This window comes from Hyaena hyaena, unplaced genomic scaffold, assembly GCF_003009895.1.
Source record: "Hyaena hyaena isolate Hyena2069 unplaced genomic scaffold, ASM300989v1 scaffold_61, whole genome shotgun sequence".
NCBI lineage: Eukaryota > Metazoa > Chordata > Mammalia > Carnivora > Hyaenidae > Hyaena > Hyaena hyaena.
The window spans coordinates 1,972,369-2,116,547 of record NW_024080693.1 but is presented as its reverse complement, the minus strand read 5'-3'; positions in this window follow the sequence as shown (position 1 = coordinate 2,116,547).

The following is a 144,179-nucleotide window of genomic DNA, read 5'->3' as shown; positions in this document are numbered from 1 at the left end:
GAGACTTCAGGTTGTGACTCAGCTGAGCATAAAACTGTTCTGTGACTTGGGCCATCAGCACCTATTTGGGTTTTAGTTGCCTCAGTGGACTCCCTTACCTGCCCTGCTTACCTCGAGGCAGCATGAGGATTATCGGCAGGTGCACCGCTGGGTGAGAGAGGCTGCCTGGGGGTGGGGAGCACAACAGGAAACGGAGTCATCCCAGAAGAATGTGGGCTCAGTCAAGGGAGCAAATCTGTGTGCCAAGGGACAGTGGGGCACCCAGAAGGACCAGGGAGGAAACAGTTTTCCTAGAGCCAGTGCACACAGGAACCTCAGAGGAAGGACCCACTGATAAGAGGTCAGGTGGGGTGCCCCGAGGAAGGGGGTACTAAGCATGCCCACCTCATTCTTTCTCCCGCCTCTGATTTCCTTCTGGGGCTCCCAATGGCCGAGTCCTGTTAGAACCAGCCTTGCTGGCAGCCCACGCAGACAGCTTCCGGAGGCAGAGGGAAGGGCCGAGAAGGCTGGAAATGGAGAGGGCTGGGGGCATAAGCAGCACAGAGGGTCTCATGCAGGGTCAAAGTCTCCATTCAGCCCAAAGTATGAAAAATGCGGTACTTCTCGGAAAAGAGTTTCCCAAATGCCTCCGAATTCAGCTCCCCTCAACTAACAAAACCCCTGACCCTGAGTATAAAGGAACATGCAGTTCTAGTCAGAGCGTTGATTAATAAACCGCACCTTAAGAAAGTTCAATATCCAAGAAAGCAAAGTCAATGTTAGATTCAAGAAAACTCATCTGCTTCCAAAGGGTTCTGCAAGTACTTGGCACAAGGATCCATCCCTGGGCTCTTTCAGCCGCAGGACTCACCCCTCCGCCCTGAGGTCAGAGGCCAGCAGATCTGCAGGGAGGGAGAGTGCTTGCCCTCAGTTCAGTCCCCACCACAGCTGGCTCCCTGGCCCTCAGTGCCACCCGTTCGGTCTTTGACCCCACAATGTCAATGAAGAAACGTGACATCTGGGGCAGTGTTTGCAAGGCCACACCAACCAGGTGCACCCAAATGCTTGCTTAGTCCTGGGAGGACCCAGGAAATGCCTGTCATGTCCTAGAATATCATTTTTAGAACATCCTGACCTGGAAACTGGGTGCTTTTCAGAGGCTTAATCCAGTCCACACCTCAGTTTGACAGATAAGGAAACTGAGAATCAAAGAGCCTTACTCAGCCTGACTTACTCAAGACCCCAGAGCCAGTCAGAGATGGAAGAACTGAAGCTTCCCGGCTCCTAGTCCAGTGCTCCTTACCTCCCTGAGCAAGGTCCATGTGAAAAAACACAGGGGCCGAGGTCTCTGCCACGCTGTGAAGGGGCCGAGAGTACAGGCTGAGAGTACAGGTTTGAATGCCGGGACTCAAACCCTTGCTCCACCGGCTGGGCCAGACGGTTCATCTTTCCAAGCCTCCATGTCTTCATCTGTAAAATGGGTATGAAAAAAACTTCCCTGCTTCAGAGGGCCATTAGGAGGATGAAATAGAGCATGGAAAGTGCTTGACACAGTAAGCAAGAAGATACCTTCCATTTTTGCCAGGTCATCAGAATATCCAGATTAATGATAATGGCATTTTCTCAGCGACGCCGCACATCCATCGCTCACTGGGGCTTGGGATCCAACTTGATTAGAGAACTAGTGAGTCAGCTGAGAGCAGAGCTCCTTCCATCATCTTGTGAAGAGTGGAAATGCATCCTGGCACTGCCCGGGGACACGGCGACCCACACCTGCGGGGTCAGGGAGCAGGCAGGAATGGGCTGCTTTAGCAACCTGACTGGCCTTGGGAGAGGCTGGGAAGCAGTACGTCCACAGCCTGGGTGGCCTGGAGGCTGAAATGGGGCCACGCTGACTTTAAATACCAAAACTACAATGACCTGTAGCTCCCACTGCCTTGATTCTGGATCCTAGCTTTCCCCTCACCCCCAACACCCTGCCCTCGGCAGAGCACCCCCCAGCTATTCCTAGAAGTCTTCAATGGGAGCTTTGTTCAAACACACATCACTCCATCAACCTGCTGCACACATCACACAGTACTCCCCCCCCCAACTATGTTCTGTCTTTGGCTCCCCTAGTGGGTGTGTTTCCATGGTAACTGCCTGGTGCCCCCTCCCCAGACCTTCAGGGGGTGACAAAGCAGAGCCTGTCACAGTATTGGGGGGGGGGTGTCTCAGCCACTCCCTCTCACCCAGACCCTTGGGACTCTCCTTGCCACTCCCCATCCTTCAACAACCTCCCCTATCATCCCCCACCTGTCCCACCCTGCCCCGAATGGGCCCCCTTCGGGGTCTTCCACTATCCACCTGCACTTTGGGATCCAGCCCTATACTCAAGAGTAGAACAGACCCAGGCTCCTGGAGTTGATGAATCATTATGGAATACGGCGCCCTGACATCCACGGAGGCTGTGGCTAGGGAGCCCCACTGGCCAGAGGAGGTGGAATTAACAAATTAAACAAAAAGAATAAAATTGCTATTGCTTCTGGATGAAATATCCTGATAATCACAAGAAAGGAGAGCCTGCAACCATAATCGTAATCAGCTGTGGTCTTTGCCTGTGTAGACCTGGCCCAAGGCTTAAATGTAAACCCATGGTGACTCTAAAAGCTACATGAATAGTTCATTTCCCAACGAAACTGCCATACAGGGAGACAAATAATTTAAGTAGGGACAATGTTTCACCAGTATGCACATATTAAAAGTTTGAAATCACAACCCAGGGAAAGCCAGAGAGAGAAACAAGGAAAAACAAACTTTTGTTTCATTTCTTCTAGCTGGCGAGATCATTTCATTCTGAAGCTGTCTGCAGTCCCTGCACCACCACCCCCGCTGGAGCCCACTGCTCCCTCCCATCAAGGGAGTCGGGGGGGAGGTGCTACTGTCACAGATGAAGTTTCCAGGTGGCCATCCCTCTCAGAGGGGCAGAGGGGGAAATTTAGAGGGAGAAAGACCCAGGAATGAATTCGCAACCCCAAAAGGTTCCCTACGGCGGGGGGTGTGCTTAGCCCCCAGAAAAGCAATGAAATGCTCATTGGCATCAGATTGATGAGAGTGGAGTCTCATTTCTAAGCCCGGGGAGCCCTTCCACACCATCATGAGACATTATATTTTCTGAGCATTTCACCACACCATCCCCCCCAGGATCAATGTATGGGTTATAGATTATTGATCACCAAGGACCCAGACCACAGCCTCTCTCTCAGTGTCAGAATGAGAGCTATTGTTCCCCTCCCAGGCTCTTAACCATGAGTCATCATACATCTTCAGCCACAGAGCAATTACTCATAGTTAAGTTATCCTACCCGAGCTTATCAAGAATTTAAACTGAGAAATATGCATATCGCAGCATCCTAGATGCATGAGGAAAGTCAGAAAAACGCTATTGGGCCAAGAGCAAACTCGGAACCATTGGCTTCTGATCCTCTCTCACTAATATGTGGCAGTCTCGGTGAGCCTAATATCTCCACTCCGTGAACCTGCCAGCAGGTAGGAGTTACCACGTTATTGTGGTCTGTTTCCGAGGACAAATACAGCCTGCTGCTACCCCAGTGTTCTGCAGAGCATGCCACACTATAGACAGAAGTGTTTCAAGTCAACACAATATGAAAAAATTCAAAATAAAATGAAAAGTGTCTGAAAACAAACCAACATAAATATACAGCAGTCCTGTTAATTATGATTATTTATGATCATAAGAACTGGCATCATTACTGTGCTTTCCTTTCCAAAATCTCACAAACTTGTTACTATACGGCAGTTTCAGAGTTCTATAGGCTTAAAAAGGTGGCGTGCTGGAGGCAAAAGTCATTTTGGGCAGAGATCGCATGTGTCCCGGGTGCGAGGGGCTGCTTGCACGCGTGCGTGTGCATGTGATGCTGATGCACAATAAAGCCCACTCGGACCTTCCACCGTCTCCCAGCATTAAACCGCTGGAAATGCATTGCAGACGTCTCTGATAAGCACCGCCAGTCTATTAAACAGAGTGTTCCAGTCGCCTGCAAGGGGCCTGAAGAATGATCTAGAAATCTACCCCCTTGGGGGAAACGGCGTTATGGAACGCCACCGATACCACTGAATATTTCATCAGGGATGACAGGACTTTTCTCTTCCCGGTGCCCCCCACCCCTCCTGCATCGCCCTGCCTGCCACGTCCCCCGCCCCCGCTTCCCGATTCTTTCTCCACTCACTTGACAACTAGTCACGGCCACATCACTGCCGTCCCGCTGTCCTTGCAAGCTGACCTCTGTAGTGCGCGGTGCCCAGTGGTCATGCTGTCCTCGTCTCTCGCCAACCACATCTGACAGGAGACGAGGCCATCACGGCAGCGGCTCCTGGCACCTGAGGCGTCCTGGGACTACACAGGTAAACCAGGGGAGGCCGTGTTGTCTCCACACTAACAACAGAAGGGAAGACATGACATCTCCAGCCAGGAGCCCACGTCCGAATATTCAAAAGCTTCATCATGCGGGTGATGAAGGCTGCCCCTCAGCCCTCCAGGAGGCAGGACAAGCACCTGGCCCTGTCCTCCATCGGGAAGAAGAAAAGCACAGGTGGAGCGCGGTGTGACGGTGACCCGGGTCAGGGCGAGGGGGTGCCGTCCCCACCGCCTTCTGGGCCCCCCCCCAGGCAGGCTCCTGACCCCAAAGACACGTTGCGGTCACACGTACGGAAGAGAGGCCACACCTGCCCACCGGCAATACCCCAGGGGACCAGAAAAGCTTTATTTGTCCAGAAGGGAGATAGTTCCTTTAAAAATGACATCATGGTTTCCAGTTGCTATCTTCTCTTTTTGGTGAAGTGTCGGAGTAGAACAAAACATGAAGGATTTTGACGGAAATAAATGCTTTCATAGAAAACAGAGAGCCTTAGAGAGTATTCAGAGACTTGAGAAACGTCATACTATTTTAAGCAGGTGACAGTAATGTCATTGTCTGAGGGGTTAGGGTACTTTCTGTAGACTTACCAGAGGAAAGAGTAAGTTTTCTTCGAATAGAGAAAGTAAAACAACACACTTCTCAGCTGCACGGATCACGCAAAGATCGCAATGACACATCTCCCTGCGTCTGGCCTTTGATGAAACGACCCAGCGCTATTAGGGAGGGAGCATTTGCTAGCTCCAAGCAGAAAACCAGATAAAGTACAAACACGCTGTTCAACTCACTCGGGTTTTTCCAACTTTCATTATAGCGCCCACATCAACACGACTGCGATTTGTTTGTTCAAAAGCCTATCCTCACGTCCCCTGTAGTTATCGTGGATGGAGCAGGTCTGAGGCAAACCCAGACAGCGCATTTTCTCTAACCTTCAGCTTAAAGCTTACCCCAGGCCACCCCCTCCTTTTCTGCTTCGGTCTTACTGAATAGTCAATAAAAATAGAAAGTATCTGGATGCAGCCTCCCAGAACTACAGGCGCTGACGGAAATCTTTCCTCTTTATACGTGCATGGCACTAAGATACACAGAAAAGAGTCTTGCAGAAATCTTGCTGGAAGACCTCACCTGGACGCACCTGTGCACCAAGATGCCAGCTTCCTCCCGTCGTTCTGGCGCTGTTGGAGAATGGCCCGTGGTTGTGGGTGCTGTCCCCCGGCAACCCCATTTCTCTCCAGTCCTCACCAGCCACCCTCCTGCCCCAGGAGCTGGAGCCAATGGAGAGGCCAGCTTCCCAGGCCGTGGGGAGATGTCCCTGTTCACCTGTGTCCACCTCCCGCCTTCCCTGCACAGGGGCAGCTGGCCTCACGAGGAGGAAGCACCCATCCTCTCCCAGAGCCCTGCTTCAGGGCCTGGAGCCGGGGCAGCAGCGGGAAGAGACAAGAGACGTGGCTTACGGGGCTCCTCATCCCTCTGAGCTCAGGAGAAGCCCCCGGAGATGACAGGGACAGGTGGCCAGCAGCCCAAGGGCACTCCTCTGCCTGTGAAATTGCTGCCTTCTCATTAGATGCTGACGTTCCCAGGGCAGAACCAAGTGTGAATGCCCTGAGGACAAAGCACCCACCACCATCCCCCAAGGTGAGCCCCAGTGGCTACCCTTCTTGGCCTCAGTCAGCTCCCCAGAACCCATGCCCACACTGGCTGGCTCAGCCTCCCTTTGGCTGGTAGACCTGAAGTCCCTTATGGGGCCATAGCTGAACTGGAGGCCCCTGGGAATTCCCTGGAATGCAGAAGAGCACCCGACCCTTGCTCAGTGCCTGTTGCCCAGGGTGTCCCTCCAGCTTTGGGGTGAACCTCTATTTCTTCCCTCGACAACCAGGTGATGGGGCTGACTTGCCTACAGGAAACCTATAAACCGTGAATGTTTATAACCACAAGGATCTCACTCCGAGAGCCAAGGGGCTGGTTCTGAGGGGCAGGTGGACTGAGGCCCTCCGGAAAGCTCACTGTGGGGCAACACTCACCAAGTGGGTGGAAAATGGGTGAAACCAGTGGAATCATCCCCTATTTGATTGTTTCTCTTTCTTTTCTTTTTTGTTTTGCTATTTGTTTGGATGGTTGGAGTGTAAAGAGTCAGTAGGGCAAGAGTTACAGCCATTTGCACTTCACAAAGCCCCGTCCTCACTCCCGCAAGCCCTGCGAAGTGCATCCACAGGTGAGAGAAATGCATCTGGGAAAGGCTGACCTCAGCGCTATTGACATTTGGCCCAGATCATTCTTCAGTGTGGGGAGCGGTTCTGTGTCTGTGCATCGTGCTGTTTCTCTGGCCTCTGATTCCCAGCAGACCCAGTTCCCAACTGTGAGGACCAAAAATATCTCCAGACAATGTGAACCATGGGCGGGGGTTGCCTAAATGACCCCATTTGAGAACACGGCCTCAAAAGATTTGCTAAAGTTCACATGCGTAGGCAGAATTTGAACCCCAGACTGCTGGCCCTGAGCCTCCCCCCCAGGAGGACAGGGCGGGGCTTAGCCCGCTGGCACACACTCACCCCTACACCACCCTCCACGCCGCCTCCTCCACCGGGTTCCACCTCACTGACGCTTGAAGTTCTGCATGACTCTGCAACCACCAAGTGCAGAGACAGTATTTTCCTCCGAAGGAAGCGCACCTCCCAACAACAGTGAAGGAACGACACAAAGATTTCGATGACCCATCTGGTGTCTTTAAAGCTAGGCCCCCAAATTTCAGTGTACCACAGAAGTTGTGGCCTCGGTGATAACAGGGCTTCCCAGAACAATATCATCTCCCGGTGGAGCTGAGTTGTGGCTTTGCACCCGCACGGTGCTGAAGGCAGAGTCTGCCTCACAGCCAGGCGATAGTGCTGGGAAGGGGACATTCCTCAGGGCTGAAGTCCAGGGAACACAGTCACGATGCACAGCCTGGGTCCCGGGGCCACGGGAAGACAGACCTGAGCCCCACAGCATAAAATCTAGAGCGGGATGGGGGAGGAGGGGTGGGATTGAGCTGTAAAGGAAAATCCAAACACAAGCCAGGACTTCAGCCCTGAATCTCTTGCCAGGGCTTTAAGAGCAGCCCCGACCCCACCCCCGGCCAGCCAGCCAGATGCCCAGATCGAGCACCGAGCTGCAGAGAGGGCAGCCCATTGCCCTGGGTTCCCCAGAGAACACTCTGCCTTCCGTGGGATATCCCCCCTTGCATGGCTGTGAGCTAGATTTTCACCCTGGTTATTCGGAGCATCCTCCTGGTGCATGGTCCAGTGTCAGCAGGGGGTTCCAATCAGAAGTTTGAGACAGATGTTAGAAGCAGAGTACCTCTGAGGCTTGTGCTAGGAGAGAATTCCCCCACCCCCCACCGCCTCCTGGCCCGCCCAGGCCTCCCTGAGCAGGAGACATTTGGACAGAGATACCAATGATAAGGAGCAGCCTACTTCCTCCAGGCGGGGACACAGCAAGTGCAAGGCCCTGAGGCAGGACCGAGAGTTGTGTGCTCAAAGCACAGAAGGAAGATCCTGTGGCTGGAGCACAGTAAGTGCAAGGGCAGGATCACAGAAAGGGGCAAACTGGACCACCTGCAGCCTTGTAGGCCACGTCAGCAGATGATGTTTTATTTTTTTTATTTTTATTTATTTCTAGGAGAGAGAGAGAGAGAGAGACAGCGTGAGCAGGGGAGGGTCAGAGAAAGAGGGAGACACAGACTCTGAAATAGGCTCCAGGCTCTGAGCTGGCAGTCAGCACAGAGCCCGACGCGGGGCTCGAACCCACGAACCACGAGATCATGCCCTAAGCGAAAGTCAGACACTTAACCGACTAAGCCACCCAGGCGCCCCAGATGATGTTTTAAACACATCAAAAGCCTTCCCAAGGTGTTGAGCAGATGAGCAATATGACTGTTGCCAGGAAGGCCCCTCGTGCTGCAGGTGGGCAAAGGGACCGTGAGTGGGAAAGAATGGGTACAGGCAACCAGTCGCAGGCAATGACAGCAGCTTGGGGACCAGGGGACATGAAGAGAAGCGGGTATCGTAGGGATGATGTGGCAGGAGGCGGGCCTCACAGAGGAAGGAAGCATCAAGGACGGTGCTTGAGTCTGCCACCATAATGTTGTGGCAAAACCCGGAATGCAGGGGCTTCGGACAGTAAGTGTTGATCCCATTCACTGCTCTGATCATGACAGGGCTCACTCGCACATCCATTGGCTGGGATAGAGACAAAGGGGCTGGCTGGCTCTCATCCTCTGCAGGCCAGCAGGCACGGTTCCGAGGTGAAGGCCAAGGCAGAAAAGTAGACGAGACCAGTCAGAAAGTGTTTATGCGCATCCCGTCCGTTAACACCGTCAGGTGACAGCAAGTCACAGGATGGACCCAGGAGTTGGAGCAGAAGCAATGCCAAGACAGATGGCCGAGGGGGAGGGCGCAGGCCCCTTGCGCAGTCGGCCTGCCACGCACAGTCCTAGACATTTGGCTTGCACAACTGGGTGGAGGGGGCTGCCCTTTACTGATGTGGGGCAGGTGGGGGAGGAGCGCATTGAAGAGTTCAAGAATCAGGGATTTGTTTTGCTTGGGGACGTACAGGGCAGTTAGAGGCTCCCTAAAGTGCTCATGGGGGCTCATGGGAGCAGCCCGATGCCTGATGCGTGGACTTTCTTTTCACATTTTAATGTTTTTTGTTTTTTGTTTTTTTTAATTTATTTCTAGGAGAGAGAGAGAGAGAGAGAGACAGCGTGAGCAGGGGAAGGTCAGAGAAAGAGGGAGACACAGACTCTGAAATAGGCTCCAGGCTCTGAGCTGGCAGTCAGCACAGAGCCCGACGCGGGGCACAAACCGCGAGATCATGCCCTAAGCGAAAGTCGGACGCTTAACCGACTAAGCCACCCAGGTGCCCCTCTTTTCACATTTTAAACAAAATTCATCAAGCAGGAGTTCCAAAGTCCCAAAAGCTCTTGGTGATACCAATGAGCCTGCTTTTGGGGGACAAGGTGGCATAGATCAGCTCCTGCCCAGTGACACTGTCAGCTGAGCAGTCACAGGCATCTGTCACTTAACAGACAGGCCGCCTGCATCCACCATGCCCACGATTCTGTCTTCACTGAGAGCAAACGGGAGCCTCTATCTATGCAGAAAGACTCTCTGATTTTATGCTGATCGTTAACTAAGAATATCTCTCTCCAGAGATTTATTACATTAATGAGCTCTGAAATCACTCATAGCAATTAACTATATTGTTTTTAAACTCTCCAGAAATCATCAAAACATGTTGGTTGTTTTTTAGGGAAACATAAATAAGGGGTACAGCTGACACCCAGACAAACCCAGCCAATGGCTCTCTCTCCGGGCTTTTGGCTCTGGGAGATTCTGGCCCCCGGTTTCCAAAGTAGATGTGTGCCTCCCCGGCAGAGAGAGGCTTCCCACCCCATAGATATGCCGCTTTCTTTGCAGAGAGAGGACCAGACTCTCAGGTCAGGACTGAGTGTCCCCACTTTTCCTGAATCCCTCATCCTCTCATGGCTCCCCCCCAAAGCAAACCTGCATGACTTACTGCTCCCCAGACGCCCCTCCCCCCACAGCATAAACCCGTTAATGCAGCCACCGTGGATATTCAGATGGGGGCCCTGAATCACACACACGGCTCACCCTGCCTTGACGAGTCGCTATCATTTCCCTCACCTTCACAAGCCACTTCCAAGTTCACATGGAAAAGGGCAGGTGCCCTCAGGTACCAAGTTGCCTGTATTGGAACACAGGCCATGGCCCTCACTAGTCACACAGGTGCACTCGAACAATTCCATGTACAGCAGAGAATTTGGGTCCGCGAAATACATCTGAACTCCTTGTAAATCTATTTCAGTGATATGTCCACATTCTCTCACTTGGTTTTACAACTGGGGGACTGGAACTATTATTCCCCGTTTTACAAATAAGGAGCCTGAGACACACAGGGGCCGGGGGGGAGCAGTTTGCCCAAGTCAGCTGCAGGAAAGGGTTCTGTGTCTCTCAGGATCCTTGGTCCACACAGCGAGGCTGCCCCTGCATGGGCCATGACATGGGCTTCCAGTCAGGTTCAGGTTCAGCCAGGCAGTCCTGTAAAAGGTCAGAGGGAAGAGGAGAGAGGGGTGGGGACGGTCGCTGCTGGCTGGTGACCCCCTCCACACAGCCTGTCTTCCAGCTCCAAGCTGCTCTGTCCCCCACCCAACACTCAGCTCTCGGCTTCCCCTCCCCCACCCTACACCCATGGACTCCTAAAGCCCCCCCTGCCTCTTTGTAAATGCTCCTGTCATTAAACTCCCCTCCATTTGACCCTTTGGGAGTATCATTTGCTTCCCGCTGGGCCCCAAACTCCTGAGTCTGTACTGTATGCACTATTCAACACTGCTCGTGTCCTGAGCCCCAGAAAACAAGATTTTTGATGGGGGAAGATGGGAGACAAAACCGTTTGTGCATTTTTCATCTATGAGGCATATAAGGAAGACTGGAAGGGCCTTAACATTCTAAGCCCTTTGGCTAGGCTTCATTCAGCTTGCTGATAGATGGTTGGGAGCAGCAGAGGAACCTGTCATGACCCCCAACACAGACTTTGGTGGCCCATGGACACCAGTGGAGCCTTGGCTATTTAAATGCAGTCAGAGACAGTGCGTTCAGCTCTGCTGTGGGCTGTGTGGCCCAGGGAGAGTGTTGACTGTGTTCAGAGGGTAAAGGAGACCCAAACCCCAGAGCTGAGGAGTAGTCCCCCAGCAAGCCCTTCCGGGGCCCCAGATGCAAGAACACTAGCTGACTCTTCAGCAGGGCCTCCAAGTCCCCAACTGAGTGTGGCCCTGGTCACTCCAGGCCCAGGATGGCTGGTGAGAACTGGGCCTGGAGGGAGAGAAGCCTCTTCCTCCTGCCCCCTTGCAGACCCCTGTGTGCTCTGGGGAGAAGGCCCTGCCCTAGAGCTCCTGAGGAGGGCGGCGTCCTGAGTGAGGTCCCCAGGGTCACAGGACGGGGGAAATGGGTTGGGAGCAACACCATGCAATTTCCTTATATCTTTGTTTCTCTCACAATCACCCCCTGGCGCCAAACCCACCCACCTTCGAGTGGACGTAAAATCTGGGCACCCTTAAGGGTCCAGATCAAACCCCTTTCCTCTATAGAGCCGAGCCATGGGATCTTGGCTGGGTCCACTCCAACATGCTATGATGCCCCGTGCCACACCATCCACCCAGCAGAAGCTCCAGGAAGGACGAGCCTAAGGCTTCACACTCTCGCGTATCCCCGTCCCCACTCCCAATGCTTGCAGGCCTGGACACAGCCCAAGCTCTAGAAACACTCACTGGCAGTTCCAAATAGCAGTCAAAACAAAGAAAATTGCTGGCTATTGGGGCCAGAGGGACAGCAAAGACCATCTGGGCCATTTTACAGATGGGAAAACGGACGCACAGGACGAACCTAGATGCAAAGCCAGCGAGTCCAACCCCCCAGTTCAGGGCTCCCGCCTTGTTGAAGAACCCGTGCAGCCGGCTTGCAGGCACTTTCATTCCTCAGCCGCCCAGAGCTCTGTTTGGACCAGGCAGGCATAGCCACCTGAGGAGGGTCCGGATCACCTGCACTGTTATTGTTCAGGAAAGGCACTCTTTAGTCCCACATGCACAGTGGCACTAGGACTTTTTAAAAATTAATGGTGGATGTTGCCAGTATTGCTGCCTCAAGGATGAGAACCCAGGGCCAGTTGCAGGTCAGAGCGCGTGCCATTTGACCACATTGGCAAGACATTGAGTATAAATGATGGTTCACTTTTAAAAGTGTCTGTTAAAAATTAAAATTTTCTAGGAATTTAATGCCAAACATGTAGATTTCACCCCCTTTCACTCTGCCAAGCCGCAGGCCAATAAAGTGTAGTGGTTTTAATACCCCTGCAGATTAACCATGGAATAAAGCAATCACATAAAAGTAACACTGAATTGCCCCAAAGAAACTAACAAAATGGGGCAATGCACATTGGCGAAGTGAGTCCTGAGGGCAGGGGCTCTGGTTGCTACAGGGTGCCCCTGGGTCTCAGACTTGGGGAGAGACATCTGGGGGGCTGTTGAGAGAGGGTCATTTTTTCCAGTTTTCGAAATGAGACTTTCACTTTCGGAATCTTGCAAAAGTCAGCTCCATCAAGGAGGCAGCAGAAGCCCAGTGCAAATCAGAGCATCCCACACTGAGCCACTCTGAAGAGCCACTAAACTTCATGAACAGTATCCAATGCAGCAAGGCCAGGAGGAGGCATCGTTGAGGAAAAGGGGCCTCATCCATCCTCAGGCTTAGCTCAGCCCTCTGCTCAGTTCCCTCATGGCAACAAAACTCAAAATTCTGAACGACATCCACCTGCTCTCCCCCACCCCAGCTAGCCCTGCCCCCACTCTCAGAGCAGGTGTATCTTCATTGAGAAGATCCTCTTATGGACCCAAAGAACTCACACTGAGCAGACCAACTGTCAAACCGGGGCGGGGGGGTGGGGGTGGAGGGGAGCGCTTAGATCCACATGACCAAGAATTGACTAGCATGATGTGTCCAATGGAGACTTTTGCTAAGAGGAGACCACAATGGTGCCACAGACAGACCCTTAGCTACGGCCAGGCTCACGGGCACCATGATACGACAGAAATAAAACTAAATTATATCACTTGTCATCATTAAGAAAAATTTTCATCTCCGTTCTTCATTTGAAAAGCACTATATTTAATGAATGAGTACTGAGTCATGACACGTAAATGACTAAAATATAGGAATTATACTGAGGTCAACTCACGTAATTTTAAACCATGAAATTAAGGGACCTATTCATGCCTGTCGACAGCGCCACTCCCAGTCATTATGATGCTCTGCAAGGCTGCCCGTGAGCACTGGGGAAAGGTGGACACTTCCACAAGAGGCAGACCACGTTTCTGGTCAAACTGTCACATGATCAAGATGAAGAAATCTTGCTGACCGATTTGCCCAGGTTCTGTGGCTCCATGAAATCTTTGCATGTATCCAGTGAAGGGCATTGGTGGTCTCATGCCAGGCAGTCTCCATTCCAAGGAGCATCTTACAGATTTATCACTGATGGAAGGTGGGCCATCAGCTACTTTGGTGCTTCCAAAATGGTGGCCCACACAAGGTGTGCATCAGGAGAATGGCTCTTTCCCAATCATGCTCATCTCTTTTAATTTCTCCAAGAAAACTAAGATGCCTTGCAGTCTGCACTCTGCAAATGTTTGGACGAAAGATGGCAGAGAAAAAATTGGAGATGTCGATACCCACCAGGATAACTGAGATGAGAAACATTCTGATGGGGAACAGTCTTCCAAAGACTTGACACTTTCGGGTTGTGGTGGCCACGTTTTGGTTTCCCTACCCTGAGGCCATCTTCATTCCTCTGGTAAAACAATACTCCAAATTTCCTTTGGTGAAGGACTTACCTCCATTTGTACTCATGAAGTTTGGATGGAGTTGACCCCCACATCCAGCACCAAAGTTGGACACTAACTTCATAAATCAATCATTATATGCCTTTACAAGGACCACAGGAATTAATGACCCAGTCTGGCCCAATAGTTGATGGTTGTGTATAGATACAAAGCTTGTAATGCCAGAAACGTTGCATTCATGGGAGGAAGGCTTACAGCTATTGGGAGGGGGAGGTAATATTATGTGAAAGCTGACGACGAAAATACCAAGAACACCCTTGTGACATCCTACAATCTGCTGGAACAAACCCCACCTGAGGAAGAGATGCCTTAAAACATTTGACTTACAAAGGCCAACGCATTTATCTCTTATTTAACCCAGTGAGAGTTGGACAGTTTTCATGACATGCAGTATTTGCAGAATGTAGAAGGTCCTTTCCAGAATCCTGTGTCCTACCACGCACAGGAGATTTCCGACCCCTCCCACGACACGTAAAGATGACGTGAACTCCAAGCGAGTGTTCCACAAGAGCTGGTAACAACAGTGAAGAAAGCCAGCTGTGCTGGTACCAAGGATAGGGATCCCATGGCTTCCACAGAGCCAGGGGTCAGGGCGGATGGCTGTCCAGGACTCACCACTCTCCCACTGTTTGCAGCTGACCTCTGTTCTTCATCAAACCCCAGGCTGTCCCAGTCTTTGATATTTGGAAATGACCCCTTCTTTGAACTGTCCAAGCCCATTGTTGATTAACTGCCCCCTGTCAATCAGGCTTGCTAGCTTGTCTGGGATTCTGCCGGAGGCATGTCAAGAAAAAGCATGTTTAAAATGCCTCCATGAACCATGGCGAGGAGAAGGGGAAAAATAGATGGGGAGAGGGAGGGATGCAAACCATGAGAGACTCTTGAATACTGAGAACAAACTGAGGGCTGATAGGGGCGGGGGAGAGGGGAAGAGGGTTGATGGGCATGGAGGAGGGCACTTGTTGGGATGAGCACTGGGTGTTATGTGGAAACCAATTTGACAATAAACTATTTTTTTTTAAAAATGCTTCCATGAAAGCTCTCCATAAAGGGATTGCATAGCTCTCTCTGAACTCAGTCATGCACTATGAGGCCACTGCAGTCTTGTGAAGCCAAAAGCTTGCAAAAAGGCGAAAGAGAATGATATGATAGAGGAGCCCATATCTTGCAGCCTGGTGGTAGGAATGAGTGGTCGAGGCAGCTGCTCTATTATTTCTTTGGATCATTCAAGTTAGGGTACAACCATGAAATTCCAAGTTATCTAAGAAATTCTTGGAATTCCAAGAATTTCAGAATTCCACTGTGCGTGGATAGAAAGGACCCTAAATGCTATCTGCTCTGACCTCGAATTTAATGTTTATTTCCTCCTCGACTTCTTGTGCAAATGGCCACCTAACCTGTGTGGATTATGTCTGGTGACGGAAAACTCACTCGCCACTTCCCTTGGAGATGATACCATTTATAATCAGTGCCACGTCTCGGGTTTTTCCGTGTGCTGGGCAGGTATTCACATCTCCAAAGTTCCCAACCCTCAGAGCTGCTCAGAACTACTGGTCCCTCTTCCCCTGGAAGCTCTTCAAGTGGAGATCCAAATAGAAATTACGGTCCCCTTGTTTGTTCATATGTCTGGGTTGAATCTTTTTCATTCATTTCTCATATACCCTTAGTCATATGTATCTAAGCCTATCCCAATCTTCATTAAGCATAATACTTTCCAGTGAGGTTTCGCCAGCAGAGTAGGATAGAGCTCCTTCTTGTCACCTCCATTGTTCTTCACACTATGCTCCCATTAATGCAACCACAATTGCATTATAGTTGGAGAGTCCTATGGAGAGGTCAGACCAATAGATTTTCCCTCCTTGTTTTCCAACAAAGGTAACACACCCTACCAATAGGTTTCAAAATGCCATCAACGGCAATAACGTCTTGTCCCTTGCTTCATTCTACTTTTATAGTGTCTCCCACCCCCAGCCCCTTGGGCTGGTGAGGGTGCACATCTCCTCCTCGTGGTGAGGTGCCAGCACACCAGGATCCACAGGGTGGGGGCGCAGGGCCTGCTGCTGAGCTCCGGAGATGAATGTGTAAGTAAAAGTGAAGGTTACCAAATTGAAACTGATCTATATAGGCCACCCATTGCTAATTGTCACCCAGCTATTTTGCTTCCGCTAGTCACGTGGTGGGTGACAGCCATGGACGTTGATGGATTCTGACCCTGATGAGAATTCTGGTTTCTAAAAACGAGAGCGAGGACAGGGAGAATGAGGCAATGAAGTTAGCGGCCCAGCATGAGGAGAAGGGAAGGGGGACAAGGGGTGTCTCTGACAGCTCAAGCTGAGGAAGAAAATTAGAAAAGAAAGCCTCCACCACTGCCATATGCAGCGAAGCTGGCCGGGACAGCTGGAAGAAATATCGCCCGACCCGAATCCCTGGCCAGGATTGTGATACATGCCTGCATACGGCTATCAATAACCCTGCATGATTAATGCTAATGATTTATGTTAATTTTGCCATAAGCTTTATTTGTGCCCGGTGTTGAACTTAAGGATGTCAAATCATTCCTTAGGAGGTTGTTAGAGATTTTTAAAAGCAAAGTCTAAAATATAACGCCTGACATCCCATATATCATAGCCCCAGCCTCCCCAACATTCTCTGTGAGACGAGGGTCACCATTCCCCCATGTAATTGCCTCTCATTCAGCAATAAGTTCTTGGAAAAGAATTCCACGTTTCAAGAAGGACTGCCCCACAGGGGCCTCTGGGTTCCCCTTTCTTGGGGGCAGGGGCGGATTTCAGGGCAGCCAAGAAGGCAAAGTCCATCGCCGGCACCCCAGCTGCTGTCCATGAGCCACTGTTCACCCCGGAGGAAAGGCGGGAAGTGAGAGGTGGCTGCAGAGCAGGGTCTCGATTTCCCTCCTGCTAAATGGGGCGGGTGCAATGCTCAGCCCACTTCACGTGGGGTTTGGACATAGGAACACCGCCATGTAAGTGCTCTGTTCTCCTCAGTACCCCAAATACACATCCCCTGCTTTCTCTGAGGCAGCTCTGAGTTCCAGTAGCTTCCCCAAGATCCAGGTGTGGTCCTGCCTAGTAGCTGGTAGTTGATCTAAGTGACTCCTTCACTACCTCCTTTGCTCACCCCCACACACTGGTAATACCGTCTGTGTGGCCAGCCCTGGACGAGGTTAATGAGAAAGGGGGAGTGGGGGCAGACGGCAACTTAAACCTTGGTGCCAGGTGGACTCTTGGGCCTCCAAGACTGACCAAATCACAGAGCCTGACAGCTGTGGTGTTGAAGTGCGTGTCCATGGTGTGGAGAGTAGAAGGAGGCTGATCAGTTGGATAGAGCAGAAATGGAAAGAGGGTGTCAACTCCCAAGCCAGTGCAGACCCACTGGATGTGAACTGTCTATCATCAGAGCTCTCCTGGACGCTGGCAGCTCCTGCCTTGTGCCACCGCTCTGTCTGTCCCTTGTTCCTCTTTGAAATCCCACCCAGAACTGGCCCCATGCTCTTTGGCCTCTGGCCCCAGCCATCAGGATTCCCTCAAGGGCCCATTAATGGCTCATGGGACCAGTAACTTCTTCCACCTGTAAACCAGTCACCCCATCAGGTAGGCTCCCTTGCCTTCCAAATAAAACCCTTCACACTCTTCTCTATCAAAGCCAGGACCCAGTGAACCCCAAGGATGGGGGAAGTAATTCACAGGGAAGAAAACTCAGGCTCCTCCCTCCCTCCCTCCCTCTCTTGCTAGAAATTCATTACTTATAGCTTAAAAGCAACAATTTCTATATGATTTTGTACCCAGAAGGAAATACCCTCTCTGCCCTCCTGGCTTCCTGGGATGGAGCTCCAGCAAACTGGCTCAGTCTGGGCTGTACAGCAAACACCTGTCAAAACGTATGGACCACGCCATTTATCAAATAATCTGCTCCAAGAACAGATAGGCACTATCAGCAATCTGGTATTGATCTGTACAGGCCCCTGCTATTGTTCATCCCTGCATCCCGAATGGCAGCAGGAATTAATGAAAGAAACAAAACAATGCATACCAATCACTCAGCCCCGCAACTTTGTTTGCTGCTCTCATTAAGTTGGGCAAAGTTTCCCCGGCTAACCCAAAAGCTTGCTGGGGAAGGGTGGGCCCAGGAGGTCAGCTCTCTGATCCACCAATGGACCCCTCCAACTGCCCTCTCCCTCTTCCCAACCTCCACGGGCCCCTTGCATGTTGGTTCGCTTGCACCTTGGAAGCCTTGAAGTGGCCACACAAGTGGCATCAGGAATCCCCCCTGAGTGCAGAAGAAATTCTCACAAGGTCTGAAGAGATGGCCTTTCTCTGGCAGCCCTTTTGAGGTTGTGTTTAAGCTGCGCTTGTCCGGGACTTTCTCCACACAGAGTCTGCTTTGCACAAGCACAGACTTGCACGGGAGGGATATGTGCGCAGATACCCACAGGCCACCAAAGGGGAGCTGAGAACCATAGAGAGTGAGGGGGTCAAAACCCAGTGTCTCTCCCAAGGGAGGGTCTTGGAGAGACACTCACCAGCCTGCATCTCTAGGATTCCCCGAGAACAGCAAGCCGCCCCACACAGACACCCCTCCCTCACTGTCACCGTGTCCACACCCATGTAGGCTTCAGGGATCTGCTGAAATGGCACCTTCTAAAGCCTTCCCCAACCTTCCAACCAGAATTGACATCTCCTTCCTCTGCACATTCACCATGCTCTACCTGAACTATAACAAATAAACTCTGTGTCTCTCCAGCCTATATGAGTCAGAAAGAGTAAGAAGCCAAGTAAAACAGGCATGTAATTATGAGTCCTGCCCTCTGAGGGCAGGGACACGGATGCGGTAATCTTTGCAGCCCCACATGGTGCCTGAAACCATTAACAGAGGTCGATGAACAGCGGGTAGATGGGTTGGGGGGATGGATGAACAGATGGAGCTGGGTGGGGGGGGATGGATGGATGGATGGACGGATGGAAGTGGATAGATGGGTGGATTCATGGATGAATCCATTCATGGATGGGTGGACTGACGGGTAGAGGGGTAAATGGATGGAAGTAGATAGATGGGTGGGTGGATAGGGAGTGGATGAATCTACACCAAGTGGAACCAGAACTCAAGAGTATACCAGTCCCATGGCTATGAGCCCACAGCAACAGCCTCCTGCTGATGGACAGCACCATGAGTTTTACTTTCCTTCCCTTCTCTTCATATTTTTACCCACAGTGCCAGTGAATTTTCTCACCCTGATGGCACAAGGGGAGGCACGGAGGCCCAGCGAGAATAAAGGATTTGTCTGGGATCACAGAACCAGCCTTCACACAGCAGACTTCCTAAAAGGAAACACACCTGCTTTCCGTCTGGTCTAAACCAGCCTCCACCCTGCAACTCCCCAGACTCCAGAGGGTCTCCTCCCCAGACCGGCCGAGCCAGTGAGTACGCCTATGCTTTTGCCATGCCTGAGCATCCGCAGTACCAGTGCCCTTGGAAGGGCCCCTGCAGGGCTGCCCTGATTGTCTATGTGGGGTGGGGGGCGCTGTGTGTCCCCCATGCTGCAGACAGCGAGGTCCTCCCATTTCCTCAGCTTGGAGGAGGCCTCTGCAAAACAAAAAACAAAAAACAAAAACCACCGAGAACAGAGCTCCCCACTTGGCTCGAGACTTTTCAAGAAAGGCAGCTCACCCCATGTCCAGGAGATGAAGCAGAAACGCTAAGTGGCACTGACCGAGGCCTCGCTCAGCTGAACAGGGCCTCTGGGGGCAAGAGACAGTTCCAGTCTGGAAAAGCACAGACCAAGGGGTCAAGCTGGGCCAGCCAGGCATGCGACATGCAATTCTCCGAGGACAGACGGCAAATCTACACCTGTGCAGGGCTCTTGGAGGCCAAGCCAGGTGTGGGGGCCGTTCTCCCTTCACCCCTGCCCTGGGGCTCCCTACAGCATCACCTGGACATAGGCCCCTCCTCCAGGGCCACATCACATGTCTGCCTGCAGGGAAGAAAGAGCAGCCGTGGCTTCTGTTTCCAGCTGAGGAAGACAAGTGTGGCTGACGAGGGTGGCCGGCAGCCGAGAGGGAAGAGCTAGGAGGGAGGAGGAAGTCAGAGGGTAACAGAACAAGGAAAGCTCTGGTCCCTGCCCTTGACGACCACAGAGCCCAGTCAGGGAGGAGAGCCATGAGGTCACACGGTCAGGCAAGGACAGGAAGGCAAATCACCACCCACCACTAGGCCCCTCACTCGGAAGCACCTCTTCTTCAGGAATTCCAGGGGAGTGCCGAATGTTGCGGGAGAACGCCCCAATCCTTCCTTCCTGAACTTCCAAACAACCCTTGCCCAGGGCTCATCCAGCAGACACAGATTTGTCCTCTTGAGTCCCTATAAGCAAAGGCCACTATAACCAAAGGTCGGGCCGGCCCGCAGTCCAGCTGACCTCAGGAAAGGACTGTTCTGTGAAGACTGGCTCACCCCCACTGCCCCGCCACCATTCAGGAAGAAATGCATTCTGGGCAGCCAGGCCCCACTGGGACCTAAAGACACAGGCATGGAGGACAGACCCTTCCTCCTGGAGCTCAGCTCCAAGGGGGTGCTGGAAAGATGGGGAATAGGAAGGCAGAAGGGGCCTTGAGAGAGAGAGAGGATGCCACATGCCAGACAGAAGAAGGAAGGCACCTGGGGAGGAAGACAGTGCCCATTTCCAGGGAATCCCACCACATTCCAAGGAAGCATGCAGGGCAGAGCCCTGGCCTGAGCTCCAGGCCCCACAGCCATACCATGCCATGCCCTAGTTAGCGCTCTCCCTGTGAGGCCCCCTCTGTGAGTCCACCATGATTGCACTGAAAGCCGGTAATGGGAAAGTCAACGCACAGCAATGCTGCTCAGTGTTCTGGAGAAAGACATTAGGCCAGGTCCCCATGCTGTCATTGGCCATTGAGGGTTGACACCCGCACAGAACCAGATAGCCTATCAGCACACACGAGCTACATAGAGACTTACCTCAACTTTGGGGGCAGAAGATGTGGAAATGGGGCACACCACTGAGCCCTGGGACTCCGTCGCTGGGAGAGAGCACACTGTGGGTTCTGCATCAGGTCTCTCACCCTGACCCTGATGAATTCCCGTCCCGTCCCACACTGCCTACACTGCCCGGCCTAGCCCCTCCAGCGCCCACACGTGCCTCTAGGACAGCAGCTATTGTCCCTTGGAGACTGACACCCTGACACTCTCAGCCTTGACTCCAAGAAAGCTGACATGGCAGCAGAATCGGACTTCGAGGCACCCGGGAGGTGGCGCTGGGCAGCCCAGGAGCCACTGTGCCAGCAGATTACAGTGGCCTCTCTGTAGAAAGATATTGCTTTTAAAATAGGTTATGTGTGCTGCCTGCAGCCCCAAAGATCTAGGGAGATGCTGCTCATTGGGTTCTTCTCAGGACCTTGGACAGCAAGGTTTCTGCCTGCCCTCCTCTCCATGGGCATCCATCACCTCTCACCCTGGAGCTGAGCTGCTGGCTTGCTCAGCTTCCTCGCTCAGGATGGGCTAACTTTCCTCTCTCTCGCTCTTTCTAATGACAGCAGCCCATCAGGGCACACCACCTCCTTAGGAAATCAGGGCCTTAAATCAGTGCAGAGGCTAGTATGAGACACTGAGCAAGGAGAAAACATTAAGAAAACCCTGGTTCTGCCCTTAAGCATCTCAGAGTACAGTGGGGAGAGAGCCATGAGGTCATATAGTCAAGCAAGGGCCCCACCCCCAAAGTCACCTTGTCAGGATTTCCAGGGGTGCACAGACTGTCAGGCCATATTCCCCCAAAACCCCCTTTCTGAACCCCCAGGTATCTCTTGCTTAGTGCTCATCCAGGCTCTGACAAGCTCTGGAAGCCCCCAACAAAGCCTGGGTCTGGGAAGCCACTGTTTAGTGGGGGTGTTTGCCCAGAACTGAACTCTCCAGCTGCAGGTGCAGGAAAGGTGCCCAGGTGGCATTGCTGCCACAGGCACGCCCTCCTCCCAGAGGACCTGGGACAGTTCACCCTGTTCAACCCCAGACTGCTCCAAGGCTATGAGAACCCATGCAATGCAGGTGGGCTGAGACCTCATTCAGGCAATTTCACCCCCACCCTTTCCCTTAAGCCAAGACTGAGGTCACGTGGCGCATCCAGGATATGGCAGAGGTCAGGGAGTGAAAAGCGGCGGCCAGTCCACAGTCCAGCTTGGTTCAGCACACACAAAGTATCTTTCACTTTGATTACCCAACTTTTAAAATTTAGAAGGTTAGGGGCACCTGCGTGGCTCAGTTGATTAAGCGTCTGACTTCGACTCGGGTCATGATCTTGCAGTTCATGAGTTCAAGTTCCCCATCGGGCTCACTGCTCTCAGCACAGACCCTGCTTCAGATCCTCTGTCCCCGTCTTTCTCTGCCCCTCCCCTGCTTGTGCTCCCTCTCAAAAATAAATAAGACGTTAAAAAGTAATAATTTTTTAAAAAAATTTAGAAGGTTGTACCTTTTTTCTTTTAAGTCTGTGCTACCACTTCTAAGTAGACAGAAGAAGGCCTGACAAGATTGGGTCACATTCCTGCCTGGCAACATGGGCTAAGGCAGGCTGCCCCTCTTCTGTGCAGGTCACTAGGGTCAGCCATCTGCCTGGGCCCTGCAGGTGCCTGATTAGGGACTCTGGGATGGATGTGGACCACAGATATCAGCAAGATGAGGAAGCCACAGGGCCACCTGGCAACGCTTCGCCATAACCATCGCTGCCATCACATAGCCCTAAGAGTATGACCAGGAGAGCCAATTTTCCTTCTAAGAAGGTTCTCTGGGGCCTCACCAGGTCATCCTGGAGCCAGTAAAATTTTACAGACTCAGGGAGTAAAATTTTTGGTGAGGCCAGACCAGGACTCTAGAAGTCTCTTTGAAATGAAACCGGCATCCTGGCTCACCCCATCTCAACTGCAAGCGGGTCCTCAGCTGGCGGCAGTTTCCGGGAGGCAGGCGGGCTTGCTTTAAATTCAAGGAGGGACTGTGATTGACTGCCCAGATCCAGTAAACAAAGAGGGTTAAAAAAATAAAGCCAGGCTTCCTGTCTGCCCTTTGCACACTAACAGCCGCTGTTTGCTGGGGCTTCCACATGAGTAACACGGGCACGCTGATTTCTATTACACAGAACATTAATAAGAGGAGGCACTGACCCTCTATTGCCAAGAACCAGGTAAATGACGGGGAGGGAAAGGGGCCGAGAAATGGTAGGCATTTTATACCGCACGACTTGAAGGGGAATGCGTTGCCTATAAAGATGACGGGTGTTGTAGCACCGAGGAAAAAAACATAATTTTTCATTGATGTACGGCAGCGGGGCTGGAAGGAACACAAATACTACAGTAGATCCATTAACTGGATGACAAGAAACAGTGTTCACATCCACTGACTAAACTGTTTTTGATTCTTTAGTACCAACATGCAGAATGATCCTTACATTATGTTGCCAGGGAAAAACCTAAAAATGCATTTATTTGGTAATGTAACTTTCTTGTATTATCATAATAGAGCCATAACGGTTGTTGCAAACACTATGGGGTCTAAAAAAAACACCTAAGTAGAGTTATTAAGTCGGAAATTTTTTAAAAGGGAGAAATTTGGAGTGTCTACAAGATTATCACCGCCTGTGGGAACAGGGGAGGTGGCCGGTGACGTCACCCCCTGGGCCACTGCCTCTGGCCATCCAAGCAACAGCCCCTCAGCGCCACCCACCACAATCAAGCAGGAACCAGGAACACTCGGAGAAGCAAGGGGAAGAGACACAAAGTCATTCCTTTGCATTTACTCTGTGAAAAGTGAGATCTGCAGGGACGTATGCCAGTCACTCACTCCATCTTCAGCCTTCTCTTCCCAGCCTTCGCCCTCCCACCACTTCTTCTGTCCCTGTCCCTTGAGCCGTGGACCGTTGGCCCAATCTGTGAAATGGGGACAGAGAAGGCTATCTCATGGAACGTGCCAAGCACAGTGCTGGGACGTGTGCTGGGTGTTAAATGGATGGTCATTAGCAGCACAACTGCTGCGTGTGGTCCCCATGAGGGCTGCCACGCTGCCTACCCACCCCCTGGAGTCTGCAGTAGTCAGGTCTGACCAAGCCAGTCCCAGGATGTCATCTGGACTCTGCTCTACCCTCTGCCCTCAAAATGGAAGTTATCATTATTCTCACTATTACAACCAATACGCTCTGTTGCGGGCACCGTGCTCAGGTGTGAGAAGTGCCCAGCCCCACCTGGAGGGCCCTCACCTACAGCCGGTGTTGGGATGGGGGGACAGCTACAGCTATCAAGGAGCTACAGCAGAAGCAGACACTAAGTGTCAGGAGGTAAAGGAGGAACATAAGGGGGTCTTCAGGAAGGAACCTTACTGCCTGGGATTTAACAGACACAGAAGGTGGTGAAAGCATTCTGGTGAAATGAGCAGGTGGACAGAGAGATCCAGGTGCATGTAGGGAGTAGGGTTGTGGGCTCAGCCAGTGCCCAGCACATGTATAGAAAACAGCAGGTCCAAAGCCAGAGAGAGGAAGGTTGGGGTAATGGTGAAAAGAGCCTAATTCTAAAGCCATGCTTCTGGTCACTCCCGGCCACCTCCATGACAGACTAGAAATGGCAGGAGCGACCAGAATGAAGACCAAGAGGACTTATTTTCTTGATTTACTGTGTTCCTTGGATGGTTAGCATCAGCAAGGGGAAGAGGAGCCAATTTGGAGGAGGCCATGGAATTGAAGATAAAGGCAGTGTAGACCACCTAAAGCTGGTCTTTCAACTGAATGAAAATAGAAGCGATCTGTAGTAACAGCAGCAAACCAGCATTCCCTGGGCACTCTTGCAGGGCACGTATGAGGATGCCCACTGAACATCTGGGATCTCATTTGGGCCTCACCCCAGCCAGGGTGTTACCTGTTTCCTGATGAGGAGGCCAAAGCTCAGAGAGGGTAGACAATTCATCCCACTGCACAAATTAGTGGCAGAACTTGAATTCAAACTCAGATCTCACCGGCTCCAAAGCTTATTCTCCTTACTGAGACTATTTCTTTTAATCTAAGCATCTCTGTGGGCATCGAGGAAAGAGATGACTACCAGGCCAGGTGCCATGGACTTCCCAGGGCCACAGAACCGACATCATGATGGATGGACCATTTGCAACAAATAAAATGCCTTCTTACTTGTACTTGACACCATTAAAAAAAAAAAAAAAAAAAAAGCCCAGTCATATTCAAGATTTACATGTGGCAAAATAAAAATCAAGCCATACAATCTCAAGTGAAAACTAGATGAACACTTTTATAATGTTGGGATGGGAATGGATTTGCAAAATATCCCCCAATATAGCTAGACCTGTTATCAAATTATCACCATTGCCTGCCTCTCCCTTTGGCTGAGAGAGCTTGGTCTTCAAGCCTCTTTATTAAGATGCAGATTCTCCCTGAGAGGGAAGGATCACCTTCTGCAGACATACTTATTGGCTTTCTTTCCAACAGATCAGCACACAGAAGGGACAGGCTTTGGGCAAATACATCTTGATTTGGGTCGGGGGAAGGGAGCTGAGGCAGAGAAGAAGTTCTCCTTGGAAACATGAGGTGAGGAGAGTATCCTCATGACTTCCCAGGTTCAGGGGGCATTCTCCTGCAGCTCTCTGCTCAGATTCTACAAATCCTCAAATCTTTGCTGAGATCCTACGGGGTGCCAAGCCTTGTGTCATAAGTAACGCAAAGATTATTAACAATATCGATGTGCTACTTGCCTAGGGGTCAATGCCAAGGGGCAAAGGCAAGACACCAAGGTCAGCTCCTACAATGCACTTAGCCACAAGGTCAGCCATGCCCTAATCAAGAGAGAACAGTGGAATTCCAGGGACAGAGGCCTCTGAAGCCTGTCTGCCTACCAACTTCACTCTTCGACCCGTCTTCATAGAAGCTGCCTGTCGATATGACTTCTCCACATTTTAATTCAGTCAGATCGCCTAGCTTGGTAGAAAAGGAAATCACAACAGGACCTGGACAGCATAGGTAAAAAATATCTATAATCTGCTTAAGTGCTGTGGTTCATCTCTGGTGCTTCAATAAAGGCCAGGATTTTGCAGCCCCAAATCTCTACTGGCCATATATAAGGAAACACAGAGGCTTCATCACCAGTACCATTTCTTGGTGCAGAAAATGGCCATGTCCTGTTCTGGTTTTTCTTTCGTTTTTAAATTTTCCAATGAACATGGTTTGCACTAATGTGATGTTAGTGCTGAATATATATATATATATATATATATATATATATATATATATATATGACATTACGCTATTCCTTGGTGCCATTTCCATGAATAATTCAATGTGAGAGGTATGTCTTAGAAAATCATCACACACAATCCACGGTGATGAAGGAGCCAGAGCAAAGTTGGAGGGTCAGCTGTCTGACTTCTTGTTATCTGTCCAGATGCAGCCATAAATTCACTGCAAAAAGCAAGATCCCAGTTCCCGGGAGCAGAAGGGTCGCTGGAAGCAAGTCAGGGGGACGTGGCTTTATTTAATTGAGAACTAAATATCTTTGGGATTGTTTTCTCTCTTCAAAGGAAGGTCACTTTGCTGTGCAGGCATGTCAATGCCTCCTTGGTGGTCTGTCCCCTGATTAAGCCCAGATTCCCCCTCTGCATTATAGGCTCCTATTCTGTATTACAGGGACACAGCCTGCCAAGCCAGTATTTGGATTTCCACCATCGTTCCCCACACCCTCAAGCCCAGAGCGCTTCCTTCTTCCCCTCAGTCAGGTACTCAGAGGCCCCCACTCATTAGCCACAGAGTCACAGAGACTCGCAAGGTATTAAGATGGCAATATCATCTTATTGGCTATTAACACAAATGTGCCAATAAACATAGTGCATAAAAATTATACATATTCCCTCGGAGTCCATAATCCCGAACTGATATGGCATAATGCAAAACACACTTCCCCAAAAGTAGTGCTTAAAGTCACGATGTACAAATTGAATTTTAAATAAATTTCCTGAAACATCACCAGTGTGGTTCTAGCCACATTACTGACACACATTTGCTAAAAATAAAGCACAGAGTGGCCGTGCCCACCCCAACCCCAAAGGGACGAGACTGGTGGGCATCTGTCTGCTTTGCCGGTTGCCCCGGAGGTGGACTCACTGTGTGCACCTTTGGGTACAATCGTTAAAGCAACCCAATACATTCCCCTCAAGGGTTTTCCCTAATTATCAGTGATCATCAGGTTCCAAAAAGTCAGCTTGTCTTCACCTCACTCTCTATCAAAGAGGGAGATGTTAATTGCATTATCGCCTTGCCAACACCCTCTGAAATGCTGTTGTGATCATTAGCAGCCTACGATGGAGCCAGGGCTGGCCCAAATTTGGAACCTGCCAGTACTTCCCAATCCCACATGTGTGCACACATGAAAAATACAGGGCAGTGGCCACAGAAAAGGGGGCTCTGGGGGGGTGCTGAAAACCAAACTGCCCCCCACCAAAAAACTGCAGGGAGCGGCAATCTATAAAAGATCCAAATGGCTGGGCTCTGGGATCCAACCCTCCTCCAAGCTCTCGCACAAGCACACGCACAAGTGAAACCGTGAAAAGCAAGTTCCCCCAAGTCTTGTCATTTTTTTCCCCCAACCTTCTGCCTCCCTGATCAAGCTGACAGTCCAGCAGGGGAGAATCAGAGTGAAGCTGAGTCATCCTGTTTGACAGAGAACCTCTCCATGAAGGTTGTCAGTATGCCTCTTCTCTTGGATCAAAAAAAAAAAAAAAAAAGTGCTCATGGTCATTTACGTTATTTTCAGCAAAGACCAAGGCCAAAAATATTTTGCCCTTGCTCATTCAGCTTAGTTTCCTCAGTGCGCAAAGTGGTATTGTGGTTTTCGTCAGAGCGCTCTTCCCATGCCTCACCCACCAGATACCTTTTGGACTGATATCAGATCTCACTACCCAAACCACCCCCAACTCTTCGAGCCTGCCTCAAACCCCAGCCATCCACGTCTGCTTCCTCAGCCCCATCAGAAGAGAGAAGATTAACTGCTGAGCAGTTGATATCTTTATGCTGTAAAGAGCTCTTTCAAAGACTCGCTCCTCAAGGGAAAAAAAAAATGGGTACATGATCAAACAATTCACAGGAGGAGAAATATACATATGCAATAGACATATGAAAGTGTATCAACCTCAATCATAAAAGAAACCCCAATTTTAAATATTTTCATCTATCAAACAGGCAGCTTTGTAAAAGACCATCACCTGCCTGAAAAGCAAGGCTGCCTTTCTCCCTCCCTCCCGGCTCCCTGGACCAACCCTCCCTGGGGACAAGTTTTTCAAACTAAGGGGGCCTCTTTACACAAGACTTCCTCTTCTGGGAATTCCATATCAGCTAAACCCAGAGGTGCACCTAGTGATTAACATGAAAATGTATTTGTCACAATGTCACTGCTAATGTCAAAAGGAATGAGAAACAACTCCGTGTTTCCCAAGAAAGAAGGAGTTAAATGATATGGTACATCCAACAAACGCAATTTTGTGAATTCTTAAAATTAAAAAAAAAAAGTTTGTGGAAACCATTAAGGACATGGGAAATGTTTACAATATGTTAAGGGGAAAAAAGCAGGACATAAAAACTGTATGTATGGTAGATTCCCAATTCTGAAAAAAAATAATAATACATCTAAATGCCCATGGGTCTGTAAAGAAATGCATAAAAAATTTAACAATGTTTATCTCTGAGTAGTGGGATTACAGGCAGTTTTTATTTTCTTCTTGAAACTTGCCTGTATTTTCAAATGTTCCAAAATAAATTTGTATTCCTCCTCTATTTAGAAGGCAGTGTTTTGCTTTTGTTCTTTTCGTGCACTGAACCCCCACAGCACTTGCTGTCGGAATGACTTACAGCAAAGTGCATGTTACCCCACCTCCATGTGAGCTCATTCCAGCTTCTCCTCCAGGCTGAGCCCCCCCCCCCCCCCCCCGCCGCAGGCCGGAGAGCAGGCCTCCTCCTCCCCTGCTCTCCACCCAAGGTCTATGGCTCAGTGCCTTGCCCTCAGTTCCCCGAGATCCGATCGCCTAGCCTGACCCTACAATGCCCAGACCAGGGTAGGCACCCAACACTCACATGTAGCGTCGAGAAACAGCTTCATCTATGTGGTGTCCCACGGAGCACAGCAGCCTGTCTAGCACACCCTTAACCACACTGAACCCTGGGCTTCAGATTTAGAACTACATAAGAAGCACCTTCTCAGCGATCTGCTCATAGCAGGAATGGGAATTGGAGGGAAGTGGCGGGGAAAGAGGTCAGAAGGAAGTACGAGGTGTAAGAAATCCTCCTTGGTCCTACAAAGGATTCCATGTGTGCGTCTGTTTGATTGGCAGGAGTTTCTTGATATGCTCACGTCATAAGACAGAATGTGTGTCGGAGCAGCATGGGGGGTGGGGGAGACGCTGCTGGCCACTGTCCCATCTGTGAGCCTCTACTTGGAGGGGCCCAGAAGGGAGACTGGAATCTTCTGGTCCTTCTGTCAGAGTCTCAACACTCCTGAGGCCCTCATGTCACCAGAAGACCAAGTGGGATTCCAGGGATGGGCAGACATTCAGCCCTCTGTGCCAACACTGGAGTAGAACGGGCTACATGGGACTCTGGGAGTTGAAGCTCTTCTCTCATTTTACCTTGCCCAGCATGCTGACTCTGGCCCTACTTCCTGCGTGCTGTGAGGACGTGCCAATAGTGTTCTGTCCCGAAGAATACACTGCCTCCATCTTGCCAGGTCCCTGGGAAGACCCTGGGAGCCCTGGCTATGGCGCCTCTCCGCTAAGCTTTCCCTTCCTCTGCCTAGATGGCAGCAGAGTCCACCCTGTCTGCACCAAGCAGCAGGGGGTCCTGCCACCACAGCTCTTGCTTGCCTGGCACGGGTGGCACCATCGGAGAAGGAAAAGAAGCAGGGGACCTTACCATTAGCCGATGCGTGGCCATACGTACTTGTTATAATAAACCCTCTCAGCACCCTGGCTCTTCCCCATAGGGCTATTAAAATGGCAATTTCGGCTTCCAGGAGCTCCCGCATGGCCGCAGGCTCTTCCCAGGCTTTATCTCTGGCTGGTTTGGTCAGGAGAGCCAAACACCGTCTTTGGCTCCTTCGTCCCCATGGGGCCAAGCCTTCCCACAGAAGAGCCAGGAGTTAACAGATCCCCTCCAGTAGCTTATGGTAACTTGTGGCCACTCCTCTCTCGCCCAGGGCCATTACCAGCTCTCAGAGCCTTGTCCCTTGTCCCAGCGAGCTTTTCCTGGCGGAGTAGGCTCACCGGGGACATGGCTATCAGAACCCAAGGGGACACGAGAACAGACTTTTACTTCATCCCCACAGATTCCAACACAATGCTATGGTCTTTCAGCTTTCTCCAACAGGATCATGCTGTCTACTGGCCTCCACTCCCGTTAGCCTGAGCCTCAGAACAAATTAAATGAGGCAGGGAGGCCATGCAGTGATCATTCCATTATGTTCTCTCTGCTCCCTTTCCACGTGTGAGGTGAGGCATCTTACAGAATCAACACTTAATCTCTTCAAGGTGGCATGGAGGAGGGGCAAGGGACAGGGGGCGCGTTATCCCTGATCCTTCTGCTTGCTGGGGCCCTCGCTGATGGCGCCCCAAGTGGGGGACAGATGAATTGTGGGGAACCTTGACCCTGTTCCAGGTAAGCTTCTGATTTACTGTTCATTGTGCTTTCTAACGAATAATTTTTATATAATAATTCCACCAGTAAGCACCAAACCTTCTTCTTGGGAATGCAATTAAGGGAAAAATTAGCAATAAATTGTTTTCAGTACTTAACCCAGCTCCAAATTTATGGTTGCTGGAATTTATTGTTTCAGAGGCCTGAAAAATGGCAATTAATTTTATCCCATTTCCTGTCATTCACCTCAAAACTGAAATGTAAATAAAGAACAGTTCACCGGCCTGGGTTTTCCTGCTCCTCGCAAAGCTCAAAACTAAGCCCCTCTAGCCAGTTCCGCTGCCGGCTCCTGAACCTTAGAAGCAGAGAGGGAAAGGCTCCTTCTCTCCAGGCACCGCCTTTCCTTTGCACCTGCTACTGAAGTGCACGCAGCTCTGAGCCGTCCCCGGTGCGGGGATGCACTTCACGGGGGAGTGTAAACGAGAAACCGCTAAGTTAGATTCTGACGCCAATGCTGGATGTATCCGTCTGCCCTATAAATAAGCACTGATCACCTCCATTTTATTGAACTCATTTTCCAGGCAAGCAAAGACCACAAGATTCTTCTGCACATTTTCTCTTTACACCCTCTAGTACGGCCGCTCGTGTCGGCCCCGACAGATTTATAGCCCATTCATTCATGGGAACAAAAACCCTGCCTGCCACGGCTGGTCATGGGACCCGCAATAGCAGTTAGTTCAAAAGATAGCAGCTCCAATAGCTCACCTCTCCATTCAGCGCTACACAGCCGCCACCACTTTGGAGGTAATAAATGCGTCTTGTTGTGTGTTTTGAGTCATAATCCAGAAATAACTGTGGTCGGTCTCACCCCAGGCCCCGCCTCCACGGGAACCGCTACCCCCTCCCCCCACACCTCCCACCCCACTCCCGCTCCAGGCCTTCACTCCAGCCCCTCTCTGCCTGCCTCGAGGGCAGCGGGGGGTACTGAAGGCCTTGTGGAATCAAAGTGAGGACTCAACCTCTTCCTTCCAGCCGGTTTGCTGAGCTCTTGAGACTCCAGCCATCATGCAAAGTTGAAAAGCCTGACCTCCTTCCGGGCACATGCATTCGTTCTAGCCAGACAGGTGACCCTCGGCCGGCCCCAGCTCGGTCACACATGCCCTCCTAGCATCCTCTTCTCAAGCAGTAAGTGAGCCCTGAATCACGACCACACTTGCTTCGCAGCCAAACTTGCTCCTGAAGGAGCCCATGAGCCTGATGGAGAATCCAAAGAGGACGGCCCTTACCTTGCAAACTGGCCAGAAACCATCACGACTAGGGTGTGAGCCCTGATCCCAAGAAGTAGGAAGCTGCTTTGCCCAGCTCATCACTGTCCCCAGAGCCTGTCACACGCCCGGCACAAAGTGAGCACGCGGCCGGCAGATGTTGAAAAAACCAACGGGTCTTTTAAATGTGCACAACCTAGAAAGGTAGAGAGGACCCGCTCCAAACCCCTCCCGTGACAGACAAGGCATCTGAGGCTCAGAGCAGGGACAGGTTTGGACAGAGAAGCCACATGAGAGGGAAGTGCTCTGCCTCATTTTGAAGTCAGCCCCCCCCACTCCCGAGGAGTCCACGCATCTGTAATGGGGGTACTGACTATACCTAACAGAGAGTACTGTTGCTAGAACTGAATGAGATCCATAAAAATATTAAATGCTATCGGTAAAAAATACAAACATATATATTTTATCTAAATACGAGATTCATAAATACATGTGTAGACACAAATATATTTGCATAATAAATACATAGTCAATAAATATATAGAAAAGTAAATAAATAGATATAGCAAAGGCATAATAAGTACAAATAAATAAATACATAACACATAGTAAATAAATGTATATCAGACCTCAGCACAGTGCTAAGTATAGCATGTGTTGTAAAATCAATTCGGTCAGTTGGAGAAACAAAAGATCCACGCACGAAAAATTTTGGAAGCTCAGTGGAAGACAGAAGGCTACGGAGGACAAGACAATGTTTCGAGGCAAATGCCTGCAGTGTTCTGAGCCCTCCAGTAGTACCCCTGCCTCCCCCCCCCACCCCCCACCCCCACCCCCACCCCCACCCCCGTCAGTGCTCTGTGGCCTGTGTTCCTTGGGAGGTGAGTTATTGTTGTTGTCCTTCGAATGTTCTGACAACTAAACACCAGAGGAAAAAAGGCTGATACCACAGGAATCTAATGCCTTCCCTCTGGGACCTTGGGGTCTCTGGACTTTGGGGTCCAGGCAGGAGATGAGGCTTGAAGATAAGAGCAGGTGTGGGGGCAGGCAGTTGAGAGGGAAGTTCAGAGCCTCCAGGCTGTGGAAGGTTCCAGAGAGAGAGAGAAAGCAAGGTTAATCTCCGAATGAAAACAAAATCCAGGGGGCAGGAGAGGTTGTGGAATGCATAGAAAATGACACTGGGCATCAGTTGCTGTAAGTACATTCTTTGCTAATCAATCAGCTTTTATTGTGACGCCTCTAGCTCAGCTCATAACGCAGGAAAGCAGCTTCGGCAGCAGTTTGAAATGTTTCCAGTTTAATAATCTCTGCTAATTGAAAGCAGCTCGGAAACGGGGTGAGGTGGGGGGCGGGGGGCGCACCAGCACCGTTCACGGCCAACAGAGCCTTTCCTACGGGGAACAAAAAAAAAAAAACCCTCTATGCTGGAGGGGAAGCCTGCGTTCCCAGCCCCAACCAACTAATTCCTACGACTGTCTGCTTTGACGGTGAACCTTTCCTTCCTACGTTTTAATTGTGGCACGTTAGAGCTGCAGAATTGCTGTGAAACCTGTTTTTATCCGTGGAAAATTAACCACCCCCTGCTGCAAACACTGGATCTTTTTTTCCTTCGACAGAGAATTACATTCATTTTTATAATTGTTCTTTCCTTTCAAATCACCTAATATGACAAATGCTGGGGACGTTATAGTTCATCTGCTAAAGAGTGTCTTTATGAGTTGAGGCTTCAATGCTTTAATGGAGAAATTGCCTGATTTAAGTAAATCATGTCACCTTCACCCTTGCAATCATATTTGTTGCAGACGTCTGCTGACCTAACCTGCAGAGCAAAAACAAAAACACATTTACATTTCCAGCCTGAGATATTTGGTGCAAATGATGTACAAATAGGTCATAATGAAAAGTAATTTTAGCACACGGCAAAGGTACGACTTAAGTATACTTTTGACAGTTTTTACACATACATAATTATTCAGCATTGTAATTTAAACAGGTAAAAGACAGATTTTAGCACAAAAGCCCCTGATTCCTCAGCCCTGGTCTTTCAGGCTTCCCAAGCAGAGCTACAAATGGGGACGTAGATAGAGCAGAGGGACATCCTCAGACGGTGTGCCAATAATCAGCTGGGCTGGTCCTTCCTCCCTGCACACAAATTCATCCCAGCGGGTGGGCTCAAGTGCCCAGATCCTGGTGCTTTCTCCTGCTCTCTCATATGGTAGGGAATCAATACACATGTGCTGAATGGCTAAATAAAGGCCAAAATTTGGGGTCAAAATATCTTTTAAAAAAAGATCAACAGGGGCGCCTGAGTAGCTATGTCGGTTAAGCGTCCAACTTTGACACAGGTTATGATCTCAAGGTTGGTGGGTTCAGGCCCCGCGGTGGGCTCCGTGCTGACAGCTCAGAGCCTGGAGCCCGATTCAGATTCCGTGTCTCTCTCTGTCCTTCCTCTGCTCACGCTCTCTGTTGCTCTCTCTCAAAATAAAGTAACATTTCTTTTAAAAATCAACAAATGTGGAAGTGTAAAGATGGTTTTCTCCAAATGAAGGCAATGAGCAATTAACTATCACAGGAAGCAGATACTCCTGTCCCTGAGGTCTTGGACCTTGATCCTCAAACCTGGCTCTATTCGGCATTTATTCCATCCTTTTGTGGGTGAGGAGAGGGTCTCCCTTGTTTTTGCTCTGCTCCTTCTCAACTGTATGAAGGGCTCTGGGTATTAAAAACATAAACGGAGCACCTGGGTGGGTCAGTCGGTTAAGCCTGACTTTGGCTCAGGTCATGATCTCGCGGTTTGGTTCGTGGGTTCGAGCCCCATATCAGGTTCTATGCTGACAGCTCAGAGCCTGGAGCCTATTCAGGATTCTGTGTCTCCCTCTCTCTCTGACCCTCCCTTGTTCGCACTCTGTCTCTCTCTGTCTCAAAAATAAATAAACATTTAAAAAAAATTTTAAACAAACAAAGAAACAAAACCATCATCACACCCTTTGCTTTCCTCTGACATCAACTGAGCTTCTCAAGTGGGCTTCTCATAACAGCTGGAAATGTAGAAGCTAGAGTTCCTGCCAGACAGCAAAGTTTAGCTCCTTTATAAAACTTAACTGGTTGCGCACCTGGGTGGCTCAGTTGGTTGGGCCTCTGGCTTCGGCTCAGGTCATGATCTTGCGGTTCATGGGTTCAATCTCCACATTGGGCTCTGTGCTGACAGCTAGCTCAGAGCCTGGAGCCTGTTTTGGATTCTGTGTCTCCCTCTCTCTCTGACCCTCCCCTGCTCATGCTGTCTCTCTCTCTCTCTCTCAGAAATAAATAAAACATTTTTTAAAATTTTTTAAAAAATAAAACTTAATTGGTAAAAATATAATTGAATAAACTATACCTTTATATTTAGCTGAATTTTGCCATAAACTAAAGCAATCTGTCTATAAGACACCATAAAATTATCAGGCATTTACAAGTGTGATATTATTCTAAACAATGAGACTTTCAATTTATAGTCAGTGTCTTTACAAATTTTGGGAATGATACATACTTCATTCCCAAAATTCCATCTACCACCACCACTAGCCAAGATCATTGGTGGGGGGAGCGCATATATTTTTCTTTTAACTTAAAAATATTTGGCATGCAACGTTTTATTCCCAAAGTCTCTGCTTAGAGAACTAGATTTCTTTTTTGGTGAAACGGGTTTCTTTCTCTGGAAAATGGTGCTGGCACCATATCATCCGTTGGCAGTTAGAACTCTACTCACAATCATGGTAAGAGGTGGGCCGGCTGGGCCAAGAGTCAGGGAAGCCCTAGAATTGGATGTACTTAGGCACTTAAGGCAGAGTCAGTGAAACAGACAGGCAATGCCCCTTCCCAGCTCCTAGTCCCTAGCAGACCCTTCAAATGTCTCCATCCCATTCGGGCTGCTCTGGAAAGTAGCTTGCTGATCCTGCTAGAAGGGTTAGGAAGAACAGCACACATCTCCCTTATGATAAACCAAGGGTGTTTACTATGGGATTCTGGTAGCCACGAGCCCCTTCGCAGATCGGCACAGACAAAGAACAAACTGCGGTGATGTGGGCACATCACGAGACACACACCCGTTCATGTTCCAGAATTTTAAAGAACCCCCTGCATTCACCCTGAAACCGCAACATGAAAGAAGGCTTGGTCAGGGAACTTTTGTGATGCCAGAAAGTTACAAAGGGCGCAGGTAAAGGGGGTACATTGAAAGTCCCCAGAGTCAGCTTTGAAGGAGCTCCCGATGGCCAAATCTGGGACAATTTAAGCAAGAAAATAAATAATAGTAAGATACCGTAACCCTTAAAATGAAACATATATCCATGAGTCCAGGTTGATGTCCATAAATAAATAAATAAATAAATAAATACATAAATACATAAATAAGAAGGAACGGTGGAAATAAAAGTTGCCATTAGCAAACGCCATGGTAATAACGGTTCTTCTTCCCTTTTTCACTTAAAAACACACTTAAGGAGCACCTGGGTGGCTCAATCAGTTAGGCATCCGACTTTGGCTCAGGCCATTATCTCTTGGTCTGTGAGTTCGAGCCCTGCATCGGGCTCTGTGCTGACATACAACACCCAGTGCTCATCCCAACAAGTGCCCTCCTCCATGCCCGTCACTCACTTTCCTCTTTCCCCATCACCCATCAGCGCTCAGTTTGCTCTCTGTATTTAAGAGTCTCTTATGGTTAACCTCCCTCCCTCCCTGTAACTTTTTTTCCCCTTCCCTTCCCCCATGGTCTTCTGTTAAGTTTCTCAAGATCCACTTATAAGTGAAAACATAACAGCATCTGTCTTTCTCTGCCTGACTTATTTCACTCAGCATAATACCCTCCAGTTCCATCCACATTGCTATAAACGGCAGGATTTTATTCTTTCTCATTGCCATGTAGTATTCCATTGTATATATAAACCACATCGTCTTTATCCATTCATCAGTTGATAGGCATTTAGGCTCCTTCCACAATTTGGTTATTGTTGAAAGCACTGTTATGAACATTGGGGTACATGTGCCCCTATGCATCAGCACTCCTGTATCCCTTGGGTAAATTCCTAGCAGTATTTTTTTTAAAAAACATACTTTAATTCATACCAACCAGGCACCACAGTGATGAACTTTATTGCAAGTGTTTGTATACTCTTCTCCAAAAGCTTGACCAAACTCGCTTCCATTCTGTGAAATAACTCTCAATGTAACCTGCAAGTACTATTTTTGTAAAAGTCTTTAATACGGGCATTTTTTTTTTTTGTGATTTACTCTTGTATTGAATAACTTTGACATGCAAAAAACTGTATAAATTTAAGCTCTACAGTATATTACTTTGATGCATTTATATATTGCCATAGGATTGCCACTGTAGCAATATTTATCACATTACATAATTGTAGTGTAATAGTATTGCCTGCTCGTTAGGTCTCTATCATTTATTTACTACTCATTACAAGCTTGTACCCTTAAACACTATTAGTCTTATCCCCCAACCCCCTAAGCCCCAGTAACCACTATTTTATTCTCTTTTTTACAGGTTTTTTTTAAGATTCCACATATAAGTGGGGTCATACAGTGCTTATCTTCCTCGTACTTATCTCCTTTAGTATAATGTGCTCAAGGTCCACACAGATTGTCACAAATAGCAGAATATCTTCCTTTCCATGGCTGAATAATATTCCATTGTGTACATATACCACATTCTTTTTATCCATTCATCCGTTGATGGGCATTTGGGTTGTTTCCATATTTTGGCTATTGTAAATAATGCTGCAGCTAACATGGGAATGCACATTTCTCATTGCAATCCTGTTTTCATTTCCTTTGTGTGTATACCCAAAAGTGGAATTGCTGGATCTGATGGTAGATCTATGTTTAATTTCTGAGGAACCTCCATATTGTTCTCCATAGTGGTTGGACCAATTTATATTCCCACCAACAGTGTATATGGGTTTCCTTTTCACCACGTCCTCACCAACATTGTTGTTTCTTGTCTTCTTGATGATGGCCATTCGGACAGGTGTAAGGTGGTCTCTCATTGCGGTTTTGGTTTGCATTCCCCTGATGATTAATGATGTTGAGCATCTTCCTGTGTGCGTGTTGGCCACCTTGATGTCTCCTTTAAAAAAAAAAAAAAAGTCTGTTGGGGCACCTGGGTGGCTCAGTCAGTTAAGTGTCCAGCTCTTGACTTCGGCTCAGGTCATGATCTCATGGTTCATGGGTACGAGCCCCACATTGGGCTCTGCGCTGTCAGAATCATCCTTGGGATTCTTTCTCTCTCTCCCCCCCGTCCCTCCCCCTTTCGTGCACATGCACTCTCTCTCTCAAAATAAGCTTTAGAAAACATTTTTTAATTGTGTGCTTAGTTCTTCTGCATGCTTTGTAATCTAACCCTTTATCTGACACATAGTTTCCAAACATCTTCCCTCATTCTGTAAGTTGTCTTCATGTTGTTAATTGTTCGTTTATGGCACAGAAACGTTTTGAGTTTTATGTCATCCCATTTGTTCATTTTTGCTTCTGTTGCTTGTGCTTTTGGCATCGGGTCCAAAACAATCATTGCCAGGATCCAATCGATGAACTTCCCTACAACTTTTTCCTAAGAGTTTTATGGTACCACGGCTTTCTCTGGTTTCAGCCTTTGATCCATTCCAAGTTAAGGGGTCTACGGTGGGATCCAATTTCACTGATCTGCATGTGTTTCTGCAGTTTTCCTAGCACCACGTGTTGAAGAGACTGTCCTTTCTCTCTTGGGTGTTCTTGGCTCCCTCATCGAACATTAGACAACTGAATCTGCCAGGGTTTAATTCTGGGCTATTTTAAATTATGGAAAAAGCCTAAATGTCCATCAACTGACGAATGGATCAAGAAGATGTGGTTTATCTATACAATGGAATACTACATGGCAATGAGAAAGAATGAAATCTGGCCATTTGTAGCAACATGGATGGAACTCAAGGGTGTTATGCTAAGTGAAATAAGTCAGGCAGAAAAGGACAGATACTATATGTTTTCACTTGTATGTGGAACAGGAGAAACTTAAGAGAGGACCATGGGGGAGAGGAAGGGGAAAAATCGTTAAGGAGAGGGAGGGAGGCAAACCATAAGAGACTCTTAAATACTGAGAACAAATTGAGGGCTGATGGTGGTGGGGGAGAGGGGAAGGGGGGTGATGGGCATGGAGGAGGGCACTTGTTGGAATGAGCACTGGGTGTTATATGGAAACCAACTTGACAATAGACTATAAAATAAATAAATAAATAAATAAATCTGGGCTATTTTGTCCCCCTGGTCCGTGTGCCTATTGTTGTGCCAGAAGCCTGTTTTTATTACTATGGCTTTGTAGTATAGTTTGAAATAAGGAAGGCTGATGCCTCCAGTTTTGCTCTTTTTTGTCAAGATTGCTTTGGCTTTTCGGGGTCTTTTACGGTTCCGCACAAATTTTAGGATTGTTTCCTCTATTTCTGTGAAGAAGGTCATTGGTAATTTGATCCATGGTAATAATTTATTGCAGGCAAGAATCGGCTCAACGAGCAGAAATGTGATAAGAAACAGGATATTTGCAGAGCCTCAAAGGGTCTCCCCACTAGAATTAGAAACCTGGTAGGCAGCTCTTTAACCAAGTTTTCAAACTTAATATTTCTTATAGTATGATATAGAAGCATCATTTACAACCTGATATGATACACTGAGGTACTAAAATACATTTTTTCCTTTAAAAATTTCTGTTACTGGGGTGTCTAGGTGTATCAGTCAGTTGAGCATCCAACTTTGGCTCAGGTCATGATTTCATGTCTTCTAGGTTCAAGCACCGCATCCAGCTCTGTGCTGACAGCTCAAAGCCTGGCGCCTGCTTCTGATTCTGTGTCTCCCTCTCTCTCTGTCCCTCCTCGACTTGCACTTTGTCTCTCCCTCGCCCTCAAAAATAAGCCTTTAAAATTTTTAAAAATAATAAAATAAATAAAAACTTCTATTACTTGTAAGACTTAATGGGGCAAATGATTAATTACATGAGTAACAGCACAGCTTGCAAGTTGTTAAAAAAATCTGGTGTCATAATTTTATATAATACAATAAATAATACTTTTTTAATGTGATATTTTGATTGATCATAAGACTTTCTGGCTCTCTTTTCAGCAAATGTCTGCAACATCATTTATTAGGTCCTCAAAAATTATACTTTTAGCTACTTCGTCTTCAATTGATACAATTGAAAGTGACGTCAATCAACCTTGCCAGCTGTAAGACCGCAAATAATATTTGATCATTTTTAATTTGAGGATGATCTTTCTGCTGCTACAAATGTTAGTGGAGCTCTGAAGAGGATTTTACAGGCTGTGACAGCCCTGGAATTCATTTCTGATAAATTATTTTGAAATACAAATTTTAGGACATCTAGAGCTGATGATTCCCATGGAGCAATTTTTCTAAAAAGATTTAACTCTTCATAAGAATCAGTTTTGTGTAAGTCTGAATTTAATTTTCAATGTAAATTTATACAATGGTATTTTAATGTTTCCTCTGACATTTCCCGTAACTTGTGGAGATCATACAAGAAACGGAAAGTAGCTTCATCATTTGTATGTTGTCAAAATGCCTGTTGATGCATTCTATTACTCTATCTATCTATTACTGTACCTAAGAAAAAATGATTCTAAAACTGACCCCTTTCCGTAAGAATTGGTTCTTCTGAAGCTTATATCAAAGCTTGTTCTTTTCCATCAAATGGGGCAATCTTTCAATCCAAGCCTGTGGATATTTGCTTTGTAACGTGGAAGTTTATTAAAAAACAGAGATTTTAAAGTCTTTGAAGATCCTATAACTCCCTGATAAAGCTTTATTATAATGCCCACAATCTCCACGTGTAAACTTTTATTTTGTAGTAATTTGCTTGGCAGGGTTTACTGCCTGGGCATTTACAGTTCCCATCGCAGCACTCAGATCATAGAGTTAATATCTGTGCAGACCCCACAGGAGCCAGCTCCATGGATGGACAGGTAAGCTGCCCTCAAACTGCCGCACCCAGCGCTGTTCCCACGTGGAGCCCCTCCAGTGGCCGGGGCCATCACCACCGCCATGCTGCATCCGGGTCCTGGTCCACGTTGCTACCGATACGTCCCCTCGCTCATGCGCGTGCTCCCTCAGACTTGACTTACCAAACACTATTCAAAGATTGAGTCATTAGTATTTGCAAAATTCTCCAAAAATTTCAAAATGCTTAAGGATCCCTTAACAGAGATTTGCATGCCCAGCGTTCAGTCACATGCCTGTGAGGCCAGCCCCATGTGGAGATCCATATTGTCTCAGAGGGTTGTTTTTGTTTGTTTTTGTATTTCTTACAAAGAGCGTTCTCCTATCGTGTCTGCGTTGGTACACAGAGAGCTGCCTGAGTGATTCCAGTGGCAGAACAAGGTCCTGTAGGACACTCCAGTGTTTGCTAACCCATCGCCCTGCTGATGAACATTTAGGTTGTTGTTTCAGTGTTGTGCGTTGTGCTAGGAACAATTCTGCAGTCGATCTCCTTGTGTTATTCGTTCTTCTGACACCAACAAGTGGAAGTGCTAGGGTTGTTGTTTTGTTGTTAATTTAACATGTCTGCCTTTTATGGGTTGTTACTATGTGTCAGGCAGTGTGCTGGGTGTTTTTATATACAATCTCATTTAATGCTCTTACTGGAACTATGCACTAAGGAGTATTTCATCCACATTTTACAAATGAGAAACCTAAGACTCAAAGAGGCCAAGTAAGCTCAGGACCTGCAGCCAGTTAGGGGAAAACCAGAATTTTTCATACCAGCCAGCTCCAACTCCTACGCTTATGAGCCAAACTACTGTTCTTTTCTGCTTCTAGGTATATATATGGACCAGTTTGCATTTATGAATTGAAGACCCAATATTCGCCCCTCACTATATGGCAAGAAGCTTGATGATGTTGAGCCAATGAAATTAAGACGTTTATCCCACATATGGGAGAGGGGCTGAACCTCAGAACTTTGACCAGATCCCACAAACAAATAGCAAGGTTGAGATCTGCCCGCAGAGCCCCTCTGTTTTCCTAAGAATGCATAGGTGCATCTGCGCATGGTCACCAAGGCAGGTTTTAGGCTCCAAAGGCAAATCTGCTCAGCCAGGTGTTGGGACAAGAGAAGTGGGAGTATCCCAGCTGAGTCTGGCCAGCAGGTATGTACCTCCATCATGCACATCCAGCTTCCCCTCCTCCCGCCCCCAGTACCCATTCCCAAAGCAAAATACCTCCAAGGGCACCCACGTGGTTCAGTCCAACTCTTAAGCTTCCAACTCTTGATTTCAGTTCAGGTCATGATCTCATGGTTCATGAGCTAGAGCCCCTCACTGGGCTTTGCAGTGACAGCATGGGTTCTGCTTGGGACTCTCTCTCTTTCCCTCTCTCTGCCCCTCCCCGATTCATGCTAAATAAATAAATAAATAAATAAATAAATAAAACTTGAAAAAAAAAACCCCTCCAGTTCAAGGAAGCCCTTACTTTGGGGGAGGGCAGAGGGGTGCAATATCATCTTTACCACTTCACACCACTCAAGTCAAGATTAGACTGGACATGGCCCTAGAGAAGGCCATGGTGCTTTGAGAATTCAGTTTGGGTGGGTCGGCTTTCTATGTTCCAAATCAAACCAACTTCATGCTTTCACTCCTCAATCCCAAAGTTTGTCGAATTGGAACTTTAGACACAAAGAGAAGCAAACGTAACAAAAAGAGCTTCTTAGGGTTGAGTCAGTTTGACCCTGATCCCCTCAAGCACAAGGGTGCAGGACGAACTGGTGGTTGGGGTGTGGGGTGGCACCTCATTCTCTGTAGAGCTACCTTCAGTTCCAAGGAACTCTCTGCTAGTCTTTAAACTTAATTTCTCTAGGGATACTTGGGTAGTTCAGTCAGTTAAATGTCTGACTCTTGATCTCGGCCCAGGTCATGATCTCACAGTTGGTGAGTTCAAGCCCCGTGTTGGGTTCTGCATTGATGGCACAGATCCTGCTTGGGATTCACTCTCTCCCTCTCTCTTATCTGCCCTTCCCCCACTTGTACATGTGCATATGTGGCCCCTCTCTCTCTCTCTTTCTTTCTCTCTCTGAAAATAAACTTTAAGAAAAAATTTTAAATCTTAAAAAAAAATTTTTTTAAATAAACAATTTCCTATATTGTCAAAACATTGCAAGCACACACGTGTTCTGGATGGTTAAGGCCATTAAACACCTGTCAGCCTCTGCCACCACGGTAAATAGAGAGGAAGAACACTATTCCCGTATCTGGGGTCTGCCACAACCAACAGGCAGGAAGGGAAACGACCTGCTTGGGAACTCTGGCTGTGGCATCGAAGCTGATTTGGCAAAGGAAAACCACGGTGAATCTAAGCCTTTCCCTCCTGCCTTCCACTGAACCTGACAGATTTAAACAGGAGCCCTGACATTCTCACCAGAACTCCCTACCAGATTACCCTCTGACCTCCCCTGGATGGGAGAAAAAACAGAGAGAAACCACGAGACGAATGGAAATATTTAGCCATTCAAGATACAGACATACATCTGAGCAATTAGAGCAAATGTCACATTATATGGCAGAGTTAGTGCAAGAAACAGGAGAAAAATGTAGTCTTTAGGTGTTCTTCCAAGAGAACATTTCAACTATGAAACTATGGGAGGCAGTCTTAAAAGGAAAAATCTGAAAAAAAAATTCCTTTTGGGGTGGAAAATATGATTGATAAATTTTTAAGTGGAGAATTAGAAGAATAGTTCAAGCGATACTACCAGGGCTCAAAACGGGCCAAGAGACAAAAAATGAGAAAGAAATAAGAAAAAGAGGACACTTACATAGAATATAGAAGGAGTTCAAAAAGAAAAGAAAAAAGGAGTCAGGAAGCAATAATTAAACAGGAAACATCTTCCTTAGGCCACCTGAATATGGAAACCTTCAAGGTAAGATGATCATCAGGACGCTTACCCAGAAGGAGCTACATGCATATGCTTTCATTTCACATGAAAATGTAATGAGTTTAATTTTGCTCTTAAAACACTTAGTTTGGGTCAGAAACAAAACCCTGCTCTGTGCCATTGTAAAGGAGCTCACTTACAATAAAATGTCCCAGAAAGTTTAAAAAATGCATTCATGCATTTATTCATTCAACAGATAAATATTGAGTTCTTTCTACACACCAAATAAGGTGGCAGGTAAAGACTTACCATGCAGACACAAAAATAAATCGGAGATGATAATATTAATATTTAACAAAGGAAGGACTGGAGCAAAATGGTCATTGCAAACAATTTTCTCTCCATCTTTGCCAAATATAGACACAAAAACTAGAGATGACTTGGTTAATATTATTAATTAACTCACATATGTGTGTAAATCTACAGAACACATAGCATCCTAACCTCAAAGATCCAATATGATATTTGAACAAAATGGATTTGAACAATTTTATTAATAAACTTGAACACACATACACATCTTTCAAATCTTATATCCAAAAGCCTAATATGGTATCCACTAACCACAGTTATTTAAATTCAAATTTTAATTAATTAAAATGAAAATGAAGAATCAGTTCTATAGTCATACCAACCACGTCTCACGTGCCTAGTGGATACTGTAGTGCACATGCGTCCCATTTCTACTGCAAAAAGTTCTACTGGGCAGCGCTGGACAGCGCTGCTACACAGGATGCAGTTTGTAAAGTGCTGCATAACATTTACAAAAGGTCCCTATAATATAACATGCACAAAAGAAGGATAAACTTTTAAAAATTTAATTGAGATTAATAATTAAAAGTCAAGATCTTAGCACTAGACATGTTTGTTGTTACTGGTGTGTCATTGTTTCTAAGTCCTCTCATCAGACTGAACTGGGAAGGATGTGTGTATGCATACACATACACATGCACACACACACGCATACACAATCACGCCCACATGCACACACACATACATATGTGCTAACACACATACGCACATATGTGCATACACATACATACACACATACATGCATGCACAAGCGCGTGCACACATACATGCACATGCATGTGTGCATACATGTGTGCGCCATATGCATACACACATGTACACATGTGCACACTTGCCTATAGACATGCATGCATGCACACATGCATACATACATGTATGCACACACACATGCATGTACACACATATTACCTAGGCACCAGTATTTATTTCTGTATCTATAGATGACAAATACGTAGGTAGATAGATGACAGAGAGCTGACATTAAAAACCATAGATTCATCTCCTACCTTCCATTTGAATCCAGAACAACACAGCACACCTATAATCTCTTCCTTTCCATATTCCCTCAACAGTGAGAAACTCAACTGCCATTATCCTCAATATAGGTATTCAGTTGCTCAAACCAAGACCACACAGAAGTCAGCTTCAAAATGCTAATTCACTGCAAAAAGGACACCAACCTGAAGTACCAATAGTATTTGTTTTTGTTTGTTTGCTTGTTTGTTTTAGGTAAGGCTCCTCGGAGAAATAACTGAGTCTAGAGCCAGGGTGAAGGAGGACAAGATGAACCTGACATCTCTCAATGCCAGAAAGTAATAAAGTGTTTGAAGAGTCACAAGGAGAAGAACCAGATGGAAGGGATTCCCAATTGCCAAATCTGGGATCATTTGAATATCAAATATACCACTGAATAGATTGAGTCCGTGAATCCATACTGATATAAATGAATGAATGAATGAATGAATGAATGAATGAATAAATGCATGAATAAATATTTTTCATTAAGAAGGTGGAAAGAAGGGGCACCTGGGTGGCTCAGTGAGTTAAGCAGCCAACTTTGGCTCAGGTCATGATGTCACGGTTTGTGAGTTCGAGCCCCGTGTCAGGCTCTGTGCTGACAGCTTGGAGCCTGGAGCCTGCTTCAGATTCTTTCTCTCCCTCTCTCTCTCCGTACCTCCCCAGCTTTTGCTCATTCTCTCTCTCTTTCTCTCTCTCTCTCTCTCAAAAATAAATAAATAAACACTTAAAAAAAGAGGATGGAAAGAAAACACTCTCCCTTACAGTAGTGTGTCAACTGCTAATGCAGAATGAACCCCGAGTCAGAAAGCTGCAAGTGCATACTAAATGTCGTCATGGAAGCTGAAAAGACTCCCTGGTATGAATTCAGTATTCTCCTGATAAAAACTCAATAAACTCAGAATAAAAGAGTCTGACCTTAAAACAATACAAAATATGTACTGCAAACCACAGCCAATATCACAGGTGACAGTCATTTCCATTCAAGTGAGGGATGGCATGAGGGCGCTTTTGATCACCATTGGCAATGTTGTTAGGGTTGTTCTAGTCAGTTCGGTAAGACAAAGACAAAACGTGAGATTTACAACTACTGGAAAGGTACAGGCAAATTTTTTAGTATTTCTCAACATGTTTGTTGACCTTGAAAACCCAAGAGAGTCAACTGAAAATAAACATTAGAACAACTAAGATAGGTCAATGTGGAGGCCAGTTATATTAATTTTTTTAATGTTTATTTATTTTTGAGAGACAGAGAGGGACATAGTGTGAGCAGGGGAGGGGCAGAGAGAGAGGGAGACACAGAACCCAAAGCAGACTCCAGGCTCCAAGCTGTGAGCACAGAGCCTGACATGAAGCTCAAACCCATGCACCATGAGATCATGACCTGGGCTGAAGTCAGAGACTTAACCGACTGAGCTACCCAGGTGCCCCAGAAAAGTTTTTTTTTAAATATTCTTTCCTAGGTATCCACATGACCACTAAAAACTAACCATAGTTAATAATACAAAATAATACCATCCACAATCACAATAGAAAATCTGAACACATTAGAGTAAACTGAACAATAAATGTGAAGCATGCATATTAGCCAAACAAAAAGGTGTACATAAATGGAGGGATATACCAGGTTCCAATAGTATTTATTATAAAGATAGTGCTTTTCCATTGACTTGTACATGTAATGCAAATTCAATCAAAATCCTCATAAAAGTTAAATGCTCATAAATGTTCTGAAAAAAATGGGAATTATAAGTGATTTATCCTATCAGATATTAAAATAAATTATAGAACCGTGTTATTAAAACTGTATGGAACTGGACCAGAAAAAGACATGAAAGGAATTTATCTAAAAATAAAACAAATAAAATGCTCAAGGACTACATAAAAAAGATATTTAGCCAATAGTTGCCAAAGAAATGTAAATCAATACAAAGTAACACTTATTGGCTTTAAAATGGACAAAGATTGAAAAGACTGTAAACACAATAGCAAAGAAGGAGGAAGTGCATACGCCCCATATACTTTGAATATGAGAGCCACTTTCTCTAACCTTTAAGAAGAGTAATCTGGATGGGGCGCCTGGGTGGCTTAGTCGGTTAAGCGTCCGACTTTCGCTTAGGTCATGATCTCGCGGTTCGTGGGTTCGGGCCCCGCGTCTGGCTCTGTGCTGACTGCCAGCTCAGAGCCTGGAGCCTGTTTCAGTCTGTGACTCCCTCTCTCTCTGACCCTCCCCTGCTCACACTGTCTCTCTCTCTCCTAGAAATAAATAAAACATTAAAAAAAAAATTTAAAAAGAAGAGTAATCTGGAAACATTGAAGAAAAAAAACCTTTCATTTTAGTGCAAACTTTAAACTTGACGCAATCATCCCCTTGACCTCGTGGAACACTCTGCAACCATCTAAGATTGCATCCTTGAAGAATTTACTATGAAGTGGAGAGACGTGCACAGTCTAGTAAGTGAAGAAAGCAGGTGAGGACTGACTTTGCAGAGTCGGATCCTGTGTGTACAAAGGAGCAGGTATCTGGAGAACATGGCCGGTGTCCAGACAGAGAGATGTAGGAAGAGGTGCCTGTCTGCTTACTGGCAGCCCTATCCTGTCTCTATTTTCATCCATTCCTGTTGTTGTTAATCTCCCCCTCCTCAGTTTTCTCTCCCATTACTTTGGTTGGCTTCCTGAGGACAGCATGGTAACTCATTAATCCCTTCATGTACTGTGTGAGTAAGGTGTGGAAATAAAGGAAAACCACCCAAACGAGTGCAAAGCCTACGTATTCAGAGCTTGATATAACAAGGGAGTCTGCTGCTGCCTCTTGTGTTTGTCAGAGACTTAAAGGCAACTGGGAGTGGAAAGCTTTCCAGTAGGAATAGGGAAATCTTCGGCTAAATCCTGCTGGCCTGAGGATGCTACCTCAAGTGGGGCAGCCTGTGTGATTGGTAAGAGGCACATGTTTGGCTTTCCCCACTTGGTCCTAAATTAGAAGCAAGGGAAAATTATTAATTAGTTATTAATCAAATCCTAACCATCTGAAGCCAAATGTCATAGGGATTATTGTTTGGCTTCCTGGACTGGTTGCTGTAGATCATAGATTAGTTCCCTGGGCTGGACACTGCAGACTGTGGGTCAGAGTTCAATTTTTACACATGGCCTGGCTATTGTCCGAACATTCCGTCTCCTATAAGCAGTTAAAAAATATACCAGGTTTACAAAGATAAATGAAATATATTTCATTCCTTTAGGGAGATTGTGGTCTGTCAGGAAAGACATTTCGTTATTTCCTGATTATGAAATCCATGCTCTTCATATGGCCCTGTAAGAGTTCGCTGCACTTGAGATAAAAGCCACGCCTCATCACTGTGGCCTGCAAGACCCCTCAGTATGTGGCTGTGGCCAGTGCCTTCCGCCTCATTTCTCACTACTCTGCCATCACTCACCTACTCTCCAAACACACCACCCATACTGCCAATGGAAAAGCAACCATCCCAGAAGCAAGCAGAAAGGGATTGCATTGTCTGTGAGATTTTCTTGCCATGTGCCAGCAATCCCAAATGACGTTAGTGATAAAATACTCCTTCCCCCACCAAAAAAAATTTTGTTGGTCTATGTTCTAAGCATCTATTTCCATGACTTTGAGCTTTAATAGTATATATGCAAGCTCCAAATTAACACATACTTATCATTTTAACATTTTAATACACAGTGAGTTCTATATGGATGTTAATTCAAATAACTCTTGGTTATATAGAGGTCCCTGAGACACATGAACTCAACTATATGCATTTGTTTTAAGAGTAAGTTTGTAGCAGTCCAGTGTTGGGCAAGTTCACTTTGAGCACGGACCCTATCTTCAAGCCCTGTAGATGCATGCCCCTGCATTTCAAGAGTAGATTGGAAATAAGCAGTGACAGCCTCGTGATTGCAATGATGAAGAAACGGAATGTACGTGACTTCAGTTCTGTCTTCCCAAGCAATCACTTGGAAGTTCTTTTGTATTTAAAATTTAAAACAGTGTGGACCGCCCAGTGTGACCCTTTTGTTTTATGAGTGCAAATTTCAGTTCATGCATGATTTATGGAATGTGAATCGAGTCTTTACGATTGAAATTCATTATTTTCCATTGTTGATTATTTGTTTGAAAAGTAAAAAGAGTTAAGAAAATAGCGTCTTACAGCAATGGTACAATATGGTAGTTTGATCCTCATGTGAATTTATAAATGAGGCTCATCAGTCACAAAAATATTTGCCAACAGCCAAACCTGCCTTGGACAATCAAGAAACATCAAGCATTGATGCTGTTCCTTGCGATCTATGCCCAGAGATTGTGGAGAAGGCCATTAACTCCACAGAAAACAAATGCAAGGAAATGGACAATTAAATAGAAAAAGAATCAAATTTTAAAGACGAATGCCAGGAGAAATGACAAAAGACACTGCTCTAAAACTGCCAGAAGAGATTGAAAAAGCAGAGCTTGAGAGCCTTGATGCTTCTACACCCAGAACTGGACGCTCCGTCTAAGGCAATGGAACCAATCATGTCATGTTCATTATCATTCAACCCTCTTCCTGATTACTGTAAAAGAAGAAAAATCTTTGTCCATTTTTACTGAATAAAAGAGAAATTGGAGGGGCGCCTGGGTGGCTCAGTCAGCTCAGCGTCCCACTTTGGCTCTGGTCATGATCTGACAGTTCATGGGTTCAAGCCCCGAGTCAGGCTCTGTGCTGACAACTCAGAGCCTGGAGCCAGCTTCGGATTCTGTGTCTCTGTCTCTCCCTGCCTCTCGGCCTTTTGTGCTCTGTCTCTCAAAAATAAATAAAACATTAAAAACATTTTAAAAAAGAGAAATTGGTAATGAATTTTCTGGTCATGATATTTAAGTGACTTTTCAACCAGAGGAGACATTTGAAATGGAATTTTTATAAATCCCTGCCAAAATTATCCTCATGGTGAAGACTTTACATAACTATTTGTATATTGGTTGCTTCATGTGAAGGAAACCCTTTGAAATTAAAAGTAATAAGGAGGCGTTCTTCAGCCATCTATGGGCAAAGATAGACTGATCTGGCCGTGGACAATACTGAACGTGAATATATGAAAATGTACGCAAAACCATGAGCATGTTTGCTGGGGCCAAGGCTCTGAATGAGAAACTGTAATGTTGTTATTTACTACGTCAGCAGAGCAATATGTAGGAATAAGTTTTTCTACATTAATGTAATTTAATAGTATTTATTACATATTTTTCTTGTTTGTACTGTAATTTTTTTCTGGCATGATGATTTATACGAAGTTCAACAAAAGAAGATGATTCGCCGTCTACATTTCTTTTCTGGTCATCACTATTATTTCTTTTGTTTCTGAATTATTGCTGAAACTCATGTTGGTGAAGAGAGGATGGAGAAAACCATCCCCTGTGGGTGTCCAATGGGCCAGCTTCGCCCCTGCTCTTGGGCTCCTACGAACACATCATGCCTTTGCTCAGTTCAGAGCCTTAGAACCTCCTATTTTCCCTGATTGGAGCATCACCTTCTAGATCATTGAGGGACTGGGCTCCTCCTGGCTCAAATGTCTCCTTACCTGGCCACCATACAGTGTGCCTACCTCTGCCCTGCAAGTCTCACAGCCTTGCATCGAAGCTTATTATTGCTGATTATTGCTTGTTCACTGTCTGTGTCCTGCCACCAGCATGGATGTCCCGGGGTGGGGGCGGGCGGGGGAGGGACTGCGCTGCCCTATTTCCCTGCAGGAAGTATCTGTTAGGCTGAGCCCTGAACCGACCTGGAGGGGCAGGTGAGTGGGGTGCGATCCACCAAGTGCAGGCCCCTGAGACTGAAACCAGGAGGAACAAGTGAGCAAAATCTGGAAGGAAGTGGGGCATCAGGTAGATTGTGTGGAGTACCTGAAAACAGCCCTAAGACCGTCATCCTAACCCAGGGCTGACTGACAATGGACTTGAAGGTGGTTGGGTTTCATGCTCAATAAAAAAGCTGTTTTAAGCAAGGGAGTGACAGGATCCCATGTGCCTTCTGGAAATATCACTGTGACAGCAGCGAGGGAAAAGGTGTGGAAGGGCAGGCACAAATGGGGGCTGGAGAACGATTGGAGCTGCCTTCTTTGGATCTTCTGGAAAAGCACAGAGACTGTGCTCCATCGTGTCCCTCAACACCTGGGGTTTCCTCTGGAGAGAGAGGGCGGGGCCTGGTGTCCAGGAAAGAAGAGATCACACCTAAGCACCAGGCTGTAGGCAGGGCCATGCCGGAAGGTTTGTGCAGGGGCCCAGGGAGGATGAAGTCGGACTATAGGAAGCATCCTAAGCGAGATGCTAGTGAAGAGTGGAGACTGGGGCAGCAAGCGATCCCACAGAGGCACAACCCCACTTGCCTGCCAGTCACCACCCTCACCTCTGGGGAGCCCAGGTTGGGGAGGCCACAGGGAGTTCTCTAGGGCTGACACTAATGTAGGATTTCCAAGAAGGTACCACTGAGAGATAAGGGGCCTCCAGCTCTTATTTATTAAAATCCAGCTTGGCAAGGAAGCCTCAGCAAACCCAGCCTGCTCTGACCCCGCAGGACCCATGTCCAGTCCCCACACCCGGGGATACACAGTCAGAGCTGAGGAGCCAGGCAGATGCTCCAGGGAGCCCTCCCCCCAGCACCGGTGGCCACACTTGCCGTGTCCCCGACTCCACCGCTGATGTAGGGACCCTCCTGGGACGGGGATCAAGGGGCACGCTTTGAATCTTTACACGCCACAAGGAAGAAAATCAATTTCAATGCCCAAAGGAGGGAATTACTGCAGCAGAAGGTCACCCAACCACTACAAGTCGCTGTATTGTTTTGGAGACTTGGACAGGGAAAAATGCCTCCAAGTGAGGTAAGAATGCTCGAGGTCTGAAGCAAACTCCTCTCCCCAAGCATCACGTGAGAGAGTTCCGGAGATTGGGGGGGGAGGGCGGGGGACGGACAAGACCACACAAAGGAATAGGTTTCTTTGTGTAGGCACTGACGGCAGCGATGGTCCAAATTCTGCCTCCTGCCACTTCTCACAAGTCATTGACTACACTGTGGAATTCTGGTTCATGTTCAGTCTTGGAGGGACCCGCTGACATTTGCACATGATTGCTACAGTCTTGGCAAAACCGGTGGCAATGGCCACTTTGCTTAGACATGAGAGACGTACTTCCCAGCCCAGCCTCCAGACTCCAGAGAGATCGGAGGGATCGGAGAGATCCCTGGGTACTGAGACACAGATGCCTTCTAGATCCACTCCAGCAAAGCTGGACACAAAGAACTCACTGATGCCCAAGTGCCCTATTTTTGATTGGGGCCAGCACAGCATAGCACAGTCAGAGCAAAGGCTAAACAAGAGATCCATTGAGCTGCGCACTTGAAAGTCCCATTTCTGGGGAGTCAGTCAGTTGAACATCCAACTCTTGATTTTTTACTCTGGTCATGATCCCAGGGTCGTGGGATCAAACCCTGTATCAGGCTCTGTACTGAGCATGGAGCCTGCTTAGGATTCTCTCTCTCTCCTTCTCTCTCTCTCTCTAATATTTTTTTTAAGTCTCATTTCTGGGAGTAAAGACTTCCAGGCAGTGAGGCCAACTTCCCTGTCCAGGCAATGTGGAAATGGGTGTGTGATCAGTATCCTGCAATTAAGGGGAAAAGAGATTTTTGCAGGTTTTTCAAGCCTACCACCCAGATAATTCGCATCAAGTCCCAAACCCTTGTAGAAGATAAGGGGCTCAACCTTGTTTCCTGACATTCAAAGTTAGAGAAATCCATGGGGTGGACTGTAGTGGCCCCGGCAAAGACCAGGGGCCAGGAAAGGCAATGAAATTTCTGGAATGAAGACACATCGAGAAAGGAGTAAGCTAGTCAGGCAACTCAGCCCTCTCAAGGACATAGTGTTCATGGAAGATATCCTCAGTGGACTTCCTCTCTGACGACACCTTTCACCAGGACTTCTCAGAGACGACAACTGCAGAACTACATTCCTCTGGACAGAAGTGCCAGCTGGTGGCCACGATGGCTGTGGGAGGACAAGGGGAGAGAGTAGAGAGCAGGGCAGCCCTGCACCACAGCTGCACGGAAGCCACACCCCAATGCTGTCCATAGTCTGAGGAGAATTAAAATAAATTAAAAACTGATGAGATGACACCAGAAGCACAGTCCATGAAAGAAAATAATGATAAATTGGACTTCCTCAAAATTAAAAACTTCTGCTCCACAGAAGACACTGTTAAGAGTGTAAAAAGACAAACCACAGACTGGGAGAAAATATCTGCATGTCACATATCCAACAAAAGACTCAAATCCAAATTACATTAAAAAAAAACTCCCAGTAATAGTGAAACAAACAACCTAATAAAAAATGGGCCCAACTCTAAGCAGGCACTTCCCCAAGGAAGATGGACAAATAACAAATAAAAAGGGCACTGGAAAAGATATTCAGCACCACTAGCCATCAGGAAAATGCAAATTAAAACCACAGTGAGATACCACTACACACCTATTATATTAGCTAAAATGCCAAAACTAAATAAATAAATAAATAAATAAATAAATAAATAAAAGGCGGGGAGAATACAAAGACTACCAAGGGCTGGTAAGAATATAAAACAACTGGACTTCTCGCACACTGTTGGTTCAAAATGCCACGGCCACCTTGGGAAACAGTTAGGCGTCTCTTATAAAATATGATCCTAAAGAAATGGAAATTTATGTTCCCATAAAAACCTGAAGCCAAATGTTTATAGCGAATGTACTTCACAATCTCCAAAAAGTTGGCAACCACCCAAATGTCTTTCAACCGGTGAATAGATAAACAGAGTGGAAAACGTCCACACCGTGGAGTACTCCTCAGTATTACAAAGGGGAGAAGTACTAAGATACATGAGTGGGTGAATCTGAAGTCCTATACAAAAGTGTATGACTCCACTTATCTGACATTCTGGGAAAGGCAAAAACTGTGGATCCAAAACTTGAGTAATTAGGGGCGCCTGGGTGGCTCAGTCAGTTGAGCATCTGACTTCAGCTCAGGTCATGATCTCACGGTTTGTGGGTTCGAGCCCCGCATCAGGCTCTGTGCTGACAGCTAAGAGCCTGGAGCCTGCTTCAGATTCTCCCTCTCTCTCTGACCCCTCTCTATTCATGCTCTGTCTCTCTCTGTCTCTCAAGAATAAATAAACATTGAAAAAAAATCAAAACATGAGTAATTACAGGGGCTGGGGGCACAGAGAGGGGATGATCACAAAAGGCAGTAGAAGAAAATTTGGGGGTGATGATCCATTCATTACCTTCGTGGTGGTGGTGATTATAATTCTGTTCACTTTTGCCTAAATTCATAGAACTATACACTAAAAAGAGTGACTTTTATCACACATGAATAAAAAAGTGAATACATTTGTTAGAAGTGTATTAAAAATACACTGGTAGAAAAAAGTCTTTTCTCAAAATGAAGTTGCCCTTAATTTAGTGAACATTAAAGAAGACCCTACCCATTGGGTTTAACTGGCATTGGCCAAGCAGCTGGGAGAAGCCCCTGAATGGCCCCGGGGATCCTGGGGGGACATGCCCAGTTCTGCCTTCTAGGGACAACCCCAGAGCAATGTGGAAGCAGAGAGAAAACACAGCTAGAACCAGGGGGCTTGCATGGAGAAGCCCTGAGGTGTAGGGTCTGGGAGCGTGGACGCAGAGAGGCAGGGGTGGGTGTGCACACACAAAGAAGGCCAATTCCAAAATGGAGAGAGGTGGAGGGGCTGTGGGGCTGTCAAATGGGAGGCCAGTCACCGCACATGCTGATGGGAACTTGGCAAGGGTCTGCACGGCACAGCCCCCAGAATCCTGTGATGACTCGTTTAGGCGCCAGATGGAACATAAATAAATACCCAACACCTAGCCTACTTGGATCAATCGGTAGAAGAATGTGGGGAGAGGCTTTCTCACAACATACTGTAAATAGCCCATCATAAGAAAAATACCAAGGACAGGTCATAATGACCACATGAGCTGACATTCACAGGGTGCCCACCATATGCCAGGCACTGTTTCAAGTGTTGGGGTTGCATTTGACTCATTCAATCTGCCCACAGCTCTGAGATCCTTTTATTGCCCTCATTTTGCAAGGGAGAAAATCGAGGCACAGAGAGCTGACGTAATGTGCACAGGGTCGCACACGGGGTAAGCAGCCAAGCTGGGGTTCAGACCCAGGCAGTCGGCTCTAAGCATGCCCCCTTCACTCTATGCTCAGCTGCTGTTTGATCCACATGGTTATAACTGCATAGATGGCTGAGCTATAATTTCCCGGCCATCCTGCCCACCCAGACCCCCAGCTCTTTTGAGTTCCAGTGTATACCTGCATGGCATTGCCCAGCACGTGGTCTCATGCAGACACACACACACACACACACACACACACACACACACACACACACGCTCCAAAGTGGACACAGCTCCTCATAAGCCAAGGGAATCAATAGAGCAAAACACCATGGAAGAATCATGAGACCCTTGTTCTTAAAAATAATAAGTCTTTTCCAAAAGAGACCAGCACCATGAGCACCAGTGAGAGCCAAATGACGTCTGAGCAATCCAGCCAATAAATTAATTTCATGTGGGGGAAAAAAAAAACCTGGGTTGGCCCTGCATTAATAAAGGGCCTGCCGACATAAAGATCTCATTACAAAACAGACTTCCCTGGCAAGGTCCTCAGCTGAAGCTGTTTTGGATTCGAGCTTCTCCTGGGTCCCCTGTGCCTAACAAAGATTCCACATCAAATGCAGAAAAGATGGCCCTGTCTAGACACCCTGCTGCATATAACACACACAGCCTTCTCCTCAGGCACACAGAAGCGAGCCCTGCCCAGCTGTTGCCAGCCACAGTGCCAGCAGCCCACAAAGCTGGAGCAGATTCCACCTTCGGACCAAGGAAGGCTTTTGCTGCTCTGACTCTGAAATAGCACTCGGGCTTTTTTGTGAGAATTGGTCATGAGCTTCTAGAAGACTCTGAGGACTCTCAGCGAAAGCTAAAAGGGGCTATTTTCGCTGTAAAGCGCGCAGTCCCTGGGGAAGTAGGGGCGCATCCGGGACTTGCAGATGATCTGCAGACCACCCCAAACCAAACTTGGCAGTCATTCAGCCAGGGCTGAGCTGAAAGCGTCCCTCTGGCGTGGCCCAATGACAAAGCCTCTGTAAGAACTAAAAACGCGGACACTGTAAACAAGGAAGGGGAATGGAGATCTAGTGAATCTCGTGAACAACAATAATACTGAGTCAGCAGCTGCTCCGGGGCCAGCAGAGCGCAGGTGCCAAAAGCTGGGTGCACAGCGGTGGATGGAGCAGGTGAGTGTCCCATGCGGTGTGTAGTGCAGAAGCCAGACACAGCCCACAAGAGAACGCAGGGCTGACGCCTGACTGCTACTGCCCCTGTGCCCCTCTCCACCCTCACCCTCTACCACCCTCTCCAGTCAGCTGCCATTGGAACACAGCCCTGCCCCTCCCTGTCTCTGGAAGTCCCTTCTCCCAGCCCTTGTTCAGCTGGCTGTTCACAAGTCAGTTCTCCACTCACATATCACTTGCTCGGGGGCCCACTCCCATGCCTGCAGAGACCCCATCTTCCTCCCTCCCCCAGGTCACACTAGTTACCTTGTTTATGTCCTCCACATGACATATTAAGGTCTTGCACACCTTTTTTCACTATCTGTCTCTCAGGCTAGACTGCCAGCCACATGGGGACAGGAAGCTTCCCTGTCTTGCAAACCTCTAAAAACCTGGTGAGCACGGAGCACCTGGAAGATTTTTTAAAACCACAAAAGCAACACTAAGCCTCTGAGATAACATAGGCAGTGAAGATGCCTGATCTAACAGGGAGGGTGGGGAAGACTGCTCTGAAGAGCTAACATGTAAGTCAAGACCAGAGGGATGGTGGGGGTCGCCCAGGATACGTGAACAAAGGCTCTAGGGCAGGGGGAAAAGCCTTGTGTTGTTGAGGTGGGAAGAAGGGCGTCACGGCTGAAGTACAGACGGTAGGCTGGAGAGGAAGCAGGGATGCATTAAGGAGTCCTTCACCCACTCTACATGCAGCAGGAAGGCTCTGGAGGTTTAAAGTAGATGTGACCCTTAATCTACTTTCAATTTTTTGTAAGTTTATTTATTTAGAGAGAGAGACTGAGTGGGAGAGCACGAGGGAGGGGTAGAGAGAGAGGGAGACAGAGAATCCTGAGCGGGATCCGTGCTTTCAGCGCAGAATTCGGGGCTCATTCCCATGAACCAGATCATGACCTGAGCCGAAATCAAAAGCCACCCAGGCGCCCCTAATTTAGATTTTTAAAGAATTGTTATGATGCTGGAATGGTGATGCCTCTTTAGATACAGCACCAAAGGCAAGATTCATAAAAGAAATCACTGATAAGCTGGGCTTCATGATGATTAAAAATATCTGCTCTGGGAAAGACCTTGCCAAGAGAATAAGAAGGCAAGCCATAGGCAGCAAGTAAATATCTGCAAAAGACACACCTGATAAAGCACTGTTATCCCAATATACAAAAAACTCTTAAAACTCAACAATAAGAAAGCAAACAACCTGATTTTAATACGGGCCAGAGTCCCTAAGAAGATAGACAGAGGCGAGGCAGGGTGCCTGGGTGGCTCAGCTGGTTAAGCAGCTGACTCTTAATATAGGCTCAGGTCATGATCTCATGATCTCATGATCCATGGGATCAAGCCCCTCGTTGGGCTCTGGACAGTATGGAACCTGCTTGGGATTCTCTCTAACCCTCTCTCTCTCTGCCCCTCACCTGCTTGCTCTCTCTTTCCCTCTGTCTTAAAATAAATAAATAGCCACTTTTTAAAAAAGAAGATATACAAAGGTCAAATAAACATGTGAAACACTGCTCCATGTCGTATGTCATCAGACAAATGCAAATTAACACAAGATACATGAAGATGCACCTATCAGAGTGGCCCAAATCCAAAACATTTGACAACACCATATGCTGGTGAGGACGCGGAGCATCAGGAACTCTCACTTACTGCTGGTTGGCAAAATAGGACCGCCATTTTGCAAGACAGTTTCTTGCAAGACTAAAAATATTCTTCCCATATGATCCAGGGATCATCCTCCTTGATATCTACCCAAAGGAGTTGAAGACTTATGTCGACACAAAAACCTACACACTGCTGTTTATAGCGGCTTTATTCAGGATTACCAAAGCTTAGAAGCAAACAAGATGGATACATAAACTATTGATAAATAAACTGCTTGAATGTTACATTCAGACAATGGATGCCATTCGCTGCTAAAAACCAATGATCCATCAAGCCATGATATGGAGGGAGCATATTACTCAGGGAAGAGAAGCTGACCTGAAAAGGCTACATACTGTGTGATTTCAACTCTATGACATTTAGGCAAAGATAAAACAAGGAAGACAGTAAGGAGATCAGAGATTGCTAGGGATTGGGGGGAGCAGAAAGGAATGAAGACGCAGAGCACGGAGGGTCTTCAGGGCAGTGGCAATACTCTGTATGATACTATAATGATGGACACATGTCATTATGCATTTGTCCAAACCCAGAAACTACACAACGCTGAGAGTGGATTCTCTCAGTCTAAGTTAAACTATAGACTTTGGGTGATTATGATGTGTCACAGTAGGTTCAATTTTGTTAGAAAGTAGATCATTCTGGTGAGTGATGTTGATATTGGAGGTTATGCAGTGTAGGGGTAGAAAGTATATGGAAAATCTCTGTATCTTCCTCTCAGTATCATTATAAATCTAACACTGCTGTCTGGGGAAGGGGGGAGATCATTTATGACTATTTGGGTAGAGAAAAGAGTATAAGTGGACAAGAATACAGGCAAGGAGACAAATTAGACACAGTAGCATCATCTAGGTAAGAAACAAAGGGGCTGTGGGGGCCATGAGATGCATGATGAAAATGTAGAGATGTGGATTAGGATATGTCTTTTTTTTAATGTTTATTTATTTTTGAGAGAGAGAGAAACAGAGTCTGAGTGGGGGAAAGGCAGAGGGAAAGAGAGACAGAGAATCCAAAGCAGGCTCCAAGCTCTGAGCTGTCAGCCCATAGCCTGATGCGGGTCTCGAACTCATGGACCATGATATCATGGCCTGAGCTGAAGTCAGACGTTTAGCGGACTGAGCCACCCAGACACCCCAGGATATGTCTTAAGGTAGACCCTGTGGGCTGGGAAAGTATGAGTCTAAAGAGCCGTGGGGGTTAAGAACAACAACCAGTGATTGTCTCAGGAATATGATTTGTAAATCGTATATCTGATAAGGACTAGCATCCAGACTATATGAAGAACTCTTACAACTCAACACCAATGACATCCCAATTTTAAAATAGGCTAAGGCCTTGACTAGCCATTTCTCCAAAGGAGATATACAGATGGCCAACAGACACATGAAAAGATGCTCAACATTATTAGTCATGAGGGAAATGCAAATCAAAACCATAATGAAGTACCACTTTATACCCACTAGCATGGCTATAATAAAAAAATGTTTAATTAAAAAAATAAATGACAAGTGTTGGTGAGGATACATATCCTTGTGTGTTGCTGGTGGGGGTGTAGAATGGCACAGCCACTGTAAAAAGTTAAATTCACTTCCAGTTATCTACACAAAGGAATTAAAAATAGGTGCTCAGACTGCTTGTGGGAATGCAAACTGGTGCAGCCACTCTGGAAAACAGTATGGAGGTTCCTCAAAAAATTAAATATAAAACTATCCTACAACTCAACAATTGCACTACTAGGTATTTATCCAAGGGATACAGATGTGCTGTGTCAAAGAGACACATGCAGCCCAATGTTTATAGCAGCGCTATCAATAATAGCCAAGGTATGGAAAGAGCCCACATGTCCATCAATGGATGGATGGATAAAGATGCAGCGTGTGTATATATACACAATGGAGCATTACTCAGTAATCAAAAAGAATGAAATCTTGCCATTTGCAACTATGTGGATGGAACTAGAAGGTATTATGCTAAGCAAACTTAGTCAGAGAAAGACACATACCATATGACTTCACTCATAGGAGGACTTGAAAATACAAAACAGATGAACATAAGGGAAGGGAAACAAAAATAATATAAAAACAAGGAGGGGGACAAAACATAAGAGACTCTTAAATATGGAGAATAAACAGAGGGTTGCTGGAGGGGCCGTGGGAGGGGGGATGGGCTAAATGGGTGAGGGGCAGTAAGGAATCTACTCCTGAAATCATTGTTGCACTATATGCTACTAACTTGGATATAAATTTCAAAACTAAATTAAATTTTTTAAAAAAAAGGTGCTCAAATAAATACATATACACGCATGGTCATAGCAGCACTATTCACAATAGTCAAAAGTGAGAACAACCCAAATGTCCGTCAATAACAGATGAATGGATAGACACATTGTGGCATATACATCCAATGGAATATTATTCAGCTATAAAAAAAAAAAAGAATGAAGTACCAATGCCTGCCACAGTGTGGCTGAACCCTGAAACACTACGTGCAGATAAAGAAGCCAGACGCCAAAGTTCACATGTTGTGATTCCATTTATATGCAGTGTCCAGAATAGGTAAATCCACAGAGACACAGTCAGATTGGGAGTTGCTAGGGGCTGGGAGCAGGAAGGAACAGGTATGCAGTTTTATTTTGGGATACGGAAATGTTTTGGGGCTAGACAGAGGTGGGGTTTGCACAGCACTGTAAACGCAGAGTGCCACTGAGTCGTTCACTTCAAACTGGTTAATTTTGTGCTATATGAAAAACACCTCAAAAATTAATTACAGGGGTGCCTGGGTGGCTCAGTTGGTTGGGCGTCCGACTTCGGCTCAAGTCATGATCTCACAGTTCGTGGGTTCGATCCCCGCGTCGAGCTCTGTGCTGACAGCTAGCCTGCTTCAGATTCTGTGTCTCCCTCTCTCTCTGACCCTCTCCTGCTTTCTCTCTCTCTCTCTCTCTGTCTCTCTCTCTGTCAGAAATAAATAAAACATTTAAATTTTTTTTTAAAAATTAATTACAAAACAACAAAGGGTAACAACCAGGTTTGGGAAGTGAGCAACGAGGTGGATACATGTGTCACTTGCTGAGCCGGGGGAGGCTGGGAAGAAAGATTTAGAGTTCAGTATGGGACATGTTACATGGAGATGCCCAGTTTCTAAAGAGAGTTTCCAGGGAAGCAGTTGGAGATGGGAATCCAGAGCTCAGATGAGAAGGAGGGAGGGGGGGAGGAGGGAGGGGGAGGGAGGGGAGGAGGGAAAAACTAGAGGACACCAGCTGACAGTTTCCAAGTGTGGCAACATAGTGGCCACCAGGAGGGGCAGGAACAGAGCCAGTTCCCAGGAGTTTAAAAAAAAAGTGAGTGGGAAGTAAAGATATGAAGATAGCATGTGTACACAATTCTTTGTAAGCTTTCACAAGCTTCTACCTTTTTTAAGGGGATAAAAAAAATAAAGCAGTGAGTAGAGAAGATAGGAGGTCAGGAATGAGCCTTTTAAAAAGGTGGGAGATAATGCAGCTGGTTTAGAAAGTCACCTGGGACAGCCAGGCAGCGCTGGGCAGTGCTTGAGAATGGGGTGAAGTCAACGTGAACAATCAGGGTTTCAAGAGAAAGGGGAGAAAGACAGAAGTGGGTGCGGGGAGGAGAGGCGCAGGGGCGTGGGTGCCTGAGCAAGTACTTTGTAGAGGGTTGGAGGTGGAAAACATGAAGTCATCTGTGACCTACGGCTTCTGACTTGGGTGAAGGACAAAGGACAAAATGTAGCCAAGGCGGTGAGAGGGGGCTGGACAAGACCAAGACACTAAGCAGGGGCATAGCAAACGCCGCTGCGAGAGAAACAGCTGACTCATGATGATGAATTCCGTTTTATCAAGCCCCCATCATACTGATCTCCAAAACAACCTCAAAAACCAGATAGAACAGGTATTAAAAGCCCACTGCGCACAAATGGAAGAAATCAGAAGAAGGGTGAAAATATGAGCATAAATACCAGAGCTCCAGATTACATCCCAAGCTCTTCCCTGTCCAGGAGGCAAAGCTGTGCAGAGCCTCAGTCTCCTCTGGACAACTGGTGTGGCCACTGGGGCCAGTCATGCTAAAGCCAGTCCCCTCAGGGCCACACCACCCAGCATCCGTCACCTCCGGGACAAAAGTATGGAGGAGCACACAAATTCCTCAAAAATGCTCCACAGACTCGGGTCACCCTCTCCTCTTTTGCCAACAAGCCACCACCATGCCGGTAGATGTCAACGCAGGACCCGCCACCTATCAGTAATACTCATCATTCCGCTCTCTGTCTGAATCCAAGGAAGAAAAACCCAGAATACGGGGTTGTCGGAGGTTTTTTCTGTTGTTGTTTTTTTTTTAAACTAGAAAAAGATTCCATGCTCATTAAAGTCTGTTTTTGGCTACCAGCACATGCTGATGGTCTCCTAGAAGTGACGTGCTGATGAAAGTCTGCTTTGACCCACAAAAGTTCAAGAGATTTCAGGGGGAGATAGAGATTAGGATCTGGGAGCTGAAATCAGACTCGAGAAAGGAGCCACCTCTGGGGGGAAGGGACAGACACAAGCCCTTGATCGCCCCCATCTTTGCTCAAAGGTCATCTTTCCGACAAGGCTCATGTTGATTTCCCATTTTAAATTGCACACAGCCACACCACATGCCAGCTCCCAGCCCCCCTCACTCTACTTCTCTGAATCGGCACTTACACCTTCCAATATTGTGTCTAATTTATCTCTTCCGCTAGTGCATGCCAAGTGCTTGGGACATGGTAGGTGCTCAATAAATATCTGCTGAATGAATGAATGAATGAATGAATGAATGAAAACAGCTTCCCCATGTTCCATGAGTGCGTCCCCTGTAATTGTAGGTACCTTCATCTGGATGGGTGGTCCTGACCCAGTCGTGAAGGAAGTCCTCAGGCTTCTTCTGGTCACACAAACCTATTGGTAAAAGATCTGGCCAAGCCCTCCAATACATGAATAATGCATTCATATATTTGGTTAATTACATATGTATCACTACATGCATAATACACCATGCATATTTGAACTACCCACAACTTTGTTAAAATTAAATATATAATAAAATAAATACTAATAGGTTATATTTTATTCTAGTATCAAAAATAGAGCAGCTTCTTCTAGACATACAACACTATCCTAAATAATAACTGAGCATGTGTTACAAACACATGCACATGTTGTTACAGTTACTGCGATCACCCCACCACCACCACCACCACCACCACAGCCTTGCTAGATCCATAACTATCCCTGTTTAATGGCTGAGAAGACAGAAGCTCAGATAAGTAACTTGATCGATGTCACAATAAGTTGCACAGCTAGGAAAAAAATACCTAGGAGTGCCCGAGCCCCCAGCCCATGCACTACAGGGAGCAGAGAGAGATCCCACACTTAAGGCAGTTAAAGGGAAGCAAATCAAAAGCAATGTGGCACATGTTCCCAACTCACCGCCCCACCCCCATGGACACAGCCAAGGACAGGATCCCCAGACAACCGAGCCGCACCACTTGGGCCAGCCATTGGCCAGTCCAGCCAGAGCCTGTATACGTACCCTGCGGACCCAGGCTGCTTGCACAGGCACTCCACACTCACACTGATGCCAGAATCCCAAAATTCCTAAGACGTGGGCAGGGGAAGTGATCAAAGTAAGCATTTAGCTGTGCCCAAACTGTCTATCCCCAAGGTGATCTTATGTCCCAGTTGGATGGAGTCAGTCTCGATTTAATTAGCAATACACCCCCTTGCACTTTCAAAGTTTTTATTACATCCTCTTTCCCTCTCTGGGGTGTGCTGGCCTGGACAAGAAATTACATGGTCACCCTGTCTATACCAGGGCTCAGCACACATGCCAGGCTGAGCCCTGGTGCAGCTCTGACTGGGACTCACGATGCTGTGATTTCTCATATCTAGGGAGTACCCTCTCCACGCCCCCTAAAGTCAAAGCAGCAGTCCTCCCATGAGCAGAAGCATATCCCCCAAGAATGCAAGGTGCACCTGGATGGAATTCACATCTGGAGCCCCAGACAGTCTACGCCTGTGGACCTCATATTCTGTAGATCATCCCACATCAGCAGCCCAGCCCAGCCTCCAGCCTCACTCAGACCTCACCTCAGTAGGAAAACAGCATCACAGGCATCAGCGGGAAGTTTCCCCAGAGGCACCGATACAGGTGAGCAGGGCCTTGCTTCTCGGTCAGGTCCACCTGACAAACAGAACCAGGCGGTCAGACACCTGCTGTGGCGCCCTAGAGTGGACCCCACGCGTAGGAAAGGATAAGGAGAGGGAGGTGTCGGGTCAGCATACTCACGACAGAACCTCCAGGCACGTGGAACTGCCCAGGCATTGTCAGGTGGCTGAGGGGTCCCTCTGGCGTCCCTTCCCAGCGACGTAGTCCCGGAAGGCCGGCCGTCTGCACCCCCTCCTCTGCCACAAAGCCCAGGCTTCAGGGGGATGCCCCAAGGAAGAACGCTGAAGCCCCGTCTCCTAGGCGAAGGAAGGGAATCCCAAGTACGTGAGGCAGGACCAAAGAGTCCCCAGCACAGCACGCCCACCCAGAGGCCAGAGGCCCACCAGCCAAAACTGACATCACTCACTGTCAGAAATAGCCCCTGAACCCCTTATAAACTCCCTGGGCCCTGAGACATGCCAAGGTCAACACTTTAGCTTTTTTTTTACTGTCTTTGCCTCCTGGCTGTGGTCTCCTTCCTGAGGCCGGTGAGGCAGAGGCAATCTGGGGGAGCAGTGGGACAAATAAAGGCATTTCTGTCCCCTTCTGCGTTCGATTGTGGTGGGAAAAGACCCAGAGGAGACCCAGCTGCCTTTCAACAAGGGCTGACTCCTTGCCTCAAAGCACAAGCCCTTCCCCAGCATGAGCTGAGATCCAACGTTATATGGCATAATGATTCTCCAAACCATGGGAAATGTTTATATTATCATTTTTTTTTAATCTGGTCTTTGTTCTTGGTGTTGTGAGTTTCCACCCCCAGCAGACTAGAAGGCTGCACCTCCTTGGTTGTGAGGTGTGCGTGGGCAGGGCTGCACCCTCTGTTGGCCTCGGTTTCTCCATGTGAACACTCAGAATACTGGCCTGGATGACTCTGTCATGTGATGGGCCCAGCCATAACTGACATGGGGAGGGTCCCCAGACAGAAATCTTCCCTAGACTGGAAACTTGCAAATCTCAGCCCCACGGGCATTAGCCAACACTTCCGGCAAGCACTTGTCATTTCTTCCCTCAAAAAGCCGGTGAGCACAGAAGAAATAAATTATAAGCAGTTATTAACATCAAACAATAGTAGGATCAATACCAAATAATAATAGTCCCTACTAATCTACCCTATGAGATTGGATTATTTCCATTCTATTGATAAGAACATTTTATAACTAACACTCACTAATTGTGAATTATAAGTCAGACATGTCCTAAGTACTTGTCATGATCACTGGAGGTAGATGTTATAGATTGTGAGAGGTTCCACTAATGCGTTTTGTAAAGGAGGAGACTAGAGCCCAGAGAGGTTAAGACATTTGCTCAAGATCACACAGCTCATAGGTGATAGAGCTCAGCCCCTCCCTGCCTTCCACTGCCTCACATAAAGGTCAGAGAGTGGAAATGGTTCCTGGGTCATGTTGCCACTACATGTGTGGGCCTAGACGGAGCCTCAGAGCCTTGAATGCTTAGTGGACACAGAAGGTCCAGAGCAGTGTGTGGTGACAAGCATATAGCCTTAGTGGCCAGCATGCAGGACTGCCAGGGTCAGGTCCTATGGTCGGGCACTGCACCAATGGGCCCTTGAGAGACCCGGAAGCCAGAGGCCAGAGCAGCTGTGGCTAACACCGCACCCCTGGCGGCCAGCACGTCAGGAAATCCACGCAGCCCACCCCTCTGCCTTCCCCGCTCGAACCCTGCAGGAGAATCTCGACTCTCACCCGACTCTTCACCCCAGAGCACTAGCTGCCGACTCCACGCGCCCCTCACACCTTCACGGGGGCCACAGGACATGAATCACTTCTCTCTGTCAAGGTTATATTTTCTTGTTTTAAAAAGAGCACCTATTCTTCTTATTATTCTGAGGATGAAAAAAAAGAAGTTGCCTCTTTTTTTGGCTTAGAAGGTGGCTGAATTTTTCAATATATTCATGCAAACGAGATATTTCATCTCATGGATTTTATCCCAGTTCTGTCTATGCACATTTTAAATAAATTAAGATGAAATAAATCCATTTTATTATATTACCCGGTGCCATCTCCATGAAATAATGCCCATATTTGTATTTCCTAAGGAATGTTGACGTGGCTAAAAATGTCGCAGCAAGTGTAATCTTTGAGGATTGTGCTGCCAGAAAAAAAATAAATCTAGGCCTTTGTTTAGAGCCTAGAGTGGCACCACTTTTGATTGAAATGGCCTGAAATATCCATCCCCAAAACATGGACAAGGCAGTAAAGTATACAGAATTGATCACCATTGGCTCAGAAACAAAAGTGGTGTGCCTTCCTTTGTTTTCTTAACATCTGTTCTTTTCCTCCCAGCATAAACCACCCCACAGAAATAAATTACGCAGGCTCCCTTTTTTTTTTTTTTAAGGGAAGGAGAAATAAGGGTCTGCAGCAGCCATCCCCAAGGTGCCCCGGCGGCCACCACATACCCAGGGCGCTCCCCACCTCCTGAGCTGCGGCGCTGGACACTCCGGGCCGCCATCCCCTTGCTCCACGCTCACCCTGATGACAAGAACTCTGGCATCCTCACCTTCCCCGTCCTTCACAGAGGGCAGGAATGGGGTGCGTCCCAAGAGAACAAGTTTCATGTCCCGTAGCATCTTGTTCCCTTTAAGAGGCAAGGGGGCCCACGTTGGTTACACCTAAGAAGTCAGCATTGCTACAAAGCCACCCTGAAGTTGGCCAGCAATCAGGGACAAGAAGAGCTCACTTCCAATCAGGGGATAAACTGGAATCACAAAAAAATGGGTGAGACTGAATGACAGCCCAGCTCGTCAACAGCCGAAGCCACGCCAGACACCCCCGCCTGGGGCCCTGGTTTTCCTAGAACTCAGAGCATGTGGGAGAAGCAGAAAAACAATGGGAGAGAGGACAACCTCTGTCTCCAGTGGAATGCCCTGGACCACCTCTCCCTGCTCCTTCCTCCTCCACATTGCTTCCTCCACCCCTCCTGGCATCTCACTCTCTGCCTGGCATCCACTGCACATAATGGAGGGGTGGACAGACAGACAGACTAGACAACTGTAGCCAGCCCAGCTCTTTCTAAACCACTACTCTGGGTATAGTAAACAATGCTAATAATTGCTGGCTGTGTACACGGCAGGCAGGGGCCCCACACAGAAGCACACCTGTGATACATCAGCCCTCAAGGCCAAAACAATGTCCCAACACGCCTGAGCACCACAGCTAAGGAACTTGGCTCTTTCTGTGACTGTGCTTGTGGGTATAATTCACATGCTTTCTGGCAAAAATAAGATACCTCGTCAGAGCAGCCTGCCAGGTTCCTCAGCAAGAACCCAACACAAACATACAACAGCCTCGCTATTAGGAGCCTATTTCCCATCTCCGGGGGCTCCAGAACAGGCGAGTGCTTTCACTTGCCAGAGAGTCCCCACCAGTTGGAAAGGCACATCCAGTCTTGTAGAAAAGCGACCTTTTCAGGGGCAGGAATTGTGTCCGATGTTGGTAGGAGAAAATGCATCTCTACCAACCCTTCTGAAAACATCTTCGGGCCCAGCTGGGGACAAATATCCTGAAGAGGTGGGCAGCCCTCCCTCCAATAAATGCAAGGACACTTGTCCTTCCTTTCCCAGGGCCTTTGCAGGGCCAGCCCTGGGAAGAAACATGAGGCCCGCTCGCAAATCCCCAAACCTCTAGCACTCACGGAGCCAAGTGATGCTCTGGGCTGGCCCCTCCTCCCCCACTGCCATCAGTGTCAATTAAGTTCAGCCTGACAGGCCACCTTTGACAAAATGCTAGAGCAACAAAGACATAAACAACGCCAAAGCCTTTGGAGTTGATGTATGGTTGCATTTAATAAACATTTGTTTGCATATTTTTTATCATGCTAATGAATATAATTACTTTAATTTATGTCATCAAGCTATGATTCTGTTCTGATCTATACGTCACTTAAATGTGTAGTGTTAGCATTTTGCACACACTGGCAATTTGAAGAAGGGGAAGGATTCGCCCCTCCTGTGAGAACTTGGAGCAACATTGCACAGTCGAATATGTCCTTGTGGGAGCTAAACCCGGAGCTACAGGTGGGGGTCCTGGCTTAGCACCCCCAGAAGGGTGAATAGGCTTTCCACTGCCCGGAAGACCGTCTCCAGAAAGCACATATTTTCACTCCCCTGTAATCTCCCCAGGACAAAGCCTCTGAGCCCTTACCCCCAGAACAGTGTTCAACACATAGTCATGAAAAACATATGTGTTAATCAGATTAATGATTTTGCTGATTATAAAAGGAATTTTTAGAAAATTCCTTACGTGCATTTTAGAAAATTTTGAGAAAACACAGGAGATCACAAAGTGATTTATGAAGATGATGAACCAAACTTTTCCTCTCAGAATATTTAGAAAAAATATACAACATATATATGTAACATTTTATACATACAATACATGTAATATTTTCTATATATCTTTTTTTCTAAATTGCACTGGATATAGGAAGGGATATTCTTAGCAAATCAGAAGGCATGAGAATTCCCTGAAATATAAAAGGAAGATAGGATCTGATAGAAGAAAACACACACTCAGAAAAGAACCATAGCAAATGACGCAAGGGAACCAGAGACATGCTGGGCTTGGGGCCAAGGGGCAGGGTGGTGTCCCTGGGCCACCTGGAGAGCACTATTTGAGAACTACATTAGAAGCCAAGTGAGTCACCCCCAATCATTTCCTACTCATGGCCAATATGTCAAGTAGTATTCTGAACAGACAGTGGCCTATAGAAGAGGTCATGTTCACGAGTACCCCCTCCAGAGAGGCAGGACAGTGCCTGGGTGACCGGAGCCCTCACCCGGAAGCATGGGCCAGCTCTTCCCCCTCCCACACACAATGCATAGGGAAAGCTACAGAAAAAAGATTCAAAATTAACTAAGGCACCAGACTTCTGTCCCCCACCCAGAAATACCATGCAACCAAGGGCACTTGCAAGAGATATCACACCATCACGCGCAGCCACAGACCAGCCAGTGCTCCCTTCCACCTCAGGGCCTGAGAGCCCCCTCCCTCACTCAAAGATACCATGAGTTCAGAGCACCACTGGCAAAGGAAACCCTGTCACAACAATCATATGGCCCTAGAAACACTTTCCATATCCCACAGGAAGGGGCACATGGCACACAAGCACACATCCTTTCCTTGCAGGATCTACCAGATGTCCCAGCCTGGGGAAGCTTCTTCCCATTCAAACAGAAGCAGCAGGGATAGTGGGAGCCCCTGTGGGAGGAGATAAACCAAGCAGATCAAAATAACACCGCATAGGCTCTGAAAATCAGACTGTCATTGGAACCACGGCCCACAAAAGTAGGCCAGAGCCTGCATGCCAAGCCTAAACAGGGTAACTGCCTGCTGAAATGAAAGCTTTAAATGGGGCCCATCGTCTTCTAACAGAATAGCCAAAATGCTCAGAATACAGTCAAAAGTCACCCACCAGATCAAGAACCAGGAAAATTACAGGTTGAATGAAAGAAAGACAAGCCACGCATGCCAACACCGAAATAAATCAGATATTGGCGTTAACTAGCAAGGATTTTAAAACCACTATCCTAAAAGTGGTTCAAAAAAGCAGGTATACATTCTCTTGAAATAAATGAAAAAATAGAAAAATCTGAGTAAACAAACAACTTATTAAAAAGCATACAAATTATAGAACTTTTCAGTTGACTTTTTCAAGTCAATAATAGAAATTTTTTTTTAAAAAATCTGTTGGATAAGCTCAATATTGAATGGAGATGACCAAGAATAAAACCATTGAACAACAGGCACAAAACCAACTGAAAAAATGAACTGAGCTTCTGGGACCTTACAAAGATGCAAGCTTTGGCCACTGGAGTCCCAGAAGAGGAGAAAGAATGAGGCTGAAAAGTGTTCAAAGAAAGGTGCCTGAAAACTCCCCAGATCTCACAAAAGATACAAGTTCACAGACTGAAAAAGGTGAGAAAATAGAATAAAATCTCCCCCCCAAAAAAGTCCATGCCAAGACACATAACGATTAAACTTCTGAAACTAAAGATGAAGGAAAATATGAAAGCAGCAAGAGAAAACACATTACCTACGAGAACATCAAATAGAATGACATTAGATTTCTCATCTAAAACCATGGAGGCTAGAAGGAAGTGGCTGAAAGAAAAGAATGGTCAACTGAGAATTCTGTACCCAACAAAAGTATCTTTTTGGAAAGAAGGGGAAATAAAGAAATTCTCAAAGCAAAACTAAAAGAACTTATCACTGCAGACCTACCCATAAATAATAACTAAATGAAGTTCTTCTAACAGAAATGAACAACAAAAGAAGAAATCTCAGAACATCTAGAAGGAGAAAATAACAATGGAAAAGGTAGAAAATGTGGATAAAGACAATAGACCATCCTCCTCATGGGTGTTCTAAATCTTGTGTGATGATTGAAACAAATACTATAACACTATCTGCTGCCCAAGGCAATATTTAAAGTGGGGATTTTTTTTTTAAAGGGAAGACCTAAACTAAGTAAAGTTTCTACTCAAGTTTACCCAAAATGGTAAAATGTTGGTATTAGAAGGCCATTATGTCTATATCAATATTGTGATAGCCACAATAACAACTAAAAAAAAACTATACAAAATGATATACTCAAAATATCATATGACTTCACTCATATGAGGACTTTAAGATACAAAACAGATGAACTTAAGGAAAGGGAAGCAAAAATAATATAAAAACAGAGAGGGGACAAAACATAAGATACTCTTAAATATGGAGAACAGAGGGTTACTGGAGGGATTGTGGGTGGGAGAATGGGCTAAATGAGTAAGGGGCATTAAGGAATCTACTCCTGAAATCATTGTTGCACCATATGCTAACTAACTTGGATGTAAATTAAGAAAACAAATTTAAAAAAACCCACTGTAAATAAATCAAGATTAAAATTTTTTAAAATCTTTAAATAACCCATAAAGAAGCAAGAATGGAGACACAGAAATAGAAAACAAAATAAAGTGGCAAGCATAGCTCCTAATATACCAATAACTAACTTAAATGTAAATCGTTTAAATAAACCAATTAAAAGTCAAAGGCTGAGAAGAGTGAATAAATGATGACCCACCTATATGTAGTTTACAAGTAACTCATTTCAAATTCAGTGACTTCAGTAGGTTGAAAATAAAATGAAAGAAAAAGATATACCATGAAAACATTAATTTCTAAAAACAGTAGAGGCTATATTTTTTAAACCTTTTAAAGCATTTTTTTGAGAGAATGAGAGCACAAGCAGCAAGTGGGGAAGGGGCAGAGACAGCTGCATGCTGTCAGCACCGAGCCCAACACAGGGCTCAAACCCACAAACTATGAGATCATGATCTGAGCAGAAATCAAGAGTCAGATGCTTAACTGACTGAGCCATCCAGGTACCCCCTAAAAACCAGGAGAGTCTGTATTAATATCCAAGAAAGTGAACTTCAGGGCAAAGAAAATTATTAGAGATAAAGAAAGATCCATCCAGAAAAACATAATAATCCTAAACGTGTGCATACCAAAGAACAAAGTTTCAAATATATAAAACAAACATTGAAAGAACTAAAAAGAGAAATAGATAAATATACAATTACAGTTAGAAACTTCATTATATACTCAGAAGCTGATAGAACTATTGGACAGGAAAAGGTGGAAAAGATCTGAAGAACAAAGTCAACCATCACGTTCTCACTGGCATATATATGTGAGAGCTCCATAGAACAACAGGAGAAAATGCATATTTTTTAAGTTCTCATGGAAAATTCACCAAGATAAACCACATAATGGGGCCATGAAACAAACCTCAACAAATATAAAACAATTTATATTATACAAAGTGTCTGATTCTGATCATAACAGAATCAAACTAGAAATCAAAACAAAATGAAAAACAGAGAAAGATAGGAGGAAAGAAAGCAAGAAGTGAAAATCTCTAAACAGTTGGAAATTAAATAACATACTGATAAATATTCCATAGGCCAATGAGGAAGCCTCAAAGGAAACTACATTTTAAAAAACATAGAACTGAATAAAAACAAAATACAACATGTCAAAATATATGAGATGTAGCCAAAGCAGTGCTGAGTGGAAAATTTATAGCACTAAATGCATACTTTAGAAGAAAGGAAATGACTTAAATCAATAAATCTAAATTTCTTCCTTAGGAAATTGAAAAAGAAGAGTAAAATAAACCCAAAGCAAGCAAAAAAATAATAATAATAAATATCAAAGCAGGACTCCATGAAAATGAAACAGGAAAACAACAGAGAAAACCAATGCAGGCAAAAGTTGGTTCTTTGAAAAATTAATACCATTAATAAACCTGTAGCAAGAATGACAAATAAAAAGAGTGAAGATAAAAATCATTAATATCAGGAATGAAAGAAACAATATGCCTTCAAGTCCTGGAGTTATTTAAAGGACAACATGAGACCACTATGAATGACTTTTCCCCTAAATTCAACAACTGGAAACAATGCACCAATTCCTTAAAAACCACAAACTAGCAAAATTAAATTAAATCAAATATATAATATGAATAAACCTATAAATATCATAGAAATCGAATTCATACTTTAAAAATCTTCCTACTTTCAAAAACTAAAAATAAAAAAAGGAAGAAATAAAAACATCTCTATGCCCAGTTGGTTTCACTGGAGAGTTCCACCAAAGATGTAAAAAACATTTATATCAGTAACATAAGTTTTACATAATCTACTCCAGAAAAAAGAAGAGAGAACACTTCCAAATTCATTTTATAAGGCCTGTATTATCTTGACACCAAAACCAGAGAGAAACAGTTGTGAGAGAGAGAGAGAAGAAAATTATAGATAAATATCTCTCATGAAATTAGACACAAAAATGCTCAATAGTATATTAACAAATTGAATCTAAGAATATATTAAAATAATTATATGTCATGACAAAATGACATTTAATGAAGGAATTCAAAGTTGGTCCGCTATTCAAAAATCAGTCAGTGTAATCAACCATTTCAACAAGCTAAAGAAGGAAAATTATATAATCATATCAATTGACAATGAAAAAACATTTGACAAAATATAAAACCTGTTCAGGATAAAAACTCAACAAGTTAGGAATAGAAAGGAACTATCTCATCTTGACAAAGAGCATATACAAAAACCCTATAGTTAACATACTATAACTTGGTCTGAAGGGCTTCAGCCTTATCTCTACCATGTTCATTTTTATAAGAATGTATTCATGTATTGATGTGATATTTAACAAACCAAAGTAAATGAATATAAAGTGCAGAGAGAATGATAAATGTCATCTCTGCCCAGAGATCATATATTTTAACATCGTAGTACATTTCTGTCTAGTTGAATTTACTCACATACAGAGATACAGAGATACAGAGATAAAGATGGAGCTAGAGATACAGGCTAGTTTTATACATATTCACATGCAAAGGGGTTTCTTGTTTGTTTTCCTCAAAACCTATATAGTCATAATATATTTCCATGCCAACAGTCTTCAACAGTAATGTTTTTAGTGATGGAGTAATATTCCATATTCGGTATGCACCATGATTTATTTAACAGTTTATTATTGGATATTTAAGTAGTTTTCAGTTTTTTACTAATTTAAACCACACCACAATGAACATTATTGTACATTTATATGTGTGCGCGTGTTTATTCCACCTGACTAATTCCTAGGAAATGCATCCCTGGATCGAAGAATATACTCATTTTTAAGACATTTAGTCTTTATTGCAAAACTGTCTTACTGAGTGAAACTTCACCAAACTTCCTTCAGCACTGATAATATTTAAAAAAATTTTTGTCAAATAAATGATTGGGACCTCATCAAGATTAAAAGCTTCTGCACAGCCAAGGAAACAACGCAGAAAATTAATAGGCAACCAACGGAATGGGAAAAGATAGTTGCAAATGACATATCAGATAAAGGGTTAATATCCAGAATCTATAAGGAACTCACCAAACTACACGCCCAAAAAACAAACAACCCAGTGAAGAAATGGGCAGAAGATATGAACAGACACTTCTCTGAAGAGGACATCCAGATGGCCAACAGACACATGAAACAATGCTCAGCATCCCTCCTCATCAGGGAAATACAAATCAAAACCACACTGAGATACCACCTCACGGCAGTCAGAGTGGCTAAAATGAGCAAATCAGAGAACTCTAGATGCTGGCGAGGATGTGGAGAAACGGGCACCCTCCGACACTGTTGGTGGGAATGTAAACTGGTGCAGCCCCTCTGGAAAACAGTGTGGAGTTTCCTCAGGAAACTAACAATAGAACTCCCCTAGGACCCAGCAATAGCACTGCTAGGAATTTACCCAAGGGATACAGAAATGCTGAGGCATAGGAGCACGTGTACCCCAATGTTCACAGCAGCACTCTCCACAATAGCTAAAACATGGAAAGAGCCTAAGTGTCCATCAACAGATGAATGGATCAAGAAGATGTGGTTTATCTATACCATGGAATACTACACGGCAATGAGAAAGAATGAAATCTGGCCGTGTGTAGCAACATGGATGGACCTTGAGGGTGTTATGCTGAGTGAAATAAGTCAGGCAGAGAAGGATAAATATCATATGTTTGCACGTATAGGAGGATTAGGAGGAACTTGACGGAGGAACAAGGGGGAGAAGAAGGGGGGAAATGATGGGGGAAAGGGAGAGAGGCAAACCATGAGAGACTCTTGAATGCTGACAAAAACTGAGGACTGATGGATGTGGGGGGGAGGGGGGATGGGCATGGAGGAGGGCACGTGTGGGGATGAGCACTGAGTGTTATGTGGAAACTAATTTGACAATAAACTATTTGTAAAAAAAAAAAAAGAAATTGTTTTTTTGTCAACCAATAAGAAAAGACTGTTCAGATCTGCATATTTTTATTACCACTAAGGTTAAGCAATCTTTACATGCATTTATTGTCCATTTACATTTCTAATTTTGGTAATTGCATGTCTATTCTCCTTGATCATTTTTCTATTTCTTATTAATCTGTAAAAGCTACTAATAAAAGATGGCATTATCCATTTGGCATGTGTATTTTAAATTATTTTCACAACTTATTTAAACTTTAATTTCACTTGTAATGTTATTTGAAAAACAATTTATATTTTAATACATCAGTTTTTTTCCCTTGTGTTCTCTGCCTTTGATGTCATGTTTAAAAGGCTGTCCTCACTATTAAATCAACTCTTGCCTTTGTTCCTATCCTTTTGTGGTCTCATTTTTGCAATAGAATCTTTAAAACATCTGAGATGATCTAGCTTTATGGTAAGGCTTTATCTTTTTTTTTTTTTTTTTCCAAATGATTGAATGATTCTCTCGGGACCTTTTCTACTTTCCCCACTGATTTCCATGTACATTCCATCAGAAATTTTATAATACATCCTTTTGGTAAAAATCAAACAATCCAGACAAAGCAAAACTTTTCCTTGACTAAATACTCATTCAATCTCCAGCTGGATTCTCTTATCAGATGTAACTGATACTATCAGCATGAGATGTAAAAATCCAGAATTTTTTCCATAATAAAAATAGCTAACACCTATGAGTGTTTACCACATGCCAGGCAAGGCTCTGTGCTTCACATGTATTCATTTATATAATCTTCCCAACACCCTAGGACATATGCTACCTCCATCTTACCATTTTACAAAAACAAAACCAAATAAAAAATAAAACAAACAAACAAACCCGAGAACAGGACGCCTTGCAATGCACATCAGTAAAAAATTCACAGCACTATTTTCTTTTAAAAAGAATTTGGGGGGTGTGGGGGCGCCTGGGTGGCTCAGTCGGTTAAGCATCAGACTTGAGCTCAGGTCATGGTCTTGCGGTTCATGGGTTCAAGCCCCACATCCGGCTCTGTGCTGATAGTTCAGAGCCTGGAGCCTATCTTCGAATTCAGTGTCTCCCTCTCTTTCTGTCCCTCTCCTGCTTGTGCTGTCTCTCTCTCTCTCTCTCTCTCTCAAATAAATTTTTTTTCATTTAGAAAAAAAGAGTTTGGGGGTTTCCTATCATACAATACATATTAAGTTGCAACCTATTTCTTTCAAATGTCAATATATCCTGGTTGTCTTTCCATATTAATCCATATAAATCAACCTCGAGTTTTTAAAAACTGTTATACGATATGAATTATGATAGTTTATTTAGCTCTTCCATTGATGTATATTTTGGTTGTTTCCAGCCTTTCATCATTGACAAGACTACAAAGAACATCATTAACAGAGTTCCCTACACATTTTTGTTTTTCTCTTGGTTTTCCTTGGTTGTATGATCTGTGCATTTTTAATTTCAGCAGATATTGCCAAATTGCCCTTCAAAGTATCCGGACCAATTTATACTCAAGCAAAGCATGAGAATATTTGGCCTTTGTACCATCCCCACAGTCAATAATATCAACTCTTTTTTCAATATAACAATATCACCTTGCGTATTGTTCTGGATACTCCTCATTACTAGTAAAACTGAGTAACTTTTTATACTCTTCTTTGCAGTTCCCCTTCTATGAATTATCTATTTGTATTTTTTATATGTTTCGTTTTGGTTTAATGGCTTGTTCCTTACTGATTTGTAAGTTTTTACATTTATTTTGGATATTAATCCTTTGTCTTTTACGAATGTTGCAACTATTTTCTACCAACATGTTTGTTCATTTGTTTATGGTGTCTTTTATCATATAAGAGCCTTTATTTTTTTGAAAGAGAGAGAGGGTGCATGCACATGCACACACGCACGCACACGCACAAGCAGAAGAGGGGCAGAGGGAAAGAAAATCTTAAGCAGGGTCCATGCCCACCCAGTGTGGAGCCCAAGGCGGGACTCAATCTCATAACAGTGAGGTCACAACCTAAGCTGAAATCAAGAGTCCAACACTTAACCAACTGAGCCACCCAGGCACTTTCGTATATGAGCCTTTGATTTTATCTGTACACTGTACACTGGGGCACCTGCATGGCTTAGTCAGTTAAGCATCCAACTCTTGGTTTCAGCTCAGGTCATGATCTCACAATTCATGAGTTCCAGCCCCACATCAGGCTCTGTGCTGATGGCATCGGAGCCTACTTGGGATTCTCTCTCTCCCTTTCTCTTTGCCCCTCTCTCTCTCTCTCTCTTTTTCTTCTCTCTCATGCTGTCTCAAGAAATAAACATAATTTTATCTGTACAAATTCACAATATTTTCCTTTGCATATTATGTACTATTTTTCATTTCACTACATTTCTAGGTTTTGCTTTTGTATAACATGTAGCTGTTTAGTGCATCTGGAATTCACTTTAGTGAATACTGTAATGTTAGAAATATAATTTTATTTTTTCAAAAAAAAAACTTCCAAAGTTTATTTTTTTCCAAATAGTAACTAATTTTCTCCACATAATTCATCAAATAATCTATTCTTTCCCCTCACTAATATGAAATGCCAATATTTCCACAAGTGAATACCGGTATCTACAGAGATCTGTTTCTAGACTCTTATTCCACTGTTCTAATTAAAATTTTGGCACCAATCTCATTGCATTTTAATTAGTATAGCTTTAGAATATGTCTTGATATTTAATAAGGCAAGCACACCTATTATATTCTTTACTACATTATCTTGACTTTTCTCACACATTTACTCTTCCAAATGAATTTTATAATCAGCTCCATAAAAATGTCAAATTTATAGATTAATTTGGAAGCAATATATGCCTTTACAATATTAAGCATTCTCATCCAAAACAGTAAAATATAATTTTATTTATTCAGGTCTATTATTCACCTTAATAATCTGATGTTTATTTCCATATTTTATAGTTATAAAATGATAAAACTATAAAAACTATAAAGTTTTCGTTGCTATGAAAATTGAGTAATTTTTTCTATTACTTTTTTATACTGGTGTATAAAAGCAATTGGTTTTTATATGTTTATTTTGTATTAGGCCACTTTGTAGTACTTCCTTATTAGTTCTAATGGTTTCTCAGTGGAGTATCTTGTACTTCCTATGGAATCCAACTGCAAAAAAACCAAAATGACATTATTATCTTTTCCTTTCCAATATTCACATGCTCTTTAAATTTTTTCTTATTTTATAGCATTGGCTAGGGCCTCCAATACAATATTGAATATGAAAGTGTTAGGGATCCTTGTTTTTCTCATGTTTTGAATGGAAGTATTTCTGATGATTTCACCACTGCTACAGATTTGCAGAAGATATCTGTACCTTGATAAGAGAAGTTTTCTTCTATTTCTCATGTACAAGAATATTAGGGGATGACTGTTTATCATAAAAGAATATTGTTTAATGCATTAACTTCTGTTAAGATTGTAATGTCAAAGATAAACTAGGCTTATAAAATTAATTGAGTATCTTCCCAATTTATAACCTAAGAATTGTCTATTTCTTGAACATGTGGTAGAACTAAATAGTAAAACTCTCTGTTTTTGATGTTCTCCGTAAAAAAGTTAACTAGCTTTGAAGTCTTTTCAACAGAAATTAGTATATTTAGGTTTTCTGAATTCTTGAGTTAATTTTGGTAACTTATTTTTATGAAAGCAGGCATTTCATCTACTTTTCCAAAGTTATTAATATAAAGTATCTATAAAAGTTAATTCCTCTGTATCTGTAATGAAATCTCCTTATCTCATTAATGATGCTCTTTTTTCTTAATAAAATTTGAAGGCGATTTTATTGATCAATTCTAATGGCTTTGTTGTTCTTGTTTATTTTATTGATGTCAGTTTTACCTTTATTATTCCTTTCTACTTTCTGGAGATTTGATTCTTTTGTCATTTTTCTAGGATCCTGAGTATTAGGCTTGGTCCATTTGATTTCAATTTCCCTCATTTTCTAATTTATGCATTTAAGTCCATAAATTTTCCTCTGATGGCTGCTTTGGCCACATCTCACAGGTTTTAATATTTAATGCTCCATTGCTTATATCTAAATAGTTGGTAATTTCCACTTTTTATTTCCTTATTAACACAAGACTTTTTATAAGTGTTCTTATATTTATGAATATAGAGATTTATTTCATCTCTCCTTTAGTTGTTATTTCTTCATTTGGCCAGAGAATGAAGCCTATAAGATCTGTACATTTTATAATTTGCTGAGATTTCCTTTGTCACCTACTATATTATCAATTTGACTGGTTTCTGTAAGTTTGTTAGTACTAGCTGTTCATTATGTCATCTAAACACTGTGCATCATTATTTTTGTTTATTTGAAATAATCATCTCTTTTAAAAGTGTGAAATTTGTCCTACTTTAATTGCAGACTTGTCATTTTCTCTTTGTATTTCTATGTTTTTTGTTTTATATTTTCCAGTGCTACATTTTTAAGGGCACAAGGTGCACAATTGATCCATCATCTTGGTAGATTTTTTTTAATATGAATTCCTCTGTGCACTCTTTAATGTGTCCTCTCTGACTTAAAGTGGCACCTGAATCACATCACAAACTTTTAATGCAGATAGGCTTATTTCTTGACTCACTTTTTCTCTCCATTCATTTAATTTATTATTTTGGAGCCAGTATCACACTTTTGCCATGTGGCTTTGTAAGTTAATTTGTTATAGATAGATACTTATGGGTTGCTCTAGCATATGAATTCATCCATATTAACTTTACATGCATTTTGTAAAATTCCCAAGAAAATACAATTTAATAGTTGTTCTAGAATAGAATTATCTATGAATCAACTTAAGGAGATCTCTATGTTTAAGTTTTTTGACATGAGCTTCAGAAAATTTTTATTTCTTTCATATGTGTCTAGTCTACTTAAGTTGTGTGGGTTCTTTTAGATAATTTACATTTTGTGTCAGCTATCTGAATAGAATATTTTTCTTTCCCTTTCATCTCTGTTATTACTACTTTAACATATTGGCTATTTATTGATTTCTATGTATCTGTTTTATGATAGGACATATTACTGAACTCCTTTATATGGTATAAGAGTAGATAACATTCTTGAGCTTTTTCATATCATAAAATAACAATTATTTGGATTTGGCCATTCCAATATTTATTTCCCAATTGTTTTTAGTCCTTTGATTATTATAACCTAATTGCTTAGGCTTTGTTTTGTTACTATCACAAGTAGTCCTCCCTGTTTTCCATTTTAAGTATGGTATAGGCTGTAATTTTCAGACACATTATCTTTATCATGTAAACTAGGATCTCTCAATCTTAGCATTACTGATATTTTGAACTAGAGAATTCTTTGTTGAGGGGGAGGGAGGTTTCCTGTACATTGTAGGATGTTTAATAGCAACCCTGACCTGTACCCATGAGACACTAATAGCACCACCCCCCAAATCACGATAATCAAAAATGTATCAGGACATCTTTAAATGTCTCCTGAGTGGCAAACTGTCCCTAGTTGACAACCACTAATGAATTGTTTCTCTATTTCTATTTTAATCAAACCTTTTGGCAGGACTGGATGTTGAACTAAGCAATTATCTTTTTTATGTATGATTACTTACTTTTTCCAATGACCTACAGGTGTGATAAATTTTTAATTAGGCATTTCCTAACTTGGTACCACCTTTACAATGCTGGAATAAAGCCTTATTGTCAAAAGATATTGTTTTGTTCCTACAAGTTTAGTGTTCTTTTTTGTCAAGATTGCTTTGGCTATTTGGGGGCTTCTGTGGTTCTGTATGAATTTTAGGATTGTTTTTCTATTTCTGTAAAAATGCCATTGGAATTTTCATAGAGGTTGCATTGAATCTATGAGTTTTGAATAGTATGGACATTTTAACACTATTAATTCTTCCAATCCATGAATACAAATGTCTTTTCACTTATTTGTCTCTGCTTTAATTTCCTTCATTGAAATTATAGTTTCCAATGTATGTCTTTCACCTCCTTAAGTTTATTTCTAAATATGTTATCCTTTGATGTTGCTGTAAACAGAATTGTCTTCTTTTTTCTTATTTTTTTAATTTTTTTAAATTTTTTAATGTTTTTATTTATTTCTGAGAGAAAGAGAGATACACACAGCGTGAACAGAGGAGGGTCAGAGACAGAGAGAGATACAGAATCTGAAGCAGGCTCCAGGCTCTGAGCTAGCTGTCAGCACAAGGCCCAATGCGGGGCTCAAACCCACAAACTGTGAGATCATGACCTGAGCCGAAGTTGGGCGCTTAACCGACTGAGACACCAAGGAGCCCCCAGAATTGTTTCCTTAATTTCCTTTTTTAGATAGTTCATTTTTAGTGTATGGAGTTACAACTAATTTTATGTTTCTTTTTTTACCCTTCAGTTTTGCTGAATTTGTTTATTAGTTCTAACAGTTTTTTTGTGGAGTCTTTAGGGTTTTCTGTACATAAGGCCATGTCATTTGCATACAGGAACAATTTAAGTTCTTCTTTTCTGATTTAGATGTCTTCTATTTACTGCCTACTTGCCCTGGCTAGGTTTTCCAGTACTATGTTGAATAGAGGTAACAAGAGGATTTTGTCTTATTCCTGATCTTATAGGGAAAGCTTTCAGTTTTTCACTACGTGTGATGTTAGCTGTGGGCTTAACATGTATGGCCTTTATTACACTGAAGTACATTCCTACCATACCTAATTCTTGAGTGTTTGTTATCATGAAAGGGTAATGGATTTTGCCAAATGTTTTTTCTGCATTTTTTGAGATGATCTTATCATTTTTACCTTTCCGTTAATGTGGTCTGTCAGTTGGACTGATTTGCATATGTTAAACCACCCTACTTTCCAAGAATAAATCCCACTTGATCATGGTATGTGATCCTTTTACTGTGCTATTTAATTTGGTTTGCTAGAATTTTGTTTAGGAATTTTGCATCTATTTCAGGATGGATATTGGCCTGTAACTGCTGGAGGCATCACACTTCCTGATTTCAAAATATACTACGAAGCTACACTAATTAAAACAATAGGATATTGAGATCAAGATAGATATATAGGTTAATGGAACAAAATAGAGAGCCCAGAAATAAACCCACACATATACAGTCAACTGATCTTTGATAAAGATGCCAAGAATATACAGATAGTGCTGAGAAAATTAGATATCCACATGCACAAGAATGAAATGTGACCCCTTTCTTACACCACACACAAAAATCAACCCAAAATAGATGAAAGACAAACATAAGATCTGAAACTGCAAAACCCCTTGACAAAAGCATACGGGGAAAGTTTCTTGACATTGGTATTGGCACTGATTTCTTGGATGTGAAACCCAAAGCACAGATAACAAAACCAAAAACAGACAAGTGGGACTACATCAAACTAAAAAGCTTCTGCACACCAAAGGAAACAATCAACAAAGTGAAATAGCAACCTACAGAATAGGAGAAAAAATTGCATCTATCTGGTAAGAAGTTAATATAGAAAATATTTAAGAATCTACTACAACTCATTTGCACAACAAAGAAAACAAATAACTGAACTAAAAAATGGGCAAAGAACTTGAAAAAAACTGGAATAATAATGGCCACCAGGCATAGGAAGGGGCACTCAACACCACTAATCATCAAGGGAATGAAGATCACATTGACATATCACTCCACATCTGTTAGGACATGGTATGAAGAGGGGGAGGAAGAGGGAGAGGAGGATGAGAAGGAAGGGATGGGAAAGAGAAGAAGAAAGAGGGAGAGGAGAGGAAGAAGAGGGAGAAGAAAGAGCAGCAGAAGAAGAAGATGGAGGAAGAGGAGAGGGGAGGGGCAGGAGGGGGGAGGAGAGGGGGACGATAGGAGACAGGAAAGGGGAGAGAGAGGAGAAGGAAAAGAACAAGAAAAAACGTGTTGGCAAGGATTTGGAGAAATTGGAAATCTTTTACACTATTGGTGGGAATGTAGAGTGGTGCAGCCACTACAGAAAACAGTATGGAGCATTGTCAAAATATTAAAAACTGAACTACCATATGATTCCACTTTTGGGTGTATGTCCAAAAGAACCGAAATTTGGATCTTGAAGAGATATCTGCATCCCCACGTTCATCGCAGCACTGTTCACAACAGCCAAGACATGGAAACAACCTAAGCGTTCATCAACAAACAAATGGATAAAGAAAATATACACACAGTGGAATATTATTCAGCCCTTTAAAAAGATTTTAAAAAGAAAAATCTTGCCATTTATGACAACATGGATGAATGGAGAGGACATTATAAGCTTAGCCTGCCAGTCACAGGAGGGCAAATACTACATGGTTCCACTTATATGAGGAATCTAAAATTGTCACACCCATAATAGCAGAGACTGTAATGATGTTGGCCAAAGGCCAGGCTGAGGAGACAATAGGGAATTGTCATTCAAAGGGTATAAAATTTCAGTTATTCAAGATAAGCAAGTTCTAGAGATTGGCTCTACAACAGAGTAGTTATGGTTAAAACACTGTATTGTATACTTTAAAATACATTAAGAGGACAGATGTCATGTTAAGTGTTTTTACCAGCATATACACGCACACACACACACAAAAGAACGCTAGGAAATGTTTGGAGATTTTGGATATTTTAGTACCTTGTGCTGATGGTCTCATGGGTGCATGCATGTGTCTAATCTTGTCAAGATGTATATATTACATGGGTGCTATCTTTTGCATATCAATTATACCTTGATAAAGCTTAGCTATAGATACAAGGCATACATATACATAAATATACATACAGATACAGAGTTAATTTTTATGACTTTCACATTTATGTTTACATGTGAAGTTGATCTGTAGGTGTGTTTACTACTTTTGTTGGGTTCGGTGTAAGATTATGCTTAATTTATAAGGTGAATTGGGATGCTTTCCATCTATAATTATTGCATGATCATCCTCTTCCCCTTAAGAGATTTAAATGAATTTCCTATACAAGCATCTGTTTTAACACTTTTCCACTTCCTTCCTTTGTTATTCAACTATTCTACCATTAAAATTCATCACATAAAATTTCCTAGAAAATCACCCATTTCCACAACATTTCTATGTTAATATATACTATATTTCTACCATTTTTTGACTTTTTGGAATACATGAATATTTCTTTTTTATTTCTAATGCCATCACATGTGTTTTCTCACTCTGTTTTACTTGAATAACTTCTCAAATGTCTTTATCTCATTCCCATTCTTTGACAATCTTCTCTTTTCTGGTTCACTAACAATATCTCTTGTCTTTATCAATATCTTTCTAAGTTTGTCCTGTTGTTGTCTTTCTTTATTGTGAATTTAATGCTTAATTAATATATTTTTACTCTACATTAATAATTTGGTATTTAAAGCTATGTATTTTCCTCTGAGTATAGCTTTAACCAAACACCATGAGTTCTCATTGTCCTTATTTTCTCATTGGTCCCTAAATAGAACTTTGATTTCCTCTTTGAAGTAAAAGTTATTTCAGAAAGGTTTTAATATTTTTTAAATTACTAATTAAGATTTTCAATTACCCTTTTTTGTTCTTTGTTAAAAATTTCATCCACTTAGAATTACTAGCTGGTCTCTTTCTAGCCAATATATACTATGTTTTGTGAATTTTTCATGGGCTCTGATATAATTTCCTATTTTAAGAAACATCTCAGTTTAAGAAACAACTTTATTATTTGAAACCATCTAAGTCTGTAGAATCTTTGCCTACAAAATCCGCCAAATACCAAAAGATATGTCTTAAAGTTTTCTAGCACAACTGTGAATTATCCACTTCTTCTACTCCTAACGATTTGCTCACCATATTTCACCCTAATGTCACTGGTTCATTAGGATCCCTGACTAGTTCAGTCTACTAGGCGATAAGCCCAAGGAAGACAGGAATCACATATGCCTTGCTTAACATTGAATCACCAGCCCTGGCTCAGTATTTATTGACTAATAAATCTAAGAATTTACAAATGACAGTGCATCAGTGTAAAGTAGATATCAATCATCAATAAAAATAGCTTCTCTGCCATAACTAACATTTTTACCCCCAATTCTACTTCATCTGATGCCAATATTCTGTCCCCATAGTTTCTTACTTCGTTTTGCCTAATAGATCTTGTATCTAGCTATTTGTGGGTGTTTTGTTTTGTTTTTGTCTGTGTTTCCTTTTCTACCTTATCCTTGGTCTATGAAATCTATAATCTTTGTGATTGTAGTCAATAAGCAGTGATCCAGTTTAGAATTCAAGTACTAAGTGGTTTTAAGTGTTTCAAAAGTATTATTTAACCATTATATTAAACTCCCGCATTTTCCTAAATTTTAAAGTCAGAAAGGAAATTGGGTCTTTCCGTTCTCCTTTTTAACACACTGTAGTTACCAGCATTTGTAGTCTCTTCCTCTAAACCTCATGCAATTGTTTCCTCCCCAAACGCTCCTTAGACCCTTATTAAATGAACTGATAATTTATATTTGGATTATTAATTTTTTTAATGTTTTTATTTATTTCTAGGAGAGAGAGAGACAGACATCGTGAGCAGGGGAGGGTCAGAGAGAGAGGGAATCACAGACTCTGAAACAGGCTCCAGGCTCTGAGCTGGCAGTCAGCACGAGCCCGACGCGGGGCTCGAACCCACGAACTGCGAGATCATGACCCAAGTGAAAGTCGGACGCTTAACCGACTAAGCCACCCAGGCGCCCCTGGATTATTAATTTTTGTATAAAAGATATACAAATTATGTTTTATAATTATAAAAATAAAAAGTTAATTTTTAACATTTGAATTAAGTTTTTCAAACAATATCTCAATCCCATAGACTAACATTTCCAAAATCAAAATTATATCTTGAGGTTTGTGCTGCCTCTTCCGGGCAAAGACCTGGGCCTCTTTCTTCCCACACCACAGCCCTTTGGCCCCGGACCACCCTGGGTGCTGGAAGACACAGGGAACTCCCCCAGGTGGCTCCAGTCCTCCATTCAGGTCAAACGGCTCTAGTGTCCAAAAGGCACCCCTCTGAGAAAGCTGGTGTGTGGGACTGCTAAGAGCAAACCACACCAGAAGCTGCAAAAAGGTGGGAAGGGTCTGGATAGGGCACCAAGGGGGTCAGCTTCACCAACAGCAATGCAAGCAGCAGGCCCGCAGGGGCCCCCAGGTCCTCGGGCCAGCCGAGCAGAATGAACCAGCCAGACCTGCAACTGCCAACATCAAACCCGCCCTCCATACCCGCTCCGGTGCCTCTCCTCTCCTCTTGCAGGAAGTGAAGGCTTGGAAGAGGGCACGCTCTACCATTGCCAGATTTTGCATCAGTTTGCATTTGGGTTGAAGTTTCCATTAATGCGCTGTCATACCACCTGCAAAGCAGAGGAAAGAAGGGCTCTTCTAAAATTTGCGAGTGTAAAGTGAGGGCGTCAGATGCGGGGTGTGCCATAGGGTGAGCTCCGGGTTTACCACTTTATTAAAATTGTGATCGTTCACGTAAAGACTCAACCAGGTCACATATTAATAATTATCACTGACAATCTTTAACATCCGCCGAAGCCCACGAGTGAAGCAATATTACATCTCCCCGTCTCATTTATCTTACGGCTTATGGCCCCTCTGTGGTCAGCACGTTGCGAGCTTGGCGGACATTTAATTATGAGCACATCATAAATGTAGCTGACAAGGCAGAGGCTGCCCGGGAATGCTCCTGGCAAAGGGGTCGCTGTGGAAAGTACTGACTTGATGCACCCGACGACAGGACAAGGCAAAGAGCGCTTGTGCAGTCTGTGCCTCTGCAGCTTCCTGAAGACTGCAGCTGGCGAGGGGCTTCGGGGGACCGGGGGGGGGGGGGTGCGGAGGGGCAGGGGTACTTGTCCTCGTGGGCCCCTCTAAGGGGTGCCCGCCACGCTGTCTTACAACTTAACGCCTGCGTGTTCTCTACCGTGCACTCAGCTCCTAGAGCACCTTGACCTCTGCTGAGTGTCTCCAACCCACTGCGTGTGAAGGGGGTGAGCCTCCAGCCCAGAGTGTGGGGCGGGAGCCGGGGGGGGGGGGGGCCAGGAAACCCACGACCCCAGCGGCCCCCACCCAAATTACTCCACTCTACTGGGCACAGAGGACAGCGAAGGTGCTGAACACCCCTGCCCCCACTCAGGCAGTAAGTGACCTTCACTAGATCAGAAAAGGAGGATCCGGCACTGCCAGGGCCGAGGGGCTTGGCATTTGTTCCTAATCAGCCACCATTCCGATGGGATGGCCGCCGCGTGGCACAAACAGGCCCACGCTTCCCTGCGCGCGCCGGGGACCGCGGTAGGTGCCGGCCACCCCGGTGTCCCCGCCCCCGTCGGCACAGGGGCCGAGGTCCGATTCCGCAGCCGCGCGGAGAAGACAAAGCGTCTAATAAGGGGCACCGTGGTGCTGGAGCTCTGAGGGGAGAGCTGAAAAGTAGCTATCATGTTGGCAGATAAATTCTACACACAATTATTCATTCCTAGCCTCTTGACATGTAGATTAATGAGTTTGATAACCCAGGCTTCCAAGAAGTAGATTCGACTCTGTTGCAGGCTCTCTCCCCCTCTACCTACAAACAGCACACGGGTCTATGGAGGAAAAACAAATCGATACATTTGCAGGAGCCATCACTGCTTTTTGTGATTGGAGCCCTACGTCAAAAATATGATGTGTCTCCTCTTTGCCCGCCTGGGAGAAGCCAGGGCTGGGGGGGTGGGGGGGGGGCGGGCAGACACGGGGGAGGGGACCCGTAGACCTGGAACCTTGACCTCGGATGGAGTCCCGGATCTTCCGTGGTGGTCTGGGCGCCAAGCCTTTCCAAGTTCGACCGCAGAGGTTGAGCCCTCTGCTTGGGCTGGAATCCTGCTGGCCCTGACCCAGCCAGACCCCACGTGGCACCAGGTCACCCAGGCCAAGAAAGTGTAGCAGGAGTGAGGCAGGCACTCCCGCGCCACTCTGGGGATTTCACTTAGGATCAGTGGACAGCAGGTCCCTCGGACCCAAATGGAATAAGTCCCAAATCCTCTCAAAGAGGAACTGGATCCACTGTGTGCGCTTACCATCATGATTTGGTTTTTATGTCTAACCGCCGCCCCCTCCCCTCATCCAGGAGTCGGGGAAAAAGTTTGGAGACACATTTCAAATGTCTAGGAACGTATTTCCTCAGTGGCCTCATTACCCACTTGGCAAAAGCTTCTAGATCCTAGCACACTGTATTTCCTCTTCATCATGGCTGGTGTTTATGTTCCAAAAATAACACATGCTTTTTGCAAAGAATTCAAACAATATGGGAGGAAACAAAATAACAAAGGTAATGTTTCTCCAAGCACCCTCCCACCCTTCCCACTCAGCCCAAGACAAATCAGGGTTGAAAAACTAGCGTTAATCTCTTGGGACCTTTCCTTACACCTCAGCCTGTGCTGAGGCCAGTGTAGGGGGGAGGAAGAGAGTGCAGTGAGCAAGTTCTCTCCCCCTCCACTCCCCACCCTGTGAGGAAGCCTTGTTCCCACCAGCCCTGGGAGACAGAACAGACCTCACAAGCCTGAACTGCATGGAGCCTGGGAATGGGATGGGCAGATTCAGGGTCTGTGGGATCTTTGTGGATGCCGGGGGAGCGCAGGGACACGTGCGGGAGACATTGGTACCGGCATTCTGCCTAGCACCTTCTTTTATTCCACGGGCATAGGAATGAATGAGGCAGAAATTCACCCAGCTCACAAAAATCCAATGAGATTTTTAACGAGCAACATGGACCAGCTTAAGCGTTTGTGGAGAGGTAAGCTGCTTTCAGTAGAGCTTCCACCCTGCTTCCAAACAGACAGCTGTACGTGGTACCAAGGCCAAGTGTCCCTTTCAAGCAGCAGACTCCAGGTGTCCCAAATGCAATGTAGAAATAAAAGCAACAACAAATTAAAAAAAAAAAAAAAAAAAAAAAAAAAATTCAGGATCTGGGCACCTAGGTGGCTCAGTCAGTTAAACCTCTGACTTCAGCTCAGGTCATGATCTCACAGTTCGAGAGTTCAAGCCCCATGTCCGGGTCTGTGCTGTCAGCACAGCGCCTACTTGGGATCTTCTGTCTCCGTCTCTCTCTCTCTCTCTGCCCCTCCCTCACTTGTGCATGCGCTCACTCTCTCTCTCAAATATAAATATTTGTTAAAAATTCAGGACGCCTGGTGACATTTCAATTTCAGGTAAATAACAAATAAGTTTTTAGTATAAATACGTCCCAAATATGTATGACACATATTTTAAAGTACTGTCCATAAGTACTAAAATAAATTCTAAAGGAAAAAAATTTAGGATCAGTATGTCGCACGTGTATTTGAAACATATTCATGAAAAAAAAAACATTAGTGAAATTCAAACTTCACTGGACATCCTCTGTTCCATCTGGCAATCCTATCCGGGGTGTTTCCGTGAAAGGGCTCGGGAGAGAACCAGGGTTGTGACCAGGGAGAAAGGAGTAAAAATGCAAAACCAGGCTGGAAACTCAGGACAGCCCGCACAGGCACCCCCTCCAGCCCTCCACCCATGCTCTCCTCCAACACTCTGCCTCCTCCAGGGCCGGGAGCCCAATCACTTGAGGAAACTTGGTCCCTGGTCCCGAGTAGATGGGACCCGACCATATCTGGATTCTGCAGGGGTGTATATGAGACCGGAAGCTGAGGGAGTGTTCTCGGGCTGGATACCAAGGCAGGACCACAAAAAGATGGGCACCCCCAGAAGTCTCCTGGACAAATCCCTTCCTGCTCCCAGAAGGCACAGCCTCAGCACCTCAACGCAACCTGGCTGGGGCTTTCTCTAGAAGACGGTGGAAGTTTGGAGGTCCTCTCTCACCTGGCCTAGCAGCAACCCCGGAAAAGAACAACATAAGGCACTTGGCGGGTGGGGGAGGGTAGCCAGCACTGCTTCCTTTTTCAAATCAATTATGGCCAGACTGACTCATCTTCCCTCATAGACCAGAAAGTCTCACATCCTTTGCTTCTTAATCATATGGAAACCTAAATATAGACATATCTGCAGAAAGACAAGTGGAGAAAACCAGTGTCTTCCTTCTCCCCAGGGAAAGCCGGATTCTCACTCCTCTCTGCTGAATTAGAGAGACCAGGTTCCGGACAGCGGCCTCGGCAGTGATCCCACCCCAGGGGACAGGGCGGGTACCCATCAGGGTCACAGCGGCAACTCAACGGGCTCTCCACCAGCTGTGGCACCTGCGTCCCACACACACCACTCACCGGACACATCACCAGCCTCCGTCCCTCTGTGACAGCAGCATCGTGACAGGCACAGGAAACATCCCGGCCGCATCACCACAGAGTGTCTTTGCCAAAGAGCCGTCTGCCCCTGAGCATCAGCCTGAGGCGGGGGACTCCGGAGAAGATTCCCACAGTAAAGTCCTACTGTGTGCACCCAGCACATTTGTGTACAGCCGGGCATGTGGGGGGCCAGCAGGACCCCCTCTCCCTCGGCGACAGACTGGCCACGATTTCTGCGCCTGAATGTTCCTTCCCTTCACCCAGTTCTGGGAAACAGCTGTATCCTTCAGGAAGGGTCCGAAAGCTGGGGTGAAGCAGCAGGTAGAGCCGTTCGGAGGAGGACACGGGCGCAGATGTGACAGGCATCGGCACAGTCTGACAAACGTCAGCCTGCCTCGGAGAAAAGTTCTAGAAGCTTTAAGTCACACAAGACTAGCCACTAAATGCCTCTCCAAAGCACAGTGGACAAATGACGCAGGGAGAATAATGGGACCCTGGAGAGGAGCCAGCAGCCTCATACTCCCCAGAGCAACTGGTGCGGGGGCAAACACGGGACTCCACTGCGCGGTGACCGGCTGGCCCTGCGCAGCAGGCGACCTGAGCAACAGGACTGGGATGACCCTCCTCTGTCTCCATGTCATGCCCGCAACACGCCACGAATGTCCGCTTGGCACCGCTCGACTGCAGGCCCAGCCCGGCGGCCGCGGTCCTCAGTACAGCCCACAGTCCTATTTGGTTTGCCACAGGCATTTGAGAAGATTTGAAATAATTGTCAATATTTAAAAATCGGGGGGGGGGGGGAACCTGGATGGCTCAGGCAGTTAAGCTTCTACTGATTTCTGCTCAGGTCATGATCTTACTTCGTGAGAGGGAGCCTCGCATCGAGCTCAAATTGGGTTCTGTGCTGGGCGTGGAGCTGCTTAAGATGCTCTCTCTCACTCTCTCTCTGCCTCTCCCCCATCTCAAATTAAATATGTTTTTAATAAAATAAAAATAAAAGTAGGAAATTTCAAAGGAAAAATCCAGATTTCTGGTTTCCCTTAAAAACTCAGAAGATCCTACAATACTGAGCCTGTGTCCATCCAGGTACTGAGAGCCAAGGAACAAACACCCGCTTGGGACGGGGCACAGGCTGGCCGGTTGTCCATGGCCCCCAAGCTCCCTACTGTGTGATCCCTCATCTGTGGGCCTACTGTGTGGTCCCTGATCTGTGAGGCACCAGGGGGGCCCTGCCCTTGGCCCTCAGGACCACAGCGGGAACACAGACCACCTCTGCCTTTTCCCAGTGGCCCAGCCATCCATCAGAAGCACCATCATTCTACATCATAATCATAGCTCCCCCCACCCCCTGTCCTGAGCGTCACCATCTAGAACCCTCATAGCAGCATCAACTAATAAGACAAACAAATTCAAAGTCTTAGAAACCATTTAGCAAATAATTTAAGTGAAATAACCACTTTAGACAAACGTGGAACGAAGTCACGCCCAAGGCCCAAGGTAACAGTGGAGGTCTGAGTTACATGCCCATTTCACAGACAGGGCAAACTGAGTTCACAGTCTCATTTCCCCCTGACTGTTTTTCTTAACTTCCAGGATAAATGGCCCATCAGTGGGGCTGGTGGGGAGGGAAGCTTCATCATTGTGTTAAGTGTTGCAGGGGGGAAAAAGTTCTGATTGGCTGATTCAGGAATTGGGATTCTGGGCAGAGCTTTAGAAAAGGATAATGTATCTTTAAGCCTAGGTGCCCTTCAGGGAATGTATTGGATAAATGTCTTCTGAAAAGCCTGTAAATATTCCATCGCCTCACTGTCATTACTACCATGAAATGATAATGAAGCATGAAAGAAATATAATTCCATATTCAGATGACAGCATTAGCCTCCATAAGCAAACTGAAATATTTATTAGTAAAATGTTCAGTATCTACGCCTGTAATCTAAAAAAAGGACAAAAATGTTTTATAATAAAAAAGAGATTGAATGCAGAGGTAAAATCTGGTTGGCTGATTTTATTGCTTATTATTAAATCCTGGCAAAACAATTATTTTTTTCTTTTCATTAGTAAGACACCCAAATTAAAACTATGCCCTCCGGCTGCAAGGTTTACAGTAGTGATTAAAAACAAGGAATTGTGATGCATGGGGCTTTTGACAATGGCATAATCAAATTCATTCATATTGTTCAATCTTTCACTGACAAATATTTTTACAGTGAAATATACCAAACAAAGAATCACATACAACAACTATCAATACAGAGAAATTAGGAAACCTTGTTATTATTTAAAGAGCGAAGTGATACAACGTTGCCATAATCTTGAATACAAACATTATAGTGTAGTTAATTAGGGTAATTATTGCCTAAATTGTGCTTAATTGTCTTATAGTGAATAGGATGTGTGAATGAAGCTTTTTGAGCCTTTTACAATACATAAGTGCCGCCAAACTATTTAGTTATAATTTAATAAGTTTTGATAGTATTTCCTCTAAGTCGAGAAGTACATCTGAATACAATCTAAGAGATAAACCGGAGCCATAGGCCTTGACCTCTGTTTCACCTTATTGAAAAAGAGGCGTTAAGAGAATCATTTAGTGCACCGGCCTCACAGAGCGCTCCCATACCCTGAGCACATTCCTTTAAGGAAGGGGGGGGAGGGGGGAACCAGGGTCTTTGAAGTGAATGAAAAATTAGAAATTCAAGTGACCACGATCAATTCTGAAACACTGCACAAAATTAATTACAGTTTTGCATCAGAAGCAAGAATGTAGATTTCAGACAGTCGGTGTCATTTATCTCGAGCTACACAATATACAAGGCGATTAAAAACCCAAATCTGTCCCCACCTCCCAAGTCTGAGGCCTCTCAGAGGCTGTGAAGTACAAATGATTAACTTCAAATTATGCAAGGGATCGTGCAAAGACTTCGGCGTGAATGGAGTGTGTGGCACATCACAGAAGCTGGAGAGGGACAGATTTGTGGCTCTTTATCAAAATCCAGCCTGGCCACCTCTGACGGAATCCAGATAAATTGCTCAGAGATCTGACAGTGGCTGCAGAAAGCTTGCTCTGCAAAATCCAAATCTCTAATTTCTATGTGTTTTTAATTGCTTGCCTTAAATTTGCATTTTTATACAATTGGTTTAAAGGATTTATTCTATTCTGTGGGCCACTCTGACCAGATCGCTTCCCCATGGCACGTGGAGTTGCGGAACCCTGTCTTGGGAGTAGAGTGGGGGTGGGGGGTGAAGATTTGGCTTTTGAATCACCTTGAACAATGAAGCTTGATGTCCAAACGGAGGTCCTCTGCCCTCTCTGTCCTCAGGACAAGCCCATTTGCGTCCCTGTGGCCCACAGATGCCTGGCGCCTTTGTGCCCAGAAAAACTCCATGAGCGAATACCCCAGAAAGAAGCCCAGCCTCCCCCTCCCCCCTGCCTCTGAGGCCGCACTCTCATTAGCCCCCCTTTGGAAAAGGCAGGACATGCATGTGTTCAAAATACATCTTATTCTGTTGTCAAAACTAAGTCAGTATTAGAAAGCCTGACAGATTTTCCCCGGCTCCAAGAAACCACACATGGTGTGTCACACACACGCACACGCACACGCATGCACACATGCACGCAAGCTGGGTGGCTGCTTCATTTAACCCTGCATTCGTAACTGACTTATTAACACTAGAGATTGCCAAGTGAGAAACTGTCATTCTGAGATTTGCAAATGGAGCCTCACCTAACGAACTCCTAGATTCTGAGCTACTGGCTCTGGGTCCTGGTGAAATCCCGACTGCCCTCAACCGGCTACACCTTAATAAGCTCTACCAGGCTTAAGGCAGGCCTTCACCCACCTGCCCCTGCAGAGTCTTCCCCCCCACCCCCCACCAGCCCTCTCCCTGTGGACCTCCTAAGCACATCTGGCGATGTCGGGTCACCAGAAGCTTCTTGTCACCCCACTCTTTCGTCTGAGCAAGTCTGTTTATTCCAATGGTCTCAGATGCAAATGGCCACTGGGTCCAGGAAGGTCACAGAAGTGAAAAGACTGCATATGATAAAACATCTCGGGGCGCCTGGGTGGCTCAGTCAGTTGGGCATCCAACTTTGGCTCAGGTTGTGCTCTCACAGTTCGTGGGTTCGAGCCCCATGTCGGGCTCTGTGCCAACAGCTCAGAGGCTGGAGCCTGCTTCAGATTCTGTCTCCCTCTCTCTCCTCCTCCCCGGCTCTCTCTCTCTCTCTCCCTTCCTTCTCCCATTCTCAAACATAAACATTAAAGAAATTAAAAATTAAATTAAAAAACACCATCTCCTGTCTCCCTTTTGGGGAGAGACATGGAAACAGACAGCCCTTTCACCACCTGAAGGAAAACGGCCATGTGAGCACCATAGAAACAGCGTCTGACCCTGTTCCCTCATGTCAGGGACGCTGGGGGGCGGTGGGGGCCATGGCTAACTTGAAACCCGTGACCCCTTTGAGGGGGGAAGCTGTACCCCTGCTCAAATACACAGTGCTACAAAAGGGAAGCTGCTCCACGTGGCCAGAGAGTCTGAATTTTTTATGAAAGCTGGAAATCTGGATTGTTTCAGAGAATTTCATTTTTTATTGTTGACTCACATTTTTTAAAGCAAATGAAAGAACCACTCCACTGGCTACATAAAAATACTCTGGGAGCACCTGGGTGGCTCAGTCAGTTACGTGTCAGACTTCGGCTCAGGTCATGATCTTGCCGTTTGTGGGTTCGAGCCCTGCATCGGGCTCTGTGCTGACAGCTGGGAGCCTGGAGCCTGCTTCAGATTCTGTGTCTCCCTCTCTCTCTGCCCCTCCCCGGCTCACACTCTCTCTCTCAAAAACAAATAAACATTTTAAAAACATTTTTTTAATATTCTGATGGCCAGGGTCACTAGGGTGGCTCAGTCGGTTAAACATCTGACTCTCCATTTCCACTTGCAATGTCACAGTTCATGAGTTCAAGCCCTGAATCAGGCTCTGCATGGGCAGTGTGGATCCTGCTTGGGACTCTCTCTCTCTCTCTCTCTCTCTCCCTCTCTGTCTCTGCCCCTCCCCCCTTCTCTCTGTCTCTCTCTCTTTCTCTCTCTCTCTCTCTTTCTCTCAAAGTAAATAAACAAACATTTAAAAACATTTTTATAAATACTCTGATGGCCAAATCCATCCCAGGGCTCCCAGCTGGTGACTTCAGCCCCACACCCATGACGGATATAAGCGCTATCGTTGCCGAATGGTTGTAAAGGAGACATCTTAGGATTCTCAAGGGCAGACTCCCCTTGCCCCCATGATGGTCAGAGGAGCACTGGAATAGCAGAGCCTGAACCCCTCCCTCACTTAGACTAACTCCCCAACAACCCAAAAGAGTGACCACCAGCGCTCATAACCTAGGAGGTCTTGGGGGCTTTGGCCCTGCCCCGGGTCCGTCCCCACATTCCTTTCAGGTTCTAGAACAGGCCTTAGTTCACCTTCCTTTGTTCCTACCCTTGAACTTGCGGAAAAGTTAAATAAATTCCTAGACACTGTGGGTCCAAGACTTGCGCTCGAGCGTGCAGGCCCCAGCCACCCCCACCTCCTGCCGCTCCGGGCGGGCCCTACCCTGTGTGTGCAAGCCCGTGCCCCATTCTGCTTCTGCCGGCTAGGCTGTTCCCTCTCTAGACGGACTTGCCCGCTGCCCCGAGCAGCTCAGTGGCACGTATTAGAGAGAGAAAGATGTGCTCAGCTACTGTGGGGTGCCCTCCAGCTGCCTCTGCTAGCGCCCATCAGTAACCCTTACAGAGTGAGGAGGGAGGGCAGGTGCCGAGGTGGGTCCCCAACCAAATGTCTCCCCAAAGCAACAGATAACTCACTGCTGATTACTAGCTGAGCAAACGCTCAGCCCCCACACCCTGGCTTCTCCCTGTCCTGGCCTTTCCGACCGCCCGGGCCACCACAGCCAACTCACAAACCCGTGAGTCTCTGACTAGCACCCTGTTCGTGCACTGAATCAGTTATGCTCCACCTCGGGCTGGGAACCATGGCCCGAACGTGGAATCAGATGAACGGAGCCGCCGCAGTGCCTTGGGCACGTCGTGTGAGGTCAAAACTTCCGTTGGCGCATCTAGAAGGGAAGTTTATACCACCTGCTTTAGAGGTGCTGGAAGAATTAAAGTTGCTGCTCATAGATGTCAAACAACCATGTGAATACAAGGGGTGAGTAGGGGCACCTGGGTGGCTCAGTTAGTTGAGCATCTGACTTCAACTCAGGTCATGATCTCATGGTTCATGGGTTCGAGCCCCGCATGGGGGTCTGTGCTGACAGCTCAGAGCCTGGAGCCTGCTTCAGATTCTGTGTCTTCCTATCTCTCTCTAAACCACCCCCACTCATGCTTTGTCTCTCTCTCTCTTTCTCTTTCAAAAACTCAATAAATAAACAAACAAACAAACAAACATTAAAAAACAATACCAAGGATGAGTCTTTTCTCTTTTTAGACTTAGGTGACTGTAGGGGCAGCACGTAGAGACGGGTCAGCCGCAAGTCACAAAAGTCCTGCCCCAGGACAGCAAGCGTAAGGCCCCTTTGAAATGAACTTGGTGGCAATCTGTTTTTCTAGGAAACTCTCTCTGTAGTAGTTTCAAGATGCATTTACAAGGCCCTCGTGGTGGGGAAAGACAGGGACATAAGAAAATAAGAGTATTTGGGTCCTGTCTTCAGGGGCTTGTAATCTAGTTGCAGTGCAGACGGCAGTGAGCTTAAGCAGCTGTGAGGTCTGGGCAGCCCAAAGTCCAGGCTCTCAAGCTAGGGCTGCAGCCCTTACTGCCTAGACCCGGGAAACAATTCCCAAAGCTTCTTCAGAACCCAAAAGGGTGAGCTACTCTTTTCAATGCTTATGTCATTTGAATCTCCAGAAGATAAGGGAGGGAGAGAGGCCCACTCAGAAGACTTGCATCCCCGAAGTGGCCATGCAGGGCAGGAAGCCAGGTATGTTCACTGCTCCAAGCCGAGTCTACCCCCAGGCTGTTGCGTCAACCAAATGAGATGACATTTGAGAAAGAGTCTTATGAACTATTACAGTCTTATAAACTTACCCCAGTTTTGTCCTCATCCCAGAGATTATATCCTATAAACTCAAAGTATTAAAGAGAAAACAGAAGGGTTGGCTTTGGGAATCTATGAATCAGAGAGCTCAGGGTTTAACAACTTAAGGAATCATCTTTTTATGCTATCACAAGTTTGAGTGAGTTCAGGCAATATTTATCCACAGGATTTTTTTCACTCTGCATCATGACTTAAGCTGCAAGAATTCACCATGTGAAATTAACAGAATGTCTATCTTGCCATTGATTACACAAAATTGGAACCACCGACGTTCACGTGAACACCTCCGAACTAGCACTCCTGACAGGCGGGGATGCTGCAAATTCAGTTGAAGAAGCAAATTCTCTTCCACGTAGGAAGAGAAAACCTGCCTCTGCTGCAGGAAGGGCCAGCACCCGGTTCGCCCTCTTGAGCAATACCCTTGATAGCTTCAGAATCAGGGTGGGTGACTTACACTGAAGAAAGAGTATCAGAGAGGTGGAGTGATTCACAGAAAGTCTCACAGCAACTTAGTGACCAACCTGAGACTGGAATGCCAACCGAGGGCTCCCTTTCTGCTCCCAGGGTGGAAGAGCCCCCCTACGTGACTATCTCCATGTTCACAGGTGCTGTGCTAGACCTCGGACAAGGGGAAGGTCAGCCGTCCTAGGACTTGGGCCAGTCCTTCCTTGCCTGACTGCAACTCCCGAACTCCTCATGAGCTCCACCGTGACTACTCAGAGGCATGACAAGTCCTCTGCAGGATGAGAAGGGAAAACCCACGCCGAACATTCTCGGGGCCTTCGGGAAACAAATCTCAAATTACAGGAAAATTTGAGCATAGCGGTTTAGCGGGTGTATGTGTGGTCATCTGTGAAAAACTCCAGAAGAAGGGAAGATTCCATTTAAATTAGAAAGAGGTGCTCAGAGATAAATCACAGCGTATTTTTATCAGTTCCATCCTTGGCAATGTACCTTAGACTCTTGAAATGACAACTCAAATAGGGTGATTTTCATTTCAAATTAGCTATTGGATCCCTCACAACCCAAAGCTTAGTCCTCTTCTAGTAGAATATCTGTTGCCAGAAGCAATGCATCATATTGTTAAATAAGAGCCAAGTAAGTTTCATTAGGAAAGAAAATGATCCAGGGGTCACAGTGGGCCACTACTGATAATGAGTCAGGATTGTGAAGCAAAGTGGAAAGAAAATCACCCCTAGTCCAAATCCCTGCTCTGCACCAATGTTGGACAATCCTCTCTTCTGTCTCCATTTTCTTTTCAGCCATACAATAGCAGTTGAACAATATCCCAGAGCCATCTTTCTCATAAGGTTGGTTTGGGTGCTCAAAAGAGAGAACACAGGTGACGGCTTCTGGAAAACCTGAAGTAGCTTACATGCATCAGGACTTCCTGCTGACACAGCAGTCTTGGGGACCAGCAGGGTTATAAAGTGGACCCCTCTTAACATGACTTTTGACACTTGTTTTAAGAAGAAGCTTAAGAACATTCGTAATGTGGGGGGGGGGGCGTCTGGATGGCTTAGTCGGTTTAGTGTCTGGCTCTTGATTTCGGTTCAGGTCATGATCTCTCAGTTCCTAGAATCTAGTTCCGAGTCAGGCAACATGCTGACAGCATGGAGCCTGCTTGGCATTCTCTGTCTCCCTCTCTCTCTGCCCCTCCCCCATTCAAGCTTGTGCACTCGTGCACGTGCTCTCTCGCACTCTCTCTCTCAAAACAAATAAACATTTTTAAAAAAGAATATTTGCACTGTGGAATTTTGCCCTGTGTTCTTTCTTTTATCCTTTAAAATAGGAACTACATGAGTAACTGGTTTTAATCATAATAACAGCTATTATTATTATGAGAGAGCTCACTCCCAGCCCACACACACACAGAGATGGCCTCTGCGGGTCAGCGTAAATTACAGGGTTGGATCGGATGCCCAGCCATGAAAGGAGAAAGGAGAGGGTCGGTGCACACTGGTCTATCACCCTCTCAGACACTGCAAGATGATAGCCCACACAGAGGAGAAGCCAGTGCCCCTTCCTGACCACCGGACATGCCAAGTGAGGCCAACCCAGGCCATCAGCTGCCTGGAACCCCCCAGCTTGCTGCAGGTGTGTAAGCGGGTCCGGCAGAAACTGCCAGGCCCGCCCAGGCAGTAGAATTCCCAGCACCCCTCAGAACGCTGGCTTCTTTAGCGAACAGGTTTGAGTTTGTTTGTTACAAACAAGAAGCTGAGACACCAAACAACCTCACTGTGCAGATGAAGAGGCGGGACCAGAAAACCTCCCTGCTCTTCCCTGGGCAGCCTCAGCCCCCCTGACCCTTAGCCTCCAGGGCAACAGTTCCAGATGCAAAGCTTACCATGGCTCTACCTCCCGGGGACGCGGCATGGCTCTTCAGCACCCCAGAAGTGGCCGAACTACTCCTCGCCTGGTAGCCCCGGGCCCGGCATTTCCACCCCTGCCTTCCCAGATCAATTCTGTAGCAGGGGTCTTTGGCCACTGTCAGTGGTTCTCCAAAGGCAAAGACCCCCAAGGCCGGTGCTGTCCAAGGGAAGCAAAACTCCCAGAGACACCAAGGCAGCTGTCCCCACTGTGGGCTGGCCACTGTCACTGTCCCCTCGCACTGCTTCCTGTACTGTCACTCAGCATCTGCTTTGTCCCTGGAGGTCAGTCTCAGGAGATCAGGGCCTCACCCTCACCTTAGACCACCCCACACCGCCCGGCGTGGGGTCTCAAGCTCCATGGGCACTGGTGAGAGTTTATCGTGGCTGCCGGTGATGTTACTTACTAGCCCTACAAGGGTAACGCAGCAAGGGCTGGGAACGTGTGACGAGAGGGAAAGAGCACTGGGTTCCAATTATGCCCCTTTTGCCCACCACCCTGGGATCAAGGGGCAGGTTCCCTACAAGCTCAGATTCCAGCTCCTTCTCTTGCAAAAGACCTTGACGAGTCTTGCAGGATCCACGGAGACACTGTGAGAGCCGAATGTAACTGCAGGTTTGTCTACACCACAGCCAGCCCGACCAGCTGACCGCTTAGTGTACTCGCTACAACAGTCATTAAGTAACAGTAACGCGCGTCCTCCATGCACACAGCCTCTTCCACCACCCGCCACGGTGCGACTTGCACTGCGCATGCCCACCGTCTCCCTCCCACCCCTTCCCACAGGGAAAGGCCATTCTAGCATCTTCTGTAGGGGAAGGCATTACCTCTCTCTGCTTCTTTGATTTGATTTCAGAGATCTGCAGGACGCAGCCCCAGAATGGAGGCGGCTTCTCTTACCCACCACCTTTTGTGAAAACACCTTCCTCCCCCGGCCCCAAGCAGAGACTCTGGGGCAATCTTGAGTTTCCACCAACTTGACCCATTTCACAGATCTAAGTAATCCTTTAGGCCACATCTCTGGTCTTCGGGAACATGCATCATAATCCCCCAAAAAAGGAAGGCCTATCCTAGACCCAGCCTGCTGATCCCGGGAGCACAGAGAAAGACACCCCCTAGAAAGTGGGGGTTCGAAGCAGACACCCCCAGCCCAGCCTGCCTCACGCACCTGCTCCCAAGCTTCATTCCCTAGACCTTCGGCCACGTGCTCGATGGTGTCCCGGTGGCTGTGAGGCGCTGCCTTGGAAAAAAAGGAAATGCATTCCTGTATGTAATCCCTGTAATAGATTCTTAAATTCTCGGCGCTGACACACTGTTATGTGTTCGCGGTTATTATCTGTCCACTTCCAAACCTTAAGAGGTTAGATTGTTTAAAGATTTGTTAGCTATGAACTGCTTAAAGAAGGCAAAGTATAAACTCCTGGCTAATTGAAAAATAGCATTTTATCAGATTCTCCTTGATATGATATTGTTAATGGCCGTACTTAGAATACTCTCGATACTTCAGTAAGTGGGGAAATTAAAAAAATAACATCTTCAGGGCTTTGTAGAAAATGTGGCTGTTACCAATTTATACTGCTTTTTTAACCATTATTTTCGTATATTTCCCACAATGCCTTGGATCCGAAGCAAACAGAAACTGAGTGATTACCCCAAAGTGTGCTAGATGAACTGGAAAAAGTCTATTCAAACAAAGCTCATTAGTTCTGATACCTCCAGGGCTATGACAAATTAAGCGCTGGTGAGTGTGCTCGCAGACAAAAGGGTGGTGGCAAAAACTAGGGCTGAGCTAGGCACTGTGTCAATAAATTCCCCTGAAAAAGGTAAAAATTACAATTGGAGCTAAAATGGAATCCCTTTAAGGAGCATGTACAAAATAGATCATCCCTTCTTTCTTAAGTACATCTGTGAGCCCGCCTGTGATGAATTATTGCAGCCGGGAAGTGGCCACACCAGAGAGGCTGCCTGGCCAGGTGCACGTCCCAGGCGCTGGCTGCTCCCCCGCATCGCCCTCCGCCGCCAGCGCCGCCGAGACTTGGCCTTGCCCTGAGGAAAGCGGGCCCAGGTTCAGCGGCACACTTTCAAAGCCACAGGCCAGGGATCGGCGGGCTTGCCAGGCTCCGGGCCGGCAGCCGCTGGGCCCCAAAGAGTCCCACAACCTCGAGGTAACCTTGTGTTCTCTGCCAAAAGAGGAGCGTGCAATATAACCACGGGCTTTCGTTTTCCTGGCTTGTGAATCCATGTATATGCAGAACCTTAGAACATTCCGAAAAGTAGTTGTACTCATAAGGAACCTGGCACAAAGGGGCTTTCGTAATTATTCGTTGAATAAATGAGCAGCTGAGGGTAGGGCTACCTGACGAGGGAGCGGGAGTGGCCCCAGGTTCTCAAGAGCGTCCTTGGGTTTTCTGGAGGATGTGGCGGCCACATATGCCCTTGACCTCACTGGCAAGATTTCTGTGCCTCAGAGTACCCCAGCCTGATAGCAATTCCCAAGCCAACAGAGTGGGGAAAAGCCTCAGAGAGCACCAAGTCAGTCCCCAGGCCACAAACGAGAAGAGCTGGGAGCAAATCTGGCCCATAGACTTTTTGCCCCATATTGTCCTGTTCTTCCTTTTTATTTAAAGTACTTGCCACTTAAAGATTCGGCACCTGGGCAGCTCAGTGGGTTAAACGTCCGACTTCGGCTCAGGTCATGATCTCATGATGCATGGGTTCAAGCCCCGCATCGGGCTCTGTGCTGACAGTTCAGAGCCTGGAGCCTGCTTCAGATTCTGTCTCCTTCTCTCTTCACACCCCCCTTAAAAATATATAAACATTAAAAATAAATAAAACTTCTGAGATTTCTCACATACATTCATATTCCCAGCTTCTCTAGAGAGTGGAAAGATGGGGCTAGACAGGATCCATACGACCACATGGCACAGCTGGCCAGGACCGGATTGCAGGTGCCCCGTTCAGCGAGGATGCACACTTCAGCTTGCTGGCCCCTCCCCGCACACTAAACCCAGGTATTTTACCAATCTGGCCCCTGAGGGCACCCGAGTCCGCAGCCTCTGGTCTGGTCACTAGCAGATGTGGCAGAAATATGACTCAGAAATTGGGGGTGGCTTTCCAGGCCCCCAGAGTGTGCCCATGGCAGTGCCACAGTTAGACGCCAAGCCTCCGGGGCCTCAGAGTCACGTTTACTGGAACCCCCTACCGCCCCATCCCCAGAAGAGTGAATTCTTCCCTCCTTTGTTCTGACTTCTAGGCCTTGTTCATGTTTCTCTCAGTGTCCTAAGAGCCCCCCATCTGTGCAAGCGAGGTGCCAGCGGATCGGACCAGATGCTCTCTTGCAGTCATGTGTGTGCAGTCCTGCCCCCACCACTGGACACTGAGCCTCTCAAGGGCAAGAGTGTGGCCTCCTCTCTATCTGCAATGCCTAGTGCATGGTACACCCTGTGTCCCTTTCATCTCACAGTGTCACAGCATCCTTCAGGCTCTGGGTCCCAAATCTTGATGAATGCTTGTAGTAACGAAGCCCATGACCACCGTGAACACCAGTCTCTTCTTCAACACCTGACTAATCACTTGCTTCAAGCCCCCCTCCTGACGCAGACCCACCTTCCGGGTTTCTTCAGGTCCACTGAGGCTACCAAGAGAAACACCTGGTGTCTCCCATCCAGGGAGGCAAGGAAATTACTTCCTTCTTTGTGGTCCTTCTGCTTTGTGTACATGTCCAGACCCAAAGACAATTCTCCTCGAGCTGATGCATGCTGTCACCTGCACATGAACTTGCTATTGCCCTTTGCCTTAGTATGACATGGCCAGGGCTCCGAGGCACGTGCTCATGGGGGCTGAGGACCACGGGAAGGGGTGGGGGGAGGAAGCAAGGAGTGGGAGCTGTGAGCACCCGTGATGGTGAAACACCGTCACCGTGAAGTATAGACCTCTGCGTTCCCCCCACACCACCTTCCACTGCACAGGTCACTCGATGCAGTGCATCTGTCATTAAAACTAAGAGCATGATGGAGTCAAAGGTTTTACTCTTGTCCTTCAAAAGTTGAGAAACGGGTGGGAAGAAATAAGGGCTGAGGGACAATCCAGGTGTTCCCATCACCTACTCAAAACTGGTCTAGGGAAGAAGAAGGAGTCAGGGGGAACAAGAATGCAGAGCCACGGCCCACGAGCATTTGAGCAGGATCCTGGGTCCTATCTATCCCTGTCTGTGCGACCCACCACCCTGCAGAGCTCCCCGCACCAACCAGGAAGGATGGGACAGAGACAGGCAGGTGGGGCTGAGGCAGCAGGTCCCAGTCAGCCCCTAGCAGTCCCTGAGTTCCTGGGCAGTACAGAAATGCCACCAACATTCCCCACCAACCCCCCCCCCCAGGAAGAAAGCATGTGGATCTGGAGCCCCTGCTGCAGGAAAAGGGGCTGGCACTATAGACACTTCATGGACTAGTGGGGAGCTGCTGGATGTGTGGCCGGCCACCCTCCATCCCAGGGACAGGGCATGGGCAATCCCGGACTCAGCTCCCAATTATCTGCTTCCCCAGAATGGATTAGACTGTTTCTACCGTGGGCACGATGTTTACAAAAACATAGAGTTACAGCATCTCCCCCGCTTTGGTACACCTGACTTGGCTGGGGAGACCTCTTCCCCACCACCCACTGGTTCATCCATGCTCACCCTTCCGCCACTGCAGAGTATGCTGGAAAGCGTCCCTCCCAAGAGGGAGACCCGGCTCCTGCCTGGCGACCGTACAGCAAGCAGGGCGCAGGGATGAGAGGGCGTTGCTAGGGTGGAGCGGCAGCGGGGCGCTGCAGGGGAGCAGGGAGCTGGGGTCCTCCAGCCCTCGTACAGGGCTTCTTCCCACAAGGGCAAACTCCACCTCTGTCCCTGGCCAGAGACACCCGGGAGGAGGCCAGGCTTGCCGGCCCAGGCCCCACTGTCGGCCGAGGTGACCCCAGTGCCACAGCAGGGAGGGCAACAAAGCTGTCACACACACACTCCGTGGAGGCCGGCGCTGCGGAGAGGCTCCATGCCACAGGAAGAAGGCAGGCACGCTAACACTCACTGGGGCCCCCCTGGCCTTTTGTGCCCTCTCCCAGGGCTCCCCTCACCCCCTCTTCACCCTGCCCCTTCCCACCACCCGGACAATCCCGGAGATCTGACCACAACCTTCCTGGCTTTCACGCCTCCCCCCGGTGGCTCCTGTCCACACCTCCATGGGAGTAGTGGCCACATATCCAGCTCCCGCCCAGCCTCCGACTCCCACCTTCCGGACATGCCCACTGAGGGGGGTCCATTCCAACTCGGATGGGGCCAGTCTCTCCAATCGCCTTCCATGAACAACCTGTGTCTAAAGCCGTGCGCCTCCTGCTCTCCCCACCCCCCAGAAACCCTAAGGTGAGGCCAGGGAAGGGAGTCACCTGCACCCGCGGCTCCGTCCGCCTCCCTCGCACACATTGCCAGGGGATCTTCACAAGCTGTCCTTAATGTTTCTGCGGCGCATCCACACCATCCCACGTGCCACCCTTGAAAGGCTCATGAACTGGGCTCTTTTGTAGGGTGTGTTCAGGGAGAGCGTCCAGCCTGCCCAGCCCCACAGCCTGCTCACGTCTCCTCCATCACCCGTCTGCTTGAACGCCACTCGCTCGGGGAAGCCTGCCCTGACCCTCGAGGCAGGTGAGTCTCCCTGCTCTCAGTTCTCTTTCTTCAAAGTGTGTATCATCAGCCTGTTGATTTATCATCAATAAATGATCTGTGGGGGGCGCCTGGGTGGCTTAGTCAGTTAAGCGTCCGACTTTCGCTTAGGTCATGATCTCGCGGTTTGTGGGTTCGAGCCCTGTGTCGGGCTCTGTGCTGACTGCCTGCTCAGAGCCTGGAGCCTGTTTCAGTCTGTGTCTCCCTCTCTCTCTGACCCTCCCCTGCTCATGCTGTCTCTCTCTCTCTCTCTCTCTCTCAGAAATAAATAAAAATATAAAAAAAATAAAAAATAAATAAATGATCTGTGCAATAATTAATCTAACATGGCCCTTCTCCCTGCTAGACTGTCAGCCTCGCAGCAGCAATGATGGCTGATCTTTTGTTTGCATGGCTCCTGTATACAAGAGGCACTCGATAAGTGCTCCAGTGAGAGAGAGCCAGGAACATTTATTCATTCAAACATTTATTCATAAGTGCTTGGTGTAAACTGGCCACGAGCAAACTGGGTTTTTTGTCACATATCTGTGTTTATGATACATTTGTACCAAGACCAGCTATTCAGGAATCTAGCAGGTTAGACACAGGGCCCACATATTCTAGAAAGATGGCCCTGCCCCTCATCAAGAAATACAGTTAAGCCCTCCCCCTGCCAAGCTCCACCCCCAAAGTAGAGCCCACCAGGAGCCAAACTTCCTAATCCAATTTAAACTCTGGTGCTCAAGAAGGGGAGAAAAAATAGTTAAGGAGAGGGAGGGAGGCAAACCATTAGAGAAGAATATTGAGAAGAAATATTCAAACTGAGGGTTGATGAGAGGTGGGGGAGAGGGGAAAGTGGGTGATGGGCATGGAGGAGGGCACTTGTTGGGATGGGCGCTGGGTGTTATATGGAAACCAACCTGACAATAAATTCTAATCAAAGGAAATAAATAAATAAAAATAAAAAATTAAATTAAATTTTAAAACATCATAAATGTAAAACAAAACAAAGCAAAAAATTCTGGTCCTCAACGCCCAGCACCAGCATCCCAGAGCTTCAGAATACCGGTGGTGTCTAGACACACAGCAACACCCTGGTGCCCAGCGTCAGCCCCAGCGCGGCCGGCACCAAGCACTTCTTCAGACACTGGTTCCTTTCTCCCTCTCTGCCCAGCCATCCACATGATAGTATCTCGCTAATGTGGAGAGTTTTTTCATTGCACAAGTAATAGATTCTCATCCTTGAGACTTGTGCGCAAGCGGATAAGCAAGAGAAACCACCCATGATTCTTCCATCCGTCTGGACCACTGGCACTGCTGTCATTTCGATATGATCCTTCCATGCTTCCATTGTCTGCGGCTCCTCAGCTGTCTCCTTCCCAGCAAGCTCTGTGTCTGTGGGTGCCCAGGGCATTGGGTCTCATCTGCTCCCCAGCTACACTCACACGGTTGGTACTCTCTCTAGCCCCACACCTTCCAGGACCAGCTTTCATCTGTCTGCTGCGAGGGGCACATCTCAGCCCCACCTCTCTCCCCAGCTGCAGGTACATGTCCCCCTGCCCAGTGGTCACCCCTTGGAAGTCCGGCTCGTGTCTCACACTTCATAGATCCACAAACGTCCCTCCAGACCTCCAAAAGGCAGGACACAGCACTGCACCAGTACCTTGCTCACTTCACTCGAATCCCAACCCTCTCTGTTCTTGTCTTTATTTAAAATTTTGATATTGGGGGGAGGGCGCCTGGGTGGCTCAGTCGGTTGAGCGTCCAACTTCAGCTCAGGTCATGATCTCACAGTCAGTGAGTTCGAGCCCAAATCTGAGCTGTAAGCACAGAGCCTGGAGCCTGCTTCGGATTCAGTGTCTCCCTCTCTCTCTGCCCCTCCCCCGCTCACGCTCCATTCTCTCTCAAAAATGAATAAACGTTAAAAAGATTTCAAAAATTTCTTTGATATTAAAAAATTTCTTTGATATTTTGGGGGGTGCCTGGGTGACTCAGTCAGTTAAGCATCTAACTCTTGATTTCAGCTCAGGTCATGATCTCATGGTTCACGAGGTCTGACAGCGCAGGGCCGGCTTGGGATTCTCTCACTCCCTCCCTCTCTGCCCCTCCCCTACTCTCTCTCTCTAAAAATAAATAAACCAACATAAAAAAATAAATACAGTTTTGATACTTTGGCCATCGTGAGTCTTTGTGTTATTGTTGACTTTTTAAATATTGCGTTAAAATCTGATTTAGCTTGATTACAGAGTTTGCAGGCACCCCCTTAAATTTTGCACCAGAGGTGAGCACCTCACTCTCCTGACTCTAGTCCCTGACCCCTCCCACCTGGATCACCACTGTGCACCCAGCAGCCTAGCCACTGACCTCACGTTTCTAGCATCTCTGGGCCCGTGCAAGTTTGCAGGAGACATCTCACCTCTGGGCAGGAAGCTAGTGTCGTAAGAAGCTGCCAAAGGTGCAGTTAGAAGATGCCAAGCAGAAATATGGAGGAGATAACCACCCACGGGGTGAGCTTTGACCGGCGGGAAACGGGAGATGGGAGGGAGCCAGGCACACAAATCTCCTCTTCCCTCTCACCCACCAACTACTCAGAGACAGAGTTTCTGTGCACAGCCCATCTGGAGAAGACCACCAGCCAAGCTGAGCCACCTGCTGAGCCACCTGCTGTGTCTCCCTGTCCAGCTCTGCACGGTGCGTGGCTTCCCTTCCCTCCTCTCCTCGCCCCCCTCTCCCCTACTCTCTCTGCCCACAGTTTGCCCCTCCCAAATAAAGCACCATTCCTTTCATCCCTGCCTCAAACTCTATTTTATTTTTTTTAATGTTTATTTTATTTTTGAGAGAGAGAGGGTTCACAGGCAGGGGAGGGGCAGAGGAAGAAGTGTACAGAGGATCTGAAGCAGACTCTATACTGACAGCAGAAGAGAACATGCAGGACTCGAACTCACAAACTGCGAGATCGTGACCTGAGCCAAAGTCGGACGCTTAACCCACCGAGCCACCCAGGTGCCCCTCAAACTCTATTTTAGAAAGAGCCAGAGCAGTCTGCTTCTGGATTTGTATTTTCTACCTTGATTTATTTTGTGGCTTTAAAATGCATTCTAACCCCTAATGCAAATTCTCCATCTCACCTTTATCCCCCCAAAATTTCTGTGCCATTATTATTCATTATTCATTTAATCAACCAAATGAACTTTCCCAGAAGTTAAATTCAGGGGATGGGGCGGGAGGGGGGGCGGATTTTTTAACTCATCTTTACATTTACTGTCTTTTTCCAAATCCTACCCAAATATTTATTAACAGCTTGACCTTAGGCACAGTCCTGGGTTCCACGGAATTATAATCTAGCTGGGAATGGAAAACAGTCATTAGCAACCTGTAAATAAGCTGCGGGTTGGGTGGCAGTATCCACGGTTTGCACAGAGCTGGACTAGAAGCTCCATAAACCTGAGAGAAGCAGTTGTGGGGGCCCCGATGGAGGTGGAGCCTGGTCTCCCCAGCCCCTGAGCCCCTCCGATGTGCACTCAGCAGCCAGGAACAGAGATGATTGCAAAGGATAGGAGCACCAGAGGGAGCGGGGGATGTCAAGGGAGGCTTCTAGAAGAACAGATAAGCTTTAAGGAAATGAGAAAGCGAAACGCCATTCCAAGAAGGAAAGACAACATCTGTGGAAGTTTCCAAAAACAATTGGAACTGCATTCCAGAAAGGACCTTGTTGAAGCATCCACACCCCAGTGGACAGGGAGAGCATACCACAAGCACTCATAACTGTGGGCATCAGCCATGGCTTCCTCGTCTCATAAATGCTCACTTGTGTCCCCTGAGAATTTCACTCGACTCCCCCACATGGCCCAGAGTTGGCAGAGTCCTCAGTTTGTCCCACACACTGTGTTCAGGGGCCTGTGTGTTCCCGCCAAGGGTTCCAGGGAAATGGCCTCAGGCCAGGACAGGGAGGTCTAACCCTTGCTTTGTAGGATTTTTAAATTATATTCAAATGCCCAATCTTCTCAAACTTCTCAGAACAAAATGGACCTTGGAAATAATACTTCTGACGATGGTTGTGGTCTGCGTGCTTTTGAAAAATTCTGCAATCAAAATCAATTCGGGTGACCATACTGTGGCATCTACTGAGTGGTACACACGAGGCTCCTCGGGGCACCACCTTTGAGAAACCCAGGACCCATCCCCCGCTGGTGGGCGGAGCTGTGCTCCCTGCATCCTGACGGTTATCACAGTACCTGGAACATCCTAGATGCTTTCATGAATGCATGAATGAGTACATTAATATGAACAACTGAGCAGACTCCAAGAGATGGTGGTCATGTGAAGAGTGCCACGGAAAAGCAAGAACGTGAGCAGCCACACAGGCACGTCACGTGGCTGAGGGGGAGAAGGGAAGAGCCGCTGTTGAAGCACCAGCCTCTCCACCCAGTTCCTCAGCTGCCAGGAGCCTGACACTGCCACTTTGTCCACGGAGAAAGGTGAAGGGACAAAATGGTGATTTCTCAGAAGACAAATGTCACCTTGTTGGGTAGGGGAGAGACTTGGGGTGTGGGGGGACAGGTTCTTGAAACAGGACTTTCAGAACCATCTAGAAGATCCTGATTTGGATCTTTCAGGGAGTTGGGAAAGCCTTTGCAAAGCACGGGGCTAAAGCCCTCAGTGTGCTTTTAGCCTGCAAAATGGTCTGAGGTCAGGGGAGCCACTGACCACACAGCATGGGTCCAGGAGAGGTGGGCAAGCCAAGGAGGAAAGCATGGGGGAAGAATGGGCATCTTTGAGAGCTGGCAGCGGGTGGGAGGGAGGCCTCTGAAGACCCTCTGAGTGCCCCCACACTTGGCCCGAGGGAAAAGGCGCAGCCACCAAATACTGCCTACAGCCCAGATGCTTCTCTGCAACAATGGGCGAGAGAGGAGGCGCCTGCCTGGTGGGACTGACTCTGAACGGGCCGACCAAGCCTCCTGACCACAAGAGCTATAAAGAAATACAGCTTGTGATGTGACAGAGCAACAGCAAGACCCATACCAGCCATGCCATCAGGAGGCCAAGACCCAAATGACAAAAATGCACTTTGCACGCAAAGGGAACAGCAAATTCTGAGGCCCAAATGGGAGACACTGAAAGGTCAATGTTTCCCGATCATCGGGAACAGTGACTTGGGTTACAGGTCAGGCTGGCCCCGCATCTTGGAGGCCATGATGAGATTAGGGATTTGATCTAATACAATGGGGAGCTCCTGGAGGGTTTCAGGCAGGGTCCAGCGAGAAGGTCCGCAAGCCAAGAAGAGAGCTCACACCGGAACCCGAACACCCTCATCATGGCCTCCAGCCTCCAGAACTGCAAGAAAATTAACTCCTGCTGTGCAAGCCGCTCAGCCCGTGCCGCTTTGTTCTGGTAGCTGCCACGGACTTGGACAGGGATCCTACCACCATATTGTGCCTGGCCCTGGCGACTCTCTTCTTCAGCATGCCACAGAGCTTGTGGGCCAAGGGAAGTCAACTGTTAATATGTTCAACTCTGCAGAAGCCCACAGCCCTGGTCCACACTCTGCACCCAGTGGAGGGGACCTCCACGCCCTTCCCAGCTCCATGCCAGCTCGTTCATGGGTTTCATTATAATCCCCTTCATTGCTGCCACAAAGCATCAAAAGCTCCCAGAAGCATCTTCTCTACACAGAGATAAAAAGAATGAAAGAAGAAAAACACATCCACCAGTGATCTCAGAAGAAGGTGTAAGTGGTCTCAGGTACACTAATCAAGCTCAGGCGGGGAGGTATCAAGACCAGTAACTCTTGCAACTGTGCGTCATCCCATGATCTGGCGCATACAGCACGAAGATTGCTGGGCTGTTGTGTCCTTTGATACGACAACCCACCAACAACCATACTGTGTGTACAAAGCACACGAATGAAAGGTGAAAGCACCACCATGCAGGAAAGCAAATATGCCTCAACATAAGGCTCTAAAAGGTGATCGCCCGCTGTGACTTGAGCCAGCGTCACGATATACTTGGGCACTTGGGTCTCTGATAATTTTGTCCCAGCTGGACAGGTAGGGATGCCCCAGGATGTCTAATGAGGAAGGAAGCAACACCACTTCCCTTCTGTGGCCTTGCCAGCTCTTGAGAGTGACAATCACAGTGGACTCAGACACTGCCTTGTCTTTAAGGAGCCTCCTGGTTATGTGAGAAGGACACATGGCATGGTGAAAACTGAGCACAACGTCTGGGGACACAAATGAAGAAATGATCAGAAAACAAGAAGCCCACGAGGAGGGGATAGAGTGCACAATGGCTCTTAAAGATCATGCTGGGTTTCTGCAGGCAGAGAACTATCCTCTGTCCCTTTGCTCTGCCCCAGGTCTTTCCTCACTGCCTGGATGGTTGGAGAGTGGCTGTGGTCCCTTGAACCTATCACCTTCTCGATATTCGTCTCCATGCACATGCTCAGAGGTGTCCATGCCAGGCTTTCCCCACCAGGCACACACAGAGAGAGCCCGGGATGCCCCTCTCTACACATAAGACTGTGGTAAATCCCCCCTGTTCTTTCGGAAGTTAGGCTCCACTCCTGCCCAGCTGACTTCTCAGCAGCTTTAACCACTGGCCGCATCCCCATCATGGCCCTGGACTCTGGGTCCCAGTGCCCAGGCAGGCCACTTGTGAGGACACACAGCAGAGAGAGAGAGGAGAATTCAGCTGTCCCCATGCTGCCCAATGGATAGGACATCATGGGGCAGGGCAGGTGGATAGAGGTAGACGTGGCTGACATTTAAGTGGAATCCTAGAGCTTTAGAATCCTAGAGCTTCATAGTCTTGGAGCCTCTTTGAAGCAGGTGCATTTTTATTTTCCCCATTTTACCAGGAGAAAATCGTGGCTCAGAAGGACAACATAAATCCCCAAAGAGGTCACATAGCTGTTCATGTCTGTGTTTGAGCTCCAATGTGCTCCCAGGCATCTGGTGAGGGCGAGAGGCTGGATGGGCTCCGTGTGCAGATGCTGACATTCACTCGGTACATGTGCACTGGGCCCACTTCTTTCCCAGGGTGGGTGGGAAGAAGGATGTTCCCTATCCTAGTCATACCCCCAGAAGTTGGGGAGAGCAGAGGGCACTTTGCTGGAGGGGAACAAGTGTCCAGCACAGGTAGATGAGCCGCTCCACATACCACAGTCTCCAAAAGTGGCACACTGCACATTCAACATGAGCGCTACTGTGATGGGAAAAGCCACTATAAGCACATCATGTAGGTCACCAATTACATGCAGTGTTCTATGCAATGATGTCACAATGTTGCATATGCAGGGGAAGCTAGGAAACACATGAGGCACTTCATGCCCCTTCAAGTTAGAGGGTGACTGACTCTTCCATGGGCTTGCTCCTCACACTCAGACCACCCCAAACCCCGTCCCACACTTTACATACTGACCTCTGGCTCAGGGACCATGCCCAGGTAGGGTGGCCAGCCCTCTGGTTTTCCAGGACTGAGGGGGCTCCCAGGATGTGGACTTTCAAAATACCAGAACCAAGAGAGTCCTGGGCAAAGCAGAACAAGTGTGTCAATGTCTAAGGGTGCAGAAGAGGAACAGCTCATTGTCTGAAGTCGAGACCTCCAGGACGGAGTGGAGCCTACCTCCCTGCCAGCCTCTACTCTTGCCTACTGCCTGGCAGTGGCGGCCAGCTCACCATTACAGCCAAGTGTGCCCTACGGAGCTAAGTTTTGGCTTCACGGGATCTTTCAGCCTCCCTCAGGACTCCTTTGTTGCCGGAAAGTTTTTCAAATGGTCCAAAGTCTCACTTTTCAAATGGCCTCTGCTCGGAGCCACTGAGATGGGTGGGTGAGGACTCACAGACAGGAACGGGCCCCACCAGAGGAGAGGCAGGTGTGTACTGCCACCAGGCTGGATTTCCTGCTGTCCTCCGAATTTTCGGCAGATGCTACAGCTCTGAGGTCTGAGGAGAGGCATGACAGACCTCTGGGCCTGTTTGACATACTCCATTTGCTCTTGGAAACTTAAGCCCTGCCTGTGGACAAGTGTCACTGACCACCTTGTCTGGATGGGAAGGTTCCCGGCCCTGCATGGTGTCATTTCAAAGCCAATGTTTTTCCTTCACCACAAGTGACCAATCTACCATGTACCCAAGCCCCTCAACCTCCAGATGGAATGGCTTTTAACATCAGCCTGGTTTTGCATATGGCAACCTTTCTGTGGATCAGAAAAGGTTCTCTGAAGAAAATGACATTGATGGACCAGGACAATGTCCTCTTAGGGAGATGGGAGACCCTTTCAGAGTTTGGTTCCATTTTCCAGCTGAGGACCCCAAAAGTATATGTGATATACCCATAGTAATACACCAACTTGGCAGCTGAAGACAATTTGGGGGTGATGGTTACACTCCTCAGACCTTCCCCTCCCTACTGAGAGCCACGTTGGGTCCCAGAAACCAAAGTGCTGTCATTCATCCCTGAGACAGGCAGTCACCTTGCATGACCCAACTCCAGAAACCCTCAGCAAAGGAACGCTCTACCACTTGTGTAGCAAAAATCCAATCCACCGCATGGCTAGGGGACTTTCTGGAAAGCAATAATGTCCATCAGCTATAAGCAAAGCAACACTTAACCTGAGTCTGCATGATGCCACATTCCCACTACTACATACATTACCCTCGGTTTAATTCAAGTGGCCCCCAGGGGCGCTGGGGTGGCTCAGCTGGTTGAGAGTCTGACTTCGGCTCAGGTCATGATCTCATGTTCATGGGTTCGAGCCCTGCATCAGCTCTGTGCTGATACCTCAAAGCCTGGAGCCTGCTTTGGATTCTGTTTCTCCCCCTCTCTCTCTGCCCATCTCCTGCTCACACTTTGTCTCTCTCTGTCTCCCCAAAAATAAAATTAAACATTAAAAATTTTAATTCAATCTTCTGCTGGATAACCAGTTAATAAGGTAGTATTTGAAAAGCAGGCTGTTCCCTTAATTTGCCATTGTATTTGCCATTTTTCTATTGATAAGAAGACTCTGTCCCTGCCTCTCTAGAACATCAAGGCAAGTCAACACCTGCTGGGAAGCAGAGACCATGCCCTGTAGAATAATGCCATGAGAAGCAACGTGAACTTGTGGGGGGCATTGTCTTCTCCAGAGGTCCAAGGATGAGCAGCAGCCACAAGCCAGAGCCTCCTGGGCCACGTGGCAACCTTGACTTTGTCTTTCCACTCCTGGATCTACTGTCCAAGAGAAGGAAAAGAGGCAGATCTTATTATGAGTCATGTCCTGCTGGGGCAACCAGAGCCCAGCTGACTCTCCTTAGTGGATGCACGTCACCGGAAAACATTCCCACCCTACTAGCCCCCTTCCGGAAAAGCCACAGCCTTCTCTGCTCTTCCAGCCTCCCCCCAGGCAGGGAGGCAGGTTATAGGCAGAGGGTGAGACTATGCACCCACTTTGCTCTCAATCAGCGGTAAGAAGTCTCCAGCCCTGTAACTTGATCATCGGGATAAATCAAGTACACTCAGCGTGTGAGGACAGCGGCGGGTAGAGATAGCATGGACACCCCCTCTATGTCCTTCTACACCCCCAACACTGGGCCCTCCACAATCAGCAAGACACAGAGGAAAGTTCTAAATGAGGAGGAAAGGGGCAAAATGCCTAAGGCGGGGCAGGAGATGCCCTAAATGAGTGACACCTGCCAGGTGTAAGAAAACACAACTGTTCAAATCAAAGTCTCTGGGGACAGCCCCTCATTGCAGGGCTGGGACGTACGGAGCAGCGGGGCCCACGGTGAACCAAAGAGCATGGCTCCACTTAAAATAAGCAGCCCTATTCGACACCCCCATCCTGGTCATGCAGGATTCTCCAGATTTTTCCAAGAGAAGCAAGAACTTCAGATTTTTGTGTGCAATCTTCTGATATTTGCAGGCTGGCATAATTTAAGTTTTATTAAAACAATGCACAGCACCCCCTCCCCCCAAAAATTAACCACCTGGGTCTGAAGACCTGGGCCTATGGAACACCTGTTTGCAACTTGAAATGGTGCCCAGGGAAAGCTGACCTAGCTAAGGAGTCCCCCGGGCTGAGACCCAGTGCAGACCCTGACTCGGGGTATCTGTGCTCCCAGGAGCTGGCCTGCCTGGCCCCCCACTTCTTGTCTGTAGGTGATGCCAGGACCCTATCTTGGAGAACAGGGGAGAGACCGGGGGAGAGGGCCTTGCCCAGCATGCCTGCCCCAGGGCCCTTCCACAGTGGCCTCAGACAGCTCACTGCCAACATGCTCCACACAGCGACCTCCACTGCAGTGGGAGCAGGTTGGGTTGGGGGTGGGTCCCCTGGCCCATGGCCCCCCGCCACCCTAATTGTAAAGGGTGTTTGAACAAATTAAACTCCATGAGCAAGTTCTGTTTCCCTGTCAAGTCAGCACCTATTTCCAAGTGTCTAGAATTGACATGCCTCTTAATGTGTATTTTTAAACATGAGACCATTTTGTGTGCAAATATTGCAGGAACAAGAATTCCCTGGTCCAGTGATCCCAAGGCTTCCTTTTCTGGTTAGATGCCCAAGGATGAAATTGCTCTTGAATGTGATCCTATTCCTCTATTATTTTTATCTCGGGTTCCAGAGCACAGATGAAGCACGTTGGGGAAACACAATTCTGGGGCTGCTTCCAGGCACCTGGCGAAGTGCTTGCATCCCAGCTGACCCAGTGTCCTTCCCCATGGCCCTGCCAGCCTGCCTGCCACAGCTGAGGTAAGACGACCCCGTGCTATCCCCTGGGGGACCCTAGGCTCCACCTTGGATCTCTTGTCTCTGAGGCTGGATAGTACTGGCTTCACTCACCTGGCATCGACTCACTGCCCTAGGTCTCTCACTCAGAAGGGCCACGCCCTGGGTTTAAGACTCTGCTGTTGTGTCCTGAAATCCTCCGCTAATTTTGTAACAAGTGGCCCTGCGTTTTCATGTGACCCTAGGCTCCACAAATCACCCAGCCATCCCTGCCCTGAAGGGCTACCTTAGCTACAGCATTGTGGGTCTCAGCCTGCGAGGGAATCCTTCCCAGGAGAAATCAGGTGAAGGTGCACTGCCTCCAACTTGGGGCCACCTTCCCAGCTGAAGAAGCCTCATCCAGAGCTGCCGGCATGTGGTTACAGTGTGCCCAGTCAGGGCCAGGAGGCTGATGGAGAGCTTGAGAGCCTGCAGGGAGGGAAGGAGGCACTCACACAGAACCAGAAGAACAGCATAGGATGGATGCTGCTGGCTTCCTGGAGGAGGGGGCCCGGAGCTGGAACTGAACAGGATGGAGAACTGGACAGGAAGCAGGGTCTGGAGAAGCCATGAGAATGGAAGAGGGTGAAGTGGGGCACAGGAAGCTGAAGTGAGACCAGCAGGCTGGGGGTCCTTGATTGGAAGGATGGGGTCTGGGGCCCCCTTCACTGGCCACACCAGCCACTGAACAGGGACTTTATTCAGCCTCCCAGGGTCACAACACCTGCTGGCCCCCAGGCGCCCCCAGCCTCTCATCTCCCCACACAAAGGCTGCTCTAATTCTCCCTGCAGCCTGGGTGAGAGGCAGTAAGGAAACAATGCTATCTGCGCGTGGTGGCGCCCAAAATACGACTGTCATTTATTTCGTTCTATGAAATTAGAGCACGCCTTGTAGCCATAATGAATCATTCCCTTCTTGCCTCGGCCACGGTGTCAGGCAGGAGCTCGGCATCCCCCATTCAGGGCCTTTCACTTCATTGCAGGCTAATAATAACCCACGCGGGTGAGCCTCATCTTCCCGACACAATGCAGGGCCTGGATGGGCATCATGGGCAGAAGAGCAGTGCCGGTAGGGGAGGAGGGAGTGAGCAGGTTGGGGGCCCAGATGGGGCATCATGCTAGTAGAAAGACAATGCCTGTGGGGAGGAGAGGGACAGCACCAGGATGGGGCCTGGGTGGGAACCTGGGTCCCCAGATCCCTGTTCTAGCTGCTCCATTTGACGGGAGCAGAGAATAGGGCTCGCTGCTCATCTGTCTACCAGGATTTTATTTTTTTTCCAGTCAGTGCCCAGGTCTAGCTCAGAAGTGTCCTTTTAAAGGAAACCGTATCCTGATTCCCTAGCACCACTGATGCCCTCACCCTCCATTCAAGGGTGAGCTTTCCAGGCACTGACTGTTTCTACAGCCTTGTCCCAGGCCCACCCTGGCCTGGAGCTGACAAAAGCTGGCTCCACCTCTCTTATACCACATCTCTTTGCAGCACAGGCTTTGTAGTAGCAGGTGCTCAGTAGATGAGTAAATGCATCCTGAAGGAGCCACGCCCCCAGGTGCCTCCCACCAAGGCTATGACCAGGAGCCCTGTCTCATCCTGAGCAGAAGCAGCCAGACCCAGGACCTGCCCTAAAAGTCTCCTTCATCGGGACAGTGCAAGACCAGCTCAGGGGAGACTGTCTTCCTGGACCATAAGATTACTGTTTGCCTCCTCCACTGACTGTAACTCAAGGGCTTTAACCATCATATCCACAAGAGTAGGCACCCAACCAATTTTGTTGAATGAAAGAAGAAATGAATGACTAAATGAATGAGATCGAAAGGCCATGTGCTCAACAGCATGGAACAAACCCCATGGGAAAATGATCAGGGAAGGGAAGCTACTCACTGGTCCCAGAGGAGGTAAGGAAAAAAAAAAAAAGGCAGGCTTCTAGGACCTAAAATCCAAGAAATTACATAGTAGTCAGTTCCCTTGGTTTTCTTTTTGTTTCATATATGCTAGACGTAGAATTAAAGAAACCAGAAATCTGGAAACTATGATAGTCACAGAAAACAAACACCAACAAAAGCCTGATCTCTCTAGCCAAAGGACAAGGAGAAGGGCAGGCAAGTAGCACAGAAAACTTTTAAACAATAGCCACTCTACTCCAGACAAACACTACAAAAAAAAAAAAAAAAAAAAAGTGGTCCTATTCACATCTATACCCGTAAAGGCCAAATGGGAAGTCTAGACGCACATCTTCAGGAAGTCGTAACAAGGAACCCCAACATACCCACTGGGGTAAGGGCTCTCTCTCCAAATTGTCCATAGAGACCATGGGGAGCCTGGACTTTACCTCTCACTTGGCAACAACAAAATGCACCTCCCATCTCTGATGGAGTCAGAGCAGGCCTAGCAAAAGATCAAGACCTTCACCATCATCCAGCACTAACAAGACCAACCCCATTACCATGTCAGTGGTACCTACGGGGGAAGCTAGCATTCATACCCACACCCAAAATAGTGAGGATCCTACTCCCTCCAGTGTCAACAGAGGCAAGTGGATAGCTGGAGGTAGGTTACACTTATACCAGATAAAACAAACTAAAATAGAGCAAAGAAAATTACCAGAGACAGAGAGGAGACATTATATAATAAGAGGGTTAATCCACCAAGAAGACACAATCTTAAATGTGTGCCGACCAAATAACACAACTGCAAAATTTTCAAAGCCAAAACTGATAAGCAGCCCCCACATTCCTACTAGACTGGTGACAAAACCATCTATAAGGTTTAAGTAAGATTCAGAGTCTCATAACATAACACAAATTCTCAGGTGTCGATTTAAAAAAATCATCATCCTACCACAAAAAACAAAGGTCTCAAATGGAATGAGAAAGACAATTGGATGCCAATACCAATATGACAAAAATGTTATAATCATCTGACAAAGATTTTAAAGCATTCATCATTTTAAAAATGTTTCAGTGAGCAATTGCAAACACACTTAAAACAAATGGGAAAAAGAGTCTCAAAAAAGAAATAAAAGAAATAAAGAAGAACCAAATGGAAATTTTAAGAATGAAAAAGATAATAACCAAAGTAAAAAGCTAAGTTAACGAGCTTAAGAGGAGAATGGAGGGGAGGAAGAAAGAATCAGTGAACTGAAAGAAACAATTGACATCACCTAATCTGAACAACAGGGAGAAAAAACAGACATAAAAAAATAACAGAGGCTCAGAGACCTATGGGATTATAACAAAAGAACTAACATTCATTTCATCAGAGTCTTGGAAGGAGAGGAGAAAGGGGATGGAACTAGAAAGTACTCAAAGAAAAAAATGGTTGAAAACTCGCCAGATTTGACAAACGACATAAACCTACAGATTCAAGGAGCTAGGTTTACCCAAACAGTATAAATACTAAATAATAATGATGATACATCATAATTAAACTTCTTATAACTAAAGATAAAAACGAAATCTTGAAAACAATCAGAAAAAAAATCATGTCAATATAGGGTGGGAAGCAATACAATAATAGTAAATTCTCATCAGAAACTATGGAGGCCAGTAGAAGTGGCACAATGTTATTTAACTGCTGAAAAGAAAAGAACTTCCTAGCCAGAAATCTACACCCAGCAAAAATACCCATAAGACATTCTCCAGTGAAGAAAAACTTAGAATTTTCTGGGGCAAACCAACTCTAAGAAGAATGGCTAAGGCAAGTTCTTTAAAACAGAAATGTTGCTCTAAAAGAAAAAACATGTGGAACATCAAGAAGGAAGAGAGAATTCAACAAGCAGAAATGTGGGTAAATATATAGGCTTCCCTTCTTTTGAGTTTCCCAAATCATGTTTGATGGTTGAAGCAAAAATTATAACACTGTTTGATGTTATTCTAAATGTATGTGGAGACAATATTTGAAAAAAAATGGTATTATAACTGGGAGAGATAAAGGTACTTAAAGGGCAGTAATATGTCTAGGCTTCATTCAAGCTCATGAAATAATAACAGTAGATTATCTGTTGTGTTCTGCAGTGAATTCTCTTTGTACAGCTTTTTTAGTGGTTGCTCTAGGTATTACATTCTTTATACATAACCATAAGTCACCCAATATGAAAAAGATCATGAGAATAGCCCCATAATGATTAAGAAGTTTGAATTTGTAATTTAAAAACTTCCAAAAAGGAAATCTCTAGCCCCAGATGGTGTCACTGGTGAATTCTATCAAATGTTTAAAGAGAAATTAACACCATTCTGCATAATCCCTTCCAGAAAATAAATAGAGGAACACTTCCCAATTCATATTATGGCACTTGTATTGCCCTGATATGAAAACCAGACAAAGACTGTGAAAGCCAGGAAGGAAGGGAGGGAGAGGAGGAGGGAAAGAGGAAGGGAGTGAGGAAGGGAAGGAAGAGAGAGGAAAACTACATGAATATAGATGCAAAAATCTTTCACAAATATTAGCAAATTAAATTCAGGAATATAAACAAAAATTACACACAATAACAAATGGCTGTATTCCATTGATGCAAGTCTCTCAATATTAGAAAATCACCCAATGTAATCCACCATATAAATAGGATAAAAAAATATGATTATGTTAATTGGTGCAGAAAGAGCATTTGACAAAATTCAACACATATTCATGATATTTAGAAAAGAAGAAGAAAAAACTCTCAGATAACTGGGAATAGTGAGGAATTTCCACAATTTGATAAAGTTCATCTATAAACAACTTACAGCTAACATTGTACCTAATGGTGAAAGACTGAATTATTTTCACCAGAGTTTAGGCAAGGTGTCACTCTCACCACATTTATTCAGCATGTTACTGGAAGTGTTAGCTGGTGCAATAATTTTTAAAAGGAAATGAAAGGCATACAAATGAGAAGAGAAGAAATGAGACTGTATTTGCAGATGACATGATTATCTGCGTAGAAATCTATTTTTTTCAGTAAGCTTGCAGGATACCAGATAAACATGCAAAAATCAATTGTATTTCAATATACTAGCAGGGAACACATCAACACCAAAATTTAAAATAGAATACACTTACAATTGCTTAGAAAAATAAAACACTTGGGGCGCCTGGGTGGCTTAGTTGGTTAAGCATCCGACTTTCGCTTAGGTCATGATCTCACGGTTCATGGGTTCTAGCCCCGCGTCGGGCTCTGTGCTGACTGCCAGCTCAGAGCCTGGAGCCTGTTTCAGTCTGACTCTCTCTCTGATCCTCCTCTGCTCACGCTGTCTCTCTCTCTCTCTCCTAGAAATAAATAAAAAAAAAAAACATTAAAAAAAAAAAAGAAAAAGAAAACACTAAGGTGTAAATCTAACAAAACACGTGCAAGACATATACAGACAACTATACATGCTAATGAAAAAAATCAATTTAGTATATGTGCAGCCAAAGCAAGCACTGATTAAAGAAATCATAGAAGATCTAGGGGCACCTGGGTGGCTCAGTAAGTTAAGCAATCAACTCTTGGTTTCAGCTCAGGTCAAGATCTCATGATTCATGGGACCAAGCCCTGCATCAGGTTTCATGCTGACAGAACAGAGCTGGGATTCTTTCTCCCCCTCTTTCTCTGCCCCTTCCCTGCTCACACACACACACACACACACACACACACACACACACTCTCAAAGTAAATAAATAAACTTAAAAAAAAAAGAAAGGAATGAAAGATCTAAATAAATAAGGAGACATACCATGTTCATGGATAAGAAGACTCAACATGCTAAAGAGATTACTTCTTCTCAAATTGATATACAGGTTTAATGCAATTTCTTTCAAAATCCCATATATACTATATAATAATATATATAATATATAAAATATATATTACACTGAGTGAAAAAAACAATCCCCAAAGTTTGTATACTGCATGATTCCATTTGTATAACATTCTTGAAATGAGAAGAGTATAGAAAATGAAGAACAGATTAGTGGTTGCTGGATTCAAGAGTGGTTGAGAAGGAGAGGGAAACAGGTGTATATAAAACAAGGGCAATGTGAAGTATTCTTATGGGAATAGACTGCTTTGTGTTTTGCCTACATCAGTGTCAATATCCTGACTTTAATAGTGCACTATTGTTTTACAGAATGTTATGATTGGGGTAACTGTATAAAGGAATTAATGAGATTTCTCTGTACTATTTCTTACAATTGCACATGAATTTACAAGAATCTCAAAATAAAACATTTCATTTTTTAAAAAACCCTAAAAATCAAGGTAACCAAATAATTGATGATAGGTACTTCTCCCTATAAAAGCATTCCAAGTAGGGGCACCTGGGTGGCTTAGTCAGTTAAGCGTCCGACTTTCGCTTAGGTCATGATCTCGCAGTTAGTGGGTTCGAGCCCCGCGTCGGGCTCTGTGCTGACTGTCAGCTCAGAGTCTGGAGCTTGTTTCGGTCTGTGACTCCCTCTCTCTCTGACCCTCCCCTGCTCACGCTGTCTCTCTCTCTCTCCTAGAAATAAATAAAACATTAAAAAAAAAAAAAGTATTCCAAGTAATGAATTAAGAAGATGTGAGGGTCACCTCAGTGGCTCAGTCAGTTGAGCAGTAGCTCTTGGTTTTAGCTCAGGTCATGATCCCAGGGTCGTGGGAGCAAGCCCTTTGTCAGGCTGTATGCTGAGCATGGAGTCTTCTTAAGATTCTCTCTGTTTCTCTCTCTCTCTCTCTCTCTCTCTGTCTCTCTCTCTCTCTCTGGGCATCTGGGTGGCTCAATCTGTTAAGTGTCTGACTTCAACTCAGGTCATGGTCTCACAGTTCATGAGTTTGAACCCCATGTTGGGCTCTGTGCTGACAGCTCAGAGCCTGGAGCCTGCTTTCAGATTCTGTGTCTCCCTCTATCCCTGCCCCTCCCCTGCTTTCACTCTGTCTGTCTCTCTCTCAAGAATAAATAAACATTAAAAAAAGATTCTCTCTCTCTTTGCCCCTCTCCCATGTTCACAATCTCTCTCTCTCTCTCTCTCTCTCTCTCTCTCTCTCTCATGGAAGAAGAAGAAGAAGAAGAAGAAGAAGAAGAAGAAGAAGAAGAAGTCGTCACAGAAATAGAATGTAACCACTTTGCAGCCTTAAAATAATGGAAGATTGGGATACCTGGGTGGCTCAGTCAGTTAAGTGTCTGACTCTTGATTTTAGCTCAGGTCATGATCTCATGGTTCATGAGATCGATCTCCAGGTCAGGCTCTGTGCAGAGAGCCTCTCTCTCTCTCTATGCCCCTTCCTCACTTGTGCTCTCTCTCTCTCTCAAAATAAATAAATAAACTAAAAAAAAAAATAATGGAAGATTTTTCCTTGTGGGGTCATTGACCCCTCTGGTTTTTGGTAAAGTGGATACACCCCTTCTCAGAAAAATGAAATTTAATAAACCATATAGGTTATAAACTATTGAAATATAGTCATCAAAATATTTTATAAAAACCAACCTATGACATAATAATATACGTGGAATATTCATTTACTTATCAAATAATAAGGTCTAGCAGCATATCCAATCGTTTCAAAGTGAAGATGAGCATAAGTTGTATTTTGAGACACTGATATCTGCAATATCTGTGATGTTATAATTTCTATTGGGGACAAAGTCACAGAATATACAAGAGACAAAGAAACATGTTAAGTGACATGAAAACAAAGAAATCAGCAAAATCAAGTCTGTGGAAAAGAATATAATTCATCCGTTTCCTTCAAAACATTCCAAAAGGAAGAGAGAAAGAGGAAATGTGAAAAAAGATGAGGCTTGTCGACCAAATCACAAGGGATGGACCTTATCTGATTCAAAGAAGTTGTTTCAAAGAAAAAGTCAGGTTCTGAGACAAGCAGAGAAAACTGACCGTTGGCTGGATATTTGACAATATGAAGGAATTTGAGGTTATTTATGGTTGATTGATTGATTTTTGAGAGAGAGAGCATGGGAGTCGGGTAGAGGGGAAAAGAGAGAGAATCTTATGCAGCTCCATGCCCAGTTCAGAGCCTGATGTGGGGCTCGATTTCACAACCTTAGGATCATGACCTGAGCCAAAACCAAGAGTCAGATGCTCAATCGGCTGTGCCACCCAGTCACCCCAATTTTGGCACTCTTTTTTTTTTTTTTTTTTACAAATTTGGCACTCTTGAAGTAAGATAAAAGTATTAACCTTATGCTTTTTTTTTTTTTTTGAGAAACACTTCTCTTTCAGAGATGCGCTCTAAATGATTGATGGGGGAAATAACATGGGATCTGGGATTTGCTCCAATAAATCTGGGGCAGAGGAATTACATCTGAAGAACAGGTACGTGAGGTTCTGTTTTTCTGGATACGCGACTTCTGTACATGCTACATTTTCTATAATAAGTCACACATAAAGCTGCAATCAACACCACCATACATGATTCTTTGTTTTCATCCATGCAGACAATTCTTAAAAGTGTAATTTAGGAGTTGAAGGGTGTACACGCTCTAAGGTTTTGGAAATGCTTTGCTGGAGGAAAGTAGTGGGATGGGAGTAAACCAGAGTAACCCAGAACTGCCCCTGACAGGAAATGGGAACATTCTGAGAGGTAGAGACTGCCCTCTTTGATGCTACTTCTCCTCCTTCTGGCCCAGATAAGCTCTTCCTCCATGAAAGAAACCAAATTCTAGTAAGCACTCAAACCCTGGTTCCCATAGTTCAAAACTGCCTGGTTCTTGCACCCATCTGCGAGGGTAAAATCGTTTCTTCCCCTAGTCTCAGTGGCTGGACGGAGGTGCTCAGTCTCTTTCTTTTATGCGAGATGCTGAAACAATACACTTGTGGTAATTCACCGTGTCTTTGTAATAATGTCCTCGGGATAAATTCCTAGAGGAGCCTCTACAGGTCAAAAGGAAAGGGACTTTGCCTCCTGGAAACTGTCCTCTTTACTCCCACCTGCAGCCAGCAGCAGAACGCTGGCTCCTTGCCTCTGGCCAGATACCATCATATTTGCAAACAAACACTGACCAATTTGATGGGTTAAAATAAGGTCACCTCCTATTAACATTAGCATCTTTTATTACTGGGAGGTTGAATATGCTAATGTGGTGAACTCAGATGCACAGGAGAAGTTTAATTCCTTGGGCTCCCTAGGAAAATATGGTTAGTGTTTAACTTTACTCGGGAGAGTGAGTTTTCAGATGCCAACTCTTCCAAGGCCCAAGCTCACACCCTGAGCTGTGATGCCCAGTGTGGAGCCCCAGCCTCCTGCCTGGGAATCATCTAGAATGGAGGTCCCAAGGAAAATCTCTAGAAGCAGTCTCTGGGAGTTAAGACTGGGCATCACTGTGAAACTCTTATGAAGACCCAGCCCTAGAGAGAACTGTCGCAGTTCCTCATCCTTAAAACCAGGTGGAGATACAGCTGAAGGTCCTGCCCAGGAGGCTACCATAAACAGCGAGCTACTGAATGAACCACCAATGAATCAAGAAAGGAAAGAAGGAAGGAATTGCTTAATTAATGGACTCTAGCTCCATCCATGTCCTTGCAAATGGCAAGATCTCATTCTTTTTATGGCTGAGAAATATTCCACAGTCTATATGCACCATATCTTTCTTATCCATTCATCTATCAATGGACACTTGGGTTGCTTCCATATCTTGGCTATTGTAAATAATGCTGCCATCAACACAGGGGTGCAGATATCTTTTCCAATTAGTGTTTTCGTTTTCTTTGGATAAGTAACTAGTAGTGAAATTACTGGCTCTTATGGTAATTCTATTTTTAATTTTTTTTGAGGAAACTCCATACTGTTTTCCACAGTGCCTGCACAAATTCCATTCCTACCACGGGGCACAGAGGTCCTTTTTCTCCACCTTGTTATTTCTTGTCACCACTTGTTATTTCTTATCTTTTTTATTTTAGCCATTCTGGCAGGCGTAAGAAGATATCTCATTGCGGTTTGGTTTGCATCTCCCTGATGATTAGTGAAGTTGAGCATCTTTTCACAGGCCTGTTTTCCATCTGTATGAAAGACATACATCTGTATATCTATTCAAGGCCTCTGCCCATTTTTAAATAAGATTATTTGGGGTTTTTTTGGTGTTGAGTTGCATAAATTCTTTATATTTTTTGTTGTTTTGTTTTGTTTCAATGTTCACTTATTTATTTTGAGAGAGAGAGAGAGTGTGCGAAAGGAGGGGAGGGACAGAGAGAGAGGGAGAGAGGGAATCCCAAGCAGGCTGTACACTGTCAGCACAGAGCCTGACATGGGGCTCGATCTCAAGAACGATGAGATCACGACTGGAGCAGAAATCAAGAGTTGGGGGGCGCCTGGGTGGCTTAGTCGGTTAAGCATCCGACTTTCGCTTGGGTCATGATCTCGCGGTTCATGGGTTCGAGCCCCGCGTCGGGCTCTGTGCTGACTACCAGCTCAGAGCCTGGAGCCTGTTTCAGAGTCTGATTCCCTCTCTGACCCTCCCCTGCTCACGCTGTCTCTCTCTCTCTCTCTCTCTCTCCTAGAAATAAATAAAAAAACATTAAAAAAAAAAAGAAATCAAGAGTTGGATGCTTAACGTACCGAGCCACCCAGATGCCCCAATTCTTTCTATGAGTGAAATAAGACAGAGAAAGACAAATACCATATGATTTCATTCATATATGTGGAATTTAAGAAACAAAACAAAGAAAAAGAGACCCCAAAAAAACCCCCCTTAAATAAAAGAACAAACTGGTGGTGACCAGAAGGGAGGTGGGTGGAGGTGAAGCCAACAAAGGGATAAGGGCACGCTCACCCGATGAGCACGAACTGTGTAGAGCTGTTGCGTCACCGTACTGTACACCTGAAGCTAATATAACACTGCAAGTTCATTACACTTCAATATAAAAAATAATTTTGAAAAGCACAGAAATAGATAAATAAGTGCCTCAGAGAAGGAAGGACATGTTCATCCCAAGCAGGGAGTTGGAGAGTGCGGCAGACACGGAAGCCCACCAGCCCGCCCACTGCCTCCACACCCAGGATGCAGGCAGCCTTCTGGAGGAAGAGAAAGATCCCAGGGTCGTCTTCCTGCCCCGGGACAGGAGCGCCAAACAGCACCCGCAAAGCTTCCAGACACAAAAGAACAGAGTTTTTTACTTTTTCTACACATTTTTCAAAGAATTTTTTTGTGTGCCCTATACTACAAATCAAATAATTGTGGGGAGGGTGGTGCTCACAACAGCTGAAAGAATAATACAAACTACCCAGTAAACGAGCGCTTGTATCCTGAGGAAGCAGGGTTTATTTTCTAAATTTCCATCGGTGAACAGAAATCTGCATAGCTTGGGACCAAAAAGCCCTTTTCTCCCTCCTCGCCTCCTCTCCCCTCCTCCTTCCGCCTTCTCCTGTGTGTCTTCCTAAGAAACATCAGCATCTCAAGCAGCACTGGAGAGGGAGAAAGCCGCTCAGCAGCCCCCACAGCACCGTGACCCGCTTTGCACAGTGTGGCCAGCCCTTGCCCAGAGGTCAGAGGAACAACCCCATGTCCAGGATCTCCGACCAGCTGCACCAGGAACACGGCTTGGAGTCTGTGCACAAGACCCCAGACTCCAACGCCCAGTCGTTGGAGAGAATGCATGTCCACAAGTCGTGTATAAGCCACTGGCCACAGGCAGGCAGGGGGCACATGGGAGCAGTCCTGCATCTTCTCAGCAGCCCCGCACTCCAGGGTTTTCTCTCCTAGAAAACCCAGGAATTACTCATTCGCATAACACGTTCCTAAAAATGTTCATAAAAATTAGGGACCCAAAACTGATGCCGGTTTTCTCAAGTGGTGTCTTTAGCTCACCTGTTCTGACTGCTTGCTAAGGTCCCCCTCCCATTCCACCAAAGCAGCCGGGGCCTCTGAACCCCGGCAAAGCCAGACAGGGCCAGCCAGTGCCTTGTTTCTATTTTAATAGTCCCCTTCTGTCCCAGGGCTCCGCTTTCCTGCCAGCCGGTCCTGCTCCCTCACCTTCAGGGGACCCATCCGGGCACGTTGCTCTTCACCAATGTGACTTCAACCTCTCGTCATAAAATGAAATGATTCTGCTGTTTACGCTGTTAGCTACATTTATCTTTAAGAGCAAGATGTTGAGTTTAGTTTTAATGATGAAAAAAGCCTTTCAAAGGATAACTCATTGGAACTCATTATGTACTATAAAGGCCACTATTTAAAGATTCAGTAATTCCAGTGATGATCTTTTTAAAGCAGATTTATAGCAGAAAATAGTTGGATTCTTTGACTTCGGTTATAATTTTCCATTTTGTAATTTAATACTCCTTTAGTTTATATTTGCACATTAAAAATATAGCATCTAAAAGTCCATCATTAAATACTTTTAATAAGTGCAATAAATAAGTTTTACAGTGTGCATAAATCTAAAAACAAAACCCAACATAAATTGTTAATCTTACACTTTTTCTCATTAATTGCAATACATAAACATATGTTTTATACAAAGATATTTGCTACAAAATAAGTATAATAAATACAGTTTACCACATGTATTAATCTTAATAGTTACAAGCTGTTAATCTTATATATTAGGTAATAATTTGCAATAAATAATTGTTTATTATCTTGATGTTTGCTTGTCTTGGGTTTTAGCAATATGCAATAAAGAAATGCAATTTTGAATAATTTCATTGTAAGACTGCTGGGGAAATACTGTATATTATAATTAGCTGAGAGAGGTTTCTGTTCACAAGAAGGACCGTGGAGATGGGGAGAAATCACCAAACCATACGTTAGTGACTCCATAAATAATTTTAGAAGTTAAGTTCAATTTCAAATAATACACATTTTTAAACTTACATGCAAATGAAATTAGTATAACATGTCCCATTCTTTAGTACTCTTATCATTACATATTCAAAGGAGACAAAGAGCGCCGGGAACCGGGTGGAAACCGCCCCGTTCCTGAGATGGCAAGATGGCCGCCTTTGGTAGAAAGAATAGACCGCTTGCCCCATAGGCAGCGGGCTCCCCTGCGCCTGCAAGTGCAACCTCTAAAACAGCCAGCAGGAGCATGCGGGTGCACAGCACCCTCCACACCTGACCTCCGGCAGGCACCTAGGAAATTCCATGTGAAAAGTGCATGCTATTTTTCAGGGAGGGGTAGTCACCTTTACCGAACTTAATAAAAACTGTTAATCTTATATGTAAAGGTAATAATTTGTCATAAATAATTGTTCATTATCTGGGTATTTGCTTGTCTTGGAGTTTAGCAATATGCAATAAAGCAGTGCAATTTTGAGTAATTTGATTGTAAGACTGCTGGGAAAATGCGGTGGATTGTAATGAGCTGAGGGAGGGTCCTGTGGGCAGAGACACTGAGACAGAACCAGACCACCGACTACCAGCGACTGTAAAGCCGGCGCCCTCGCTGGTGAAAACATGGGGTCTTTAAATATTCACTCAAAGGCACAGAGTGAGCCAGTTCTCCTTCTGCTCCTGAGAGTGCAAACCTCGCTCGGAGAAAACTAGCTCTGGCTGAATTAGGACTTGATCCCTGAGTGATGCTCACAGAGCCCCGAGGGGAGCTCAGGTCCTACGTGTGGGTGGCAGAAATGCAGCTGTCGGAGAGGGTCCTGGCCAAGCCTCCAGACGCCCTCGTGCTGGCACCAAAGGCTCACCTGTGTGCCTCACACTTCTCACTGCAGCAGCCACACCCCGCCACACCCCTGCAGGCACTGAGCTAGGGCAGTCCCAGGCAAGATGAGACTGCATCTGGGGGTGAGCACCCTGTGGGCTTTGTCTTCATGGGATCCGAAGGGTATAGTCACTTTAGGAAAACCTCCCCCAGTCAAGAAAGGAAAGGAAGGAGAGAGGAGGAAAGAAAGGAAGGGGGGGGAGGAAGGAAAGGAGGGAGGGAGGGAGGAAGGAAGGAAAGAAGGAAGGCAGGGAGGGAGGAAGGAAGGAAGGAAGGAAGGAAGGAAGGAAGGAAGGAAGGAAGGAAGGAAAGGAGGGAGGGAGGGAGGAAGGAAGGAAGGAAGGAAGGAAGGAAGGAAGGAAGGAAGGAAAGGAGGGAGGGAGGGAGGAAGGGAGGGAGGGAGGAAGGAAGGAAGGAAGGGAGGGAGGGAGGGAGGAAGGAAGGAAGGGAGGGAGGGAGGGAGAAAGGGAGGGAGAAAGGGAGGAAGGAACCAGGACAGAATCCCAGATGCATTATAACCCAAACAAGTTTTTCTGCTGGAGACAGTATTAGCACCCCCATAAAAACACACGCATACTGACATGCATCAAGTGATACAAAAGTCCCCACATCAAAGCACACTAGCAATGTGCTCCTGTGGGATGTTCACGTCTCCTCCTTCTATGCTTCTGGTACTCAGAGCCCCTGGTACAGCTGGCCTGGCTTCCCCTTTTTTACACACAGCCCTCCAGCATCGCCTAGAGTGTGAGCCCCCAGCAGCTCTCCATCCAGAGGGAGCGTGTCCCAGTCCGCACCCTGGGAGGAGGCTGTTCCTCAGGGCGACAGAACAGCTTGGTGCATGGGCGGTCCCACCTTGGGCTGGGCTTCAGGCACAGCTGGCTCCAGGTCCCCGGGAGCAAGTTCCCTGAGCCTGAGATCTACAGGGTCTGAAGACTACTCGGGCCCCCTGGTCTGTCCCATCCTGAATCACAGTGAGCAGCTCCTGACCTATCACGCTGCTCTCTGCCAGGCTGAGAGAGCCAGGCTGGACAGGGACAGAAGCCACCACACACACACACACACACACACACACACACACACACACACACAGGCGTGCATATCCAACAAAGCCCTCGGCCCTCAGGTGTCCCTCTTCCCAGGCCCACCAACCCCCCAATCTTGGATATGAGACAATAGGTCTCAGGATACTGCTAGACCCCCAAGCGGAGGAACTTGCCCGCAAACCTCACCTCCCCCATACCATGATACTGAAGCATCCTCCTGAGGGTCGCGAGGGGCCAGCCGAACCCCGCCCCAGCTCATTAAGGGAAAGGAATTTTAGGACATCCCTGGATAGTCAGGAAACTGTGACTAATCCAGGCTCCTGGTGGAGGGCCCAGCATGAAACGGGGACCACTGTAATGTGAGAGCCCCAAAGGGGAGAACGCGCGCTTTTCTCAAGCTCAAGGGGAAGGGAAAGATGGCTGGAAAAGTCTGCCGTTCACAGGCAATTGCCACAAAAAGCCAGGAATGACTAACACTCCAGAGCCATTTGGGCAGATGGAAACGCGCCTTTCCCCTCGCCTGAAGATGCAAAAAGCAATCCGAGTCCCTGGGCGGCGTGGGGCAACTGCGGAAATCTCGCAGCCAGATGAAGCTCATAAATTTCCCCTATGAACAATTGTTTTCATTTCCCTCCCATGCCACTAGATATTATAAGTGGAAAGCAAAACACAAGTAAATATGTTCATTCCACTCTTGTGATCAGTGATAAACGAGAGACTGCGGAGGCTGACAAAGGTCAGCGGGCCGCCTGTGGCGGGTCTGCGAGCGGACACTGCCACCCTCCGGTCGCGCGCGGGACTGCACTGGCCGCTACGGCCCGACTCGCCTTCCCGCCTGGGCTCCAAGCGCAGGACGCGGGCACACTTCCTACACACTTCGCTTTGCTCCGATGAGCACATCACTGCATTCAAACTGCAGAAAGGTGGGAAAGTACAGAAAACCCCACATTAAAAATAGCCATCCTTCACTACCCCTCGCCCAGATATAACCACTCTTATTTACATTTTAGCACATTTTTCTGGTCTTATCCTCTGATGCGTACAGAAGCTATACATACAAAATACAAAAGTGTTCAGGCAGTGCTCAATCATGATTTTCCAGGTAACATTTAAGCTAACCTAATTTCCATAAATATCTTGTTAAGGGCTGCATAATATTTCAACTTGTGACTATATCAAAAGTTATTTAACCATTCCCCAATTATTGTCCATTCAAAGTGTCTCTAACATTTGAATCACTGTAGATCATGTTGTAACTGAAATCTTCATGCATAAACTTTTGTTCACCTTGCTTAGATCACCAGAGATGGCATTACTAAGAAAATAAACATGTTTAAAGCTCTTAACGGCATTTCTAGTTTCTAGATGTGAAATGTCTATATGAAGACTATTACAAGAAATGAGGGGTGAGCATAAAACAGCACTTGAATAAATAATAAAAGTAGATGCACTAGTTCTTAGGCAGGAAGGCTCCATACTGTCAATGTGTCAGTCTTCCCCAGTCTAATCTTTCAACCAAATGCAAGTCCAAAAAGAATTCCATCAGAGCTTTTTTGATATTTTGTCACATTGATTTCAAATTTTACTTGAAAGCATAAGTAAGTAAAAAATATCCAAGAAATATGTTTGTATAAAAGGAAGAGAGAGAAATGGGGTCTGCTCAACCAGATGTTAAAATACATTGCAGCAAGCACAATAATTAAAACCGTGAAGTTTTTAAAAGTTTAAAGCAAAATTAAAAGTGCAGAAACAAACATGTACATTTACATTTTAACACAAAGGCATTTCATATCAATGGGGAAAGGATGGCTCATCGATAAAAATAGAAGTACAATCTGCCACTCATTGGGAAAACAAAATTAGTGCCCTGCTTGATGCCACATATTAAAGCAAACCCTGTAGGCATTAAAGGTTTAAAAAATTTTAAGTGAAACTAAAAAGTACCATCTACATAAATTGCAATGGGGAAGGTATTTCCAAATCCAATTCCAAAGGCAAAAACTAGAAAGAAAAAAGATAACTAACACTGAATTCTGCAAATTTAAAATATCCACATGTGGGAGGTCCTGGGAGGCTCAGTCCTTTAGGCATCTGACTTCGTCTCAGGTTATGGTCTCACAGTTCGTGAGTTTGAGCCCCATGTCAGGCTCTGTGCTGACAGCTCAGAGCCTGGAACCTGCTTCAGATTCTGTCTCCCTCTCTCTCTGCCTCTCCCCCATTCATGCTCTGTTTTTCTCTCTCACACACTCTCTCTTTCTCTCTCAAAAATAAACATTGAAAACTTAAAATAATAGTAATAATAATAAAATATCCACATTGAAAAATATAATTTTGCAACTGAAAGGTAAACCAAAGCCAGGGGAAAAAAATGTAATACATAGAACAGAAGCTTAATTCCCCTAATGTAGAAAGCTTTCTTACAAATGAATAACAAAGAAATACTTTAACAGGAAAAACTGTATTGAGGACAGAAGTAGCAATTCACAACATAATAAACACAAACGATACATAAGCATATAAAAGATGCTCAACCTTATCAGTAATCAAAGACATGTACATTTGAACAAAAATGAGATCATTTGGGGCACCCAAATTATATAGGGGCACCTGGCTGCCTCAGTTAGTAGAATGAGCAACTCTTGATCTCAGGGTCGTGAGTTCGAACCCCCCATTAGGCATAGAGCCTACTTAAAAAAAAGAAAAAGAAAAGAAACAGTGTTAATTTATACTATAGGACTGTCAAGGGCAAAGAAATGAATCCTTTCTACACTACTGATAATAGAGTAAACTGGGAAAACTTTATGAAGGATAATTTGGTAATATTATCAAAATCCTTAAAAACACATGACCCAAAGATTCTACTCCCAAAGGAATCAATCATGGATATGTATAAAGATTTCACTTAAGTTGTTCATTGCTTTTGGGGAACAAATCATAATGTCCAACAACAGAAAAGTAAATATACATGTAGAGTGGATACGTATGGATATATGTATAAATTCTCCATACAAGAGTCCCCAAAAGTAATGTTATAGAAGTGTACTTATTAACATTTAGGATTTATCATACTATTCTGCCAAGTAGTAAAAAGCAAATTACAATCAGTGTAACTATACTTTCTGCACACATAGAAAAACTATAAGGGTAAACCTCCAAATAATAATAGTGTGCACGGTTATAAGTAAATTTTAATATTCTTTTTGCTGATTGGTATTTTCTAACTTTCTAGACTTAATGATTTCTTATCAATTCTTAATGAGAAAAATGGTTTTTAGTGGTTTCCCAGAAATGTACTGATATACATTTCCAACAGCAGCACATCTAGGTGTCTGTTCACATATTCATGGAATATGCTCAGAACACGGACGAAGGCACGTTCTAGAAGCAGAGCCACAGGCATAAACCCTCATGGAGTTCCAGGTTAGAGAGACCAAGAACAAAGGAGAAAGCAGTGCTAGGATATGGGGGTAGCAGGGCAAGTGGATATTGAGGCTGGGGAAGGGAGCTCTCCCAGGGAGGAGCTTGGGGAGGGCCACTCTGGGGAAGGCCACTCTCCCTGCACATCTGGGCAAGTATTTCCTACAGAGGCAGCAGCAAGGTTTAGGGCAGACTGCGTGGTGTGTGTGTGTGGAAAGAGGTTCATGTGGCTGGAAGGGAAAAAGCAAAAGCAAGTTGGCAGAAGATGGGGTCAAGGACATTGAGGGAGCGGAGTGGCAGCATTCTGGAGAAACTTCTGGGCCATCGTAGAAAGTTTGGATTTTCTTCTGGGTGTAATTGTGATGAGACCAATGGAGGATTTTGTGCAGAAAGATGTGACACAATTTCATGTCCCCAGGATACCACTACTCTGGGTTAAGTCAGGAGGTCAGTGAAGATGCCGAGCCTGAACTGGAGCAGCCTTGAGAATCTTAAGAATCTGGCAACATTGGCCATTACACGTGCTAATTTCATAAGCAGCCATGAGAGCTTGGGGGGGGGGGTCTTGTATTTCTCGGGGGCCCCTGGTTAACGAGGGTGTTCAGGCAGTTCATCTCTCAGTAGATTTGGACATTTCTGAAAAACAGAAAACTAGGCTGAGGGGGTCAACCGAAGATACAACATCTGCCATCCCTCTCCAGTCCAGAAATCATCCCGCAAATTGGTCTTGCGCCCAACCAAAACGTTGACCAGTTAGTGGCTAAGCAAAGAAAGGAGAACTTGAATTATTGGAACATTCAATCATCTACCCTTACTTTGTGTCCATCACGACACTGGCCAGCATAGAAGCCACCCTTCCCCCAAAACATGGATCGAAAGTTTTCCTGCATTCAATGCCTCATCTGGTGGAATGAAGGATATATGTGATCTCACATCTTTTTTCAGGGTGAGATCACTGATGGATTTCCATGATTTATTTCCTCCTGAGAGCCAATGTGAGCCCTCTGTATTCATACGGGGGAAAACCACTGAATCTTTTAACAATCATTATTATCACTTGTATGACAAAAATGAATGTGAATATTTTCCTTAAAATTATTCTTCTAAACTGGGGTGCCTGTTCTAGACCTACACATCTAACATCCCCCAATTACAGGAGGTCTCTGCATTGCTGGTGCCATGTTCCCATTTCTCTGCACCCTACTTCCCCAGTTTCTGAAGACGTCTGTTACCTTGCTTGGGAAAGTTGTTCTTTTATACTCAGAAGGCCCCCTTGGGGTGTTGGGGGATGGGGAAGGGAGAGCTGGACCCTGGGGACAGTCTGAAGCTAGTCCCGTGTCTTCCTAGGGGTCAGACACCAGGGTCCATCAACTCTGTGCAAATAGATCAGCCATGAATGTGTGACTTCCGTTATCCTCACCCAAAGTTTTGCTCTGTGTATGCCTGAAGGACCACATGCATGGGATGGGGGGGGGGGGGGAGGTTCTTTTGTGCAAAACAACTCAGGAGCTCAGTCAGTGCCTGAATGCCCTGGGATAACCTGGTTGAGCAGACATAAAAGGACCAGAGAAGGAAGTACTTGTATGGCAACAGATACTAGCATTCCAGGTTGGGACCCTCTCAACCAACTGAAAATCCATCTGTCCCAAGTTGTCTGGGCACAGTGCCAAATAAAAACTAACCCAGGACCGACGACACTGGCATGGAAAGGTCATAGCGTGTGATACACAAAGCTGATCATGGATGCCTTAGTGCCAGTTGATCTGACATGCCCCAGGCCCCCAAGGTATCACAAAAGCCACAGCCAAGCCTGCACACCAGGCGTGCAGTCGGAAGGCCTTACCTGTCCACTCTGATTGCTTCAACAAAGGAAAGAGTGAGAACACACATGGTGGCATGTGTGCACACAGCTTTGTGAGCATCTTAACTCTGGACTCATAAGCCACTGCTCTGTCCTAGTACTTAAGGTGATGCCTGGCACACAGTAGGCACTTAACAGTGTTTACTAAATAGAGAATATCGCAGGGGAGAGTGAAAAGGATGTGTAGACACAATCCAGGGATTGGCTTCTCTACCGGTTTTGTATCCAAAGGCAGCACGGCAGAGCGCAAGCGCTGTCATCAATTTCACACGAGCATCACCATAGGGGAGAAGCCAGGCTCACAGCCCAGGCGGCTTGCACCTTCATAACGAAGCACCTTCTGAAAGACACCAAGGTGTCCAAGTGCTGCTGAGGAAGGACACTGCAGAGTCAGAACTGCCCTCGGAGGTGGGCTGCAGAGCAAAGGCCGGCAGGCTGGAAGTTGGAGATCACTGCCGACTTGGCTACAGGGAAACTTGGACAACGCTGTATCTCCGTGTCCCTATCTGCGAGATGGTGCTAATTACCCAGGCTTGTCCCAAGATTCTAATGACTTAATGAGCAGAAAACTCCTCATTAGCCAGGGGGATAAAGGCATCACTGTGTCATGTTGAAGGGAAGCTGTGTTTGCTACTGGCCAGAGCAGGGAGGGGGCAGAAGGGGATGAATGCACCTATTGGCATCATATCTGAGGTCAGAATTTTAGCCCTAGGGTTCCTGCCCCTCCCCGGAGGGACCAGACTGGCTGGTGGATGAGTCCCTGCTGCGTGCAGAGCGAGGAGCAGCTGTAGACCTCCAGCAATGCGCTGCTGAAGAAGGGGAGGGTTCATGGTTGGGGGGACGGGGAGGCAGCCCCACACTTAAGTGGCTGTGCTCCAAGTGACTTCCTCTCCCCCAGGGGGCACCTCCACGCCTATCTCAAAATGGTTAAAGGATGGGGTGCCTGGGTGGCTCAGTCGATTAAGCATCCAATCCATCTTGATTTTGGCTCAGGTCATGATTTCACAGTTTGAGTTTGAGTCCCGTGTCTGGCTCTGTGCTGACAATACAGAGCCTGCTTGAGAATCTCTCTCTCTCTCTCTCTCTCTCTCTCTCTCTTTCTCCTCCTCCTCCTCCTCCTCCTCCTCCTCCTCCTCCCCCTGCTTGTACATGCTTTTTCTCAAAATAAACATTTTTTAATGGTTAAGAGATGAGAGATGATATAAATTAGGAAATAGATAAGCACATTGAATAAACATTGAGGTGGGTCTTTTTACCCCATTAGATTACTAAGCAGGCATTCAGCCATGCCTCTTCCACAAGAGTGCTGTAGAAAGTACTAAAAACAAAAGGACCAGTTGCAATGACCCTGCTCTTTTGCCACCAGGCCACGTGCCATGGGAACAGTCTGTGTCAGGCTGTTTCCATGACTAGGAAAGAGTCCCCAAGCTGGACAGGGAAGGATAAGACCCCTCACCAACAGCACACCCTGCTTAAGACAAAGGCACAGCTCCAAAGGAGACATTGAAGCTGTCTCCTGCACCCACTGGCATGGTGGGGGGCAGACCCGTCCCCTTCAGTGACCTTCACCCCCCTCAGGCTCACTGAAGGCACACAACATATTTTAATCCGGAAGGCTCTCCTTCAAGCCGCTCCCCTGAGGGACCCAAGGACAAAACGGCAGGTGTGTGCTGAGAGCCTGTCCCGGTCCCACCATCCTTAGGCCTAGGAGATCACCGGAAAAGGGAAAGACACAGTTCTAGCCCAGGGAGCTCATAGCGAGTGTGGACAAAGAAGACCCAAGCTACACGAGGATCCCGGGGGAGGCGGCAAGGGTGGCTCTGCCCTGTGCTACGTGGCCCCACAGAGCCTGGCGGAGATCCATACAGGCTGGGCCTGCAGAGGCATGTCCTGGGGGCGTGGGCCATGAGTTTCCAGCCTGTAAAGTGTGCTCTTGACCAAGCGGTGTACCAGATTCAAGAGAGGTGTTCACTCCAGGCTCCCTGGTCTGGACCATGCCCAGTGGCCGTGAGCAGCCGGCTTGTTCCCTCCAGGTGGCTCCTTGGAAAAGAGCATGAGAACCACGGGGCTAGCTGGCCGTGTTCAGGGCAGGAGACACCACCGGAGCGCCGGCCCTCAGACAGACCAGCCGGTGTCCCTCCCTCCCCTGAGGCCACCCCTGCTGCTCCCTACACATTCTACCCACCAGCCTCTGAAAACCACACACGGAAGTGACAGGGCATCCCGCTGGGAGGTCATTAGATCTGAAAGTTAACTACCCTGAAATACTGGGGGTTCACCCCGCCCCAACCCACAAGGCTCCAGCCTCACATTGAACACACAAAGCCTCCTCCTCAGCTACAACTATGTGCCGTCCCTTCTTTCTGGAACTTTCCCCCTCATTACCTGATAGTCCTGTATTCGGTTGCAGATCAACCCCTCCCCCCTCTTCCTCGGAGGCATCTTTTCCACCCACCCCACACCTGGCCTGGTCTCCTGACTCCAGGGTCGGAAAAAGGAAGCGCTCGCCTCAAAATTTAAGGAGGCACCAAAACACTCAACAATCAAGAGGTAAGTGCAATATTTTTAAAAATCACAACTGATGTGAAAAAAAAATAATTCAGATGAGCAAAATCTCAAGATTGTAAATACAGACAGGGTCTGGCCTGGCACAGCACAGCCCGGCGTCGGCTGCCTGACACTGAGGCCAGGCCCTGCCATCACTGTCAGGGGCTTGTCTGTATTCACTGGGGTGATAGCCGGATTAGTCTTTGTCCCCACAAGGGCAAGGGCAAGGGCAGCGTGCTTCGCCAGCCCCAGCGTGCCTGGCCTCTGGCTGAGAGCATGGTGCAAGGTAAAGAGGTGCCCAGGGACCCCTAGCTGAGCATCACAGGTGGCAAACAGCCCTGAAAGCTGTGCCGGGAGCGGTTCTTGTCCGCTCAGATGGCATGAGACCCTTGAGGCTCCAGCTCCTGCCCCGGGGGGACCCCCCCTGGCGGACCAGCCACTGCTCCCCAGCAAACCCCTCTCTTCTCTAAGGTAGGACCCTGAGCTGGGCTCTCATGAGCCATTTGCTGTCACTTGTGAGACAATATATTAAGTGCAGAGCAGACAGGATGAAGGTAATGAAGACGAAAAAAACAATCAGGCAGACCCAGAGAAAAAGTGGGACCAATTTCCTGTGGCTCCTGTGACTTTCCTCCACCTTTCCCGGGGACCACCACCCAGTGGCCGGAGGAAGGCGTGCCCTGCCCCTCGAGGCGCCTGGGTGCCTGCGCTCCTGCCCTTGTGGAAGCCGGGCTGGATCCGTATTCCAAAGCGGTCACTCTCTGTCCACTTCACAGAGAACATTTATATTTTGAGGAAGTGTCATTTGAGGCCGGTCCTGAATCACCGTGTACAGGTTTTGCCTGAAACATGTTCACATTCAGAAAACTGCTAAATAAAAGTCCCCAAATAACCATGCTCTATTTTTGCATTTTTACAAGTTCTTTGAAAGGAAGAAGAAAAAGAGAGAGAGAGAGAGAGAGAGAGAGATGAAGAAATACAGAATTTTTCCACTCTCTTACCTGATGTCCCAGTTGCAAAAGAAATGGGAAGGAGGGGAGGGCATGAGCAAGGGGGATCCCCACACGGGCGGTCTGCGAGTGAGCGCCAGCTGCCCCTGCCCTCTGACACCCCCCCACACTCTGCAGGTGGGCCTGCCCTCTGATACCCCTGACCACCCCCTACTCTGCAGGTGGGCATTGCCCCAGGCTCTGTGTGCACCTGTCTTTCCCCTCCAGTTGGGGGAAACAGCTGTGCTTTTCTGCCTCAGAGGATGGAAAGGGGGAGAAGTGTCCCGATCTCCACCATCCATTCCCCTGGCCCTGGAAAGATGCCCGGCTAGAGAGGGTGCCCATGCGCCAGCGGCCCAGCACTGCTAGCTTCCCAGGACCCAGGCCACACCAGAAACTGGCCTGGCTCATTGTTGAGGGGGGATGGACGCAGAGATGGGGAGGCAACACGTTGTTGTGATCCTTTGTTGAAGACTCCCAAGCCCTGCCAAAGGGTCATTCCCGCTTTCAGAAAGGACATTAGGTGCCATTTTCCTCCTGGAAACCCCATAAGTCCCCACGTCTCCTCGATATACAATTCAAACAAGCCCTCAAAACTGCCATTGCTGTCATGCTAAGCACTGGAAAGTTCTGCTTGACCTTTATTAACATTTTTCTAAACCAATATGTTTTTTTTTTGCTACAAGCACCCTGAGGAATTATGAAAAATACTTTTTTCTGTAGTTTATCCCATATGCACTTAATAGGCTCACAAATATAATACCATTATAAAAAAGAAAAACTGCCAACTCTGCTAAAAAAATTGTCATAACACTAAATTATTATATAAATATAAAAGGAGTGTGTCTGTAAAATATTCACTCAATGAACATCCCAAGGTGATGGTTTTGCTATGTTGTTTTTATTCCTGAGAGATCCATAATGCATTTGGATATGCCACATGTCACCACATGAATCAGGCAGTTAATGCATGTGCTTTTTAGAAGCACGGATGTCTTCCCAATAGAATGTGCTATAAAAAAATGTAGAGATCTGGCTGCTTTGTCTGATAGGCATAATTTAATGTCTTGCTTATAATACTGCATCTTAAGGAAAAATACACACTGTCCTATGTAGTTATTTACAATATATTGCTAAGTCTATGCAAATGTTTCCCCGAGCTTGGGATTATATAACAAAGGTCAACAATGTTTGAAATATTTTGAAGCATATTCCCAATATGCTTAGTGTATGGTGCTAATGTCCAATATATGCACATATATCTTAATATATTTCCAGATATTTCTGTTCATTGTTCCCTCCAAAGCTTCCCACAGAATACTATTAGAGGAATGTTTTCTTCGGAAGAAAGCCGAACATCGCCTATCCATCTTGGAAAAATTTATTAAGGTGGCTAATTATGTAGTCCTTAATATTGCTTTCATACTGAGGTTGCTCAGTAGCAACTGTGGAAGAGAGAAAGACAGAAACCTGTTCAATAGCTCTGAAATAGAGACACAATCTACACAAAACAACCAACACACATCTATGTGATCTTATTTTCCTGTCACGGATTTCCAAAGCAGGCAATTACACTTAGGCATTGCATGTGTGCATACACACACACACACAGACACACACAAGCACACAGACACACACATGCACACACGGGCTTGTGATATGGCATACATAAAAACAAAGATTACGAACCACACATCTTATTCTCACTTCTCAATATTGCTAACTCTGTCCTTATTTTTCTGTGGTCACATACACATTTCATTCAGGTCGCTTTCTTAAGAAAAGGAGATTGGGCTCGTTACACAGGATGAGGGAAAGGGTCGTAAAAACCAGACCTCCAGCATCCAAGCTGTGCTCAGAAGAAAATGTAAGAGAGACTGTTTGCATCAAGGGTGTCTGAGATCCCAGTACCCAACGTTATCTTTTGTTCCAAATCATTCCGTTCCCTTATCGCTCTCCACTCACAGGGTTGGACCAAATTAAAGAAACCTACACAGTCCCAGATGCCAAGACAAGCAGCTTGCTAGTAAGAAGACATACCTTGTAGAAAAAGATGCTCATCCCCAAAATGTGGACCAAACTGAACTGGTCAGTAATCTTTTCATTTCTGTGCTGTTGTGACACTGTGGGGTCATTGAGAACTCTAGGCCAATTACTCCAGAGGTCACTCTGCCAGCTTCAGGCCCCCTCTGGTCTTCAGGGTCCTCAAAAATCCCAAGGCAATACTCTTCCAACCAATCCACTTTTAAAACACTATAAATATCACCTGCTTTCAAGTATGACTATGAAGTACGTCAAGATCAGCACCTTTTATTACAATCCTTTTCAATATTATCAGTGTAGCCAACCACCTGGCCCACCTGACAAGACCTCTGAATAAAGGGGCTAAAGCGGTGAAATAAGCCTTTTTCCCCTCCTAATGCTTTGTACCCCTGTCACAAGCAGAAATAACTGACCCATAGCTACCCTGAACACAGACTTCTCACAGGAGGGCAGACACAGAATGCAGGTCTCCTCAGGAAAAGGCATACTCTGTTTTCTGCAGAAGGGAACTTCACTAACAGGCTTTGTTGCAAAGGACTTTCTTGTCAGACTGTCCACGGGGTCCCCTGAACCCTAGTAATGATCCCACATGTGTCGGGGAGTTGGGAAGACAGGTGTGCTCTGAAGGCAGGCCCTACTTCCTGCCAAACCATACACTGGGCTTCACAGAACATTCCAGAAGGTTTTAAGAAAAGGTTTTCACGATGGAAGGCCCAGAGAGCCATGAGCGTCTTTGTTCTCTCACCGGAAATTCAACTGTATATAAGGAAGAGCAAATGTTAAATCATTTAAAGAGAGTTATTTTTCATAGTTTCCAGGACATAAATGTGTTTCAGTACATGTTATTGTAAAATAGTGTTTCTACTTACGTTCTTATACATCTGTTGTTGTGTTTACTCATCCTCTAGTTCTGACTTTTAGAAATAGCAATAAATCTATTTTTTAATCCCTTCTCCTGATGACTGATTATTCATCGCTAGAAAGGACAGAGGGAGGTCCACGTGAGGAGTGACCCACTCTCTGGAGCAAGCTCCACTTTCACAAGATAAACAGGGTCCAGAGAGATTCCTCTTCTGTCCTGGGTAGTTTATGCAAACGAAATAAGAGTTGGTGGCAGCTCAAATAAATATAAATTACTCTCCAGTGGAAGCTCCAACCACTTGTTACAGTCAATTTCAGCAAGGAGGAGCCATTGGTGACATCTACGCAAACAATACAATTCATTTTCATACCACATCCTTAATACGAAGATCACAAATGGCTTCGTGGAGTCAGTCATCACTGAGCTAAGCCCAAGAGGATGGGAAGTCAACCAGCTAGAAGGAGGAGGACGAGGTGCCTCTACTTCTGGGCCCTGGAAAGAGGGGAGGGGTTGCCAAAGCAAGTGCCTAGAGGGATGTGTAAGCCAGGATAGGACGGGCTTGGGCTACCGTGACAAACCACCCCAGAATCTCAGTAGTTTAACACAGCGATGTTGCTTTCCCAGCCTCACAGAACCCACTGAGGGTCTGGGAGGCTCATAGGACAGCTGTGCTACATACCATGTGACTCAGTGATCCAGGCTGTATTGATCTTAAGGCTCCTACATCTCAACATAGGCGTCTATGAGCAGAGGAAGCCAGAGAAAGCCAGTGTGAGCCACACACAGGCTCTTCTGTGCTACGACCTGAAAGCAGCCCTTTGGCCCAGCAGAAGACACATCCTCTGTGTTTGCGAGGAAGCTGGGAAACTGGGGAGGACAGAAAGGAATATCTGATGGATATCGCCATCTCTGCCACCAGTTGACAAACCATTTCACAGATAGTCAATCATCATAGAAAGAAGACAGATCCAAAGCAGAACACCTAAGAAAGCATGTTCCAAGCACTTTTTCTAAAACACTGTTTTCTCCGTTGGTGTCCAACTAAACTGGGCTTTGTTTAACCAGATTCCTCAGGCTACAAGATCAAGGCAATGTCATTTCTTCATCTATAAAATGGGGGTCACAATGCCAGTCTCACAGACTACCATAAAGATCTAAGACTTCGTGAATTTTATTTATTTTTTTTAAATTTTTTTTTTATGTTTTATTTATTTCTAGGAGAGAGAGAGAGACAGCGTGAGCAAGGGAGGGTCAGAGAGAGAGGGAGTCACAGACTGAAACAGGCTCCAGGCTCTGAGCTGGCAGCCAGCACAGAGCCCGACGCGGGGCTCGAACCCACGAACCGCAAGATCATGACCTGAGCGAAAGTCGGACGCCTAACCGACTAAGCCACCCAGGTGCCCCAAGACTTCGTGAATTTTAAACTGCGTACTTTGAGTGCATATACAGGCCAGTAGAAATGACCTCCATAGCCATATGGCCAACATTTCAGCATGTTGGGACATGTCCCGCTTCAACGA